This window comes from Medicago sativa, chromosome 2, assembly GCF_051527215.1.
Source record: "Medicago sativa cultivar Bolivia chromosome 2, Bolivia_mono, whole genome shotgun sequence".
Lineage (NCBI taxonomy): Eukaryota > Viridiplantae > Streptophyta > Magnoliopsida > Fabales > Fabaceae > Medicago > Medicago sativa.
This window is the reverse complement of record NC_140750.1, coordinates 75,960,795-76,104,973: the sequence shown is the minus strand read 5'-3', so window position 1 is coordinate 76,104,973 and position 144,179 is coordinate 75,960,795. Positions and strand designations below refer to the sequence as shown.

At 32.6% G+C, this 144,179-nt stretch overlaps 12 protein-coding genes, 1 long non-coding RNA gene and 4 pseudogenes across 17 annotated transcripts; 14 read left to right on the top strand and 3 right to left on the bottom strand.

Moving 5' to 3' along the window:
* Positions 1 to 5,517: 5,517 nt before the first annotated feature.
* On the top strand, positions 5,518 to 6,186 carry LOC146950826 (uncharacterized). Its single transcript, XM_085748677.1, has one exon. The coding sequence runs from the start codon at positions 5,518 to 5,520 to the stop codon at positions 6,184 to 6,186; it is 669 nt and encodes a 222-aa protein (XP_085604803.1).
* Positions 6,187 to 16,420: 10,234 nt separating this feature from the next.
* On the top strand, positions 16,421 to 21,035 carry LOC146950825 (BEL1-like homeodomain protein 8). Its single transcript, XM_085746793.1, has 5 exons — positions 16,421 to 16,664; positions 17,273 to 18,451; positions 19,411 to 19,823; positions 19,943 to 20,003; positions 20,379 to 21,035. Exons 2-5 carry the CDS (start codon positions 17,465 to 17,467, stop codon positions 20,790 to 20,792), a joined length of 1,875 nt encoding a protein of 624 aa, XP_085602919.1. The 5' UTR covers positions 16,421 to 16,664; positions 17,273 to 17,464; the 3' UTR covers positions 20,793 to 21,035.
* Positions 21,036 to 23,686: 2,651 nt separating this feature from the next.
* On the top strand, positions 23,687 to 24,691 carry LOC146950824 (uncharacterized; annotated as a pseudogene).
* A 3,883-nt stretch (positions 24,692 to 28,574) lies between these two features.
* On the top strand, positions 28,575 to 29,541 carry LOC146950823 (uncharacterized). Its single transcript, XM_085748676.1, has 2 exons — positions 28,575 to 28,987; positions 29,112 to 29,541. The coding sequence occupies exons 1-2, from the start codon at positions 28,575 to 28,577 to the stop codon at positions 29,539 to 29,541; spliced, it is 843 nt and encodes a 280-aa protein (XP_085604802.1).
* Positions 29,542 to 36,055: 6,514 nt separating this feature from the next.
* On the top strand, positions 36,056 to 51,278 carry LOC146950822 (uncharacterized). Its single transcript, XM_085746794.1, has 14 exons — positions 36,056 to 36,163; positions 37,513 to 38,063; positions 38,378 to 39,233; positions 40,692 to 40,743; positions 41,026 to 41,100; positions 41,186 to 41,452; positions 42,962 to 43,165; positions 44,240 to 45,152; positions 45,813 to 45,833; positions 45,935 to 46,056; positions 46,230 to 46,331; positions 47,128 to 49,281; positions 49,379 to 49,592; positions 50,387 to 51,278. Exons 2-14 carry the CDS (start codon positions 37,544 to 37,546, stop codon positions 51,031 to 51,033), a joined length of 6,147 nt encoding a protein of 2,048 aa, XP_085602920.1. The 5' UTR covers positions 36,056 to 36,163; positions 37,513 to 37,543; the 3' UTR covers positions 51,034 to 51,278.
* Positions 51,279 to 54,955: 3,677 nt separating this feature from the next.
* Positions 54,956 to 58,514, bottom strand: LOC146950821 (uncharacterized). Its single transcript, XM_085748675.1, has 4 exons — positions 58,336 to 58,514; positions 56,646 to 58,185; positions 55,899 to 56,569; positions 54,956 to 55,816 (listed from the first exon to the last, which is right to left on the bottom strand). The coding sequence occupies exons 1-4, from the start codon at positions 58,512 to 58,514 to the stop codon at positions 55,510 to 55,512; spliced, it is 2,697 nt and encodes an 898-aa protein (XP_085604801.1). The 3' UTR covers positions 54,956 to 55,509.
* Positions 58,515 to 62,991: 4,477 nt separating this feature from the next.
* Positions 62,992 to 69,252, top strand: LOC146950820 (uncharacterized). Its single transcript, XM_085746792.1, has 6 exons — positions 62,992 to 63,308; positions 63,765 to 63,886; positions 64,054 to 64,158; positions 64,677 to 67,427; positions 67,525 to 67,738; positions 68,282 to 69,252. The coding sequence occupies exons 1-6, from the start codon at positions 63,146 to 63,148 to the stop codon at positions 68,863 to 68,865; spliced, it is 3,939 nt and encodes a 1,312-aa protein (XP_085602918.1). The 5' UTR covers positions 62,992 to 63,145; the 3' UTR covers positions 68,866 to 69,252.
* Positions 69,253 to 69,482: 230 nt separating this feature from the next.
* LOC146950819 (phenylalanine ammonia-lyase G1-like) lies at positions 69,483 to 78,601 on the bottom strand (annotated as a pseudogene).
* Positions 78,602 to 83,681: 5,080 nt separating this feature from the next.
* Positions 83,682 to 84,790, bottom strand: LOC146950818 (uncharacterized). The gene is made up of 3 exons (XM_085748673.1): positions 84,108 to 84,790; positions 83,846 to 83,948; positions 83,682 to 83,723 (listed from the first exon to the last, which is right to left on the bottom strand). The coding sequence occupies exons 1-3, from the start codon at positions 84,788 to 84,790 to the stop codon at positions 83,682 to 83,684; spliced, it is 828 nt and encodes a 275-aa protein (XP_085604799.1).
* A 6,228-nt stretch (positions 84,791 to 91,018) lies between these two features.
* Positions 91,019 to 129,893, top strand: LOC146950812 (E3 ubiquitin-protein ligase WAV3-like). Its single transcript, XM_085746786.1, has 2 exons — positions 91,019 to 91,474; positions 127,643 to 129,893. The coding sequence occupies exons 1-2, from the start codon at positions 91,268 to 91,270 to the stop codon at positions 129,557 to 129,559; spliced, it is 2,124 nt and encodes a 707-aa protein (XP_085602912.1). The 5' UTR covers positions 91,019 to 91,267; the 3' UTR covers positions 129,560 to 129,893.
* On the top strand, positions 92,864 to 97,001 carry LOC146950817 (replication protein A 70 kDa DNA-binding subunit B-like; annotated as a pseudogene). The gene is made up of 15 exons (XR_015027706.1): positions 92,864 to 93,178; positions 93,295 to 93,343; positions 93,523 to 93,547; positions 94,101 to 94,246; positions 94,361 to 94,628; positions 94,712 to 94,802; positions 94,885 to 95,009; positions 95,098 to 95,188; positions 95,286 to 95,448; positions 95,607 to 95,764; positions 95,855 to 95,975; positions 96,049 to 96,148; positions 96,311 to 96,361; positions 96,449 to 96,505; positions 96,602 to 97,001. The product of XR_015027706.1 is annotated as a replication protein A 70 kDa DNA-binding subunit B-like (transcript).
* LOC146950816 (replication protein A 70 kDa DNA-binding subunit B-like) lies at positions 99,780 to 103,910 on the top strand (annotated as a pseudogene). The gene is made up of 15 exons (XR_015027705.1): positions 99,780 to 100,087; positions 100,204 to 100,252; positions 100,432 to 100,456; positions 101,010 to 101,155; positions 101,270 to 101,537; positions 101,621 to 101,711; positions 101,794 to 101,918; positions 102,007 to 102,097; positions 102,195 to 102,357; positions 102,516 to 102,673; positions 102,764 to 102,884; positions 102,958 to 103,057; positions 103,220 to 103,270; positions 103,358 to 103,414; positions 103,511 to 103,910. The product of XR_015027705.1 is annotated as a replication protein A 70 kDa DNA-binding subunit B-like (transcript).
* Positions 106,493 to 110,697, top strand: LOC146950815 (uncharacterized). Its single transcript, XM_085746791.1, has 7 exons — positions 106,493 to 107,115; positions 107,161 to 107,383; positions 107,476 to 108,363; positions 108,412 to 108,690; positions 108,849 to 109,067; positions 109,171 to 110,028; positions 110,117 to 110,697. Exons 1-7 carry the CDS (start codon positions 106,513 to 106,515, stop codon positions 110,695 to 110,697), a joined length of 3,651 nt encoding a protein of 1,216 aa, XP_085602917.1. The 5' UTR covers positions 106,493 to 106,512.
* On the top strand, positions 121,565 to 122,627 carry LOC146950814 (uncharacterized). The gene is made up of 3 exons (XM_085747697.1): positions 121,565 to 121,636; positions 121,781 to 122,137; positions 122,247 to 122,627. The coding sequence occupies exons 1-3, from the start codon at positions 121,565 to 121,567 to the stop codon at positions 122,496 to 122,498; spliced, it is 681 nt and encodes a 226-aa protein (XP_085603823.1). The 3' UTR covers positions 122,499 to 122,627.
* On the top strand, positions 123,745 to 125,352 carry LOC146950813 (uncharacterized). Its single transcript, XM_085746790.1, has 5 exons — positions 123,745 to 123,776; positions 123,868 to 123,912; positions 124,141 to 124,213; positions 124,302 to 124,841; positions 124,948 to 125,352. Exons 1-5 carry the CDS (start codon positions 123,760 to 123,762, stop codon positions 125,215 to 125,217), a joined length of 945 nt encoding a protein of 314 aa, XP_085602916.1. The 5' UTR covers positions 123,745 to 123,759; the 3' UTR covers positions 125,218 to 125,352.
* Positions 129,894 to 129,916: 23 nt separating the features above from the next.
* Positions 129,917 to 136,062, top strand: LOC146950811 (receptor-like serine/threonine-protein kinase NCRK). 3 transcript variants are annotated; one of them, XM_085746787.1, is made up of 10 exons: positions 129,917 to 131,134; positions 131,952 to 132,041; positions 132,314 to 132,424; positions 132,600 to 132,704; positions 133,119 to 133,397; positions 133,550 to 133,791; positions 133,942 to 134,238; positions 134,383 to 134,616; positions 135,032 to 135,262; positions 135,565 to 136,062. In XM_085746787.1, the coding sequence occupies exons 2-10, from the start codon at positions 131,972 to 131,974 to the stop codon at positions 135,826 to 135,828; spliced, it is 1,833 nt and encodes a 610-aa protein (XP_085602913.1). In that variant the 5' UTR covers positions 129,917 to 131,134; positions 131,952 to 131,971; the 3' UTR covers positions 135,829 to 136,062. The 3 variants fall into 3 exon arrangements, with proteins under 3 accessions (XP_085602913.1, XP_085602915.1, XP_085602914.1); XM_085746789.1 differs by lacking the exon at positions 131,952 to 132,041 and having other exon boundaries at positions 130,209 to 131,134; XM_085746788.1 differs by lacking the exon at positions 129,917 to 131,134 and having other exon boundaries at positions 131,854 to 132,041.
* A 192-nt stretch (positions 136,063 to 136,254) lies between these two features.
* On the top strand, positions 136,255 to 136,749 carry LOC146950810 (uncharacterized). The gene is made up of 2 exons (XR_015027707.1): positions 136,255 to 136,396; positions 136,555 to 136,749. It is a non-coding gene; the product is annotated as an uncharacterized LOC146950810 (long non-coding RNA).
* The last annotated feature ends 7,430 nt before the right edge of the window (positions 136,750 to 144,179 follow it).

The window sequence follows — 144,179 nt, the reverse complement described above, 5'->3', positions numbered from 1 at the left end:
ATGGTACACAAGTTGGTCCTATTATTCCAGGGCGGGGTCTCCGTCAAGGGGATCCTCTCTCTCCATACTTGTTTATTATTTGTGCAGAAGGTTTATCTTCGCTTATCAGAGATGCCGAGACAAGAGATGTTCTCACGGGTACAAAGGTTTGTCGTCAAGCACCATCGGTTTCCCATCTTTTGTTTGCTGATGATTGTTTTCTTTTTTTCAAAGCTAATGAGGATCAAGCACATGCTATGAAAAATATTCTATCCACTTATGAGTTAGCTTCTGGTCAAGCGATCAGTTTACCTAAATCTGAAATATACTGCAGCCGTAATGTTCCCGATGATCTCAAAGCTAATATTACGGATATTTTAGGCGTCCAAGTGGTGTTGGGCACAAGTAAATATTTGGGCTTACCTTCTATGATAGGCCGAGATCGAAATGCTACTTTCGCGTATATCAAGGATCGCGTTTGGCAGAAAATCAACTCCTGGAGTGGTAAGTGTCTTTCCAAAGCAGGTCGTGAGGTAATGATAAAATCTGTTTTGCAGGCTATTCCTTCTTATGTGATAAGTATCTTTCAGCTTCCCACTACCTTACTCGACTCCATCGAAAAGATGATGAACTCCTTTTGGTGGGGCAATGGTAAAACAACACAAATGGGAATTCATTGGATGAATTGGGAGAAGCTTTCAGCACCAAAGATTCACGGAGGTATGGGTTTCAAGGACCTCTCTGCTTTTAATTTAGCTATGTTGGGTAAACAGGGATGGAAATTTATTACTGAACCAGACTCTCTGGTTGCTCGCATTTTTAAAGCTTTATATTTCCCGTCTGGTTCCTATCTCACGGCCACTGTTGGGCACAACCCCAGCTATGTTTAGCGTAGCATTATGCGTGCCAGATTTATTGTGCGTGGGGGTGCTAGATGGAGTATAGGTTCAGGCGCGACTATACCTATACTTAAAGAACCATGGTTGCCAAATGGGGATTTTATCGGTAGTGATATTCCAGGTGCTCATTTCGTTCATAATTTTACTGTTAATAGCTTGATGAATTTATATGATAAAAGCTGGAATGAACAGGTAGTTCGACAAGTTTTTAGTGATGATATGTTATACCCTAATTTTGGACCTAAAAATACTTGTTCAAAATCTTCTTTCATCTTCGATATATGTCTATTATTCTTGAAGAATTGCCAATTTGCTATTGTTTACACTGACATTTTACTCTGCTTTATCTCTCAACTTAGCTTTACAATTTTTTTTCAACTGTGTATTTGTCCATGTTTTCTTGCATTTCAAGTCATCCAAAACATCTTTCTTGCATTTAAAGTCATTTGAATTGGCCTCTGATCAATTGCATATTTCTCTGCATTTTATTTCAATATTATTTGCAAAATTCATGAAGGAGGGCATTTTAGTCATTTCCTGCATTCAAACTCATTTAAGTCTTTGAAATTGTTTGAGTCTTTTCAATTGGTTTGAATAAATCTTTATTTTAATCCCATGTTAAAATCCATTTCAAAAATTACATTTGAAGGCATTTTAGTCATTTCCTGTGTTAAAACTCTGTTTAATCCCTAAAACTTGTCTCTGAGTCTTTTCATTTAGTTTGTATAACTCTTGCTTTAATTCCCTGTTAAAAAAAACCATTTTAAAATTGCATCTGAGACATTTTGAGTCATTTTAGTCCCTAGGGGCATTTTGGTCATTTCACACGAAATTTTGGCAGAGAGAGGTTACTTTGAAGTACCTCATTTATGTAGTTGGTTCATTTTAGTCCGTTTTTTGTTTTTTATTGGTTTCACTTTACGTTTATTCCAAATTACCAAGTTTTAGTCAAAATTTTATTTTTATTTTCATTTAAGTCCCTATTTTCTAGTATTTTCATGTTAATCCCCCCAGGTTGTCAAAATTACGTTTCAGTCTTTTTTTTAATTTTACAGTCCAGTCCATTATTTTTTGGTAATTGCAGGGAGGTCCCCAAGTCCAATTTCAGTCCTTTTGTCCAAGTCATCAGCCAAGTCCACATGTCAGCATCTCATTGGGTCAAAGGCCACATGGCAGCCTATAAAAGGCGCATTCACTGCACAAGTGTCAGAATCATCAATCACGCAGTGCCAACTCATAAACACATTCACATTCCTCTCTCCCAGATCAAAGAATCAAAGTCCAGAAAGATCCCAAGAACATGATGAAGGTTTGAAGAACCTAACAAACCCTAACCGTTTTCAGACTCACCAAAACAAACACGAAATTAACAAATTCATCATCAATTACACAAAAATCAACGAAAATTCTCAAAGAATCAAAACCAAAACCATTTCAATTCAACAAATTTTCACCAAATTCAATCGGATTCGTGCAAGTTCTCAGTGATTTTCTTCGAAAATCATCATCATCGAACTGCATCTCTTCCCTCTTCTTGCAATTCGAGCTCAAAGGCGATCACAAGAAGGAGATTAAAGGAGAGAAGAAGAAGGATCAAATCAAGATCGAACCAGAGAAGAAGATAGAGGAGAAAGAATCAGATCGGTGCGTCAAAAAAGATTCACCGTTTTATCTTTTCAGTTGAAACAACAACGAAGCGTTCACAAGAAGATCAGAGAAGAATCAAGCAATCTTCCTTCGTTTTCCTTCGAATCTCCAATTTCCAACAGGTAAACACGTAAAACTTCTCAGTTTTTTCCTTTAAATACATCAGCGAAGTCAGATCGAAGTAAATCGGTGTGAATCTTCACTTCTTTCCTCGTTTTTCTTGATAACGTTTGCAAATAGAGGAAGAGGTGAGGATTTACACCGTAAAAACGAACATCATAACATCGTTTCAACTTGTTCTTCGTCAGTCTCAACATAACCGAACCCTAAAAGTGTAGATCTAGGAAGATCTACAAATTTTTTGCAAAAAATAATGAAAGATTCAGATAGGGGACGAAAAAACGAGTGTTACGGTGTTTCTGTTCTAAGGAAAACGTTTAAGTTGTATATTCATCGGAATCTGGAGGCTACGTCGGAGAAGCTGAAGTTTCCGACCGGTATTCATCCTCTCCGGCGAGTTCTTTGCAGAGCTCTGAGAGAGAGAGCCTTAGAGAGAGAAACTATGGTTAAGAATGAAAAGAACCGGCCTCTTTTTACTTTTATACAGGCTTGAACCGAACTGGTTCATTCAAACCGGTCTGGTTCACCCTTGGACCATGTGATTACACCGTCTGATCTAGGATTTTAGGAACTGGATCAATCCAACGTCCCTGATACGTTTGGATGATCCAGGATCCATGTTCCCTTGGGCCTGGGTTTCTTTTTTTCGTTTTCTTGTGTTTTTTGCTATGTGCACTGATTTTCTTGCTATTGGAACCCCTACATGCTTGTTTTTGTACTATAAAATTCCTAAAAAAAATTGTTCAATGTTTTCTTGTTATTTTCAATAATTTTTGATATGTTTTACAGGTTAATCTTGATGAAAAATACATGAAAATAATTTGCTTCTTATTAATTCAATCCTTTTCCTTTTTTAAAAACTTTGTTAAAAACTTCTAAAATTTTGTAAACTTCCTTGCAATTATTTTCGACATTTAAAATGTGCTTTTCCCTGATATCTTGGCATGTTAAAATTGATAAAAAAATATATGTGTAATTTTCTTGTGATTTTTGTGTTACTTCTTGTCATTTTTTTTAACTGTTTGCATGGTTTTGACCCTAAAATCTCACCATGATCTTTTGATCCTTGATATGTGAATTTGCAATGTGTATGCCTCTAATTTGGTGCTATTTTTTTACTGTTTTAAGGTTTGATTGGTGAGTTGCTTGTGTTACAAGTTATGTGGATATTATAGTATGTGAATAAATTGTGAAATAGGCTTATAATGAGTCATAATTTTTTAGAGCTTGATATTGCTTTGTAATTTTCATGTTGCGGCCGAAATAAACCTTTTGAAAAGCTTGTCATAACATGAGGATTATGGGACATGATCTTGCCTTGATATTATGGTGCATATTAGGCATATTTCACCACCTTTTTTGATTAAGTTTGTTTGCTTCTTGCTTGTTAATTTTGCAATTGTGCCTAGTATTTCTTTTGCTCATACTCTCTACCACTCTTTGCCTTATGCCACTAACCCTTTATTTCATGTTTCATACATCTCATAAGCATCCCATCTCCATTTCACTTCTTGCCATTTAAATTCATGCAAAAGTTAAAATGTAAAACCCTAGGAATTCTTGTACTTTATCTTACGCTTTTAAATTCTTGCAAGACCGTAGCATGTATCTAGGCCAATGATGTAAAGGACAATGGACTCTAATGATGTACATCGACACATGCACACACATCACATAGATATTTTTAGATGTATGTTTAGGATGGGTATGCTTAGATGTATGTTTAGGAGATTTGAAACTTAGAAAAAACTTTCTTTTCCAAAAAACATGAACAACATCACTCAAATCATTTTCTAAATAAACCTTGGGATCAAATCCCATTGAATTTTCCTTTTCTTTTCTTAAATAAAATCTTAATGAATTTTAATCACACTTTGACTTTCTTTTGCAAAATAACTAATTCAACCTCACAATTTCACAATCTTATGCCCTTGAGGCTTCTCTCCCTCATTCTTCAAAATTCCAATTTTCAAACTTAAAATCAACCAACAAAAACAAAAACATTTTTGGAAGAGAACTACGGTGGATTTGATCCCGAAAAAGGGTACGTAGGCAAGGAACCAATATTCCTTCCATTCAAATAAAATAAAAATTCAAACATCTTCTTCTCCCTCCAATTCTTCACTTAGAAAACTCTTAGGTGTAAATATCATTTTTTTCAAATAGCATTTAAAAATAAAGCGCGCCCGTAGAAACTAAAGACGGTTCCTATAGGATACTATAGTCGTTATGGGTGCCTAACACCTTCCCGTAGCGAAAACAACTCCCGGACCTCGATTCTCAAGGGTTTTGCTTATTTTTCCCTTCCCAAGAAAAAATGAGATATCAAAGGTTAAAAAGGTTCAAACTTAATCAATGTTTGACACCCAAAAACCAAGATAAAACATGATATAGCAAACAAAATACTCCATACGCCACTTATTTCTCAGGTTGACGAGGACAAAATTATATGGAAAGCGGAAAGGCACGGACGTTACTCTGTTCATAGTGCCTACAGGTTATGTGTATCAGAACTTATTGACTACTCTTATAACTGGCGGCCGGGGTATTGGGCTGGTATTTGGAATCTAAAAGTCCCACCGAAAGTCAAGAATTTAATTTGGCGGATGTGTCGTGGTTGCTTACCGACCCGTGTCCGTTTGTTGGACAAAGGTGTTACATGCCCCACTAATTGTGCTAGCTGCGACTCCACTCACGAAGATCTTTTACATGTTTTCTTTGATTGTCCTTTTGCTATACAGGTTTGGAATAGAACAGGTCCTTGGGGATCTGTGCAGCACGCCATTTCTATTACAGACTCAGCTACGGAAGCTATATTTTATCTGTTAGAGAATTTGTCTGTTGAATTAACACAACGTCTCGCATCTATAATATGGAGCATATGGAAACACCGCAATTCAGAGTGTGGGATGATGAAACAGAAACAAGCGTCAAGGTTGTCGAGCGTGCTATCAACATGGCTGCGGATTGGAAACTGGCTAATACTCTGGATGTTCTTGCTTCTAGTTCGAATCATCAACAAGCAACGGCCTCCACCTCCCAACAACATCGAACCACGTGGCAGCCTCCTGTGGCCGGAAGATATAAATGTAATATCGACGCGGCTTTCTCTCCGCAAGTCAACCGAACAGGTATTGGCATTTGTGTTCATGACGCGGAAGGTACGTTTGTTCTGGCCAAGACTGTGACATACCCTTGTAATGTTCAGGTGGATGTGGGTGAAGCTTTAGGGTTGCACTCCGCTTTGCAATGGTTGAGTGATATGCAGATTGACAATGTGGATTTTGAAACAGACTCTAAGTTGACAGCTGATGCTTTCCTTTCTACCAGGAACGACTTGTCCGAATTTGGCTGCATTATTTCCTCCTGTCGTTCTTTGTTCAATACTTTCTTTTCTAACTCTAGGGTGGAGTTTGTTAGGCGACAAGCCAACGTAGTTGCTCATGCTCTTGCAAGAGAGGCCATGTATTTAACTAGTCCCGCCGTTTATTTTGAAATACCAAATTGTATTGAAACTCTTATTATTAATGAAATGCTATAAGCATGTTCTCCCTAAAAAAAAAAAAGTACATCCGAGAGTTGCTCTCGAAAATATTACATGGTGTTTGAAATGAGAGAAAAGAGCATATAGAAATTACGCTAAATTATTGATTTGGTCTGATAATTAATTTATTGGTTTCATTTTAGTTCCTTAAATAATTATTGTTTCATTTAAATCCTTTAACTGTACTTTGGCATTTTTTTATTAAATTTCAACAAATGGTAAGAGTGGCAGTGGCGTAAATACATGGAAACTCAAGATGCAAAAAGAAATATTAAAAAAGGCAAGGTAGAGTAGAGTAATGATGATAAAAGAATAGAAGGATTGACATTTGATGGTGACAAGCACTGATCAATGTTAATTAGTACTACACTATCACTGTTTTAAGTTTAACTCAAACAGTTCCAGTTCCAGACACAGATAGCAAGAGCCTGAAACCGAATGGTTTGATGGTGCCTCAACAGCAAGTACTGTAGGAACCTAAAATACAGTGTAAGTACGATTTATGCATTGATGTGACGTTGTACCATCTCCTCTCTGAATTTAATTTAGAGCTATACTAATTTATATGCACTTTCTTCTAGTATTTTTCTTTGGAAAATATTACTAGTATTCTGATATTATAATCTTAATGTAAAATACAATATCTTTAAATATATGCAAGCTAATGCAAGCTATAGCTTTGTGGTTGCACGTAAATGGTATTCCATTCACACGAAAAATGCAAGTTATTTGTAGGACCAGGATTCTCAGCAGTCAAATAAATCCTGCAGTCACGCTGTCATTTAAATAACACAACTATTTTTTTTTTTTTCTACTCCCTTTAAATTTTATCATTAGAAAGAACATTCTAATTCATTGAGATCTAAGAAACGTATTTAGTCTCTCTAATAATTCATACAATTCATACTCAGACGAATTTAAATTTATTCCGTGAATATTTTATATTAAATGTTTTGAAGTCCACCAAATTATTTATTCATATTGTTCTTTTTCATAATAAATAAGGTAGAAATAAAATTTAACATTGTACTTATGAGTTCAATTTAGTTGAAAATGACATTGCATTATATATATAAAAATTGAGGTTTAAACTTTGAATTTTTCACTTTTTAAACTTAACAAATGAATTTCCACCATTAAACTATTTGATTAAAAAAATATAACATTTGATACAGTTAAAAATTGTTAAATATTTTTAATTTAAAAGACAAAAAATAGTATTTTTTTTCAATAAGGATGGAAGGTGTGTTGGTTATTTTTTTTCTTCGGGAGGAAGGTGTATTAGTTATACTATTGTTTGTTAAATAGAGATTTTGAAGGGACAAGCACGCATGATTACTCTCTAGGATGAGGGTGGCGATGGATGGATGGGTATAGTATAGGTTACGTTAAATCATTTTTGGCATCTTTAATGCATATTGCGTGCAACATCACCTATGAAATTTGCCTCAAAATAGAAAAATCTCAAATGTAGTTTAAGCAACACAGACACAGTGATCCCACAATACAATACCCACAATTATTATCATCAGTGCCGATTTGATGGATATGAATGAGCACGTATAGACTCTATTTGGTAAAGCCAAGAGGTTACCTTATACTCCCTCAGTTTTAAAATATAAACAAAATTCACTTTTTAGAAACCACATGCATCATTAAATGAAGGGTCTTGTTATCTTGTGCCCTTAGGGCACAAGATAAGGAAACCATAATTAAAAAAGTGAATTTTGTTTATATTTTAAAACGGATGGAGTAGCTTATAGCGGATTGCTTATAAGCTCGTCTGACAAAAAAACTAGGTTTGATAACGGTTTTTTACAACGAGCTTATAAACTATTTTTCAGAAGTTATTCCAAGTAGTGTTTGAGCTTATAACTTCTCACTTTTTCTTCCATTTTTACCCTTAATATTTCATTTAAATTCCATTTTTATCAATTACAATTTATTATAATATACTATGTAATAAATACTACTATCCCTTTTTTTTGGGGGGAAATATTCTGGTATCTTACTAGCCCTTGTTAATATATATACCAGCTGACCGTTTTTTTTTTACAAAAAATATATCTTCGTTTTTTCGGAACAATATGTCATTACTCTATTAGCGTTATTTTCTTTATTCTCTTGTCTTTCCTTGTAATTTTCTTTATGCAATACACCTTAAAAATAAAATTAACCCAGCAATATACTTTTAGTAGTCTCTTCAAAAAAAAATATACTTTCAGTAGTAATTTTCTTTATTCTCTAATTAATCTTTCAAAAATATAGCATTAGCTGTGTTACATTTTAATGAAATTATATTTTTCGTTATTTTCATCTAAATGAAATTACTTTACGTCCATTTATCATGCATAATAATAATAATAATAATAATAATAATAATAATAATAATAATAATAATAATAATAATAATAATAATAAGAATAATAATAATACTTTCCGGTATTTGTTTATTGTTACATTGAATCGTTTTATAAAGCAGAAACAATTAAATGAAAATAAATATAAAATAAAATTTAATTTAATATATAATACAAAGGATAGATTAAATTAACAAATTTAAAGTATTTTTTAAAGAAAATTTTAGATTATGAAATTACAAATACTTAAATATTATTATGAATTAAGAATACCCTTTATGTCATTTTACATTTATCAGCTAGTTGAACCGTTATTTTTACCAAACACTTCAGTTAGCTTATCAGCTATTAGTCATCAACTATCAGCTATCAGCTAAAACCTATCAGATAGCTTATCAGTTATCCGCTAATTTTACCAAATAGAGACATAGACACTTGTTATACCCTAATTTTGGACCTAAAAATACTTGTTCAATTCTTCATTTCTTGCATTATAAGTCATCTGATATGTCTCTGATCAATTGCATCTTTCTCTGCATTTTATTTCAATGATATTTGCAAAATTTGCATGCAAGGGTATTTTAGTCATTTCCTATGTCAAATGTCTCTCAGTCTCTCAAAATTTTGTTTGAGTCTTTTCAAGTAATTTGAATAAGTCTTTGTTTCATTCTATGTCGAAACCCTTGCCAAAAATTGCATTTGAAGTCATCTTGAGTCAGTTTTGCCCCTAAGGGCATTTTGGTCTTTTCATGTGTCAAAACCCTGTTTAAATCCTAAAAATTGTCTCTGAGTTTTTTTAATTTTGCTTGTATGAGTCTTTGATTCAATTTCTGTTAAAAATCCATCTTTAAATTCGCATCTGAGTCATTTTTAGTCGTTTTTAGCCCCAGGGGCATTTTGGTCATTTCACACAAAATTTCGGCAGAGAGAGGTTACTTTAAAGTACCTCATTTAGGCCATTGGTTCGTTTTAGTCCGTTTTGTCAAGTTTTAATCGTTTCACTTTACGTTATTTGCCGGTTACCAATTTTAATTCATTTTATTTTATTTTATTTTTTAAGTCCTAAATTTCTAAAATTTGCATTTTTGTCCATTTTTTGCCCAAGTCATAGTCCAGTGCCACATGTCAGTCTTTTATTTGTCCAAGAGTTAGTTACGCCACATGGCAGTTTGTCATTGGTCCAGGCAGTACAGTCATCAGCTATATAAGCCACATCACAGTCAAAGATTACACAGATCCAATCATTGCATATACACGTTTTCCCAAAATCAGAGGAGAGACTCCCAGACACGCGCCACACGCGCCACTCATCACAGGATCTCTTTCTCACTGTAACTAACTCACAACCACCGTAACAAACACAGAAACACCGCAAACCACCACAATTTCACGGCATCAACAACACAAAACCACCAGAATCAAAGCCTCACAAACCTCAATCACTGATTCATCATCTATCACTGATTCATCATCTATCGCAAATTCATCATCTATCGCAAATCCACCTGCAAGAAATCACGCGCACAGAGGAGCAGCCGTCGCCTCAAACTGCAAATCACCACCGTCGAACTCACGAACTAGGATCGAATCACTGGCGTGACTCAAGATCCGTTCAAGAGCTGAAGGCGAAAGTTCACAGAGAGAGAAGAGGAACCAGACGAACAGAAACAGACAACAAAAGCAAGAAGGCGCTAAACCAGTGGCGCAATCACGTGAAGAGGGAGCTCGAAACTTTTTTCAGCGTGAATCTCCGAATCTCACAAGAGGTAACGGTTCCTTTCTTTCGTTCATCCTTTTTCTCCCAAGATTTCGAAACTTACTCTTTAGATCTAGGGCTTTGTGGACATGTGTTGAAAATTTGGAGTTGATATTCGAGTAGAGGGAGGAAAGAAGAGTCGGATCCACAAAAAAAATTTCGAAAAAGATGAAGTTGCAGCTCCGACGCGGCGGCGCTACGGCGGACCACCGCGCCGGAGCACTTCTGGCCGCCTCCTTCCTCCTTCTTCCCCGATGGTCTGCATCTAGTGAGAGAAGAGAGTTTTTGCTTTTAGAGAGAGAAAGTTGGAGAAAGAATGGCAAAGAAATGAGGGAGTTGGTTTATATACTCCCTCTTCCTGAACCGGCTGGGTTCTTTGACCCATGGAGCGACCCGCTCCAGTGGCCTCTTAAGGCCCAGTAACTAACTGCCATGCCTGATTGCTATACACACCCCTGTTTCTTGCGTTCTTGCTGTAAAAATTGCTCACTGCACCCCCTGCCTTGCCTAAGAATTCTTTAAAAATTCCATAAATTTTTCACATGTTTGTTGGTATTTTTCTTAACCTTTTTGTGATAGTTTTGTGTGTTAAAACCTAAGAAGGATATATATAGTATTTTCTTGTTAATTTGTCTACTTTTTTTTCAAATTTGTGAAGTACTTGTGTGTTTTTGAGTCCAAAAAAATCCTTTAAAAATTCCTAAAAATTCCTATGTGTTCTTGATCATTTTTTGATATTTTTTGTGATATTTCCATATGTTGAATCTTGGTTAAAAAGTGTGTGGTATTTTCTTGTTAATTGTTTTCTATTTTTGTTAAGAAATTGTGAAAGTTTATATGTTTTGTTGTTTAAAAATGCTCTAAAAATTCTAAAAATTTTCATACACATTTCTTGATAACTTTGTGGTGTTCTTGTGTCAATTTTACATAGTAAAAATTGGTGAACATAATGTGGCTAATTTTCCTATTATTTTGTGATATTTTGTGCTAAAAATGAATGAAACTTTGCTTGATCTCAATCCCAATTGCTTGAGGAGCACTTGTGACCTATACCACTTGATTTCATAGGGTTTTAGCTACTGTTTGTGTTTAATATTGTTGCATAATGGTGAATTTTGGTTGGTTACTTAGCTTACAAGTTAGTTGAGTAGTTAAATAATGCAAATATGCTTAAAATTTGTTTTAAAATGCCAATTAAATCATGTTGCCTTAATTCCCATTCCAAGATTTGATTCTAAACCTTTAAAATGTGTTGGAATGTGAGAATTATAGGTCATATGGTTCTTGCATTCTATGAACAAATTCTAGTCATGTTTGCACTCTTTTTGCCTTTATTTTGGTTTATTTTCTATCCCTTATGCTCTAGTATTTCTCTTGCTTTATTTCCTTTGATGTTGTCATGTGTTACTAACCATTTCATTACATGTCCCATACTCTCCATAAGCATTCCACATCTCATCTCTTTCTCCACTTTTATTTCTTGCATTTTAAGTTTCAATTTCATGCAAAAATTAGAATGTAATAATTAGGAGTTCTTGTAATATTTTACTTTTATGCCACTTTTAATTTCTTGGCAAAGAGGCCATAGAATGTATCTAGGGCATGATGTAATAAGGACAATGGACTCTAATGATGTACACCGACACAAGCACCGACACATGCACACACATCACTATATAGTTAGAATATGCATGTTTAGATGTATGTTTAGGATTGTATGTTTAGATGTATGTTTAGGTCTTATACTTAGAAAAATCATTTTCCCAAAAAACTTGAACAAACTTCACTCAAACGTTTTTCACAATAAACCTTGGGGTCAAAACCCCATTGAATTTTCCTTTTATTTTCTTAATCAAACTTCAATGAAAAATAATCAAACTTTGACTTCTTTTGCAAATCACTAATCCAACCTCACAATTTCATAAATCTCATGCCCTTGAGGCCTCTCAATCTCCACTCTTCAAAATTCATTTTCAAACTTAAAATCAACCAACAAAAACAAAAACATTTTTGGAAGAGAACTGCGGTGGATTTGATCCCTTGAACGAGTACGTAGGCAAGGAACAAAATTCCTTCAATTCAACTAAAATAAAAATCCAAAAACATTCTTCTCCCTCCAATTCTTCATTTAGTAACTTTTAGGTGTAAATAATATTTTCAAATAGCATTTAAAAATAAAGCGCGCGCGTAGAAATTAAAGACGGTTCCTATAGGATACTATAGTCGTTATGGGTGCCTAACACCTTCCCGTAGCGAAAAGAACTCCCGGACCTCGATTCTCAAGGGTTTTGCTTACTTTTTCCCTTCCCAAGAAAAAATAAGATATCACCGGTTTAAAAGGTTCAAACGTAATCAATGTCTGACACCCGAAAACCAAGATAAAACAACACTTTACTGAGTCATTCTCACGACCCGTGTTTTTGCAAATTATGTAACACCAGTTCTTATTATTAATTAAAGGGTTAAATATATTTTTGGTCCTTATAAATATGTCAACTTTTCGTTTTAGTCCCTCTAAAATTTTCCTTCAACTTTTCGTCCCTATAAAATTTTCAATCACTACTTTTGGTTCCTATTTTCAACTTAATTTATGTATTTTTTTAATAAAATTGTGCAGAAATGTGTAAAATATTCAAAAACAATTTCCTGAAAAAAAATTAGAATTTTTTAACAAAACACAAATTAAATATGAATTTTTAACTGTAAAAAATATAAAAATTCATATTAAATTCATGTTTTGTTAAAAAATTCTAAATTTTTTTTAGAGTGATTCTTATAATATTTTGAATTTTTCTGAAAAATTTTATTAAAAAATATGAATTTACTTTAAAAGATGGACCAAAAGTGAAGATTGAAATTTTTATAGGGACTAAAAGTTGAAGGAAAATTTTAGAGGGACTAAAACAAAAAGTTGACATATTTATAGAGACCAAAGACATATTTAACCCTTAATTAAAATATCATAGCATCCTCTAATAGTTCAAAATTGGAAGAATAAGTTCTTATTAAAATATTACACATTTTTTTTGTTGAAATTTTTCACCGATGCTCCATGTACTACAATACCTAAAAATCTTTGAGACAACATTTCTTTAGAAGTATTCCCTCCGTCCCGGAATATATGACCCATTTTCTAAAAAAAAGTGTCCCAAAATAACTGAGTCATTTCAATTTTCAATACAACTTTCATCATTCCCAATACAATATAACACTAAATAATACTACTTTTATCATTCCCAATACAATATATTCCACTTTTCTCTTTATTTATACATTTTTCTTAATCTGTGTGAAATGATCCAAGGGGTCAGATAAATTGGGACGGAGGGAGTATTATCCTTCAAAAAAAAATAAAAAATCTTAGTACTAATAGTATCAATAACTGGCACTGGCAGTGACAATTCCAAGATTGTAGATAGACATGATGTAGGGTAGTACTCTCACTCCTAGTCCTATAGATATGGTTCAAAATTCAAATAATGAGGGATATATTATGATTAGGAGTAATGATACTTTGACATCCATTTGATGATAACTTTATTGACAACCTTGTTTTTCTCACTTTTTATTGGTCAAAAACAATGGAGAGAGAAAAAGAAAGAAAGAGGATAACAATATCATGTGAGTATGAGAGAGAAAGTTGTTCAAAAGTTGTCAAAAAATGATTGTCAAAATATCATTTCTTATGATTAGTGATGACTAATGAGGAAAGACAATAATGATATGCCAGGAATTTAGTGTGATCAGCTTTTGAATTTATGGGTGAATTAATTAAAACTCTGGTATTTAAGCAAAAGATATGCTGAAACAAAACTGTAGTAACCTGTTTGGTTGGAACTCCCAAAAGTGTCATACTGTTTCCTTCTTTTCCACTGAAAACAACAGCGTACAATATGCAGGTGACGTAGTCTCCAGTTTCCTCCTAAGCCCAACATCATGATTCATGTGCTCTCATTTTCATTTATAATTTTATTCTTCAAATTTTCTTACTATCCAATTCTTGCACAAATTAATTCTTCTATTATAGTGAAATAATAAAGACTAAATTTAGACTGGTTTGATTTTCTTTTCAATAAATTAAATTGTACTGTGAAAAAATTATGACAGATTAAGTGTGTGTTTGGTTTGGCGGTGGTGAAAATTGATTTTAATATAATTGAGTTTGAGAGAATTGATTTTAGATAAAAATGAGTTTGATGTGAATTGGTTATGTTTGGATACACTCGCTTAAAAGTGATTCTTATAAGTTGATTTTGTTTGGATGACTTGAATCAAAATTGATTTTGAACATTAAAAGACCAAATTACCCTCTTAAATTCATTTTTATTTTTTGTCCCCCTTCAAAAGCTGCACTTCAAAAGCTGAAAAAATTGTATTGAAAAAATTATCAAATTTTATTTTTTGTCCACCTTCAAAAGCTGCACTTGCAAAAAAAAAAAATGAATAAATAATTTTTTGTGTGTGTTTAATTAAAGTTCATTAATCACTAAAGTTCAATTGTTTAATTATTCATTATAAATATAATAATTTATAAAATAATTTATAATACATTTGTTTTAGTTCAAAGTTAGCATTTTCTTTAAAGTAAACATATTTTTATTATATACTAAGACAACAGATAATAATAAAATTTCATATTAATATATTAAAACGAAAATTTATAAATGCAATAGAGGGAGTGGCTCCAAAAGTTTAATGAAAATTAAAATGCTAACAAACTAAGTGTACGTTTAAAGACATACTAGTTTCAACACAAAACTACGTGATTTTTGATAGAGCATGTATAATAATGCATTGATGTTAGCCTTAGAAAAGCTCACGACGGGTCATGTGAAATGTAACATTGATGCCTCGTTGAAAAAACCGATAGGGTCAAGTAAAATGTAACATAGATGCCTCATTTTCTTCCTAATAAAACTAGATATGGGTGTTTGCATTAAAGATGTAAAGGGTAGTGTTGTGTTGGTGAAGATTTTGGCTTACTCTCAGCTCTAATTTTTGTACATGAATTGAATAGGAACAATGGAATTTGAGCTTGATTATAAGAAGTTTGTTGATAATTTTCATTCATCTAAGCACGACATTACAAAATTTGTATATATCATGCAGGCCGAACCTTGGGGTGTGCAAACAGTTCAATGGAGTTGGGCTTCCTCAAGGTATGGGCCAAAAAAAAATTATAGTCCAGTTGTACTACTAAGTACTACTACCTCACTAAAACAAAGAAAATAGAACATTTGGGTGTACGGCAGTGATTTTAACCTTTGGGTGTACCGTATATATACGGCACCTTGTATTTATTTTTTTTTAAATTTAAATAAAACATTGTTCTTTTAAAAAAAATACATTTTTATTTTATTACGGGTCTCTTTTCACTTACAGAGTCGAGTCTCCAAATTCTTAGGAACGGCCCTGATATCATGCATCATTGCAAACACGATATAAATATGTATATGTATATTTTTTTCCTTTTATCATTGAAAAAGTGTAACAAAATAGATGGATATATGTATACTTACTTTTTCATTATCCCAATTATACCTTTAAACAATTTTTTCTATAATAAAAATTGTTGTTTGTGTCATTAAAAAAAAGGATTTAGATTATATTTTTTTGTTATATCATTGGTGTTATTAAAATAGATAATCATGGTTAGTTTGATTGGTTATAAATTGAAAGCAACAAACATTTATATTTTTCGTTTAAATCAAAATCAAAATTTCTTAAAAAAACACCGTTTATAATTTTCAAACATTAACGCAATAAAAAAACGGAAAAACGGACACATGAGTGTCCGTCTTTTCGCTAGTGTATAATATATTTTTTTTCAAGAGATGTTTTTTATTTGATTAATAAATCTAATCATATTAAATACGATGAGATTTGTTAATCTAATAATAAAAATAAATTTGTGTATGATGCATAGCTAATATTTTTAACGAACATTAAACAATGTTGAATTTATAATTTCATCATTCTTAAAAATAAAATTATTCTACTTTAACAATAATAATATAAACTCCATAAGATTATAGAGGAGGGACAGAATTTCAAAAAGTAACAAAAAGACAGACAAGAAAATATTGAAGGCGGAATAGGAGGGCCCCCAACCACACAACACAAGCGTTGAATGTTGTTGAGGACGTACACAGCTTATTTTGCTCCTCATTTTACGTTAGTAAATTATTTATTTATGATTTATGAGTGGATGTATCATAATAAATGATTGTGTGGTGCGGTTATAGTATAGTATAGTGTATGTAGCTAGCTTCTTGAAAACTACTCATCATATTCATATATACGAACTCTACTACTGGGTTTGGTGTGCAAGCATCTCCATACACAAAGCTACAGTACAGGTAACCCTAGCTAACTCCTTTCTTTCTCTCTTTCTAAGATCACTCACATATTTCAGCTGTCTACTACACCCTACACCTATAGAAACTTCAGAAACAAACAACTTCACGTTTTGTTTTTTTAATTTTCTTGACCCTTGCTAGGGTTTTTGATTCTTTTATTTCTAAACATGTAGTACTAGTATTGCTTTCAAGGTCCCTTCACTTACCTACCTAGCTTCAACTTCAAGCCCTCTACTTACTTTTAATTTTGTCCTAAACGGATGGAATTAGGGCCTTAAACTAATTTTTTTTTTTTGGTACAAAGGGCCTAATATGCAATAATGCATTATTCTCTTTTCTAATTTTTGTTATTTATATTAACTTCTCTCACATGTTTCTCTTTAGATCTTTATGTCATTTTCTGTAGTACAATTTTAAAATATTACTTTTCCATTAATGATTATATTATTAAATATGTATATTCTTAAATCATTTTTTTTAGAGGATATATTCTTAAATCATAGTATATAGTGGGGGTGTTTTTTTAATTTTATTTTAATCTTTCCCATTAATTAATAAACTTAAATAAACATGCATATATAAGGTGGTGGTGGACATGTTCTTTGCAGGATAGCAAGTCTTTGATGTTGTAGACTTGTTGGGTTGGAACTTGGAATGATTAGCATAAAGCCTGCAAATTCAGTGTGATAAATTAAGATTCTGAACAGTTCCCATCATTTTCAAGAATATCTATATTAACAATCTAGTCTATAACAGTACTTAGTTGTCATTACACATTACATTTACAACCTAAGTTTAAGATGCAGGATCTTGTTCAAGTTAGAAACATAAGAAATGCAAATTATAAGCTTGATGAACCAGTTTATTCATCAACAGAAATGCTCAACTTCTTAACTACTGCTACTTCAAATCCTTTGGAGTATCAAGAATTAGGTGCAGCTTCAGAACCAAGTAGGTTAATGATGCAACATTATCATCAGCAACATCATGGTTCATTACCTCATTCAGAACTGAGTGATTTTGGAAATTGGAGAAACAGTGTTCCTGCTCCACATCAACTCACTGATCAATATTGGTTATTAAACAATGCAAACAATTCTCTTTCTTATGTATATGGTGCTGAAAAGCAATTAGGTTTGATGCATCAGAATCAGAATAATTCTTTGCAGGATGTTGTCAAGTCTATCACTTCCAATAGGTCAGAGTCAGAAATGGCATCACTTATGCATCATAATAGTCAAGGAATTTGTGTTGGAAATGCTTCTGAGCTTCAACTTCAACCAAAACCACAAAGCTTATCATTATCACTTTCATCTAATAATATTACACAAAACAAGGCTTATGTTTCTCATTTTGAAGGGGGTACTTCTTCAACAGATGAATTTCAAAGAATGAAGCATATGAAGCCTTCCATCATTTCTAGAGATTGTGGAAAATCATCACACCAAGACTTGGTGGTTGGAATAATACCTAATTCAAAGAGTCCTGCTAGTACTAGTTATGGAAATCTGGGTCCACTTGGCCCTTTTACTGGTTATGCTACTATTCTTAAGAGTTCAAGATTCTTAAAGGTTGCACAAAATTTGTTAGATGGGTTTTGCTCTCCAAAATTGGTGACAACATGTGATGTTTCTGAAACTGAGGTTGCTTCTAAAGGGAGTAATTATTCATGTTCTTCATCATCAATGTTTCCTAGTGCTGATTGGGGGAACAGAAGTAGCTTAGGTGTTTCTTTGCGGCCAGATTATCAGCAGAATAAAGCAAAGCTTATGTTCATGCAAGAAGAGGTTCATTTTCTTACTACTTTCTATATAAAAACTTGTTTGATGATTTGCTTCTATGACTATTTATTTTGCAATAATTAATGTCTGTCTCAGAAACTTTACAGTAACTTGTAAGAAAAAGGCCAAATGACTTTATGCTGTTGTGTGGACTGCAAAAGGTAGCAAGTTTTAATTTCTGAAAAGGTTAAATTGCAATGATAAATAAATTGGTTATGTGTCATTCTCCAGAGACTAGAGAGCATGAGGAAACAAAATTATATCCTTGCATATACTTGAGACAATTGTGTAAACATCTATCTTGAAATGTGTAGAATTTTATCTTGATGTATAAAGAACCCCTTGAAGCCTATAAATGGGGGAAAGGTTGTCATTTGAAAGGTCCATCTAGGTGACATACATTTTCATTATTTTTCTTCATATCACAATTGAAGTGTAAGATAGTGTCACATGCATCTAATCATATCTCTACAAATAATTATATGGTATGATATGTTCAGATACCTACATAAAATTTGTATACACTGTTGGTGCATATATTTATTGAAATATGAAATCCCCTCGTCGAGTAATTCATGGTGAAGTCTGTTTTCGTCAACAGTTTAAGGAGAACAACAATATAAAAAAATTGTACCATGGACCTCCAGGCTTTGACTATTAAAGCTCAATTTGATAACACCACAGCAATTGGGTCTATACTGAAAATCCAAGATGGAATTAGAGCCCAAAATGATCTAACAGATCATAAGAATATATCATGTTATCAGCATCACTTTAATAGGCATGCTACTACTCTTATTTGTTTTGAAACTTGGTGCGATGAATTTTTCATGTAAAGTAAAGTAATTTTATTGGTTTGAACCTAATTTTATTTGATTCTTGAGATTATGATAGTTATCATTTTTTTTGGTTAATTGTCTTCAAAGATTGGTTTTGACACTGTTTTGCCGGGATATGTGTAATAGGTTAACAAGCGATACAAGCAGTACCATCAACAGATGCAAATGGTTTTTTCATCCTTTGAATCAGTAGCAGGTCTTAATTCAGCTACTCCTTACATCAGTCTGGCTTTGAAGACTGTATCAAAACACTTCAAGTGCCTAAATAATGCTATTTCAAATCAGCTCAACCATATAAGTGAAGTCCTGCGAAATGATTTGTCAATACCGACCACAACCAATAGTTCTAAACTAGTTGACACTAATAATGTGGCAAGCCTAAGATGCATGGATCAAAGCCTACAAAAGAATAGACCTGAAAAGGTTCCATCAGGCTTTCATGATCCACAACAACAGCATGTTTGGAGGCCTCAGAGAGGCTTTCCGGAACGTGCAGTGGCGATTCTAAGAGCTTGGTTGTTTGAACATTTTCTTCATCCGTACGTTTGTCTCTCTGTCTCAATTAATTCTTAACTGCATGAAGCTTTTCTATGTGTTATTTGTTAAGGAAGAAATTGAGTTTAATTATTATATTTTTTGGTGTTGAATTTGTTTTCAGTTACCCTACAGACACCGATAAACATGTGTTGGCTAATCAAACTGGTCTTTCGCGAAACCAGGTAGGTTCCTACTCCTTTGAATTCACTTAAGTTGGCCTTTTGATTTGTTTGATTGGAATTGTATATCGAGACATTTGGTCACATCGGTAGCTCTTAAGTTGTCCATAACAATGGTCAAATACTTTTGAATTTTCGACCCTAAAAATTTCCACTGTTGGCCAGATCCATAAAAAAAAAATCATAAGGTGTTACCAATTTCATTCCTTTTAAATTTTTGTTTTAAGTTTATTCCTGCATACTAAGAAAATCAATAGATTTTGTTACTTTTGGCGATATTACTCGCCGTTTTCCTATAATACACTTAATTATTTATTATCTTGTACACCTATGTTTATCTGATGAATTAATGGTGTAAACTATATCCGATTAATGCAGGTATCAAATTGGTTTATTAATGCTCGAGTTCGCGTGTGGAAGCCTATGGTTGAAGAAGTACACATGCTTGACAAAAAAACAGCAGGTGCCAATGAGAATTGCAGTCCAAATGAGAGAACTTATGGCACTGAAGTGGGTTCATGCAGCCAGCCTAGAATGGATAAGGCATTGAATAAGTTTGTTATGCATTCAATACCTGAAAATCAAATTCAATGTATGGAACTTGGTTCATCTATAGAAACAAATGCAGAAGTAAATGAGTTAAATGAGGCAGGACAATGGAGTAGAGAGAAGAGGTATAAATTGGAATGTGGAATGAGTTCAAGAATGGATGGAACACTTATGGATTTTTTGCCATATAGACATAGTGGACATGATGTTGTGAGATCACTTGGATTGGATCTGTTTCATTGACATTGGAACTTAGGCATGGTGTTGAAGGTGTGCAACTTTGACATCTTGACTTTGTAGGATGATTATTGGCATGTACCTTGTAATGTGGTCTTGACTCTTGGGCATTGAAATGAAGGTAGCTAAAATTTGCTTCCAATGTTTTAGTTAGATTTTTGTGTAGTGCAAATCATTACACATTGTTTGGTTTTACTATTTGAGATGTTGTTAGACACTAAATATGAATATATCTTGTCAGACTTTGAACATTGGTCTCTTAGAAGAAGTCTGGCTCCTTCTTGTAGGTCCAAACTCCTTTGATAAATTAATAACGCTTTATTTATTTACTAATAAAATTATTACACGTTTAGTTATTTTTTCCACATTCCTCTACCAAAATTATTATACATTGTTTAGGTTAAATCTATTGTCCATAAATAAGATAGTGTTTATTTTCTATCATTATATCAATAAACCACATTATATCTCACTTGATCCAACTCTAGAACTTATTGATTTAATAGTGAAAACATACATGTTCATGGTAGTATGGCACTACACCAACCTCATTAGCTTGTGCTGAACAAAAGTAACTTGTGTATATATCTTCTTCTCGTTACCAATTCATGCATTGCCAGGATGTGTACCGTAATCCTTGCGAGGTATGTAATGATGATCATTATCGTCATTGACACCAAAATGGCTAGATCCACCGGGTTTGCCGAAGTCCTTCTGCGAGGGAGGGGTCGGGATCTGATGGTGATTCTTCGAGTCAATAAGTTCATGATCTCTTTCCATGCCTTGCTCTTGTTTCTGGTTTTCAGACATTTGGTACACTAATTTTTTTTTATTGATTGCCATACAAGAGCTAGCTAGCACCAACAGTGCAAGTGCAATTGCAAGAAGCTTCATTTGGACAACAATATTGATACAACCTTCTCCCTTCTTGCCTCTAGTTAATTTTGTAGCTGGATTTGCTTTGCAATGAAATTAGAAAAATGTTAAATATAGAGACATCAACTGAGTAGTCATACAGTTTATGACTGCTTCATGTTGTTTTCTAGTTGGTGACAATTATATTCCTATATACTCCTTTAAAAAAAAAAACAATATTCCTATATACTCTCAGCGTATATAAAAATAATAATTGTTTAGACACTTATTATTAAGATAATTAGTTATTCACCTATTAATCTGACTTAATAAAACTTCAATTCGTTACCAAAATTACCCCTCATAAAATTTAATTGCATAAAAAAAGAAAGTACTTATTCATGAAGGGCAGTATACTATCATGATTCATGAAATAGATGAAATGAAACAATTTTTACTTAATAGTTTTTGTTTGTAGATAGACAAATTGACAACAATTATTAGAAACTCATACATATAGAAGTGGAGGAGTTGAGGTTCGAACACCAATCACAAGTTTAACAATTTCAAATTTGATCTAGGAATATTTTGTTAAGTGGAGAATATATATGGAAAAAAATGTTCATTCTAAAAGGGAAAAATATCTCTCTCGTAAAAAAAATAAAAAAAAAATTAGAGATCGACCCGGATAAAAATAGTGGAGAATTAAATACAAATCATGATATTTTAGGGATAAAATAAAGTCCATAAAAATGGATCAAATAGAAATTCCCCTCGACAAATGGATCAAATAAAAGTGAGTTAAAATCTTATAGTATTCAAGGTTTCTAATTATTTTCAAAAGGTTAAAGAAATGAGGTAAAAAAAACCTTAGAAGTGATTATTTAAAGAAGTGATGACTAATCCGGAACAGATAAGATGAAAGAGTTTTTTTTTTTTTTTTTGGTTACAAGATGAAAGAGTTAATATAGATAAAGTTTTCAAAAATCACTTATGAAAAGCAGCAGCGGCGAGTATTTTTTACAACGTCAAAAAAAAAGAAGTTGAAATCAACTTGTGCTCCTTAATTTTCTTAATTCCTTTTTCTTATTTATCTATTCCATAGATATAACTATAAATGAACAACTATAAGCTCATTTTAAAGAGAATGTCGTATAAGTATAAACCAAAACAAAATAATCTAAACTACTTAAAGTAATAAAGAGTGAATTGAAGGAGAGATCATGATACATATATATGAGCTTTAAATTATGTACAGCATATATGTGTCCAAAAAAATTACCACATGTGGTTGCTTTAAGGTACTTACCAGATAATAATAATAAGGATGCTATATGTGTGGTAGTATTGTGCCTTTTGTGTGGAGAAGAAAGAAGAGGCTCAATCAGCTTTTATAGGGCATTTGCTAGCTAGAAGGTTTGGCTATTACTCCCCTCCATATTAATTATGACAGACATTTATCTAAATAAAATGTATTTGGTCAAAAAAATTAAATTAAATGCATTACAGTAATTTTTATCATAAAAGTTATTTTTACAACTCAAAAATTGTCTTAGACTGTATATGTATACGTTAGTGAGTTTAATAATAAATTTTTCTCTTTGTTATAATTAAATTAACAATTAATTTATATGTGTTTTATACTATTGTCTTAAAAAAAATGAGGGATGTCTTAAAATTGTTAACCTATTTTGATAGTTCAAATATCAATCATCATGATTTATTGACCAAATTGTTGATTATATTTAGGACGGATGGGAGCAATGAGTAATAATTATGAAGTCAACTCCAACTAATATTATGGTGGGGTTGTGAGACAAGTTTAAGTGATATGTCCATTAAATTGTTAATGCTCCGTCTTAATTATTTACATGTGGACTATCCATAGGAGATTTTCATCTGATCCGGGTGTGTTTTGCAAAGTAATTTGTGATCTTTCATTTGCCATATCAAAATGATATATTAATCGATTAAGGTTATTATAGTAAAAAAAAAACAGTGATATTAAAAGTAACCTTCCTACACATACTCTCTACACTCAGCTCTCGTCCTCTATCTCAAATTTCATAAATAATATGCATCTCAAGTTCAATGTGTCGCTAGAGGATGCTTTCATATGGATTCATAACAAAAACTGCATATATACTGCTAAGAGTGGGTATGCTTGGATGTTGACTCATACGGAAACGGTTGTTTCTTCTACTTCCCCTCCTTCTTGGTCTTGGATTTGGAAGTTAAAATTGTCGGAAAAGATTAAGTTTCTTCTTTGGTTGGCTTGCCACAATACGGTACCTACTCTCTCTTTGCTAAACCATTGAAATATTTCTCATTATGCGGCGTGTAATAGGTGTGGCATTCATAATGAGACTTTTCTTCATTGTGTTCGAGATTGCACTCACTCAAAACCCTTGCAGCATCAGTCCGGCTTTACTCATCCTGACTTCTTCTCTAATGAAGACGTTATAGATTGGATCAAGAATGGGTTGATGGGTTCTTGCTCCTTCTCCTTTGCATCGACAATTTGGTGGACTTGGAGGAATAGAAACATGATGTGTTTAGGCTTCAACATTCAAGGTATGATTGATACTTTCAAAGCTTGTTACCCTTGCAACTCTAATAGTACTGAGGAAGATAATCTTGTCAAATGGAACAACAATAACCACTCTTGTGTCATCCTTAATGTTGACGGAAGTTGCTTGGGCTCTCCTACAAGGGCTGGTTATGGAGGAGTTTTAAGAAATTATGCAGGTTTTTACTTGTCAGGATTCTTTGGCTACATCCAAAATTCTTCTGATATTCTGTTTGCTGAACTCTATGCCATATAGCAGGACCTTTTGCTGGCCAAGAACATGAGTATTTCTAATTTAGTTTGCTACTCTGATTCTCTACATTGTATCAACATCATTAATGGTTCCCCCATAAGGTTTCATGTTTATATTGTTTTGATTCAAGATATAAAAGAGCTATTGGAGCAAGGAAATGTTACGATCAATCACACCCTCCGAGAAGGGAATCAATGTGCGGACTTTTTGGCCGAGCTTGGTGCCTGATCAAACTTTGAGTTTCTTTGTCATGAGTCTCCTCCGACGGATCTTTTGAATCTTCTTCGAAGTGATACAGCTGAAACTTTTTATTTGAGAGTGTAGCTCTCTTTTTTTCTGTTTCTTTTGGTTTCCTTTTTCTCTTTTGTTTTAGCTTTGTACACCAAAAAAAAAAAGTAACCAAATTTATTGATTGCCCTGATATTGATTGTGATATATTATACTAACCTAATCTCAATTTTCTTAATTGAGATATTCAAACATTTAAATTGTTCACAATCAAACTTGGAATTTAGCTTCAACAAAATTCATTCATATATCATTTATTGTAGTTCATAGTTAATACTTAGTATGGTTTGTTATAAATTGTTTTAGTTTGAGATAATTTAGTTTTGCGATTTGAATTGTGTATTGATTGTTGAATTGTCAAATAAGATTCATAAATGAATTTCTTATTCATAATTGAAGTCTTATTTCTCTATATTGTTTTAATCATATCATCATATTCAAGCTTATTTCAATAGTCATTATTATATTTTCAACCATACTGCTTTCGCAAACGATTTTGACATGAAAAAACTATTCACCCCCCTCTAGCTATCCTTGCATTCGACATATAGACTAACAAATTGTTTAAATTGACTTGTAATATAATAACCCTATAAAAATAAAAATATATTTTTCCCCTTTAATTTGAGATTTTTCATATTTTTTTACCATTTAATAAAAAACAATTAGGAAGAAAATCAACCTCTAAGCCACTTTTCTGGACTTATATTACATGGTCAAAAAAAGGAAGAATCTTAAATTACATGGGTATAATATGTGTTTTTTATTTTTACGGGGTCATTTTTCAGACTTCGTGAATATTACAAAGTCAATTTGAACAATTAACCCATGAATTTATATAAGCATTAAATGGAAAACAATAATAGAAATATAATAATGTTGGAATTAAGTTTCATTAACAAATTCTCTAATGTCTTTTATGTTGATTGTACACTCACAATGTTTCAACTGTATCTTTAAATATCGCTGGCCATACATATTAATATCTTGCATATGACAAGTGGTCTATTTTATCATTTAACTTATTGTTATGAAAATAAAACAAATAGAGAGAATGATGGAGAGAATAAGAGGAAGAGAGAATATAGAGAAATGTTATTCTTCTCTGGTGTGTTTTAAAATGTTACAAAGGAGCTCTATTTATAGGGAAATAGAATAGCTTATGGACTAAGCCCAACAATATAATAGTATAGCCCATTAACCAATTTGCTATTTGGACATCCACTATTAATATTAATAACACCTCCCCTTGGATGTTCATCGAGGATATGCCTCATTAAAACCTTACTAACATAAAACCCAATGGGAAAAAAATTCTAGTGAAGGAAAAAGAGTACAATATCCTTTTGAGTGTGAACTGCCTCGTTAAAAACCTTACCAGGAAAACCCAATGGGATAAAACCATGGTGAAGGGAAAAAGAGTGCAGAACACATTTATTTCTCCCCCTCATGAAGACAAATATCTCTTAGACGGCGAATACCAATTCTTGATACAAGTTTCTCAAATACTTTACTTGGGAGTGACTTTGTAAAAACATCTGCAAGATTATCACACGAACAAATTTGTAGAATGTTGACAGCACCATTCTTCTAAAGATCATGAGTGAAAAAGAATTTTGGAGAAATAAGTTTTGTTCGGTCTCCTTTATTGTATCCTTCTTTCAACTGAGAAATGCATGCTGTATTATCTTCATAAATGATTGTTGTGTCCATTCTTCCAGAAGATAAACCACAATTATTTTGTATATGTTGAATCAATGACTTTAACCAAACACATTCTCTACTTGCCTCGTGGAGTGCTAAAAGTTCTGCATATACAAAATAATCACGTTATCATGCAGAACTTTTAGCACTCCACGAGGCAAGTAGAGAATGTGTTTGGTTAAGGTCATTGATTCAACATATACAAAATAATTGTGGTTTATCTTCTGGAAGAATGGACACAACAATCATTTATGAAGATAATACAGCATGCATTTCTCAGTTGAAAGAAGGATACAATAAAGGAGACCGAACAAAACTTATTTCTCCAAAATTCTTTTTCACTCATGATCTTTAGAAGAATGGTGATGTCAACATTCTACAAATTTGTTCGTGTGATAATCTTGCAGATGTTTTTACAAAGTCACTCCCAAGTAAAGTATTTGAGAAACTTGTATCAAGAATTGGTCTTCGCCGTCTAAGAGATATTTGTCTTCATGAGGGGGAGAAATAAATGTGTTATGCACTCTTTTTCCCTTCACCATGGTTTTATCCCATTGGGTTTTCCTGGTAAGGTTTTTAACGAGGCAGTTCACACTCAAAAGGATATTGTACTCTTTTTCCTTCACTAGAATTTTTTTCCCATTGGGTTTTATTTTAGTAAGGTTTTAATGAGGCATATCCTCGATGGACATCCAAGGGGGGGTGTTATTAATATTAATAGTGGATGTCCAAATAGCAAATTGGTTAATGGGCTATACTACTAGATTGTTGGGCTTAGTCCATAAGCTATTCTATTTCCCTATAAATAGAGCTCCTTTGTAACATTTTAAAACACACCAGAGAAGAATAACATTTCTCTATATTCTCTCTTCCTCTTATTCTCTCCATCATTCTCTCTATTTGTTTTATTTTCATAACACGTTATCAGCACGCTCTAATCAACTAAGAAGGTACATAACTCGTCTTAATCTATTATAGTAGATTGTAATTTTGTATCGATGATTATAGGCTATTGTTGTAATTCCCTCAATTTGGAATCGATGCCTTATAGATACACTTTATCGTTATTATGCAAATTATATACTGTTTGTTTATTTTTTTTTAATTAAAAATTCAAGCATCCCTGAAGGATCGCACAAAAGATTGATCACATCTATAATATAGTTCCTGAAGAACTATATTCAAAAAGAAACGCATCCCTGAAGGATTGCTTAAAAACTCAAATTGTTTTCCAATGAATTCCTGATGAATTCAAAGGTGCTGCATCCCTGAAGGATTGCTTAAAAACTCAAATTGTTATCCAATGAATTCCTGATGAATTCAAAGATGTTGCATCCCTGAAGGATTGCTTAAAAACACAATTTTTACTGAATTCCAGATGAATTCAACAAAGATACGTCCCTGAAGGATTGTAAAAATGAACTAATTATATTTATTATATTTTTGATCAAGATAAAATTATATAGTTTCAGAAGAACTCAAAAAGAATTCAGTAAGTATTTTAATATCCCTGAAGGATTGCAAAACTAACACAATTTTCATTATTTTTTTTATCGTAAATTTGCTCTATTTTAGTATGATCATCTTTAGTGTTTATTTTAATATTTGTGATGAATAATATCTTAATGTGCAAGAATAGTGACAAATTTTTTTAATATGAATTTTATTGTATTTTAATATTGTAATCAATAGTATTTTAATATGCATGAATAATTACCATATTAAAACATTATGTCATTATGGTTAACATTATATCATTATGGTCGCATGAGTATTAACATATGAAACAAAACCATGAGTATTTTAAATTTTAAAAGTTAATTTATTAATTTACTTATGTTTACGCATGTCTATCCCAAGGAACAAATTAAGTTCTCAATGCTTTATAATAATAGTGATATTGTTACTTAATGATTTTCCCTTTTACTATTATTCTTTCATTAAAACTTTATTAGTATGGAACAAACTTATTGCGAAACAATTTTTTTTAGGGAATGCAACTTTAAGGTATATATTACGAAACAAATTTCACTTTTATTATTAAGTTTTCACTTAAAATATTTATTAGTTGTATTTTATCTAACTTGATTAATCTTACAATTTGATGTTAGTAGTAAGAATGTCAAATCTTTCAAAACTCCATTTTGAAGCCCTTGACATTTCTGGAAAGAATTATTTGACCTGGGCCATGGATGCTGAAATGCATTTAGCTGCGGAAGGAAATGGTGATGCCATAAAAGTGGGAAACAAGGCATCTGAACAACAAAAGGCAAAAGCATTAATATTCCTTCGTCATCATATTAATGATGCCCTTAAGAATGAATATCTTACCGTGAAAGATCCACTTGTGTTGTGGAATAAACTAAAAGAAAGATATGAGCATTTAAAAGCCATCATCCTCCCAAATGCCCGATATGATTGGATGCACTTGCGGTTACAAGATTTTAAATCAGTGACTGCTTATAATTCCGAAGTATACAAAATCACTTCCCAGTTGGAATTGTGTGGAGAAAAGAGAAAAGATGAAGATCTGTTAGAAAAAACATTCTCAACTTTTCATGCATCCAATATGCTCCTGCAGCAGCAGTATCGTGAAAAAGGCTTTAAAAAAATACTCTGATTTGATTTCTTGCCTCCTTATTGCTGAACAAAACAGTGAGCTGTTAATGAAAAATCATGAAGCTCGCCCTGCTGGCGTTGCTCCATTCCCTGAAGTGAATGCATCCCAACACAACCATTCTGGAAAAGCTCGTGGGCGTGGTCATGGTCATGGTCGCGGTCGTGGTCGTGGCAATGTCCATGGACGTGGTCGTGGTCATGCTCATAACCATAATGGAAATCCCAAAAACTCATTTTTTCACCAGAAGCTGAAAAATAATGATAAGGGAAAAGGTGGACAGAGTAGCAAATCAAATGAGAATGTATGTTATCGATGTGGAGGAAAAGGTCATTGGTCACGTACCTGTCGTACGCCGAAGCATTTGGTTGACCTTTATCAACAATCACTAAAAAATAGAGAGAATGATGGAGAGAATAAGAGGAAGAGAGAATATAGAGAAATGTTATTCTTCTCTGGTGTGTTTTAAAATGTTACAAAGGAGCTCTATTTATAGGGAAATAGAATAGCTTATGGACTAAGCCCAACAGTCTAGTAGTATAGCCCATTAACCAATTTGCTATTTGGACATCCACTATTAATATTTATAACACTTATAATATTTTGCTAAATTAACCGATAATATAACATTACGTTCCAATAATGGTTACAGATTGCACACATAGTCTGATGTCTCGCAACTACCATATACAAATGAATATATTCAACGTCCCTTGAATAAAAAGTCCATGTCTAGAACTTTCTAAATCAAAAGATCAATTTCAAAGTTTAACATCGTATAAGCATTAAGTGCAAGAATAAATTCATCGACATAGTGAAATAAAGTTTAAATATAATCAATCAGATTGAATATTTACATCAAAACCATAACAAAATATACCTAATCCCAACAATATAGAGAATTAGTTAAGCATAACCTTACAATACATGCTGAAAAATGTATGGAAAAACAATTTTTTTTAAGAGGCTAAAATGGAATATATTACCAAAATAAAATGTTCTTCCTAGCACAAGGTGTACCAAGGAAGAACAATAAAGTCATTACAATAATTACAATATAAAAAACGACAACACCAAAGAACTAAAAGAGAGAAACAAACTAATTAGTGCTTAACAAAGTTAATGGACTAAGCCACCACCCATGAAAATTTAATGTAAGAGAGGCCAAATTTGCCTTCAACCACTCATAGGAAAGGAAAGTGCCTTAATCTTATCCACCACTTATAAAATGGAGCACTCTTTTGCCTTGAAGATTCTGTTGTTTCTTTCTTTCCACATTTCCCACACGGTAGCAAACCAAAGCACCTGCATTAATGTTTGTCGCGCTTTAGCTCCACCACCAGCATAAATAAATTGCTGAAAATGGTCCATTACATAACAAGGAGTAACCATAGAAATTCCGATCCATCTATAAATAAAGTTCCAAACAGAACCAAAAAAGCGACAATGCAATAATAAATGAGATGAATTTTCCAATGAGCCACAACCAGAAGCACACAACTGAGAATCATGATCAATCACGCCACGACTAAATAAATTAACCTTTGTCGGTAACCTATCTCGAAAGCAAAAAGAACTACCTTCAATGGAATATCCTTATTCCAAATGTATGGAAAAACATTGATGTTGATTCTCCAAACTTCGTCCCCGTGTCCCTTTGGTCGCTATCCTCTGTGGTCTTAAAATCCCAAAAAATGGCAAATATACAAAAGGCGAATCATATGTTCGCTAAGCGAATTGCAATTCACTTTTGCAAATGGTTCTCTGTTGCTATACTTTAATCTGTCTAAATTGACTTAGTGAATTGTCATGCACCCGTCTTCTTTGATTTTTTTTTCCTAAATGAAAAGCTTTATGACGAAGTTTCCTTTCACGACCAAGTAATCTTCGTAGCCAAGTTTCCTTCATGGTTAAGTTACTTCATGATTAAACTTTTTGATCAAGTTTCATTTTGGCTAAGTTTACTTTATGATTTCTTCACAGTTAAGTAAATTTCTTAGTTAAGCTTTCTTGGTGGCTAATGTACATTTTGATCTCTTCATGGTTAGATAAAATTATTAGAGTAGTGATATTTGAACAACTCATTTTAGACAACTTATGTGACAACTTCTTTTTTCTCTCTTTTCATTGGTCAAAAGCAATGGAGAGAGAAAAGGAAGAGAGAGAATAAGAGGATAATGTGAGTATGAGAGAGAAAGTTGTCAAAAGGTTGTCACAAAGTGGTTGTACAAATATCATTTCTCAAATTATTAACAAAGTTAGTTTCATCATTGTATCCTTTATGTAACACCCCGTTTTCCCAACATAAAAATTTCACATATAAATCAGAGTCATTCAACATAAACGGAATGCTACACTTCTTAAAAATCATAAATGGAATAAATAACAATTCATCCTTCATAAATTGGTCACATAAATATTCAAAAACTTCGCAGTGGATTTTAATTCAACAACATAATTAGTCTTGGCACGAAGGCCTCATCAAAACATCTCGTAATAATCCAAAAACTAAATCATAGTCATGTTAAATCATAAGCAGTACGTAAGGAATAGAAAATAGCCACAAAAGTTCTCATCCCGTTACGTATCAGAGCACCTAAAGACACAGTGAGAGATAGCCACTCACGACAGCAATCAACAGCTACTTATTCTCGATCACCTGCAAGTTACTCATACGAAGAGCAACATTTCCAAGCAGAAGGGGTGAGATTCACAAACAATAATGTTAAACATATAATTCAACAATTATATTTAACAACATAAACATCATCAACATATCATAACAATGGTCATGTAGCATCATTATCATCATCATAATCAACTTCATAATCAACATCATTATCAACTTCATAAATTAACTTAACAACTTGACTCGACAATGCAACTTAAATCGACTATGCAACTCTATCATTTTACTCATGCATGTGGTACCATTCTAAGACATAAGCCCTCGTCGTTTTTGAACATAAATATACCCCTAGGGCATGAGCCCTCGTCGCTATTGAGCAAAAGCTCCTGGGGCATGAGCCCTCGTCTTTATTGAGCAAAAGCTCCTAGGGCATGAGCCCTCGTCTTTAAATGAGTATGCATGGACTCAACATCTTACAACTTAGACAACATGAACGTCTTATATGACTCCAATGATTTGGATCAACATCTCACATCTTAGACCGACACATGCAGCTTTAATCAATAGTAAACAGCAACATGGCAGCACATCAATAATCTCAAGATATAACAATATCAAAATGTAATCATCGTCTCAAAACATCACTTATAATTCACATAATGCATATACGATTATGTATATATATATATATATATATATATATATATATATATATATATATATATATCATCAGTAACAATATTAAATCATCTTACAATAACTTCACATATCATCGTTAATATTATATTCAAACATCAACAATTCATCATATAACATCGTATTCAAACATCAACAATTCATCATGCAATTTTGTAAAAACATAATAAATTATACATAACATATTTCCATGTCAAACCAAAGCCACTGGAAAGCTAACAAAATTATCTAAAACTTTCATGTTTACACCCAAAGGCCAATTCTGTACCGATCAATACCAGTTTTAGTTTCGAAATCGAAAAAGTTGTGCAGAAAGTCCATAAAAATTCACTGTGACCTACGTGCAGTAACTTGACCATAACTCAAGTTCTATAAATCATTTTGACGTCAGACCAACGACATTAGAAAATTAATATCCATACCTACAACTTTCGTGTTTACACCTAAGACCAATTCTGTGCCGATCAATACCAGTTTTCGTTTCAAATTCAGAAAAGTTGTGCAGAAAGTCCATAAAAATTCACTGTGACCTACGTGCAGTAATTTGACCATAACTCAAGTTCTATAAATCGTTTTCACGTCAGACCAACGACATTAGAAAACTAACATCCATACCTACAACTTTCGTGTTTACACCTAAGACTAATTCTGTGCCGATCAATACCAGTTTCTATTTCAAAATTCGGGGCAGAGATAAGAAAAAATGAGGAAAATCAACTTATATTATTTAAACTTCACATTCATTCAAAATCATCACAATCAACAACAACAACTCAACATAATTCATACTCAATTCATAATATGATATTAACAACAACAATCATTAATAACCACAAATCAACAACAACATAACATAAATCATCAATTATCACTCTTAACCCTAATTTTCCAATTCTCAAAAACTAAACCTACAACATGTTAAATGAAATTTTCAGAATCATAGACCCAAGATTATTGAATGATAGTCCCACCCTTACCTTAGATTGATTGATTGCAAGGATTTTACAGACTTCTCTTCTCTGGTTCTTCTCTTCTCTAGGTTTCTCCTCTTTCTCCCAAAAACAGTTTGCACGTAATCCTTATTTTCTAACTCTGTCTCTCCTCTTTATATAAACCTTAACCTATTTATTTTCTCTTAATTCCAATTCTGTCCCAAAGCCTCATTATTCTAAATAATTATATTTTTCCACTAAATATATTCTTCCACTAATTATATTCTCCCACTAAATATATTCTTCCACTAATTATATTCTCCCACTAAATATATTCTTCCACTAATTATATTCTCCCACTAAATATATTCTGATAAATAATAAAATAAAGCCACTCAATAAAATATCAACATATCATATAATTAAATAAATCATATAATTCGACTCTATCTCATGAAAAATAATTAAATAACAAGGAGGGCGTTACACTTTAGACTTTTCAATTACAACTAAGATGCAAAATAGGTCAAAGTAACTATGATCATGCCTAAAACCTAACTATATATTATATAATATATACAATAAATCAGGACATTTTGATATGATTTATTGCTAAACAAGTTAACCAATGTTTTAAAAATATGTTGTATTTTAAGTAAATCCAGCACTTATCATTAGGGGTGTTTAAAATCGGACCAATCCATTAGAAAACCGCAAACCGAAACCGCAAAAAACTGCATTTGGTTCGGATGTATTCATATTTTTTTTACTCAACTACGTGGTTTAGTTTGGTTTGCGATTATTATTTTAACAACCTAACCAAACCAAATCAAAATGCAACATAAGAAAAACACTAATTAAACATATGTTACCTAGACCAATACTTATAGAAAGTCAATGAAAACTATTATAAAATGACATATTTTTTCTCCTGATAAGTTTCTTCTTTGCTTTTTATTTCAAAAGTGTATTCATATGCTACTTGAAATTTTAATGAATGTTAAAATCTTGGTCTTTTGTATTTCTTACAAAATATGATTACTCTTTGTTCAGGTTTTAAATTTGGTCTATGTAGTTGAGAATTTTTTTAATTGAATATGAAATTGTAATGTTGGATGAAATGAAATTTAAAACATTATTTTTTTTTGTGTGGTGGTCGGGGTTTGAACCCCAGACCTTGCATATATTATGCATTTTCCCTACCAACTGAGCTAAGTTCACGATGACATAATATATTCTTAACATGATTTTAATGTTGGAAAATAAATTGCATTGCCTCAAAAAACCACATCAAACGATCCAAACCAAACCACATTAGTTTGGTTTGGTTCGAATTTTATTTTAAAAGTCAACCGAACCAAACCAAACCGCATGTTTTTTATCTTGCGGTTCGAATAATTTTTAGCCTCAAAACCGAACCAAACCGCACCGCGAACACCCCTACTTATTATTGATACAAAGGAGAATGAATTTCACCTCATGGAACTTTCACCTCGTGTGGTATCTTTTCCTCATACCTAAGAGAAAACTATAAATGTGCCGATTGATTGACTAGGTTCAGTGCTACAATATCGACTACTTGAAGATGTAAATTTCAACTCCTCCTCTTGATCAATTAGATAATATAATGTCTGCATACACCTCTATGCTGTTTAGGCAGAAAATTTTTTAATTTGTTTTTTCGTCTATTATTTCTCGCTTAATCAAAAATAATAAATAATCAAACCTTTTTCGTCTATTATTTCTCACTTTCTTTGTCCCAAAATGTAAGCTAGAAAGACAAACTTTCATCTTATTTATTTATTTTTTAATTTTTAAAAACCATTTTTTCCAAGAAAAACTTTTTTTTTTGAAGGATCCAAGAAAAACTTTTGTTTATTCTCATGAAATTAAATGCAAATTACATTCAATTTTCTTTCTCTTTCATTTTCTCCATAACCAATAATCAATGAAAATTGTTTTTACATCTTCCCATAAAACTTATTCCAATGAAAACACAAAAAATTATGCTCCAAATTTTTATATTTTAGTTTTCAATAAGTGTGATTTTTTTCCCTTCTGAGGAGTAAATTTTTAAGGGTTAAATATGTTTTTGGTCCCTATAAAATGGCGACCTTCTAAGTTTAGTCCTTACTTAATTTTAATAGCTTTTTTAATCCCTACAAAAAAAATTTACTTATAATTTTAGTCCCTGCTAAAATAAATTTTGTTTAATTATCCTTAAACTCTTAAATTTTTAACGATTCTTTTTATACAAGTTTAGAACACTATGAAAGGTTCATTTACTAAAATCTATAATTTTTTAACATGAAATAAATTAAATCTGAATTTTTTAAAACGACAAAAGTTTAAGATATAAGTAACAAAAATATGGACGTGGAAATCAAATTTTTGCGTGATTTTTTTCGGAGGACCTTTTAATAACGTTCTTAACACGCCTGTAAAAAATTGTTGAAAAACTTAAGAGTTTAAGCATAAATTAAACAAATTTGGATTGAGTAAGGATTAATATTGAGTACAGAAATTTTTTGTAGGGATTAAAAATGATATTAAAATTAAGTAAGGACTAAACTTACAAGGTCGCAATTTTGTAGGGACCAAAAACATAATTAACCCAATTTTTAATTAAGAAATATTATTTACTTTTTATATCAATGGTAATATATGATTTGGAAATACTTAATCTTAATGAGTATATATAAATATATTTAACCCTTTTCTCAATGAAAATAACACCATAAGTAACTCTCTGATACCAAAACCGACCCTGAATTGTTCTTCGTCTGTCAGATTTCCGATTCCGTTACAATCCATGCAGTGATTGTCAGATTCAGGTTTTTCCTCTCTCTCTCTCTCTCTAAATCTACTTGTTAATTACGCTTTCTCTCTCTATAAGGTTAACGTTTCTCTGATTTCTTCTATCACTGATTTAGGGTTGTTTCCGTATTCGTTTTGCTTCGAAATTACATTGATAGATTGAATCGAATTCCGTCAATTTTTCTACATACATTCACCGTTTTGTTTATGTGATTGCTATTTGAAGCATTAAATTTGAAATTTCTATGAACTATGCAATATTGTTGTTGATGATGCTAATTTTCAATGAGATGATTTGAAACAATTGCATGATATTATTTTTTAGGGTTAAATATGTTTTTAGTGCCGGTGAATATCTATAATTTCGTTTTTAGTGTTCGTATCCACTTTTTAGTCGTGCAAATTAAAAACAATGTAGTTTTAGTCTCTTCCTACAGAGGGACTAAAAACACGTGGTTTTGTATTTTGCGGGACTATAGAGTAGATTCAGGGACTAAAAACAAAATACACTAAATTTATAGTGACTAAAAATATATTTAACCTTGAATTTTAATATAATGTGTATGTCACAATGTTCTAATTTTGTTTTTACTTTATGTATGCTTGGTTATTCAGTGAGAAAATTTAGTTATGGGTGAATTGATTATGTAAAATTGAGTTGAAGGTAAAATGATTTATATGTTTGAACATGAATTTAAGTGTAAAAATCAATTTTAGAATCAGAAGCTATAATTTTTAGGTTCAAATAAAATCAATTATGGAGGCAGAATGAATTCTACTACTTTAGTGAACCAAACATGTTAAAATCAATTCTACACCTCTAGAATCAATTTTGGCTCTTCCAAAAGTTGAACCAAACCTAGAATTTATTATTTGCTGTTGATTTGTGTTTGAAGGATTCATGTAATTAGGTTGGAGTTTTTTTTGTTATGGAGATTGATATATTCTTTGGAGATGTACACTTGTTCATTTATGTTTGTTGTGTTTGTTTTTGAGACTGATGTCCTCCCCTTGAGTAACTTGAGAAAATATTGAGGAAAACCAAATTAAAATCTTCTTTTACCAGTGGCAAATACTGTTATTATTGTTATCAGTTTATTGTTTGTAACAATATCTCACTGAATAGTGATTAGTTTTTTGATTGCATTGATTATACTCCCTCCGTCCTTATATGTAAACACCCTTTTATTAGAGGGAAAGGGTGGTTACATATAGGGACGGAGGGAGTATATAGTACACATTCCTTTGTAGTTGGTACTATGGTGTATACTTAATCTTGACGAAATTTTCTACATGCAAAATGATATCTGCGTATTGTATGTTGGTTTTTGTTGTCTTTATACTGATCAAATTTATTATTTTGTAGATTTCAAAAGTCAAATTTTTTATTTAAGCCAATGGTAAAAAGTACTCGTTCTAGTCAAAAGGCCAAGGATGAAGAAAATAATAATGGGAGGGTGACCCGAAGCAGCGAGAAAGCAAAAATAAAAGCACATCCCAATGTATCGGATACAGCTGGTATTAGAAAGTCTTCTAGAGAAAAACCATCAAAGATAATTGGAACCTCTTCAAGTACTCAGAAGTCTGAGCATGTAGAGAAGGGAACACTGCCAGCTCCTGAAACCAGAAGGAAGTCTGTAAGGGTCGAGAAAATGAAAACACCAACGCCAAGTCCTTTGACGAGATCTGGCAAAACTAGGAACCATTCTTTTTCTGGTCCTTCAGATTCTAAAAGTGCAGGGTCTCTTGGTTCAATTTCGAGACAGAAGCTACAAAAAGAGAAGAGTGTGAAGCAATTGACATTTGAAGCCAAGGAAGTGAATGAAAATGAGGAACACAACGTGGAAAGTTCCCAAGTGAAAAGAAAGAAAATGACCGCCCTGATGTATCGGTCTCTCTTTACACAACCAAAGAAAGGTACTTTGGTGTTTTGTATAATGTCATTCTTTTTTGCCAACTTTCTTGTTCACTCAGGCACGAGTTTTGTTACTTATCCAAATCCAAATGTAACACAAATCGATGTTAATTTGATGGTTAACGTTAAGTGCATTGTTATGTTAGAAGAAAGTAGTTAAATGAAGCTAGCACAGGGGTTTCTCCTAATCGCTGGTTGGGTTGGTTTTCTTTACATATCAAATTTATTAGAAGTGGACATTTTTTTTCGAGTAAGGCATGCTAATTATTGTTAGCTATTATTTAAATTATCCATTTTTTGATTGCTTGATTTTCAGATTGCCTTGGGAATTCTGATAATATTAGCAAGCCAAATCAGGAAGGTGACAACAGTAGTGGAGCCAAGATTGACGAGTTATCTAAAGGAAGTTGTTCAGATAACAAAGAAGTATCGAAGAACGGTACACTGCCATCGGAAGATGCCACAGCAAAAGAGACCACAGTTGACTCTAGGATTGGCGATAAAAGGTGCCAAAGCAAAGGTGACAATAGTAGTGGAGCCAAGATTGATGAGTTGTCTAAAGGAAGTTGTTCAGACAATGAAGAAGTCTCGAAGAATGGTACACTTCCATTTGAAGATGGGAAAGCAAAAGAAACCAGAGTTGACTCTAGGACCGACGAGCCAAGGTGCCAAAGCAAAGCTGACAACAGTATTGGAGCCAAGATTGATGAGTTATCTAAAGGAAGTTGTTCAGATAATAAAGAAGTCTCAAAGAATGGTACACTGACATCTGAAGATGCCAAAGCAAAAGAGACCAGAGTTAACTCTAGGTTGAGTGGGCCTATGACAGATTTAGCAGAAAATTGTGCGACTCCTGGTTCATTTATACCATCTAACACCCCAACTTATGAGACTAGTGTGGTGCCCAGAAGAGGACAGCCTGATTGCTGCGAAGAGGAGACATTACCAACATTAGTGTCAGGAGATTCTGCATTCAATGATGATGACTTGGTCAGTAACAATGCTGGTCTTGGTGGGGGTGAAAAATTAGCACCTTCTAAGAGAAAGGCAATCACAGTGGACATTGATTCAAATGTTCCTTCCTCATTATCTAAAGGAGACAGAAGCAACTTGATCCCTGATGCTCTCCCTTCAAAACTAGGTGGCAACGAGTCATGTTCCAAACGAATAAGGTACTTGTTGTTAAATGGCAGTAAATGGTATCAAATCTAGCGACATAAGAATTCATTGTTCAATTTTTTGGTGTGTTCTGTTGTTTTATTTATTTTTATGAGGTTTGGCTTTAATAATGTTCCCTTCCTCTATATCAAACCGTCTGATTTTTTTTTTTTTTTTTTTTTTTTTTGTGACTATAAAGCTCATATACACATTTCTGTCTTCTCTATTTAATATTCAAATTCATGGTCATGTTACAAAGTTCTTCTATTGAATCATTCATATCACACATGCTGCTTGATATATCATATTAACCACCTTTTGTCCTTTTTGATTATTTTTTACTCAACATGTTTGTTTGGATGGTGTCGGCCTATTGTTTATTCTTGCGAGCTAATATGAAAGTTATTTCTCCTTTTGCACAAGTCATCTGCAACTCTATTGATTGCAAAGTCCTTGTTAATACTATATTTGGTTACAAAGTTGAGAAAGAGAAAAAAAAGAGGAAGCATATATATATATATATATATATATATATATATATGATTTGCCAGAATACACCAACTACTTTTTATGGAATATTTACCGAGTATGGCGGGACCCCTTCCCGGACCCTGCTTATGTGGGAGCTTTAGTGCACCAGGTTGCCCTTATTTTAGCAACATGCACCTTAGGGTGCATTTAATCACTTCAGTTATCAGTTATCACTTGCTAATTGAATAATTTTTTGAGGTGATGGGTTGGAGAGACTGGGTGCTTATTAAGTATTTATTATAAAATGAGTGATGTGTACATACGGGACCCGTTGAAGAACCTAAACGGGAGTTCCACTATGGATGCTCTTACTACCATGGCAATCCCATAGAATATCCATTATCTCTACCACTCTCCCTCAAGCTAGAGCATATAGATGATAGATCAATCATATGCACCAAGTTCGTTACATAGGTAATTTAAACGAATGGAGAAGAGAAATAATAAGAGCTAGATAACTACTGATAAAAACTTGATAATAACATGATACGAAGGACTAAACTCTAATCCTTACTTATAGGGATAGATAGACTTGGTCCTAAATAAACAAGGAAATCAAGAATCAAATAACTTCAACAATCATCAATAAATATAGCAAAGTATTTGATCCTTAAAGTTGACTCAGTATGGTTAGGTCCTCATGCGTGCGCTCACACACATATTATAATGAACCAGGCAAAAGAAGACTTACAGATTCAATTATGCAATGAATTACAAAAATGTTTTTCAAGTTGGATAATTTTGTCGAGTGTTAGCCAACTTTTGTAACTTTTCAAGGCCAGAGCTACTCATTTACTATATTTACATATAAAAATGTAAATATATGGGCGAAATATTTTGCTAGGAATAATATCATTTACCCTTTATCTGTTGATCTGTTCATTGGCACTTTGACGTATTAGGCGTTTTCAGGTCTAAGTGATTGGTTCTTTACTTTGCAGGTTGGATTTTAATCCTACAGCCGAGGAGTCGCGTAACCCATGTGCAACTGAGGTTGGGTGTATTTATTTTATTTTATTTTATCCACATCCCCCCCCGCCCCCCCCCCCCCCCCCCCCCCCCCCCCCCCCCCCCAATTTACTTAAAATTTGTTACAAAAGGGCTTACAATGCACTAATGATAGATTGCTGGTTAATAATTAATCAACAGCCCTCTGGTGCCCAGGCATAGAATCTGTTCCCTTAAATCAAAATTAGCAACATGTATCTATGTACATTTATTTCTGTTCATTTGTGGTAAGTCTCTTATTTCTTTGTATCTTTTCATTGGCTTCAGGACATAGATGTCATTGAGGAAACCGTGCAGCAGAAGGATAAGAGCGACCACGCAAGTGGAACTGGACACCTTAAGGTTTGTTTCTTTGGATGTATAGGTTTGGCCTTATCCCTCAACTCAAATGTGTTTTGTTGCCTATTTAATTCTACTGGGATTTCAGGGTAGCACTGTGGAAGACAAAAATATTCATGCTCTTCTTGATGGTCGAAGTGTTGTTCATCCGAAGGAGAAAGTGTCAAGTGATATTGCAAACAGATGCAAGTCGGACTCCTATAAGTTGGTTGAGTATTGGGTTCCTGTACAGATATCTAATGTGCAGCTTGAGCAGTATTGTAATACTTTACTTTCAAATGCTTCATTTCTTTGCTCGTCGCCAAAGATTGATAGTGTTGGGGCCATTCGTGATGTCCTTATTTCAATCCGGAAGGTTAGTTTGCACTTTTTGAATTATTTGCATAGATTGCATAATATCAAAGATCATATATATTTGCTTTAGATTCTAGCTGTTTCATTCCGCCGCATTTGGTTAGTACAATATATTGGTTAATTTTCCTTTATTATTAGATTAGATGGTTATCAATAAATTGATCATAATTCTCTAGTAGTATCATGTAAAATATTTAAATTTTATCCTTTCATATTTTTTAATAATTTTAAATATTACATAGCAGTTTTAATCAATCTTTGACATGCACGATTCATTATTGGAAAACGTCCTATTTCACCTAGTGGTATGACCTAAATAGACTTTATCCAACTTTGACAATCCTCACCTTGCGAGCAAGTTTTGTAGGGCTGAGACGTTGAGTTTAGATAAAATCGGAACCTATTCTAGATTGCCACCCAAATTGATCAGGCATAAGGCATAAGACCCCTGAGTGAGGTGGTACTCGAGAAAAGTACAAATCTCACATTGCCTAGTAGTGAGATTTTATTTGTTTTAGTTAGATCTACTATCTAAGATTCATCGATCAGTGATCGAAATAGGTTTGGATTCATGTGGTTAAATTGAATCTATTTTAATTATTATGCGTATAAAGAAATCTTGCTCCGAAGTTAATTTGGTCTCCCTAACTAAAAACTAGAGCGAATTTGGTAAACAACCCTGTATATTTTTTAGAGGAATTCTTCTATAGAATTGCACATAACACAATCTTCACACACAACGAATGATAATTTGACTTGTAAGTAACATTAAAAAAACTTAAAATCTACAACGAATGAAAATCAGGAAGGTCCTTCTCTCTCTCTCTCTCTCTCTCTCTCTCTCTCTCTCTCTCTCGTTGTTTTGGGGGTTTCACCCAGATCTGTTTCATGCGTTAAATAAAAAACAGACACTGCTATTCAGTAAAAAAACAGCACTACTTACTTGGAAATCAAATCATCTTCCTACCGAAATCATCCTTAATCAAACTCTGAAAAATCACAGTTCACTTCATGCCCATCAGCTACGGCTTCACATGCAAATGGGTGCCCATAACCATTCCCATAATCTCTATACCAAAATATTGTGCCTGAGTGTGATATCTTTATATATGGTACTTCCTACGCAACACACTCTTCAGCCCACACGAGCATTGTTCTATTGCTATAATTTGCTTTAACCATTGCTTACCGTATATTTTGATTTTAAAATTTGGGGTTTTTAGCCCCTTTTTGCCAAAAAAAAATCAGTATTTCTCATTTTAATTGTTGATGGGAGAGAGAAAAAAAAAGGTTTCCATGTTTTGATTTAACATTTTTTTTAATTTTTTTTAATGTGTTTTAATTAGTTGTTTGGAAGAGTTAAGTCTTAGATGTGTTTCCATCCGAGTATTTCTCTACTTTTTAGTAGTTGATATGGTGCTCCTTTACTCTTTCAATTAACTCCACAGCTGTGAAGTGGCTATGAATTTTCGTAACGGTTTCGTTTACTGGCTGTTGTATCTCTTGACAGTGTTGTAATCATCCCTATATTATTGAAGAATCCCTGCAACCTTTACTACTAAAGGGCCTTGAAGAAGTTGAGTATCCGAGTCAAAAAGAAAAAGCCGTTGCATATCTGAATGTTGGAATAAAAGCAAGTGGCAAGCTTCAACTACTTGATTCAATGCTCACAGAGTTGAGAAAAAATAAATTAAGGGCACTCATACTTTTTCAGGTATGTATTTTGCAGACTATATTTCCATATATTGACTACAGGTATCTTTCCATACTTCATAAAGTTGCTGACCTGAAAAACACTATTGTGTTTTTCTATTACCGGGTCACGTACTTGACCCACGTGCCCAGTAGGATGCGACTTGGTAACTCACCTTCGATTTTATGGTTCTATGAGGCGGTTCCGCCGTGCCCACACGACTTGTGATCCTGGTCTTGCATGAGCACATTGTAGTCACACTCAGAGGCAGCAACATTGTGGTCTCGTTGTGAGTCGACTCGTGATTCTGACTACAACATGATTAGATGTCAATGATTTGGTTAAAGATATGATCTAAGATAGAGCATTATGGCATCATTTGATCCATGCAGTTGACCCCACCTTTTGTTAAGGACGGATTTGTTGTGTGTTGTGTGTGTCTGAGAGAGAGTTAAAGTTTCATTTATTAGAGTAAGAGAATTCGAGAGAGGTCTCACTGTTCAAGTTTTCTTTTAAGATTGTTGTAGAAAGCTTAGAAACATGTTTTTAGTATTAATAAACAAGACTCTTCAAGAGTAATCAGGTCATGGTATAACTTTTGATTCTCTTTGTTGTTTGGTTGTCATCGTACAACACTAACTGTTTTGAGTAGAGGAGGGGAAGAGGGATGGAGAAAGGTTGAGCCATTGATGGAGAGAAGGAGACTTGAGGATGAATGCCATCAAGAAGTGGAAATAGTTTTTTTTAAGTTGTGGAAGGGACTAGAAGTTATCCCTTGATTTTCTTGAGAAACAAATACGTACTTTTTCCCCATCTATTATCTTTGATTTGTTTTGTCCCATGCCGATTTTCAAAAAATAAAACAAGTATTTTTGTATTGTCTAGTTATTCTTTTTTTAGCAAATCAAATGCACAGAGGCATGGAGTTTTTTTTTAATTGTCATGGCCACTTTCTAATTTTCTCATTGTACTGGTGTATGTGTGTTGGTTACTGCTTAGGGAATGTCATACCCTGCTTTCTTTTATGTTGTGTGTTTATGCACTTTGAGAAAAACCAGGTCATTGAGTTATAAGAAATTGTTATTGAATTTGCAGCCAATTGGAGTTTCTGGAAAGACTTCAATAGTAGATATTTTGGATGACTTCCTGCGACAAAGATTTGGCGAAGATTCGTATGAAAGAATTGATAATTGTCTTACGGCTTCCAAGAAGCAAGCTGCCACGAAGATATTTAACGACAAGAATAACAAGCGATTTTTCTTTTTGATGGAAACAAGTGCCTGCCATCCTAGCATAAAATTGTCATCAATTGGCGCTATTATTATATTTGACAGTGACTGGAACCCGATGAATGATATAAGATCCCTTCAGAAGTTGACACTTGATTCACAGTTTGAATCGATCAAAACATTCCGTTTATATTCACCTTTCACTGTTGAAGAGAAAGCTTTGATTCTCTCTAGGCAAGGTAAGACCCTGGACATCAACTGTCAATCTTCAAGTCGGGGTCTCAGTCATACTCTCTTGATGTGGGGCGCAGTTCATCTTTTTGACGAGTTGAGAGTTTTCCATGACGGTGCAACTTCCACGTCAAATCTAAAACCACTGCTGGAAGAAACAGTTTCACAGTTCTCATCCTGTCTAGCTGATGTTGGTGAAGATTCTGACACAAGCAACTGCTCAATTTTATTGAAAGTCCAGCAACATGGAGGAGCCTACCTTGCAAATTCTCCTTTGTTTGGTGAGCAGGAATTTAGGTCGCCGGATGAAGAGGTACCACAAACGTTTTGGAATAATCTGTTGGTGGGGAGACAGTTTCAATGGAAGTACTCATGTGGTTCATCTCAGCGGAGCCGGAGGAGAGTTCAGCCTTTTAATAATTTGGCAGGTGGGACCGACCATGTGAATGAAGGCACAGCAAAGAAGCGCTTGAAAGTAAGCAACACTAATGTTGATCAGCCTTCATCAAAATCTGTAGGTGAAAAGTTACCCAATGGAATCAAGGCAGGTTAGTGTCTGGTTTGTTACTTAAACTTTGTTATGATCTTTTATTGTTGTAGATTGATTTGTTTTAGCTTATTTTGTGAAAAAGATCACCTATTTTAAAGGAAGAATATGTTCAAAGTTATTAATAATATTCACATTAGAATACGATATATACTTAAGAATTATCATTAAAACCTGCTGTATTAAAAAAAGGAGAATGCTAACCAGTGCCCCATGGGCAATGGTTAAGCATCCAAAACAAGTAAGTTTTCATGAAAAAGTTGTATAATTATTACTCTATCAAAAGTAACATCTTATATTTCCAAGACAAAATTTCTATTTGTAGATTCCTTACCCAGTGCCCCAAGGGCAATGGTTAGCAAGACCCAAAAAATGTAATTTTTCTTGAAAATGTTTTTTTTTTTTTGTCATTTGGTGTAGTTTTTGTGGAATAAATGTGCCCCAAGCACTTCTATGTTATTGTATCTAGACGAGTTAAAAATATTTTTTTTTTATTTGTGAACAAACATAAATCAGCTTTTTCTTAACATCTCTAATTTATTTCTATCAAAATGACATTTATTTTGATTAACCAACATGCCCTTAATGAGGTTAACTAACAGTAAGAATTATCTTTGATATGTTTATGATATCTTCTGAAGCCAGTAATTTACTTTTGCAGGAACCTTTGGAGATCTAGTGGGTAAAGTCACTCAATTCTTTCCTAGTTCAACTATGTGTTGGTGTAGCAATTCAATGTGAATTATAGTCCTTACTCACTTTGTTTGCTTGATCATATGCCAGATAAACCTCAGGGTAATGATGTTGAATCCGGGAAAAACGGCAAAGTCCATGATGAGCTGAGGAGCTTACATCTTTCGCTGAAGCCACAGATCACAAAGCTCTGTGAAGTTCTTCTTCTTCCAGTATGCAGCATGTTTTTCTCTTTGTTTAGTTTTTCTTGCTGTTTATTTTCCTGCTTTGGTCCGTTGCCAAGATTGCATTCTAATAACCAGATTGTTTGTGCTAATGAAATCTGAGCTCTATTGTAAGTTGGAATTTGATTTGATGTTATGGTGACACATATTTGGTAATGCAGGATAATGTCAGGAATGTGGTTGACAATTTTCTTGAGTATGTTACGAACAAGCATCATTTCAATTGGGAATCTGTTTCAATACAGTCTTTTCAAATATCTCTGGTCAGAATATTTCTTTCTTAGCTTTTGATTGCTTGAAAAAAATTAGACTTTTGTTTGTTTGTTTATTTATTCTTGATTGTTTCCATATTATTTGTCTTATGTGATTCTTGTTACGATTTGGGCTAGCTTTTCCTTTCAAGCAGTAGTATTTTCTGGAATTTGATTTCGGTGTATCCTATCTAGCCTTCCTAATTTTGTGTACTATGTGCTTCATTTATTTATTTTTGGGAAAATCTAATAATCAATTTGTTAATTTTTGGCATATTTGACATTTTTCTGTTGCAAGCCAACCATTAAAGCCATTTTTTGTTTGTACTTGATCTGGATAGTTAGCTGCATGTATGCCTTGAAATTTTTTTTCAACTGACATTCGTGTCTCTGGGTAGTTTAGTGAGGTCGTTTATAAGGTGGCTAGACTCAACCTCATTGTCATCAGTGCAGGACATAAATATTATTATGAAATAAACTTGGCTTGTAGTTGTTTTGTCATCATCTTGTGGAAGATAATATATAAGAAATATTTTTTTTTGTTGATATTTTCCCCTGCTGTTTAATATTTCTCATTATTATGGAACTTCCACTTTTTTTCTCATGTCTCTTATTCCTTTTGAAACGGAGAGAATCTAACTGCCAAACCATTTTCTTATCGCAATTTTGATATTTTCTATGTAAAATAGGCTTGTAAAGTACTACAGGAATTTATTTCCTACCTCCTGTAAATGCACATATTTCATAATAGCATAGTATGTATAAGTAGGACTGATAATCCCCCCTCCTTGTATTGTTCAAATTTCAGGTTAGGGCTGCTGCTTCTTTGCTAAAGCACAAAGTTGACCAGAAGACTATTCTTGCTCTTTCAAAAGAACATTTGAATTTTGACTGTAAGCAAGCAGAGGTGGACTATAGTTATTCTTTTCTGCAGTGTTTGAAGAAAATATTTGTATATCGTACAGGCACTTGTAATGATAATTCTTCTCCGAAAGTTTCTAAATCATTGGACGGAGTTTCATGTACAGAAGTAGTACAAGAGGTTGAATTGTTCAAAAAAGATTTGTCCAAAAGCATTAAAAAAATTCAGAAAAAGTTTGTAAAAATGCTGAACAAGGTACGCCTTATGTACCAGGAAGAGAAACATAGGTTGAGAGTGGTGAATGAGGATGAAAAGGCTGAATTGGAGAGAACATACAAAATACAGTTAGCTATGACTCGATCCTGCTATCCTAATGAGGTGGTAAGAACAGAAACACTTAATATTTTGAATGTTGACCATCAAAAAAGGATTGAAGAACTGAAATGTGAGCATGAAACAAGACTCAAGGAACTTGAGGACGAACACTCAGAACATATACGAAAGTATCAAGTCTGGGAAGCATCTTGGGTGGAAGAAGTGAAGTCTTGGGCAAAGAATGAATTACTAAACATAGTTGCTTCAAAGGGACCTGGGACTGGGATTGATTACTCGCAGATGTGTGATAATGTGGTTGAATCCATGATAGAGGCTGGGGCTATGGTTACTGAAACCAATTCCCCTTCAGTTGGTAAAACTGTTGAACTACAAAATTCTCTGGTCAAGCATGACAGGGCTAATGAAATGGACATTTTGGTTCCAAATGATCAACCAATCTCTGGAAGTGAGGACCATAATATGACTGAAAATCAATATGTGAGTCAGGAAAACATTATCTCTAAACATTCCCATTCGAGAGGGCAGAATTCTGATGGTGCTACAAGCATGACAGATGAAACTAATAGGTCTGAAAATTTTGGACATGACTCTCGAGATGGTTGTGAGAGGTCTAATTTAGGTACCACGAGCCTGCCAGATTATGAGAATGCCACACATATAGAGCACCAATGTTCAGATAGAGGTTCATCAGGCGTAGAAGGGCAAATTCCAGTTGAATTGCAAGAAACTACTGATAAAGGGGACTCTGTAAGCATCTCAGAAAGACAGGTACAAGTTGAAATGCCTGCGACGGACAATTTTACTGATTGTCAGCTGCAGAATGCAACTCAACTGAACCCGCCTTCATCTATGGATCAAATATCCGACAGAGTTTCAATAGATGTGCCAGTTGTAGATGATGTTTTATCATCAAAGCCTTGTCAAGCTGTTAGTTTAACCGGTTGTCAAGATAAAATTTCCCTTTCAAATCCACCTTTGGAGCAACAAATACCTGATGGAGATGTTCCTGTTATGGAGCCAGAAAATAGTCATGCAGTTGCTGAGTGTCATATGGAGCCTTCAACAAATGCTATGCTGGTAGATAATAGTACCACAGATGACCGGGAGGGAGGAGTACATGGAACTGTGACCAGTGCTCCAGTACCTAGACCAGTTAATGTCATGGAGCCTCTAGGACAAGGGAAGGAATTGCCATCTGTGAAGTCTGCTGCTGACAAGAATTCAGATGGGGCAACGCAAAATTCTTCGGAACAAGTTCAAGTGGCATCTAGTTCAGCCGATGTTGTACCAGCCAATCAAATCACAGTGCCTTCAAAGCAGGTGCATCAATTAGCTGCTGCAGAGCCATCTTCCAACTTGGCTATGTCAGGTTTTTCTGATGTTCATTTAGCAACTGAAGATGAACATCAGCTGAACAGCGTACATAGTCTCCCCACTCATCATTCTGAGCCAACTTCTGTGGTTCCAAACAAAGATGTTGGGCAGTCACACTCAAACTCGGCACTTGGTTTACATTCAAATCAAGTTGCTGTGCACCCTATCTCAAATTCTGATCTTGATTCGCGTACAGCCAGTAGAGTAAGAGCACAGTCTGGCTACAGAAGAAATTTGTCAAATCCTTTGGAGATGAATAATCATCCAATTCAATCTACACCCCCTTCATCTTCCAGAAGGCTTCAACATTTGTCCTATGATCCGCTGAACATTGAATTTGAAAGAATACAAAAAGTAATAGAGCAATCTTCGAAAAACCATGAAGACACGGTTAGTTTCTGGTTTGCTCATATTATCGTACTCTGATGATACTTATTCTAGGTTTCTATCTTTTCTGATTACTAAAATATTATTCTTGTTGGAGCAGAAATTGCGGTTGAAATCTGATTTTGAAAAGGAATTGGCAGAGCTCCGAAGAAAGTATGATGTTAAATTTCAGGAGATTGAAGTTGAATTTCAGCAAACAAAGAAGACACTGGATATAAATCTTAACACGGTTTATGTGAATAAGATCTTGGCAAACGCTTTTAAGTCTAAATGTTTGGATCTTAAAGTATCTGGTGCATCAGGAGTGCAGCATGGTATGTTTGCTTTTCATAGACATCTAAGTTTTAGTATTGCTTTTACAGCTTTGACTTGGCTTATTTTTAATAAACACTGTTCATAGCATGGACCCCGTTCTCAGCTTAATACTAACAATTTACTGACTATACCAACATTGGCCATTTAAAATGAAAAATATTCATAGCAAAGACCATATGTATCTTTTGAAGTCGTGTACATCCCATGCATTGATTGACACCGATATTGGTTGTTTGATTGAAAACCATATTTACTTTTTCAATCACATTTCATCATTGATTTTGTCGCATTTCTATTTTTGTATTAATTAGATGCTTTGTACTTATGAATTTTATTGCAAATATTAGTTCATTTTACCATACTATACTTATTTCAGCTTACCTAACAAATACAATCTTTGAAAGTTTCCAACCATGTTTCGTGTTGGTTGGTGTCTTATTTATTTTTCCTGTCCATCTGTGTTTTTTTCTTGACTGATCAAGTTTCAAACTAAGGAATAAGCCTGAGTTGGTAGATACTTCTAAAGCTTTTTAGAAGAATTCTTGCCAAGGATAATAACGTGCTTCTCTTATTTATTTTTTAAGGTCAACTTTTAAACTAAATTATATATGCAGTTTTGTTGTGGTGACAAATTTACGTACTTAAATATGTGCTCTTATGCATAGTGTGTCAGCATTCATGTCTTGTTTACTAATTCTATTCAGCAGCAGGCATACATATCACTAATTGTGGATGACTTGCAGCACTGAGTTTTCTGTTTCACATATTTTTCTAACCACCATCTCAATTTCAGATTCACTTCCACAGCATTTGCATCAACTTTCGAGACAACAAGCTGCTACTCGTCCATTCTTGGTTTCTGGTTCTTCTTCCGGTGAGTCTCCTGCGGCCAGTCTGCCAAGTCCCTCCATTGCTCCTAACTCACAGCACATGCTACCACCTGGTTACAATATGTCGGGAACTTTCTCCAGTTCCTCTGCAAGACCACCCCTCATAAACACTACTAGGTCTTCAATTGCCCGAGATATTCAAGGTGGTGAGATACGTGCCCCTGCTCCACATCTCCATTCTTCTAGACCTTCAATATCTGCTCCGCCCTCCAGTTTCAATCCTCTTCAACGTGGGATTCCAAGTCAGACAGCAGCTAGTAATCTTCGAGCAACTTCTCCCTCATATGCTCATGTCTCGCCTTGGCCAAGACCGCCAAGCTATCAGTCTAATCCACAAATGGGACGCCGGCCTGACAGTGCAGGCAGGTCAGCCTTACTTGGGAATTTTAGCAGTCAATCTACTATAACACCCCCAAATATTATTTCACGTTTGTCAGATGTGGCTCCCGCTAACTTATCCAGATCTGGGCCCAATAGCAGTAGTGTGGTGGCTAACTCGTCGCATCAAGCTGCATCTCAGAATTTAGTATGTTTATCAGATGACGAGTGACCAGGGCAATGTCTTGAATTTTTATTTTTACTGCGCTAACTGTTTGCATTTAATTATTGATAGTAAAATGTATATAGTTAATCAAGGGCAGCTTCATCTTTAAGCTCATTGATATTCCGATATTTATCTAACAAATTATTAATTAATGAATGACAGAAGGAAGCACTGTGAATCGTTAACTGGCTCTGCAGTGATCTATACTGTAATCGTATTTAAAAATTTATTTTATATTGGATTAAATGTTATTTGGGTTCACAGTAGGTTACGTGATTGACACAGATCAACGAGGAAAATTGAATGTACAAATTATAATGGATGGTCTATTGGTCTTGACAGATCAATGAGGATAATTGCTCATTTGTCAAAAAAAAAAAAAAAAAAGTATAATTGCTCGTACACATAAGGAACTTGAATCATGTACAAGTTTGTTTTTTACCATTTGATCAATAAGTTTCTTCATATCTCATTTGATCCAATAATGAGATTTATTGATCTAGTGATAAAAATAAATTTATGAATGGTGCAAAGCCTATCTCACTTGTGCATCATTAAACTAGCCAAATGAAATTATACTAAGCTTTATAAAGTTTAAGCCTATTTATAAGTATATTTGAAGGATTTAACTATTTTACAAGTGGCACAATGCAAGTCTTTTGTCTCTCAGCATATGATGGAAGGACTAGAATTAGCATATTTTACAGATAGTTGCAGGCAAAGGAAACATTGATAATCTTTTCTGAAAGGTTTGTAGGCAGCACACACTGTATTTACAACACATTTTACACAGTTTTGGGTTTTATATCAATTCTTTCCTTCTTTCCGAATCCAAACATTCGAAAGTGAGTGTTTTTATTTTTTTTAATTTTTTTTTATAGGATATCGAGTATACAATGTCGAAATTGTAGCTAAATATCAGTGTTGTGATTTTTTTTACCTGTTTTGCAAGGGGAGTGCAAAGATTTAAAAAAATGTCTTTGGCACATTCGTTAGCCAAACTTTTCAAGTAATTTTTAGATTTGTTACATTCTTTTTGAAAAGAAAACAAATGTGAGAAAGTTTTCCAAAAACGATTATTTTTTAAAAATTATTTATAAATAAATGGGCTCATTATGTACTCTTTTAAGTTAGAGTGTAAAGTGGTCGTAAATACGATTTTCAATTTTACAATAGAAGTTTCCAAATTCGGAAATATGATTCATGAATGTTGAGTTGATTTATTTTAAACCAAACTTTTGAGGTCTTATTTATTTATTTATTTATTTGACAAATTGAGGTCTTATTTATGTCTAGTCATTATTATCTACTCCCTCCAGTCACATTTATAAACAAAAAATGACTTTTTAGGTACATTGAATAATTAATGTATCCGGTCATATTTATGGGTTAGAGACATTAATTATTTGATGTACCTAGAAAGTTGTTTTTTGCTTATAATGTGACCGGAGGGAGTAAGTTCTATTTTTTGTTGTACTCTGCCGATATTGTTGATGCTATTTTTTTTTTATACTTCTCCGATCAATATTATAAACAAAAAATTACTTTTTAAATTTATTACATAACTTATGCATATGGTCTATTATATATCAGATACATCGGTTATTTAATAAATCTAAAAAGTGATTTTTTTTTAATAATATTCATTGGATTGAGTATTGTTGATGCTATTTTTAGCTATACATGCAATATGTTTGTTGTAGTAAAATTGCAAACCAAACTGATCCAAAAGAAATTGAAAATCGAACAAAATCGAAATTTATTGGAAGTCTTGAATGTGTTTTAGTAACTTTGTGGAAGTCTTTGAATGTGTGTTTTAGGATCAGATTTTGATTCCTTTTTTTAAAATTGAACAGAACCAAACCTAACCTACCCGCATACATAAATATCAATATATATATATATATATATATATATATATATATATATATATATATATATATATTATTTGTTGGTTTTAATTTTTTTAATAATTTATTAGTTAAATTTAATCTAGTTTTTTCTTTTTACTATTTCATATGTTTCAAACATAATCGATAATTATCATTCCTAATTGTTGATTATTAGTATATTGTATGTTATATTTTTCATCAAACCTATGATTTTATTGTATCTTTATCATATTAATTCTACTAGATTTTTTTACAAAATTATATTTTGAATATCCAAAATCGATCCAAATTAGACTGCATAAAATTGGACCGAGTCATTCTTTTTTTAAGATAGTCATCTAAAAAAGACCGTGAATCTGATGATTTTTATCACACTATGAGTATTTAAATTTTTGAATCAATAGAATTTTATCACACAAACGATTCAAACCGCACCACAAGTATAACTAGGTTTAAAGCAAATCTAATACCGAGTAAATTAAATAAGGCAGTCCCCGCAAACATAGCTCAGCTGACAGTGACAATGTATTGTTATGTGTATGGGTTGAGAGTTCGAACCCCAAACACCCCACTTTTTCACTTTTAAAAAGTGAATTTTAGCCACTAGACTAGGGTACTTGAAAAAGAAAAAAGACATAGGCAAAGCTATGTTGTCAATTTTATTTTATTTTATTTTATTTGAATAGATTAGTATATTTAGTAAATAACTATCCAAGTAATATATATCTAGCTACCACATATAAGTTTCTTTGTCAAAAGTTAGTATAAATAATTTTTTTAAGGCTTAAACGCACTTTTGGCCCCCTATGTTTCAAGTAGTTGCAGTTTTGGCCCCCTAAGAAAAAAAACAACTTTTCAGCCCCCTAAATTTACATTCAGTTGCAAACCATTGGCCCCCCTCTGAATTTGATCTTGTCAGCTCCATTGACCCCCTATGTTTTGCTATACGTGGCTTTTCTTAAAATTAAAAATTAAAAAACAAAATAACAAATTAAAAAAAAACCAGGCACGTGAGGAGAGAGGGAGTAACGGTCGGATGTTAGGGTTATTATATCCCCAAATCAGAATTGAATTCATTCATTCATCTTCTCCAATTAACCACTCCTCCTTCATTCATCTTCTCTGAATCGCCGGTCCTCCTTCCATAATCCTTCTTGTTCCTTCATCTTCTATTTTCGTCCCTCATAAATTGTTCCAGTAAACGAAAACGAAAATGGGAGGGGATTATTATTCTTCTTCATCTGTTTCTTCAACACCATTGAAGCGTGGAACAAGGTTTCTGTGTCGCTGTGGTGTTGAATCTCCATTGGTAACATCTTGGACCGATGAAAACCCAGGAAGAAGATTCTATGGGTGTGGGAGGTATTTTCTGAGAAGGAAATGCAATTTTTTCAAATGGTTCGACCCTGAAGTTCCTGAGAGACAAAAGAAGATAATTCGAGCTTTGTTGAAGAAGAATGATGAACTGAAGAACAAAGAAAGAAGGCTTGCAATTGTCATTGTTGTTTTGGTAGTTATGTTGTTGATCTCTATGTTTATTATTTGTGTTAAGCTGTTTTGATGTATTGTACCAAAAAATAGTTGTGTAATCAACTGTTTGTGTTAGTTTTATGGGGTTTATCATGTAATCAAGCTTGACTAGTATGTTGAAGATGTAAGTTATCTATGGAAAATGAATGGATTAATGTGTGTTGTTTTAATATAGTTTGACAGTTTATTTTCCATATCATTCTAATATCATACCTAAATATTGAGATAAACTTGTAAATAACAAAGCATAATATTATAGCATAATAGTAGTCACCATATGGTTCTTATCATTACAAAAGAAGTCACTAGAACAGATACTTCATCATTAGAAGTAACCAAAGTGTACTTAATCATACAAGGTTAATACCAAATCAAACTTAGCAAGCAAAATGTACTTAATATCAAACCAAAATAAGTAACCAAATTGTACTGTTAAGGTTAAAATCCAAAATATCTCATAATGATATATCATGAATGAGACTAAATCTTGTTCACAGACTGCTGAGTCCCAAGTGGCTCCATTTCATTAGCTTTCCTCTTCAAACCACTAGACCTGACCTTCGTAGGAACAAAAATTGCAGCTTCTCCCACAATGTGTTTTCCTCCTTTTGTTGCATTCTGAGCTGAGTTGCTTGTAGATGGTACAGTTGGTTGAGCAGGTGCAGAAGCTTGAACTGATATGGTTGCAGTTGCAGGTGAAGAAGGTTGAGTTGCAGCAGGTTGAACATTTGATGTTGCAGCAGGTTGAGCATTTGATGTTGCAGCAGGTTGAGAATTTGGATTTGAAGCTTGAGTTGTTGTTGGTGCAGGAGCCTGAGTTGTTGTTGGTGCAGAAGGCTGAGTTTTCTTCTTTGGAATAGCCTTCTTTTTGGGTCTCTGATTAGTTTGAACTGGTGCAGCAGCAGGTTGAGCAACTGTGGTTTCTGCAGCAGGAGCCTGAGTTGTTGCACCAGGATGTTGAAGCTCTGTATTGTCCTTGGGAAATAGAAAGTAAAATCAGGTTAATTTACAAGAAACAAAAATAAAAAATCAGGTAATTTATCATAAGCAAGTATCAGAATTACTTTACCTTGTTCCCCCCTGGAGGAATTGCCCTATCAGCAGCAGTTTTCCCTCCACAAGTTCTCATATTATGACCAAGCCCTTTGCATCTCCCACACTTCACAGTATCCTGGTTCCTCTTTGGAATTCTGGTTCCAGAAGATGAAGGCACCTCATCATTGTTCTTTCTCCTTAGTTTTTTTGGCCTACCAGGTAACCTTCTCATGTAAGGGGGTCTAATTGGCTCAGTGTCAACTTGTGGCCACAACTTTGGACCATTTGAAGGAAGGATGAGATTCTCATATGTATCTAAAAAAGTTTGTTTTCTGTTTCAAATAAACAACACAATCAGATCACAGAAACAAAATTTTTAATTAAAATTGCTTAGCAAATGAACAAACTACTCACCTATACCAGTGTGCAACATACTCATCTGGGTTTTGATTGTTGAACCACATGCAAGCAATTGCATGAGGGCAAGGTATCCCAGTGAGGTCCCATCTTCTACATGCACAAGTTTTCTTGCTTAACTCAACAACATAACTGTCAGTACCATTAGAAACACTGAAATGGGAATAATCTCTGTCCCCACACCAATGTGGGGACCAACCATCAGCCTCTTTCTTCAATACATCTAGCCTTTTCATTATCATTGGGCAAATATCACCCTGATACCTAAGCATGTAGTCCCTAAGTCTTACTATCCTACTGCTTAAGTAGAATTTCAGGCCCTCAACTAAAGATATGATAGGCAGCTCCCTATACTCTAAAATTGCACTGTTAAATGCCTCACACATGTTGTTAACTTGCAAGTCACAACATGTGTAGGTACTATACCCTGCCCTTGACCACATACCTGGAGCTACTTTGTTCATTTCATCCCAAGCAGGCTCACTTAGCTTCTTCAAGTTTTCCATAGCTTTCTTGAACTCATTCATGGTGGTTGCTCTAGCACATCTCCATAATGCTTCCTTTAAGTTCTCACCAGCATGCCTCTTCTTAAAATTTCCATATAGATGTTTTACACATACTCTATGCTCCACATGTTCAGAAAGGCCAGCAATTGTGTTCACCAGACCCTTCATAAAAAAACATAATAATAAGCATTAATATTAACATACACATAAGCATAAACAAACAGTTTTGTAAGCATACCTTTTGCTGATCTGAGATGAAAGACCATCTATTGTACTGAATTCCATTCAAGTCAGAAAGCAGAAGTTCAATGAACCAGTCCCAGGATTCTTTTGTCTCAGCTTCAACAATGGCAAAGGCAATTGGCATCATCTGATTATTACCATCCTTTCCAACAGCTGTTAACAACTGACCAGCATATCTTCCTTTCAAAAAACAGCCATCAAGGCCTATCAAAGGCCTACAACTTTGCACAAAAGCCTTCTTGCATGCATAGAAACACACATACATTCTTTCAAACACTGGCCCATTATCACCAGGTTTGCATTTAATCTTCACTGAACTACCAGGGTTACTTCTTAACAACTCTTCAGCATAATTCCTCAAATGAGCATACTGCTCTTCAACTGCACCTTGTATCATCTCTAAAGCCTTATTCTTAGCCCTATATATCTTAAACTTGGACAAGATTACCCCCCACTGAGTTTTACAAATTGTAGACAAACTCTTCAGTGTTGAATTTGGTGTGTGTTTCAAGATTGGAACAAACTTTTGAGCTAACAACCTAGTTTTTGCGAGCCTAATTTTTGAATTCCTATAACAATACTTGTGATCAGGGGTGAAACTAGCAAGGACAAAGTATGATTTTGTGTCTGTCCTACTAAATCTCATATGAAAGGGACAATCTTTTACACACTTCACAATAATCCTCTTACTCTCATTTTTTTTCAGGTAGATGTTTTTCCTAACTTGCAAAGCATACTCCTTAACAGATTTCCTAACTAATTCAGCATTAGTAAAAGTCTGTCCTAATTTATAGACAATTTGATCACCTTCAGAAAACTTAAACTTCCTAGACTTCTTCTTACCTGATTGATTGTCATCTGAGTCTAGGCTTTCAAGATCTGATGAATCTCCATTTTCATCTTCAAAGTCTGAAAGGGTTGTCTGGCCTTGATTGTTTGATGACTCAACAGCAACCAACCTGTTATCAGTTGAAGGCACTACAGGTGTTGGATTTAAAGTTTGCTCAGGCAATACACTGGTCCATTCCCATTCTTCATCATACTCACTATCATCTAAGGATCCATCTACACTGTTGCCTCCATCTAGATCTTCAGCACCATCTTTTTCAGCATGCCCTTCTTCTCCATCAGCAACATACTCAGGATCTGTTTCATATTCATCTTCATCAACTTCCACTACCTCTTCAACATCAGTATCATACCTTGCATCAAGACCATCTGCACCTATGCTTTCCACATACAACTCAGCTACTGATTCATGCTTATACTCATTGATGAAGTTAATTGTATCTCTGTCAGTCTTCAACACCCTAATACCATCCTTCAACTCTGCACCAGGACTAACATACCACAACTGATACTCTCCTTCCACACCTAGTTCTCTGACAAGCTTATCCAAATCATGCAAGTTCACTTCATCTATGTTCTGAGCCCCAAATTCGTGAATTTCCCCTTTCTTATAGTCAACCACAGGGTCAGAGATGAAATACCCTTTGTAATGGAACCTTATCTTCAATGAGTGGTTCTCAACAGTCCTAGCACAAAGAAACAAAGTTTTTTCATTAAAAAATTGCAATATTAAAAACCACACCAACCCTTTTACTGAGACATAAATAGGAACCAAAAAAATATGCTTTCAAACAATACACAACATAACAACCATAAACAAACAAAAAAACACTTACTTTGCACCAGAGTTGTCGGGAATCTTCTCTTTTCCGGACCCAGAACGCTTTTCACCAACCCTTTTTTGAGATGCAGCCTTCGGACCGTTCTTCCTGTGCGAACGAACCTTCTTCTGAGAAACATCCTTTGAGCCACCCTTTTTCTTCGAAGAAGCACCAGTATCACCAGCCCACTTCATCGTTATCACCAAACCGATCAAACCCTAGCAGCGATTTGGTGTTCGTATGAGAGAGAGTGAGAGAATGGAACAATGTTGGAAAGTTGAGGGGTTAAAAATGAAACCCTAACTTATCACTTTCCAATCCTTCTCCTCACGTGCCTGGTTTCTTTTTTAAATTTTTTATTTTGTTTTTTAACTTTTAATTTCATGAAAAGCCACGTGTAGCAAAACATAGGGGGTTATAGTTGCCACGTCGGAGCTGACAAGGTCAAATTCAGAGGGGGCCAATGGTTTGCAACTGAATGTAAAGTTAGGGGGCTGAAAAGTTGTTTTTTTTCTTAGGGGGCCAAAACTGCAACTACTTGAAACATAGGGGGCCAAAAGTGCGTTTAAGCCTTTTTTTAATAAGATATGAGTTTGTCTACCATTTGCAATATTGCATATGTTAAAGCAGTTAAAAGTAGTAAGTTTTTATTGAAAATCAATAATTATTTATTAAAAAGTTATATATTAAATATAAAATATAAAAGTTTCAATGAAAAGTTAATATTTTAAACTATTTAACATGTGCAAATTTGCACTTTATAAAAAAGCTCATAAGATATTCACTTGTTTCATAGATGTATTTCGTCTTATTTTGACACTTTTGATTTTGATATCTTAAACAACTACAAAAAGAATTTTACTAACGGTAAAATTTATTAAGACAACATTCAATATACTTTTTATCTTTTTTTTTTGAAAGAATATACTTTTTTATCTTGTTTCTTTATATTTAAACCCTCCTATAAAGATGACTTGTTTCGTCGCTAAACTAAGGAATCCGGTCATCGTGAATTTAGCTAAATTGGTATGGACAATGCATAAAATATGCAAGGTTCGGGGTTCGAACCTCGACCCAAAAAAAAACTAAGGAATCCAAAATTTGTTTCATAAGTGGGGGCACTAGTTAACACACTTTTTTTTTTTGACAAGAACGCCAACACAGGCACGGATATAGTGTGGGGGCAATGGGGTCAAGCAACCCCACTTGCCTCTACATGTGTAGTACTGTACCGCTGTGTATATAGTATTATTGTCTTCACGTAGTCTATTTATTACACTATAAAAATTACAAAACTAAGAAGGATCCTAATGAGTATTCTAAGAGCACTAGTTAATAAATAAAAAGTAGTTTTTTTAATAAAAAGTTATAATTATTATATTGATACAAATAATGCTTATTTTTAAGATAAAATTTTCTTTTATGAAATTTTTAACCAATTATCTCAGAGCATATCGTTGGCAAGACCATACAACTACTATTATAATATAAACTATTATATTTGTTGAAAAAGGTTGTGACTGACACTACGCGTTATAAAGTTTTATATAACTTTCGCATGTTTAAGCGTTTGTAAAGTTTTATATAATTTTTTATGATATAACTTGACTTCAGTTATTAAAATTTTTGGATCCGTCACTAACCAACACAGTTTACTAGTGGTTGATAATGATATTGATATGATAAATTAATGACTTTTTTTAGTAACACCCCAAAACTATCTAGTTACACCCAAATTCATTTAAAATTTAAATATAATACCAAAATTGTCCTTTTTATTTAACCTTTTTAAAAACATCTTTTTATCTTTCACTTAAAATCTTCATTTCTCTCCTTAACAAACAATCATCGATATATGAATCAAGTTTGATGAAGAGTTAAAGATAAAAGCTCAAGTTCATCCATTAAAACTGTATTGTATATGTAAACTTAACATAACAGAAAAAAAACTCAAAATTTGCTAACCATCTACGACAGTTACGTACACGCACGTGAATTAAATTGACTTTTTGCAAACCTGTTACGTAAATTCGATTCACGTATACTAAGTGAAAAAAAAAAAAAACGTATACTAAGTGAAAGGCTACGTGAACTAAGTCTACTTAGAGTATATCATGTTATTTTTTCCTTTATGTAATTTGATAGGCTGGAAGCACATCAAATTGAATGGAAATTAAACCTTTAATAGCGATTCTGTATCTTTTCATTTGTTAATATGAATATTTTTCATTCTTTTTTCTCCTTTATCAATCAATTGTGGGTTTTGAAAAAGAGTTTTGAAATGAAGATTGTGCTGATAATTAGGGATGGTGATGGAAATCGGAAGTCATAATTCAAACGAAGCATCAAATTTTTCCTCTTCTGCTATGTCTATATGGGGGGTTAATGATTGTTTATTTGTGTGAAAATTCAATTCAATTTCACTGAAAACGAAAACAATGGGAGAAGAAGAACATGAAAATAAATTTGGGTTAAATGGTTTGGTTTGAAAATTTAATTTCATAGTAGGGGTATTTTTGCCAATTTGGGGTGCAACCGGATAATAAAAGGGTGTTACTAGAAAAACTCTAAATTAATTTATTTAAGGCTATGCAACCATATCATATCATATTTAGTATGTGCTCGGTACATATGAAACCTATGACAATTCTCTTTCCTTTTCTTTTTTTTTAGGGAAACAATTCTCTTTCCTCTAATAGGATAATATGTTAGCAACCGTGTCATATCGTCATTGGAGACACTCACAAAGAAATTTGCATAAGTAGTTCACATTTTTTTTTTTTTTGACAAAGTAGTTTTTTTTGAGCAAAGTAGTTCACATTTATCTTCTGTATAATTGTTTTCCATTCTGATAGCACAAAGTTTAAAACTAAAGTTTTTGTATTTTTTTATTCTCCATATAAGTTCTCTTTTGCCTTTTTCACATTTCTTAAAATAAATTGTTAAAATAATTAATGTGTCTATTTTGTGTGCGAATATAAATTATCATTTTGTTTGTTTGTGTATTAAAGTTGACTTTTCATATTTCAAGATAAGTTAATAATAGTAATAAGGATCTATTCAAGAAATAAACAATAATTGCATCTAGTAATTTATATAAAAAATTATATTTGGAGATGATTTTTTTTTCTTCAAAGAATGATTATAATTAGGTACACAGGACTGATTCAAAAAAAATTAGGTACACAGGGAGTATACGTAAGAGTTTAGAAAAATTAAAAATTAACTAAGTGAATCGTTTTCATTTGAACCAATCTATATTATAAAAGAAATAATCATCAATATAAGTTTTAATGTGAATGATCACGGAAACGTAGTAATTGAATTTAATTATGACATTTTTTGTTTGTTTGTATTTCTTCATATACATAATAAAATTCTACTATATTCGTAGAAAAAAAGAAAGTCTATACTAAAATAGATGATATTAACACATTCCCTTTCTCCTTAACAAAAGAAACCACTATGCATACCCTATTACCATCATGAGAAATAGCAACATTTTTTTTTTTTGGAGGGAATGAGAAATAGCAACACTTGTAAAACCATGTACTAATGAAATTCTATAGGAAGGTAAGTATACCATCTCAATTCTCAATCCTTAAGGCATTCAAACATTAGATCAATTATCTTTCCAAGAGTAATTGCATTAAAAACTTTATCAAAATATTCTCCTGGTGATTTAACTTTTTTACTAGTTAAAAATTCAGTCCCCAATTCCTCTCTAACAAACTTATACAATGGATAAGACCTGCATTCCTTGATTTTGTTAGGACTTGCTAAAATCCCTTTTTCAAAAGCACTTCTTGTAAATTCAACATCTTTTGGCAAGACCTATGAAGCCCGGATACGAGATACTGCACTGATACGTCGATACGGAAAAATTTCAAAAATCAAGATACGATACGGCTGAGATACGTTAATAAAAAAATTATATAATTAAATGTACAGTATAATTATAACCATTTTTTTAATATGCAAATATATTAACAAACAAAAGAAACCGGTCATAGGCTCGTAGCACATCAACATAAATATAAATAATATTGACGATTAAGAGAGTGATGATTAGTCAATTACATACACAATATATCCCAAAAAGAGCACCATCAGTGCTATACTATATCCAAAAGAAACATTGTTAGTCCTATATCGATCCAAAAAAAAGAAGCACTATATCCAGAAAAGAAAACATCAACAATTAATTGGGGACTATCGTGGCAGGTAGCGGTGCATGATAATTATCAGATACTCTTATGATACGTATTGGGAAGTATCAGATAATTATTTTTTAAAAAAATAAAATTTAATCTTCGGATACTCTCCCGATACGTATCGGGAAATATCGGGCATGTATCGGTGCAGGATACGCAGGGATACGATACGTCGTCCATTTTAAAGTATCGGGGCTTCAGAGGGCAAGACCCTTTTTCTTAACTATGGTCTTTAGATTCTCACTAGATTCTCAAAAGGGAGTTAGGACCCAATGTTGTAAGATAGGGACATTTTAGACAACTTGAAGGGCCTGTGAGCAAACAATTTTATTCACCATCGATCTCATTCTCTTCTTAAAGACAATTTCAAGAACTCTTAATTTGTTAGGACCCACAATTAATTGAAAAACTAAAATAAATAAAATAAAAGATAAAGGCGAGACTCTTTTCCATTTTTGGGTATGTTTATTGTTTAACATGTGGTCCATTCCCTCCTTTTTTTTCCCGTTTGTTGTTCTCACGCACAAAATGCATTTTCTTTTGTTTTGTCCCAACAATAAAAGTGTGATAGAAGAGATAGAAATTTCATATCAATCTTGCTATTAGTCACAATGGAAGAAGGGATTGGTGTAGGTAAAGGAGACAAAACCCATTGTAAAACATTTCTACTACAAAACAAAGACAAGAAGATAAAAGGAAAAGTAAAGAAGCTAATGAATATCAGCAACATTAATGTTGATGATCAGCCTTCATCCAAATCTGGAATCAAGGCAGGTTAGTCGATGCTTTCTCACTTAAACTTTGTTATCACCTTTTATTTTGTGAGGATGAATAAATACGTTTCAAGTTTATAATAATAATAATATAGGGGCAGGGGCCCTAATAATCCAGAGTTTGACCGGGAGGTAATTAAAACCCAGTCAGGAATTGTTTTCACAAGGAATAGAATCTAGATTCTCCGGATCTATTTGTCCTAGTGGGTAGTGAGCTCATTAGCCACTTGAACCCAACCACTTGGTTAAAACCTTTTGTCTTCGAATATACTTTTTTTTGACCCAAGAGCACTTGGATGGGGTCTTGGGTTAAATCTGGAGTTTTGTCACCCATTGCGATCCTATCTGGCTCAGGGGATTAGCCTCAACAATGTTTAAATGTATTTTTTTTAAAATGCAGTAGCTTAGTGACATGATACATATACATTGATACTTTGTTTGCTTGATCAAATGCCAGATAAATCTCAGGGTAATGATGTTGAATCCGAGAAAAACGGCAGAGTGCATAATGAGTCGAGGGGCTTACATGTTTCGCTGAAGCCACAGATGACAAAGCTCCGTGAAGTTCTTCTTCTTCCAGTATGCAGCATGCTTTTCTCTTTGTTAAGTTTTACTTGCTGTTAGTTTTCATAAATTGGTCTTTGACAAGATTGCATTCTAATAACCAGATTGTTTGTGCTAATGAAATCCGAGCTCTATTGTAAGTCGGAGTTTGATGTTATTTTGACATATATTTTTTAATGCAGGATAATGTCAAGACTATGGTTGACAACTTTCTTGAGTATGTTATGAACAATCACCACTTCAATATGGAATCCGCGTCAATATTACAGGCTTTTCAAATATCTCTGGTCAGAATATTTCTTGCATATCACCCCTTCTCTCTCACATCCTTCTTTCTAATATAGCTTATGCTTTCTTAAATAAATTTGGACTTCTGTTTGTTTATTCTTGATTGTTTCCATAGTATGTGTCATATGTGATTCTTGTACAATTTGGCTACCTTTTCCTTTCATGCAGTAGTATTTTCTGGAATTTGATTTCGCTGTATCCTATTTAGCCTTCCTAATTTTGTGTATTTTGTTTATTTATTTTTGGGAAAATCTAATAATTAATTTGTTTATTTTTCAAACATTGGACATTTTTCTGTTCAGAGCCACCCATCAAAGCCATTTTTTGTTTGTACTTGATCTGACTACTCAACTGCATGTATGCCTTTTGTTTCAGCTGAGATTCTTGTCTCTGCATGTAAAATAGGCTTGTGAAGTATTACATGAATTTGCCTCATGCAGGTGCACATATTCCATAATTGCATTTAGCATTTATAAGTATGACTGATATTCCCCTCCTTGTATTGTGCAAATTTCAGATTTGGACTGCCGCTTCTTTGCTAAAGCACAAAGTTGAGCACAAGGATTCTCTTACTCTTGCAAAACAGTATTTGAATTTTGACTGTAACCAAACAGACGTGGACTACAGTTATTCTTTGCTGCGGTGTTTAAAGAAAATATTTGTATATCGTACAGGCACTTATAATGATACTTCTTCTCCAAAAGCTTCTAAGTCATTGAACGGAGTTTCATGTTTAGAAGTGGCACGGGAGGTTGAATTGTTCAAAATAGATTTGTCCAAAAGCATTAGAAAAATTCAGAAAAAGTGCGAGAAAATTATGAGTAAGATACACCTTATGCACCAGGAAGAGAAACATAGGTTGAGAGTGGTGAATGAGGATGAAAAGGCTGAATTGGGGAGAAAATACAAAATACAGTTAGCAATGACTCAATCCTCCTCTCCTAATGAGGTGGTGAGAACTGAAACACTCAATCTTTTTAATATTGACCATCAAAAAAGGATTGAAGAACTGAAATGTCAGCATGAAACAAGGCTCAAGGAACTTGAAGACAAACAATCAGCTCTTATACTAAAGATTCAAGACTGGGAGGCCACTTGGGTGGAAGAAGTGAAGTCTTGGGCAAAGAATGAATTACGAAACATAGTTGCTTCAAAGGAACCTGGGACTGGGATTGATTACTTGCAGATGTGTGATAATGTGGTTGAATCCATGATAGAGACTGGGGCTATGGTTGCTGAAACCAATTCCCCGTCAGTTAGTAAAACAGTTGTACTACAAAATTCTCTGGTCAAACATGACAGGGCTAATGAAATGGACATTTTGGTTCCAAATGATCAACCAGTCTCTGGAAGTGAGGACCATAATGCAACTGAAAATCAATATGTCAGTCAGGAAATCATTATCTCTAAACATTCCCATTCCAGAGAGCAGAATTCTGATGTTGCTACAAGCATGACAGATGATGATAATAGGTGTGCAAAGTTTGGCCATGGTTCTCAAGATGGTTGTGAGATGCCTAGATTAGGTAGCACGTGCTTGCCAGATTGCGAGAATGCCACACATCTAGATCACCATTGTTCTGATGGAGTTTCATCAAGCATACCTGAAGGGCAAATTCTTGTTGAAGTACAAGAAACTACCAATGAAGGGGACTCTATATGTGTATCAGAAATACATGTTCGAGTTGCAATGCCTGTGACTGACAGTTTTACTGATTCTCTGCTGCAGAATGCAACTCATCTGAACCTGCCTTCATCTGTGGATCAATCTGACAAAGGTTCAATAGATGCGCCAGTTTTAGATGGTGCTTTATCTTCAATGCCTTGTCTAGCTGTTTGTTCAACCAGTTGTAAAGATACAATTTCCCTTTCAAATCCACCTTTGGAGGAACAAATATCTAATGGAGATATTCCTGTTTTAGTGCCAGAAAATAAACATGCATTGGCTGATTGTCATAATGATGTAGAGCGTTCAACAAATGCTATGCTGGTGGATAATAATGCCACAAATGACAAGGAAGGAGGAGTACTTGAACCTGTGACCAATGCTCCAGTACCTCGACCAGTTAATGTCATGGAGCCTCTAGAACAAGGGCAACAATTGCCTTCTGTGAAATCCGCTGCCGACAAGGATTCAGACGAGGAAATGAAAAATTCTTCTGAACAAGTTGAAATTCAAAATTCTTCTCAAGATGGTTGTGAGATGCCTAGTTTAGGTACCATGTGCTTGCCAGATTGTGAGAATGCCACATATGTAGCACAATGCTCTGATGGAGTTTCATCAAGCGTACCTGAAGGGCAAATTCTTGATGAAGTTGAAGAAACTACCAATGAAGGGGACTCTATTTGTATATCAGAAATACATGTTCGAGTTGAAATGCCTGTAACCTTCAATTTTTCTGATTGTCTGCTGCAGAATGCAACTCATCTGAACCCCCCTTCATCTATGGTTCAAATATCCGACAGAGGTTCAATAGATGCGCCAGTTTTAGATGGTGTTTTATCATTAAAGCCTTGTCAAGCTGATTGTTCAACCAGCTGTCAAGATAAAATTTCCCTTTCAAATCCACCTTTGGAGCAACAAATGCCTGATGAAGATATTCCTCTTATAGTGCCAGAAAATAGTCATGCAGTGGCTGATTGTGACAAGGGTGTTGGGCCTTCAACAAATGCTATGTTGGTAGATAATAGTACCACAAATACTATAGAGCCTTCAGTTAATGTCATGGAGCCTCTAGGACATGGGAAACAATTGCCGTCTGTGGAGTCCGCTGCTGACAAGGATTCAGATGGGGAAATGCAAAATTCTTCTGAACAAGTTCAACTGGCCTCTAGTTCATCTGATGTTGTACCAGCCAATCAAATCTCAGTGCCTTCAAATCAGGTGAATCAATTAGCTCATGCAGAGCTCTCTTCCAACTTGGTTATGCCGGGTTTGTCTAATGTTCATTTAGCAACTGAAGATGAACATCAGCTGAACAGTATACACGGTCTCCCAGCTCATCATTCTGAGCAATCTTCTGTGGTTCCAAATAAAGATGTTGGGCAATCACACTTAAATTCAAATCTTGATTCGCTTACAGCCAACAGAGCAAGAGCACAGTCTGCCAACCCAAGAAATCTTTCAACTCCTTGGGCGATGAATAGTCATCCTATCCAATCTACAGCCCCTTCACCTTCCAGAAGACTTCCGCATTTGTCCCATGATATTGAATTTGAAGGAATGCAGAAAATAATAGAGAAAACATTGAAAAACAACGAAGACATGGTTAGTTTCTAGTTTACTCATATTACCTTACTCTCATGATACTTATTCTAGGTTTCTATCTTTTCTGATTACTAAAATATTAGTCTGGTTGGAGCAGAAATTGCAGTTGAAATCTGATTTTGAAAAGGAATTAGCGGAGCTTCGGAGAAAGTATGATGTCAAACTTCAGGAGATTGAAGTTGAATTTCAGCAAACAAAGAAGACTCTGGAGGCAAATAAGAACACAGTTCGTGCGAGTAAGATCTTGGCAGATGTTTTTAAGTCAAAATGTTTAGATCTACAAGTATCCGGCGCATCAGGAATGCAGCATGGTATGTTTGTTTTTCATAGACATCCAGGTTTTAATATTGCTTTTACAGATCTGACTTGGATTGATTACAGAAGCCAAATTTCATTTCATTTCCTTTCCAACTAGATTTCGTGTTGGTTTATTTATTTTTCCTTGCCATTGTGTTTTGTTTTCTTTGTCGACTGGTCAATTTTGAACCTAAGCCTGAGCTGGCAGATACTTCTAAGGTTTTGAGGAGAGTTCTTGCCTTGCGCTTATTTATCTTTTCTAAGGCCAATTTTTAAACTAAATTATACGTGTGCAGTTTTTGAAAAATTAATCATATACGGATTTTTTCAGTAGTTCTGTGGTATTATTGTTTTCTGTTGTTTGGATTACTAACATTAGGATAGGGCGACAAGTTTACGCACTTAAATCTGTACTCTTATGCATGGTTATTTCGCATTCATCTATTTGTTTATGTATTCTATTCAGCAGCAAGCATACATACAAATCACTAAATATATGACTTGTAGCAATGGGTTTTCTGTTTCGAGTATTTTTCTAATCACAATCTTGATTTCAGATTCACTTCCACAGCAGTTGCATCAACTTTCGAAACAACAAGTTGCTACTCGACCATTCTTGGTTTCTGGTTCTTCTTCCGGTGAGCCTCCTTCAACCAGTTTGCCAAGTCCCTCCATTGCTCCTAACTCGCAGCATATGTTACCACCTGGTTACAATATGTCAAGAACTTTCTCCGGTGTCTCTAGAAGACCACCTCTAATAAACACCACTAGGTCTTCAATTGCCCAAGATATTCAAGGTGTTGAGTTACGTGCACCAGCACCACATCTCCGTTCTTCTAGACCCTCAATATCTGTTCCACCCTCCAGTTTCAATCCTCTTCAATGCGGGATTCCATGTCAGACAACACCTAGTAATCTCCGAGCAACTTCACCCTCGTATGCTCATGTCTCACTCCGGCAAAGACTGCCAAGTTATCAGTCTGATCCACAAGTGGGACACCGGCCTGATAGTGCAGGCAGGATAGCCACTCCTAACTTACCTGTCACTGGTTTACTTGGGAATGTTAGCAGTCAATCTACTATAACACCCCCGAATGTTATTTCACGTTTGTCAGATGTGGCTCCCACTAACTTATCCTGATTTGGGCCTAATAGCAGTAGCGCGCTGGCTAACTCGTCGCATCAAGCTGCGTCTCAGAATTTAGTATGCTTATCAGATGATGAGTGACCAGACAAGTGATTTGTATGCATTTGTCCAAACACCTAACCATGATATAGCTTTGTTTAGTTTGGAGGATTATATTGGGACTGATGGCAGTGTCTTGATTTATTTTTTTTTTGTTTTTGTTTACTGGGCTAACTGTTTGCTCTAATTATTCATAGTAAAATGTATATAGGTAATCAAGGGTAGCTTCATCTTTAGCTCATTGATATTCCGATATTTATCTAACAAATTATTGTTAATTAATTATATGAGATTACCTTTGTCAAAAAAAAAAAAAGTAATCAAAATTTTGTCTTATTTTTGTCAGAACTTTGCTCGTGAACTAGCTCTGCAGTGATTTATACTGTTATCTATACCCTTTTGTGAATGATCACAGAAATATATACTTTTGCAGTAACTGAATCTGGTTATGATTTTATTTATTTTTTTGCATTTCTTAATATACATAATTAAAAATCTATATTAAAATACATGATATTATTATTAACACATTTGCTGTCTCCTTACCAAAAGGAAACCACTATGCATACCTATTACCTTACAGGATAAAATACATTGCAACACTAGTAAAACATTGTACTAATGAAATTCTATAGGAAGGGGAGTACCATCCCAATCCTTAAGGCATTCAAACATTGGATCAATTATATTTCCAAGAGTAATTGCATTGAAAACTTTATCAAAATCTTCTCCTGGTGATTTAACTTTTTCACCAGTTAAAGATTCAGTCCCCAATTCCTCTCTAACAAACTTACACAATGGATAAGACCTGCATTCCTTGATTTTGTTAGGATTTGCTCAAATCCCTTTTTCAAAAGCACTTCTTATAAATTCAACATCTTTCGGCAAGACCCTTTTTAGTTCCTCCTCAAATGCACCTACCTTAAGGAACATAGAAGCATTTATATTTTTCAAACCATTACTATTACTACTCCTCAATGCATGTTCCACAAGCACTTGCCTTAGTTTTTGCATAAGTGGATATGCGTCATTACAAGGGTCATCAATATATGTAAAAACATACTCACAAGCAACCACTTTAAGCAAATCTTTCTCACGAGATATGTGATGATGGATCTCACCATTGACTCCAACATTTAAGATTTTTCTAGCCACTTGACTCACTGTTTTCATAACTGTGCTCTTTAGATTCTCCTCCAAATACCTCAAATCTATTGCTCGACACAAAGCAATCAAATAAGTTGAACACATAAGCTTTAATATCTCAACAGCTTCTGCTGTTTTCCTAGCAGATATTAATCCAAGTGAATTAACATCTTGATTATGCTGTTCAGCACTTTGAACATGATTAGTAACAGGATTAGCTAAAAACTGAAGCTCAGAACAATATGCAGCCATTGCTATCTCACCGCCTTTAAGTCCATAATCCAAGCTTAAACATTTACCTCCCGAGAGATTTGAAGGCAAACCATTGTTGTAAAAATCATTAACCAACTCAGACATTTGAGCAAAAATTAATTTTCCAATAGCAGCTAAAGCTAATCTTGTATTATCCATAGAAACACCAATTGGTGTACCTTGAAAGTTTCCACCATGCAAAGCTTTGTTCCTTTTCATATCAATTAAAGGATTATCATTCACAGAATTAATCTCTCTTTCAATTGATTTTGTTGAATACCTAATAACTTCAATTTGTGGACCTAACCATTGTGGTGAAGTTCTAAGTGCATATCTATCTTGTTTAGGCTTTATCGATTTCGTTGCGGCATGAACACAAGCACTTTTATGCAAAATATGTTCCATCAATGCTGCAGCTTCAATTTGACCAGGATGATGTTTCAATTTATGTGTTAAATGATCTGTAAACTTTGGCTTTCCTTGCATAACTTCAGCGAAAATCGAATAGAACTATAGAAGCTAAACCAGCACCGACACCAGTTCCATTAACAAGTGCAAGACCTTCTTTAGGTTGCAACTTGAAGAATTCTTCACCAATATCAGCCAAATTAAAAGCTTGCGAAGCATTTTAGTGTTTCACCATTGGATCCATTAATAGCTTTTGAATTAGGCCTACCTGTTAGTAGTGCAGCTATGTAAGAAAATGGAATTAAGTCACCTGAGGCGGAAATTGATCCGCGTAAAGGTAAACATAGTGTGATGTTGTGGTTGAGTAGTTTTGTAATGGCTTCTAGTATTTCATATCTAATTCCTGAGTAGCCTTGAAGAAGTGTGTTTATTCTTACTAGCATTGCAGCTCTTGTTGCATTTTGTGGCAATGTATGACATGGTTCTGTTCCATTACCAAAAATTCCAGCATTCAAAAATCTGTTACAAACAAAGAATCACAATTTACATGAAAAATATGTCTGTAGTACTATTAGGCCATGATTCACAGTAGTACTATGGTTGAATATCATTAACAACCATTGAATTGAATAAATTAGTGTTTTAGTAAATGATTTAGATTAGCTTTGTTATATTGTTGTTGTAGACCATAACCTAATACTTCACCCTAGAGACTGTCATGATGATTTTATGTTAGACCTGACTACATAGGAATTCATGCCGAGTATTACGTAGACGAATTTGGATCCTCTACTGCAGCTGCACCGTGCAACACGCTGCAGATCCGTTGGATTAAAGAGAAAATCAAATTGAATTTCATCTAGATGCATCGGTCGTTGCAGAGGATCCAAAAACCTCATGAGTATGATTTATTCACTCAATACTCACCTAATTATAGTCCTCATCTTACCTTTAGTTAGGGCTCTATTTGGGAGGTCCCCACTTGACTTCACACCGATAACTTTGAATAAGAACAAATATTTGTTTTAGTATGGTAAAATACGGTATCCAATTTAATCTCTCGTAACAAAAACATCTATAGAACAGTCTTTCAAAATTACTAGTTCCAACACATTAATTCTTTTTAATTATAACTCAGATCGATCACAAACGCATTTAGAGACTAATTTAGAGATCGATTTAGCAATCAATTACACAATTGTGAGGTTAAATTGGTCTCTATGGTGACTGAAATAACTCAGTCATTAAATCGGTTGCTACATAGTGATTTTTTAATAGTATATGAGCACTACGACATTCCCATGAAATAATAGCCATCGCTTCGTCATCTTCTCTTCCATGTTTCTTGATGATGAATGACTTAATTCCTCATCATTTGAATAGACAACATTTCCTCCTCCCCTACCTAGTCCATGGATCCACATTTGTTTTGATTCTTGAATCCTCTATCATTCTTCGATGACAACTTTTTATTCCACTCTACTAACTTCTCGCGCGCCCGACTACATTTCGAATGATATAATTCAAAGAGTGTGAAAACATGTTAAATATTATAATCCGAATCTGGTGTAAATGGTGGCAAAAGAATTTGTCTTGTTCAATAAAGTCGAGTCTTGAGAACTTGATCATCTAGTGGCTTTTCCTGTCATGTCTTCTTTCTTTATGGCTTTGTAAAGAAACATTTAATTATTCAATGATCATCAAGTCGTGATCATTTGATTTGTCAAAGGCACACACAACACAATCCAACTTAGGATTGAAAGTGCTCTTCTCCACGAACATCCTTTCATTTTTCTCTCTACATCTCTTCAATATATTGATCAATAATTTGATGAAGTATTTTGCCTTCAACCTTGAGCAATAATTTGATGAAGTATTTTGCATACAAACAATTCGGTTAAAATGTGTTAGGATGCAATTTTTTTATTAACTTAATAATGTTAGTATTAATACACATGCATGCAAAACATTTTGCATGCAAACTTTGTCTTATAATAATGCTTCATCAATCAAAGTAATCAATCACATTGTATAACTAATTTCTTTTGTTCATAAAATTTGATCACCAATTCAATTACAACACGGTGAACTTCATTTAATTCAATTGTGACACCATCAGTTCTCAATGCAGACAACGTTAACATTATATACCGCGAAAGTCAAATTTATTTATATGCTTCATCTACAAAGCTATCTTAATTACACTGAATAATGTTATATCCTTCAAAATCAAATGCATATATTCTCTTCTTATGACAATTTTTTTTAAATTACTTGTTATCTTGTTTTTCCTTTTATAAAATACTGTTTTTGTGAACACTCCAGAGACTTTAGAGTTTTTTTTAGCATATATGCAAAAAATGTTCAAGAGACTTTTAAAATAGAGACTGAGGTATCCCTCAAAAATAGAGACTGAGGTAATAACTATGGTTGCTCAATCATCTTCTCTCTTGTTAGAACTAATAATCAATCATCCCATTATCATAATTAGTGGTGCAAGAAAATGTATATGATAGTTTAACAATAAAAATATTATTAACTATTGTTTTTTTTTGAAGGAATATTATTAACTATTGTTAAAAATAATGTTAATAACTTTAATAAAATTCATAATCCCATTTGTAAAAAAAAAATTATGTTAAGGAATTAAAAAGTAGACATTTTGTATTATAAAAAAATAAATTTAAATATTTTTTAAGGCAAATAAATTTAAACATTTAAAAAATTGAATACATAAATTATGAAGTAAAATTTTTTTACATTAAGTGTTATAATACTACCATTCTTTATCATTTTCAATATTTAAATAATTGTCCAAAGTACATTTTTGTGTTATAATACTACCATTCTTTATCATTTTCAATATTTAAATAATTGTCCAAAGTACATTTTTTTTTCTAGGGGAGACCAAAGTACCTTTATTGCAAAATATGAAAATAAACAAAATAGAATAAAAAGAAAATTTATTTTTCATTTTCTGACAGTGATCTTCAGCGTTTATCTTTCTTTTTCCTAATAAAAAACCCAATTTTCACCAACTACACAAGTAATCGTAAAACTAAGTCTGACCATTCCTTCTTTGTCATCTTACAAACAACAAACAAGAATCCAATGCTCATTTTTATCTCATTGTCAGTTTGTCACATTGACTATAAATTGAGAATTTAGGATCAAAGAGGAAGAAGGAGAGAACCGAAAATGAAAGAGTGAAAAAACACATTGTAATTATTTTTTCCCACTTACTTTATGGATTTTAAACTCTTTTTTTTTTTTGTTGATTAATTCTATTCTTACTCTTTCTTTAAAGTTTGGTGTTTAATTTCATTCTTATACAAAAATCTAATTCTTTTAAGATGGCTTAATATAATTTGTAGTTAAAATTCATTATATTATTATATAGCATTATTTACAAGTTTTTATTAACACTCCCATTGTGGAGAACGTGAAGGAATGACAAAGATGAAGTTCATGATGATGAAGAGGTTGAGGGGCTGGTTGATCCCAGCCAGAAAAGATGGTGTCTGAATTTCCTATGTGGTAGATGTATTCAAGCGAGAAAATGAAAGACGATGCTGAGATATATGGCAATGGCTTCTGCTATTTGATGATTTGTTGTTATCTCTATTGCTGATGATGATTGTTCTCTCAGGATTGAACACCAAATGCTTTCTTCAAAATCTCTTGCTATGGCGTTTTTGTTCCTTCTCTCACATATGCTTTTGCATCCAATGACAAAAATGCAAAATCATTAATGAAAGGACTTGCACCAGTTTTCCCTTTGGAGTAGTGAGTGTTAAAAGTCATGTTTTCATACAATGAAATAAGATAACTAACTCTCAACTCAATATTTATTTTGAAATTTTATGAATTTTTCAACGGCAAATACAATATCTCATGGATCCCACACAAGTTTAAATAATATTGAAATGAAGGTAGCTGAATGCGGTGGTATTTGTGAAAGTTTTGGAATGGCAAGAGGATTGGGAGGTGGACCATGATCTACGCACTTTCATTTTCAAAGCCTCCGCTAACACTATCGATCCAAGTTCCTTTTAAAGACCGATTTCAACGTTGAAATAACGAGGGTTCCATAAGGTTTTGTATTTGTTGTCCAATGATTCAAGAAATTTCAAATTATTATTGGGTCTAGAGTTAATTATCTTAATTTGTTTTAAGCAAACATGACCTTCAAACATATTCACTACGAGAATTGTTCTATTCCTCCAATTTGATCATATACCATGGATAATGATTTTTTATATTTGATCTATTTCATCTTTACAAAATCGACTTTGTATCTTTTCATTTTTATATGGTTCATATGTATAAATAAAGTCCTAATTTTATTCATAATTGGTCATATTATCAAGGGTTGAATGTAATAGATCTCTGCAATTAAAGATCACTTTGATTTTAGTTTCTATAATTTATTTGTTTTAATTCGACCCTATAGTTTTAAAACACTATTAATCTGGTTCTTCATTTGATTTTTGTTTTGTCAAAGTGAACATAAAATGACGTCGTGTCACGTGTGACTAGGCTTAATTTTTGGCTTACTCATCAAAACACATTAGTAATCATGTAATTAATATAAGGGTTTAATATGTGATTCGTCCCTGCAAATATGGCTCGCTTAAAATTTCGTTCCTGCAATCGTTAATCCTTTTTTTTGCCCCTGCAAAGTTTAATCAGTTAAAAATTCGTCCCTTGACCCAGTTAATGACTGCCACGTCATCAAAATTACCATAATGGCCTGGGAATTGACCAAAATACCCCTGGGCTAATTTTTTTTTCCTTCAAAATTTTTTGAAAATTCTTTTTTAAATTAAAAAAATCTGAAAAAATAATTAAAAGTCAAAAAAAATTTCGGAAAAAAACTGTTAAAATTAAAACTGAATAATTTTCGGGAAAAAAATCGTAAAAAAAATTTGGGAAAAAACTGAATTTTTTTTTGAAGGAAAAAAAACAAAAAAAAAAAAGCAAGGGGTATTTTCGTCAATTCTCATGCCATTTTGTTAATTTGATGACGTGACAGTCATTAACTGGGTCAAGGGACGAATTTTTAACTGATTAAACTTTGCAGGGGCAAAAAAAAAGGATTAGCGATTGCAGGGACGAAATTTTAAGCGAGCCCTATTTGCAGGGACAAATCACATATTTAACCCTTAATATAATTAACTCTATTTTTAAGTTAATTAAACAAACTCTATTAATCTTGACCAAAAAAATTAACTCTATTAATCATTTTTTAATAATTTCTGTAAAAAAAAAAAAAAAAACATAGAAACTGGGCTAAATGGCTAATGAGAGATTGTACCAAAAAAAAAATGGCTAATGAGAGAAGGAATTAGGGATTTCATGTGGAAGAAGACCTGGGTTGAGGTGTTCTAGCAAACCAAAAGCTAAATCTTGAACAATCTAACATGCTTGGCCTATGTTCTTTTTCCTTCACATTTCTTCTTCATAATATTCTCTGTTCCCTCTCACTCAAAGGCCATATCTAGATAAAAGCATAGGAAGCTCATTATCATCGAGACTATACGAGGAAACAAAATTTTCTTCTCATGCATGCATCACACAATTCAACATCACCATCATCATAACTGTCCAGTGGGTGTTTTGCTCTTTTTCCTACGTTGGTTGCCATCTTGCCATGAAAATATTGGAAGTAGAGATAAAAGAGTGTGTAAGATGTTAGAAATTGGTTGTTAGAAAATATATGAGATGAATGAATTGCATGGATTGGTGATGGATAGATGGATGGGGAAATTAATTTGGTAATTGAGTTTGAGTGGTTTTCTTGTGAGGGTTGATGAATCCGGATCTTCTTCTTACGCTTGGAATCCCCAATTTCATCTCATATTAACCTCAAGAAAATCAGATGATTAACGATGTGTTGTGATGAGTTTGCATAAATTATGTCTGGTCACACGTGAAACGTCATTATTTTATGTCCAGCTAAGAAAAAAAAAAAAGACAAAAGTAATTAAAATTGCAAGGTCGAATTGAAAGAAAATCTTTTTTATAATAACTAAACTCGAAGTGACCCATAATTGCAAGGATCTTTTTGTTTATTTAAGCCTATTATCAATAATATTTGTACATTACTTTGCTCTCATCTATGGTTTCTATTAAGAATAGTAATATGTTTCCGATGTTTGGCGACAAAATTTTCTTTCTTGTATTGTGCTGAACATCACAACTACCGATTCACTTGTTGACTTTAGATTACTCTCGAGTGTTTTCAACATGCCAATTATGGCCAAAACATTTGCAACATGAAACAAAAGAAGTTCATTTCCTTTCGAGGTATTCTTCCATGGTCACAACATGTTATGAATTAGAGGATTCCATGGTTCTAGATCAAATGCAATGGAGAGATAGATTGTATAGTTCTCTCTAGGAGTCATCACAAAGATGCAAATGAATAAAAGATGTGAAATGATACATGAGTGTTCCTATATATAGAGTTTAGTTATGTAACTAACTCTAACCAACTCTTAACCAAGCTACTAACTCTAGTTTACCTATCAACTAACCATAGTTGATTATTCATATTCTAATAGTCCCCCTCAAACTCAAAATGGGGAAATTCACCAATTTGAGTTTGAAATACAATGAAATTACAGTTTATTCTTACTGAAGCAGTAACTAAGTAAAATGGGGGGTAAAACAAGTAAATGGGAAAGAAAAAAAAACAGCAAAGCTAATGAAGCCCAAGCCCAAGCATTGAGAAATTCTGAAACACATGAGAACAAACAAACGCTTTCTTCATCTTCTTTCTTCAAAAAATAGCAACCAACTTTTCCAGAGAAAGTGATTATGCAAAACGTGATTCTGAACCATAAACAACTTATTCCAAAAGCACTTTTGTCTTCTTCTTCCTAAAATCAGATTTTGCAACTTGATTCTGAAAACGTAATTGAAGCAGAAAGTAGCTTATACAGAACGCTCACGGACCAAAACTGATTTTCCCAAACGGACTTTTGAAAGCGATGTCCTGTAATGCAATTCTGCAACAGAAACATGAATGCAACGGAACAATGATTTTTGCTTCCAATTCTTGTTCAATTTCAATCGAATCGTAAAAGGAGAATGAATGAAGGAACTGGATCGGAAATAATGATTTTTGCGCTTGCAATAGTTATTCGAACGGAAACTGTGTTGGCTTTGTATGAACTGTGTGTGCCACTGACATTAACCACCGTTGTTCTCCCTCTGTCCCAAGGCATCCACCATAATCGAATCCATGTAGAAGCTTTGCAAGCAACAAAGAGTAAGAACGAAAAAGAAATTGACAGAGAAGAGGGCAACAAACCACAAAGAGTTCCACCGGGATCAAAATCAACAATGAATTCGTCATGTAGATCGAAGCACGGAAGCTGATTCTTGACTGCAATTACCGTTTGTTCCTGTTTTTCGACGAAGGCAGAAAAGTCTTAAACAGGTCTAGAGCATGAGAAATTTGTGTTGATGATGCGATGCTTCGAGTTCTTGGCCGCGACTTCAGAAACGTTGAACTCAGATTCGCGATGTGTCTAATTCGTTGATTTGGCTGAAACGATTAACTCTGAATCAAGAATGCGAGTTTTCTGATTTTCTTCCGAAGCATCAATGGCAGAATTGCGATTGCTGCAACTTGAATCAATCAGAGAACATGGAACGGCACCGATCTTGAAGGTGAATCCATCAATGGATGGAGCAATCCACGGTGAAGGAGGAGGAGTAGAAACCGAATCGCCAAAACTACCGAAATTTGTGAAGCTGAAGAACACAAGGTTGCTGATGCGGAAGCTTCAAAATCTTCTTCGTCATCACCATCGGAATCTTCGTCTTCATCAGAAACTGGATCAAATTCGCTATCTCCATAGCGCTCTGATACCATGTTATGAATTAGAGGATTCCATGGTTCTAGATCAAATGCAATGGAGAGATAGATTGTATAGTTCTCTCTAGGAGTCATCACAAAGATGCAAATGAATAAAAGATGTGAAATGATACATGAGTGTTCCTATATATAGAGTTTAGTTATGTAACTAACTCTAACTAACTCTTAACCAAGCTACTAACTCTAGTTTACCTATCAACTAACCATAGTTGATTATTCATATTCTAATACAACACCAAATCAATAATGTTTGGACACACACATAAAAAGATTCTCCTCAAAATATTCAATCATCTTTTTTATCAATTTCCTCCTTCTTATTAAAAAAAATACTTTTTTATGTGTGTGACCAAACACTATTTATTTGATCATGTGAGCATGTTAGAATTTCTCTTTCCTTTCGCCCTCTTGGATGAACTACTAGTTGTACTTATTTGTAATCTTTATTATGTTCCAATGATTGCTAAGGTGAAAATTTTCTTGACATTACTTGGCTTATGTGAGTGGACATGTTAGATGAACTTCAGTACAAAGAATTCTGCTCTTTACCCAAATGGTTTCGCTCATTTCCAAAGTAAATGTCCAAAATACCCTTACGCATGTTAACTCACGTTAGTGTTAAATTTGCGTGAGTGCGTGACTTAAGTCACGCAAAAAAACACTCTAAAACCCAGCGTGAGTTAACTCACCTTGGTTTTGTTTCATCCATTTTCCAAACTCGTCAAAACACTCCCTATTAGATAAATTCAGGTAGGTTCTTATCCTGAAAGTCTTCAAGACATTGTAAAAGGATAATTTATAAAAGATCATTAATTGCACACATTTGTATTGAATAGTCTCCTGTTCTGGTACTTACGGTTGTGTTTTATTACAAACTCATCAAAACACTCCCTATTTACGTCATTATTGCTAGAAATGTGGTGACTAATCGTGGAAACACATGGAGTCTGCCTTTGTACCTTTTTGACTGAATTTATATTTGACTTTTCTTTGATGTTTGGCGAGGGTCGTCTTTATAACATTGTTTCTACTTTCTATCAATACTGGATAACTTTTTTGTAGTGAAATTCAAAGAAAAAAACCAGCGTGAGTTAACTCACGCTGGGTTCTAGTGTTTTTTTTTTTGCGTGACTTAAGTCACGCAGCGTGAGTTAACTCACGCAAATTTAACACTAGCGTGAATTAACTCATGCTGCGTGAGTTAACATGCGTAGGGGTAATTTGGACATTTACTTTGGGAATGAGCAAAACCATTTGGGTAAAGAGCAGAATTCCGGTACAAATATGGTTATTTTTTTAAGTTAAATATGGGGTGTAGATAAAGAAAAAAAAAGTATAAATTGAGGGGAAAATAAACCAAAACTCTCAAGGTAGCAAAAACGAAAATAAAGAAGGCCAAATCTATTACGACATAGAATTGTCTAAACTCTTGAGGTACCTCTTTGAAAGGGAAAAACAACTAGATAAGCAAGAGGTCGCATTTATCACATTCATAGAAAATTCATTGGAACGTTTGGTAACACTTACCTTGTACATGGTAGTATACTTCTCTTTGTTGGCTTAAGCCTCCTGCTTTTGGTTTTTTTTTTTTTCTTCCTTCCTCCCTTGGGACCACCAATTAAAATTAGGTTAAAGTGCAACTTTGGCCCCCTATCTTTCAAAAAGTTGCGATTTTGGCCCCCTAAGTATGAAAACTACAATTTTGGTCTCCCATGTTTAGGGAAATATGCTCTTTTAACCCCCTAACTTAAGGGAAATATGTCTATTGACCCCTTATCTTTTCAAAATGTTGCGATTATGGCCCCTTATCTTTTCAAAATGGCCCCTTTTTTTGGACACGTGTCGCCTTCTCAGCAGTTTTCAAAGTTAGGGGGCCAAAATCGCAACTTTTTGAAAGATAAGGGGCCAAAGTTGCACTTTAGCCTTAAAATTATTGATTTGAGTTTCCATCATTATCAACTAGAATTACCTCCTCCAAGTCATCAATCTCTTCAGTCTCGGTCATGTTAGCCCATAATTGTCTCATAAATTCCATACTCCCTCTTTCTCAAATTAAAGGAGTCATTTGTTCATTTCACGCATAAAACGAAAAATGCTGAGTGCACGACATAAGGAATCGTGCGAATCCCACGAATGCTTAATTTTATCCCACATACTCCACACAAAAAATGCCTAACTCTAATTCTCACCACCCTCCAAAATCATCATCTTCTAACACAGAGCATATTTCTTGAAATTCACTTGATGGTATTGGTATTAGTTGCAGTACACATACAATTTGCCTTTATCCTTGTATCCAACAAACAATCCCTCGTCTTCAATCGACCATGAGCTTTTTTTCCTCCATGTTACACTTATCAGTCTTTTTACTCGGTCAAGTTGGAAGTCTTCAACATGATAAAAAAAATTAGTTCAAAGTTCAATCACTAATACTTCAATACTAATACTTTTTCATGGCTTTAGCTCTAATATACTGGGTGATGAACAGTGAAAAGTCGTCGGTGAGTCCCCTCCTCCGAAGACGACGATAATAACGACCGTGAGAGCAACAACAACGACAATGATACGTTGTTTCGATAATGAGTCGATTCATAACAGGAGATTTAGCTTTGTGCTGGTCAGATATTGGTGTGGCAGCTACTAACACCAACAATTTTCTGCAGTGCAAAACTATTGGGGTGGGCAGGAGGATTCTATTCTTGAATAGAATAAGTGAGATTGTGGCAGTTGCGCCTGCGATACTTTCTCTTTTACAAATTTCTAATTTTATTGTAATTTTATTTAAAAAAACCCGTAGATAGGTTTAAGTGTTCTTGTCAAGTATTGGTGTATTCATCATTATCATACATGCAAAGTGAAAGATATTGAATTGAGAGTGATGAAAGTAATATTGATTAGAGTTATAACTTGGAAAAAAAAGTAATTAGCATTGAAAAGTGAAACAGATCGGTTATTTAGAGACAATATTTTTTTACAAAAGAATCAGTTATTCGAGACGGAGGGAGTGAGGGAGTATCATGTTACGAGCCATATTTCCATTAATTTCAGCATATATAACCTAGTTACCATTCTCAATGCTGTTATTAGCATTGACAGGATTGTTAACTTCATTCAAGGTTATGTCCACAATGGATTCTTTGTTGCCATTTCCATCAACTTTTTTTGCAGCAATATTACTTGCCTCATTTGTTTCTTTATTATTGGTAGCATAAATGGTCGTTAAATTTGAATGTTGAATCCTCTAAATTGATAATTGCAGCATCTCTTACATTACCTTGTGTTAATCATCCTATGATTTTGCCTCATCGGTTTTATTTTGAGGCTAGCCTCAACATCATCATTATTCACATGATCTTTATTGATCATCTTGCCGTAATCAATGCAATGACAAATGATTTTGCTAAATCATACAAAATTTCATAATCTAATTAAACAAATAAAAAAGAAGGAGATCCCCTCCTTTTAACTAAAATTTTGTATATGATTCTTGTTGTAAGGATCGTATCAACCAAAACTCTAACATAATGGCCAAAAAATCAATCAAACATAGATTTGTTGGTTGTTTCATACACACAAATTGGTGTACTAATATTGCTAGCTATAGAAAACAATATCATAGGTCTCCAATATTCCTTTGATAGTCCATAGATTTGAGGCTACACCTGAGTAAGTTGTTGATTGTTGTTGCATATTAGGGTTAAAATCATGACTCTAAGTAAAGATTTTGAAGTAACCATGTTTAAATTCAAATATGGAGATTGCTCTGACACTTCTTACATCTTCAAGTGATGAAAAATATAATTCATAGAAGTTTTTACCAAGGAAAATGATTCCCACTTTCCTAATAAATTCCAAAGGATCAATAGTTTGGTGCGCAAGGCATCTACTCTCAACAGAGTTGCACCCTTTGGGTCAAATTATTCTACCGTACAAATTGTTTGCATGTTTCCAATCCAACGAGATATTCATCTTTTAATGTTGTAATTGCAATTCTATCACCTTTAACACGACTTGAAGTAGTTGACTCAACATAATGTCTACAAAAGTTGTTGAGAGCTTGCACAAAAGTCTTTGGTGAAGCATATGAAAACAAAGGCAAACACGATCAAGCTCTTTTTCTTATTTAATCTCACATCTAATTAAGAGACTCGTATAGTCGTGTACCCTTCACCTTTATTATTTGACTTTTTATTAGTTTCTTTTACTTATTTTTTTTGTGATGGCCGAAGTTTGAACTTTGCACCTTACATATATTATGCATTGTCTCTACCAACTAAGCTAAACTCACGATGACAGTTTCTTTTACTTTCTTTCCCCTCATTCTTTCACAAACCAAAGAATAAACCCTAAATATATGAGGTGATTAAGCGGACTCTAATATCCAACCAGTAAAATATATAGATGCTTTATATATTTTGGAAGAAAAAAGAATTATGCTAAATTACCTTTTTGGTCCTCTAACTATTTAATTGGTATCAGATTGGTCCTCTAACTAAAAATTGATTTATTTTGGTCCTCTAAGTTTCTCACCGTTACTACATTTAGTCCTTTCTGTTAGTTTTATTCAAATAAACGTTAGGGTTTGTGTTATGTGGGTCCTCTAACTTTATTTATTAGTATCATTTTGGTCTTATGCCTTGTTAAGGTATTATGATTAAATAGTGACTGATATAATATTTTTTTTGCACAAAAGTGACTGATATTATTAGTAACTGTTATGATTCATATGTATGTGTGAAACAGATCGGGTACCCACATAACACAAACCTTAACGTTTATTTGAATAAAACTAACAAAAAGGACTAAATGTAGTAACGGTGAGAAACTTAGAGGACCGAAATAAATCAATTTTTAGTTAGAGGACCAATCCGATACCAATTAAATAGTTAGATGACCAAAAAGGTAATTAAGCCAAAGAATTAACATGTCAATAATCTAGAAGAATTTTTCTTCAAAAAAATAATCTAGTAGAATTTTTTTGAAATCGGCAAAATTTTATTAACCAACAAGCCCGTGCAAGACGCACTAATAAGCTCGTGTGGAGAAAAAAAACAAAGAAGGGGAAATCGGTTGCCATTCAAACACCGGCTCGAACAAAAACCCCTTCAAAAAACCACCCCTAAACAAAGGAACACACCACAAGAGTAATGACGCAGAAATATACAAGTGACAGACCACAAGCATACCCATGCGTCAACACCATAGGCAGGCGAGACAACAACAAAAACTGCACCCACAAACCCCTGCCCCGCGAACAACAAGCACATCACAGCTCGGTTCCAGCTGCACATACACACCAGCAGCAGGTGCAATAACCAGCAGCACCAGAATAGAACCGCAGGACCTGCACAATTGCACAACTATAACAGGCCAAGAAAGCACCCAACAAAAATTGACCCCCTGGCAAACCTACATCCTTCCCTCCCTATTGGGACACCAAATTGGATCCCAACACCACTCATAGAAAAGACACACCTTAAACTTCGTCCTACTCAAAATCCACCTCCAAGATAGCACTTTGATCTCCTCGACCACCTCCTCCACCTTATAGATTTTGTCGTTAAAAATATTATCATTCCGGACTTTCCACAAGAGCCATATCGTAGCTAGCCAAACAAGCATACGACCCTTCTTAATCTTACTATTTCTTTCCAATCCACCCCAACATTCCCAATGAACAAAGAGGTTAGGTGGGATAGGAAAAAAACACTCGAACCACACCATAAGTTGTAACCACACCGAAGATGCAAAGTCGCAATGGAGCAAAAGATGAAGTGAAGTTTCCTCCCTCAATGCACATAACGTACACCTGGTCGAACCCTCCAACGGAATCACATGACGCATTGCAAGATTAACCTTAGATGGGATTCGATCAAGTAATACCTTCCACACAAAAGCCACCACTTTGGAGGGTGCCGGATTTTCCCAAAGAGATTCAAACACCCTTTTTTCTTGATCCCGCCATCTATCTTCCATCAACACAAACCCTTCCAAACTATTATATGCCGATTTCACCGTAAACACACCTAACTCTTCCACACTCCACCTCCACCCATCCTCCTCCTCCGACCACGCCATCCCATCCAAATCCTCCTTGAGGCTTCTAAGTAGCTCCTCCTCCCACATGAAGAGGTGTCTTCTCCAATTAAACGTCCATTCCGTTCCAAGATGTAGATGCTCCCCCATCTCTCCCACCAAAGTCTCCTTTTGATTAGAGACCGAATAAAGTCTAGGATACTTTAATCGGAAGCATTTCTCCCCTCTCCACCCATCATTCCAAAAGCTAGAAGACATGCCATTACCCACCTTTCTCTCCACCACCGAATTAAACCAATCTTGACTACCAAGATCTCCTATATTTACCAAATCCTTCCACCAAAGAATCTAGTAGAATTTGAATAACGGAGCTGTCAAACAAATTTCATTCTAAAGTGTGCAGGTATTTTTCTCCTCCATAAATGGAACATTGAATTCGTCTTTGTTTGATGCACTATTCCCACATTTGCCTGTTTTCTATTTCAGTATTTTTTATAAATACTTCATAATTCTTTTATTAACAAATTTCAGAATTTATTTATAAACATGCAATACTTTTTTTAATAATAAAGAAAGAATCTTTGAAATTTTTTGATTAGTTATTAGTTAATGAATTTTTATTCAAATAATATAAATTTATAATGTTAATAAATACGAATAATTTGAATTTAGACATAACTTAAAGATAGTGAAATTGTTAAATCAAATCATTTACTAAAAAAAATGTTAAAGAGTACTTTTAAAGCATTGTTTGAGGACATGAATATAAATTTTTTGTATTGAGAAATAATGTATAACGTTTTAAAAAATCAAATGTTATATTTTTCAATTCAAAATATCTAATTTTAACTTCTTTAATAAAGGGAGAAGATTCCCTCTAGTGAAATTATTTACTGTTTTCTCCAGTCAAAGATCAAAACCATTAAATATATTATCTCTCTTAATTATAACATTTAATTACTCATGTGTATTTATTATTCAATGGTTAAGATTTCATTGAACCCTCCAATCATTGGAGAGGATCCATTCCCTTTAATAAATATCAGTAGAACATTTGTTTTGTTGACAAAATCAGGAAAGCATTTGTTACCATGACGAACCGATAAAAACATACTCCCTCCGATCTTATTTACAAGAGACAATTTACTTTTTAGATACATTAAATAATTTATGTATTTGGTTTAAGTTCTTGACTAGTACATTATTCAATGTATCTAAAAAGTCAACTTTCTCTTGTAAATAGGACCGTAGGGAGTATTAAACTTTTTCTTTATAAAGAAAAAGCATATCAAACTTTTAATGCTATAAATACACTTTTTTTTTGGTACAATAAATACACATATTTTAATCAAATAAAAAGTGGGTGTGGAAATGGACAAATTGACGTTGACATGTACTAATACTATGTATGGAAAATGAAACTATGGGATGTCAAGCAATTTGCCTGGTGTATATTAATTCTGTGTTTGTTATCATTGCTCACCGTATGAATTAACTATCGAATTTTCCCATTTTAATAACGCACCCACAAGTAAATTTATTAAGCACTTTCGCCTACTTTTCTCAGCAAATCTCCAATAAATTAATTGGGGAATTAGTCACTTTAGTCCCTGAATGGGGAACGATTCGTCAATTTAGTCCCTGAATGCAGATAAATTGCAAAATAGTCCCTGAATGTAGACTTTGTTAGTCAATTTAGTCACTGAATGCAGACTCCGTTAGTCAATTTAGTCCCTGAATGTAGATTTCGTTAGTCACTTTAGTCCCTGAAATTGACCATGCAGGGACTGTTTTGCATATTATCTGCATTCAGGGACTAAATTGACGAATCGTTCCCCATTCAGGGACTAAAGTGACTAATTTCCCTAAATTAATTTGACAACTACCCAGCACACTTTGCTAGCCTCATGTAAAAAATATTAAAAATTGGCACACTAGCCGCACCATTCATTTTTAGCTTACTACCTTTAAAATTAAAATTATCCACCTAAATTTAACTCAATTGGTAGAGACATTGCATAATTTATGTAAACGTCGAGATTCGAACTTTTTTTTTGAGGGAGAGATTCGAACTTTGAACACCCACTTCTTCATATTTAAAATATGTAAAGTTTAGCGACTAGACTGCTTGAAAAAGAAAACAAAAGAAAAAAGAAAGTAGTAAAATAAAAAAATGCTAACAGTGCGTAAAAAGTAAAAACACTTGATAAAAAAAAGTACAAACAGAAACTTTATATTAAAAATAATAATTTTTAAAATTAAAAAAATTGAATATACATTTTTTCACTACTTGTCATTATAATATTTTATTTTAATCGTCTTCACAAATGTGTTAAGGACACTCTTTAACATCTAAACAAAAAATAAAAATGAAAATGATCGAAATAAAAAGAATAACACACTAAAAGACTAAATACTTTCCCTTCTCTCTTCTATCACTCATGTGAGCACCCTCTATCCATGAAACTAAAACATATTCTGATTTGTTAGTCCTTTAAGTTTAAAAATATCAACAATGTTGAATCAACTTTCATTTTTATCTATGTATGTTCTTATCTGATTATTCATAAAGGAAAATTGCATATTTGATCTATCAAGATAAGATCCAAACTACATTATAGTGATTGTTGTAATATCAAATCTACCCAAATTAACATTTTTTTTTTGAGCAAAAAATTAACATTATTTTTAGTTTCATATAAGATTGTGACCTGGTTTGTTTAAACTATCTAATTATGGGGTTGAGAGGCAAAATATTTTTTACGATGTATCTTTCAATGATTAGATACGGAGTCCTCGAAGGAATAATCTAGTGAAATGAATAAGTCTTGTGGAGGAGGTCTAAGATTTATCACATATTACTAATAAATTAACATTTCTCTTTTCTCCCAACAAATTAACTACTAATCTTTATCTTTTAAAATGACCATGAATGTAAATTTGTAACAAAGGTATGCTAAGATTTTTTTTGAAGGGAAAGTATACCATCACTAAGAACAAAATTTGGTTCAATGGTGTAAACATTTTTAAAGATAGAATTTTTTTTTTTTGAGCAAAGATAGAAAATTATTTTGATCCGATAAAAAAGATAAAGAACCCATTTCAAACTTAAAATTAAGTTAAAACACCTGTGATTTAGTTTTTCTTAATATGTGTGTGTCAAAAATGTATATAAGTTGTTTGGTAGAAGAAAAATCTGACCGGACTGAATTGTTTAATCAGTTGAAATACTACAACCAGTTTCATAAGTTTTGTTTGTTATCCAATCGAACCTGTTAAATCATATTCTAGAGGTGTTACACTCGCGTTCTTGTTTTTGTAACATTGACATAAAGTCAAACCAGTTTAAACTTTCTCATGGTGCACGGATGAATTGTTAAACCTTGTTGGCAAGGATAAAGACAACGCAGCCTTTCAAATCTAAATTATATAGGCACAAAATATTGAATTAAATATAAGGATAATTTGAACTTTTTTAATCTTGTTGTAATTATTTTTTTTTTTTTTTAAAGGAGAATCTTGTTGTAACTGTTGAATGTTTTTTTTTTATTATTTGTTTAAGATTCGGGTTTACCTTGTACTGTGGTCCACAGACAAATAAAATTTTGTTAATATATGACATTGTGAAGCCCGGATACTCCAAAATGGTGCCGTATCCGTGTCGGATACGTATCGGATACCGATACTCCGCGGATACTCCGGATACCGTATCCCAGAAGTATCGGAATTAATTATTTTAATTTAAAATATATATTTTATCGGATACTTAAAAGATACTCGACGGATACACACAGATACTTATAAGATACTTCACACAGACGTATCCAAAAAAAATGAAGTGTATAAAAATGAGACTGTGTTGTGAAAATTTAAGATACGAATCACTATAATTACTTTTCAATTAACAAATTAAATATTATGATTTTGGTGGATGAAAGTAACGAGAGAGGGGAGATTTAATCAATCAACATTAAACAAACTTTGTTTTGAGTTCTTTTATTGATACATTTGTTGATATCCTAACATATGAATGAAAATAGAATATGATTTATACAAAAACTTTACATTTTTTATTTTGATCATATGTATTTTTTTATTTTTTTTGTAAATTGTAACTTTTATGATTATATAGTATGAGTAATCAATGTTTTTTTTAAGTATTTTACACGCATATAAATTTTAATATAAATATTTTGTTAACGTATCTTAGCCGTATCGTATCCTAAATTTTAAAAATTTCGCGTATTCGCGTACCCGTATCGTATCGCACCCGTATCGCACTACGTATCCGGGCTTCATATTGGCATGTAGATTTGCTTTTGTTAATATTTAAATATATCACTATGATTAAAATGCATTTTTAGGAACACTCAATCAAAATGTCTCACAATTGATGTACCCTAATCCGTTTATGAGATTTTGATGGTCTAAAAACGAACAACAATTTGAACATTAACTAATAAATATAAAAAAATTGAATTTTTAAAGAGTGAAAATAATTTGCTTGAAGATGATAATTTTTATTATGTTAAAAAATAACCAAATAAAAACATTAGACTTCTTACAAAAAAACATAATTTTTTTATATGATATATAACTGCACATATAAACCAATAACATCTGAATTGTACTCGTCGTTAGAACCCTTTTATTCTTTCTCTTTAAGTTGGTTCAACTCCTACCCATCTCAGGTGATTATTAGACTCGACGGTTTCACATTTATACCTACAATCTCTCATACTTCATTCGTCCTTAATTATGAGCACTTATTCAAATTATTAATTGATTTTTTTCCTTTTCAAACATACCCCTAATTAATAATACTAACTTATCTTAAAATATAAAATGTCAAATTTTCTTAAAAAAAAAGTCAAATTAAATACGCATATAAATAAAAAATAATTTAATAATATTCATACATAATATGGACACATTAAATACATTATAAACTTTTCTTGATACATACAAAATTGGCCAAATGACTTATAATAATGGACATAGGAGTATAAAATTGTGTAATTATTTTTTATGGGAAAAATGTATAATTTATATTTTTTCAAGTAAAATGTATAATTACTATTAGTATTATTAAATATTATTATAATATGCATTAAAAAATTTAGTATAAATTTTTAATTTATTTTCTGTAATAATAAAAAAAACTAGTATCCATTTTTTAAATTACTTACTATAATTATAATAATAATAATAATAATATTAATATTAATATTAATGTAATCAAACAATTGACTCAAGTGGTCAATGAACTCCATCAAAGACGAATTGTTCATGATAATATGAGTTTGGTTACTGGGAAAAAAATAATTTTGACAAAATATTATTTACTTTGAGGTCGAAATTCGGATTGTTAGAGTCTTTTTTCTCTTAAATAGAAAGGTTAACATATAAAAACAAGTGAATATATCTATACGCTTTGAAACGTACTACTATGTTAGCGATACCAACTCGTCTCAAGTGATTACTAGACTCTATGGTTTCACACTTACCCATACAATCTCTCTTACTCTCTTAGTCCATAATTATAAGCACTTGTTCCATCCGTCTCACAATACATGTCATCTTTTTTATTTTTTATTTATCTCAAATTACTTGTCCCTTTTATAATACCAATATAACGTTTATTATTTTTTTCGACTAACATACCCTTATTTATTACATTTCAATAATCTATAACAACTCCATTATTTATAATTAATAAGAATGTTTTAGTAAATGATACATATTTTACTATTGAAATCAACACTATTAATCATTTCTTTAATAACAGTGTAAAACTCAAATAAGACCTATTATGAGACAGAGGGAGTATTTTTAGGTGTATTTTTCAAAGCATACCCCTAATTAACACTACCAACTTCTATTAAAATATAACAAGTCAAATTAAATACACATGTAAATAAATAATCATTTAATAATATCTATACGTAAAATAGACACATTAACTACACTAACAACTTTTATTGATACATATAAAATTGGTCAAAGAATTTATAATAAATATATAATAATTCCTTAAAAAAATATAATTATTTTTTAAGGGAAAAATGTATAATTATTATGTTTTTAAGGGAATTTTTTAAGGATGTTTTTAAGGGAAAATTGTATAATTATTAGTATTATTATATTTCCTAAAAAAGGTAATTAAATATTATTTTCATATGAATTAAAAAATATTGTATTAATTAAGAGGATTTGATGTACTCTGCCAGACACATTTATAACTAAAAAATAATTTTTAAATTTATTTAATGTCTAATGTATTTGGTTTATATATAGACTAAATACATTACGTTTACAACTGTGTTCAATGAATTTAAAAAATATTTTTGCTTATAAATATAAGCGGAAAGAGCATGTAATAGTACTATTGTTGTAGTAGTTACATTTGAAAATTGTCAACAAACATAACATTAATATCCATCCACTCATCTCCATCCCATTAAATCACCCATAACACAACATAATAATAATAATAAAACTCTTTTTCTCTTTTTTCTCTTTTCTTCGTCCCTCCCTCCCTCCCTCCCTCCCTCCCTCCCGTGACTATTGTGGGCCATTACTACCATCTCTTTCTTCCGTCGCTTTTTCAACCATTTTCGTAGCAAAATGGAATCTAAATGGCGAAAACTCAAACTTGCTCTTGGCTTCAAAAAAACATGTATTCATCTTCCCAAAACCTCCGATCAACCTTCTTCCTCCATCTCCGATCGTCTCTCATCCGCCTCCGGTGCTGTTTCCGGTCGCCGTCCCTCTACTCCGACACCTTCCTCCTCCGGTCTCCGTCTCTCCTCATCCTCCTCTTCATCCTCCAAGGTTTGCATTTTCATCAATCAATCTCGATTCTCTTCATTTTTCACTGCTTAGGTTAATTTTATGATATTTTGTTTAAATAATGATGAGTTTGATGACTAATTTGCATGTAATTATTAGGTTGTAATCACGGGTTAATTTTTTAATTTATTTTATTTTATTTTAATTTTTAATTTATTTTTTTACTTTTTGTGATGTTGTTGTTTTAATTTTAGGGATAGTAATGGATTACATAAGAGTGTGATTGTGATGTGTTGTATTGGTTTCATTATTCATTTTATGGCGGTGGTGGAAATGTCACTTTCATAGCAGCTATTGTGTATGTTGTACCCTTTATGAAACTAGTTGTTTAGTTTATGTGAAAAAGTGGTTGTGTAATTTACTAAGGGTTTAATTTCTATGCACTGACGGTGTAAATTTTTTTTTTACACATGAATTCAATCAAATTGATTAGAATGTCATTTTTATAGATTGGTTTATAAAATATCTCCACAAATGATTGGATGTATTTGTAAAAAAGTTTTACACTATCTGTGTATACCATAGTTAATTTAATTTTGAGGAGTGTTGATCCTATGGAGTAAAAATCATCATTTTTTACTGTTGATTGTGAAAAATCCAGCTGCAAACAGTGACATTTTTTGTATTTTGATATGTGGGTATGCTATGTTGAATATGTAAATGTAAAAGAGTTGAATGGAATAATGTAAAAGAGTTGAATGGAATAAAGTAGGGTAAACAACCATTTTAGTTTTTGAATGTGTGAGACATTGAGACAAGGTTATTTTAGTCCTAGAATATATTGAAATTGCAAAACATCCTCAAGTGTCTGTTTAATTACAAATAAGAGACATTTAGGAGTGTATTTGTAATTTTGATACATTTGGAGACTGTAATGATAGTGTCTCACATATTCACGGATCAAAATGGTTGCTTACTCGAATGAAATATAATAGAGTGGAAGAGATTGGAATGACATGAACTTGTTGATCGGAAAATTGGAATGGAGACAAAGAATTGTTCCATTCCACTTCATCAAATCCCTTTCCATTACATTTTATTAATTTTGTAGAAAAGTGTGAATGAAGGAATCATCTTTGATTTCTCCTTGTTTTGATGATATTTCTATATATTATTAATTTATTTATCAAATTTATCGAAATTTTCAAATGTTCAATTAATATTAGAGTTGCGTATCACCTTTACTTTACTGAAAATGGTAGGCTTATTGTTGTTAGTTTTTCCTTGATGCCATCAATATGTATGAGTATGACCACCAAACGCTGACTTTTTTCTTTTTTTGTATAAACTTAATACTTTGAGTTGTAGATTTGTCAGGGAATCCTATAGTTGACGTAATTAGTCATGTAATAGTGATGGGTGTCTCTTATAATATAAGAAAGGAGTGCACGCTGCACCACAAGGCGACATTTGGCTGCGGCTTTGCTTGGCACATGGATAGCTTCATTATATGCCACGTGTCCTGTTGGGTTTTGACTGTTAGCTTCCAAAGAGAAAAGGGTTTAGCTCACGTGAAGAGGGAAAGGAGGGAAATATTCACAAAGATTTTGAAAAGGATTTGGAAAAAGCATATGTCACTTCATTGGGGGGAGTGGGTTGTACTTTGCAGAGAAATGTATACTCCCTAAACTTCTATTCCTTCCAAACACACTTCATTCACTCTCTCTCTTCACAATCCAAAATCTGGTAGCTCTCTCTCTATCTCTTTTCATCTCCATATTTTCCCATTCATTTTCGATTTCTATCCTCAAGCATTTATTAAATTCATCTCATATTGTTCTTATTTTTTTTTCATTTTGCAGGTTCCTTCAAGAATTCATCATCCTGGTATATATTTTGTACATTTTCCAAGTAACAACTTCTTCTTTTTCTGCTTGAAATTTGTATATAATCATGTTCTTCTTTTCATTTTTGTTCAACCTTTATTTGAGAACAACACTTCCATAGACCGGTTGCATGCAAAGGTTCTAACCTGAAAGAACATGTTATTTTGCATTAACTAATACAAACTATTTTTTTTCATTTTGCAGGTTCCTTCAAGCATTCTTCATCCTGGTATATATTTTATACATTTTTTCAGTAACAACTTTTTATTTTTATGGTTGAAATTTGTATATAATCATGTTTTCATTTTAATGTTTGTTCAACATTTTTTTTAGAACAACACTATCATAGATCGGTTCCTGCTTGCATGAAATCAGTTTTCCAAAGTAATCTTTTGGGAAAATTTCCCTCCTGAACAGAGCATATCAAACATGTAAAAGTTCAAAATTTGGTTGTGTTACATGTTTATTTTTGAAAAATATTGCAAATATACTTACTAAGCACAATGCCAAAGTCAAACTTTGGTTGTTTTACATGTTTATAATTCAAATATTTTACAAATTATATCAATAATCACCATGTAAAAGTCAAAGTTTGGTTGTGTTACATGTTTAACTTTAAAAAAAATGGAGTTGGGTGTCTAACATTATGTAGAGACAAAGTTTGGTTGTGTTTCATGTTTAACTTTCAACGTGTTATTCCTGCTATATCATTATAATAGATGTATTCATAATCACGTTTTTCAAATCATTCTGTTGCTGTTGAAAACATGTTTTTTTTGCAGCAACAATGGCTAGGCCTTTCCAAAAGATCAAGAACCTCAATGATTCCAAATCTCTGTGGAAAATTGCAGTTCGAGTTGTTGACATGTGGACTGTTGCAAATTCAAAGAACAAACAACATATTGAGATGGTGTTGTGTGACAAAGAGGTGGTTTTGACATCACTAAACTAAATTGTTACAACATCACTCATCTATATTTATTATTTAATACAAACTATTTTTTTTAATAAGTATGTATAATTCACTTCTAATTGTCATCAGGGTGATCGTATTCAAGTCATTGTTCCAGCGGAATTAAAAGATCAGTTTAAGGGTAGAATTGCTGAGAACACTACCTTTACTCTGCAAAACTTTGATGTCGAGAAAAATGAGATGTCCATAAAAGCAACTGATCATCCATTTAGGTTGGTGTTTAATGGTGGAACAAGTGTTGACAACATTGACAAGCATGACATTCCCAAACCATCCTTCAACTTTAAGGACTTTGATGAGATCAAGAAGGGAGAAGTAAGGCCAGATGTCCTGATAGGTAAATTGGACATATTTTCCCTTTTGCAGTTTGTAAAATTACGACTAAACATTTTTTATTAACATTAATTATGTGTTTTATAGATGTCATTGGAGCCTTTCATGAATTAGGATACACTCAGACTCAACAAGGATCTAGGAAAATACAAATCAATTTCTGGATGAAAGACCTAAAGTACATTTTTAATCTTTTTAATGACATTACAAGTCATTTAGTTTCTATAACAAATTTTCATCCATATTGTCACTATGTACAGGGGAACATTATTAAGTTGTACATTGTGGGAAGACTTTGGTCTTCAATTCCTTAACTTTACCAACAAAGCTGAGTCTGGACCAACTATCATTCTTATTCACAATGCTAAGATTAAGGAAGCCACAGGTTATTAATAATGAAGTACTCAATAAATATTAGTCTTGAAATTCCTTACATGATATGCTTTGTTTTTAATATACTTATCATTCTATAGAAAAGTATGAGCTCGGGGTCTCTAATGCATGGAATGCTACCAAGCTTTTTTTCAATCCTGATTTCCCCGAGGTCCTTGAATTCAAACAAGGGTAATTAATATTTACTATATAGTGGTTTACCAATTGAATGATCAAAGTACTTACTCTTAATGTTTATTAACTAAAAATTTATTTATAACCTGTATAGGTTGCCTCTTGATGACCCAGCATTCTCACAGACTCAGCAACTAAGTCTCTCTTCTCAAATTGCTAGCCCCTCTTCGTCAAGTATGACGCAATACTCATCTATTGAAAGGTTCATTGGCAGTGCTGTTGTTCTACCACTGAAAGAGATTATGCAACTCACGGAGGTATTTCATATTCTTGCTTAATTCATAGTCAATTCACAGGTTAGAAATAAATTGATGTTTATTACATTATGTAATTGAGTAACCTGTATATACAATGAACATTGTTATTTGATTAGAACTGAAGTTGTTGCCTTTTTGCTTTTGTATATATACCGAAGACAACTGTGTGTGTGACTGTTGTGAAGATCAATCAAGTGAAACCTTCCAAGAATGGGTGGTACTACAAAGCATGCACCAAATGCAACAGGGCTGCAAAGGGTGATACTTTACCACTGTTTTGTGACCAAAAACATGAGACCAATGCTATCAATCTAAGGTACAAAAGAGTAATGTAGTAGGTTAATTCCTCCATTATAAATATTTGTAATTAGAACTGCGTATTCAGTTATTGGAATTTGTTATGCAGATTTAAGTTAGAAGTGGAGGTCGAATATAATGGAGTTGCAACTAAGTTTTTCTTCTGGGATCGTGAGTGCAATGAATTGCTTGGAACTACTGCTGCTGATCTTCAGAGGGTCATGATTGAGGTATTGGTTATCACCTTTGTACCTTACAGGGAGATTAAATACTGATCGTATCTTATGTATATGTTGCATATAGGCCGGTGTCACAAATCCCTTGGAATATCCAGTTCATCTGGACCAATTGGAAAACAGAGAATTTGTTTGTAAAGTTAAGTGGCAGCCAACTTGGGACAGCTGTTCTGTTCAAGCAATTAAGGAGGATGAAGGCTTGGTTGAAAAGATCAAAGCATTGTTCCCAAAGACTGAGGTACTCTTCTAATATCAGTTTCACAACTTTCATTAGTGTTAACAAATTTCAAAAGTAGTATCATGACAATGATTTTATTTTACATTAGGAGGATGATATTCTGGCTGTTGAGAATGTTGAAATTGCAGAGGTACTGTTAAGTTAGCTTTCACAGAGTTATATATCGCTGCCACAGGGGAACCATATACAATGTTGGATTATTTCTAACAATTGTTCTTCGATGTTTCCACAGATTGCAGACACAACCACTCTTTCTCAACTTCAGACCATGTCAACTATCCCAACTGTAAGTTGTGATAATTGTTTGACAATTTCTTAAAATTATACATCCTTTTTGTTTTGTCATTCATTGCTAATTTCATCCTCATCAATGTAATTGCAGCCAACACCATCTACTATAAATCAGAATGAAACTGAAAGCCAATCTTCGCTCACACCAGGCAAGAGAGTTGCAGATGAACTTCCTACCAAAGATTTCGAAAGCCCAGATACGTGCTCAACCAAACAATCTTCAACTAAGATCAGGAGAAATATCAAGAGAGAAAAGAAAGATTGAATTATCATATTTGTCATGCACACTTCTATATAACTACATCAGCAGTACTTATTATCTAATTAACTTATTATCTAATTAATAGCCGTATGTGGCTCTAAGTACTCTATTATTTTGATTGAATATCAGTTAATCTGATATTTCAGCAACCTCAAACATTGTTGCATTTGGTCTTATCTTACCTAAGAACAACTTCTATTTAACATATACGTATCTCTGTTTAAACCTATGCTTATTTATCATATAAACCTTCTTTATAAGTTAATTTTGAATAATTATCTATCTAACAATTTATTATACCTTTGAATTAGCAAAAATTGTTTCATTATAGTTAATTCCATACAAGTTATTTCATAAAATAATATTCAGCTATATCATATAATAAAAGTACGAATATGATGTTATACCAGTTAATTATTTAGAGGAATAGGGAACTTTTCATAAATTATTATCATTATTCATTTAAATTTTTGTATATAAGGAGATTTTCAAAGTCTATCAAGCAATTACATTAATCATTTAAATTTTTTATAAACATGTTTATGAGAAAATTATGATAGTTATTTTAGAAGTTTATATCCATGTTGTTTTTCCCTTACTGTAGATATCTTATCGAAATTTCTTTCTTTGCCTCATAGACTTATTCAATCATTCATATTTCATAGTTCATGTTTACTAACTACAACAATTATGTTAATTGAATTCTAACTATGTCTGCAAAACCATGACCAAACATCTTTGAGAGAAATGATGAAATAGTACAATGACCAATACAATCCATACCCAACATATCAAATCAGACTTATGTGTAGCAATATATATAATAGAGTTTGTCATCATCAATAAACCTAATTGAACAGTAATGTCTTATCCTACTTTCTCCTACATTATATACTCTACCAAAATCTAACTGTCCTTTCCTTCTATTACTATTTCCAAGAAGGTTTTGTAGTACAGTTGTACCATTTTATGGGTAAATGTCAAAGTCTCTTTTTTTAAAACAAAAGATGTCAAAGTATATTGTATTATAGTTTGAGTATTCCAAAATCGTGGATATTATGTAGTCATAGAACAACATCAAAACCTTTATGGGATCACTTTTACTAACTACACACAAGTTCTTAAAGTACAATACAATATGGATCCTCTTCAAAATAGTCAACAACAACAACAGTCGAGTTCAAGAGAAAGAAGGAAGAAAGCCTTAGAAGGAAAGAAAATATGTGTGACTACTAAAATTAATACACATACTTCTGCAGTCATTCCAAAACAAAAACTCATTAAACCTATTAGTTTGGCTGAATCATTGCTTCAACAATCAAATGCAGCAACAGAAAGAGAAAATAGAAAAAGGGTTCTATACAAAAATAAGGCACTTGCTGCATCCAAAAAAGTTTGTGTTCCCTCTCCTAAACAAGCTATTCCAAAACCTTTCAATGTCATCAAAAATCTACCCGAGGTCGCAGCTTTAAGCAGAGAAAAAAGAAAAAGAATTATTCAAGAGAACAAGTTAGATGTGCCATCAACAGGTCCTGATAATCCTTACTCTATATCCAAACACTCATTACAATCCAATGTTATACACTCTCAAAAAGAAAACTCTACCGCTTCAAGAGATAATAGAAAAAGAGTTTTTGATGATAAAAGTATTTCACCATCTAATTCCATCCATAATACTCCCATTACATCAAAAAAAACCATTGCGTACACTACTCCTTTATCAGATATTACAAATGCTCAACAATTCTTTTTTCCTGAGCAGACTCATGTTACCAAAACTCTGTCGCAGAATACATTTACTCAGCCCAACGATCAAAATCATAGTAAGATGTCTCGACAGTCTAAGAGTGGCATAAACCTTCTCAGCAAATTTGCAGCTACAGCAAATCCTATTCCAACCTCACAAGTCGAACCAAATGATGTCATTGCCAATGAAAAAAGTCCAGGAATTTCAATTCCATCTTACAGTGCAGCTTCAACTTCAGCACATGAATCATTTGATTCCAATATTTCCTCTGACTCAGACACAGATGATAGTGGAAGTGATTCCGAGGAACTTACGGAATCTGATTCAGATTCTGAATATGATATATCTGAAGAAAATACAAATGCCACAAACATACAAGGAGGAGAACCTTCATTACAAGGTAATATGATTGTCAAGTCATTCATACATTCTTCATTTATTTATATGACATATCCACTTATGTTGAATTCTATTTGTAGATTATTTTGATGTCGGAGATCCTGATTGTATTTGTCAACAATGTGGAGCAGAAATGTGGTATTTAGAAAGGAAACATAAATCTAAGTCTACATCAACACCCTTATTTCAACTGTGTTGCGGGAATGGGAAAGTCCAACTTCCTCTTCTAAGACAACCTCCTCCTGTGCTTCAACATCTACTCTTTGATCATCAATCAGAAGATACCAAAAATTTCCAACAAAACACAAGAATGTATAATTCAATGTTTGCTTTCAGTTCAGCAGGCATGAAATTTGATGATAAGGTTACTAAAGGTAGAGGGCCACCAACCATGAGGATACAAGGACAGACATGTCACAGAATTGGTAGCATGTTACCGCCAGATGGAGAACTACCCAAATATGCCCAACTTTACATATATGACACCGAGAATGAGATACAAAACAGAATTAAAGGATTTGGGTATATATTTATTTCATGGAATCAAAGTTATGATAACATGGTTAATATACATAAATCATATACCTCTTGATCATTGTATTTATAAACATAATCATTGTCATTTCATTTTTTCAACAGGAATACCAAAAATATTTCTGAAGACATTGTCAAACGATTGTCCAAAATGTTGGATGAGAATAATGTTCATGCAAAGTCTTTCAGGATGGCACGTGAAATCTTAAAGGGAGGACATATCCATGATTTGAAATTAAGACTTATATCAGAGAGGAAATCTGATGGTAGGATTTACAATGAACCTACGGTATCCGAAGTTGCTGCTTTCATCTCTTATAATATAAGAAAGGAGTGCACGCTGCACCACAAGGCGACATTTGGCTGCGGCTTTGCTTGGCACATGGATAGCTTCATTATATGCCACGTGTCCTGTTGGGTTTTGACTGTTAGCTTCCAAAGAGAAAAGGGTTTAGCTCACGTGAAGAGGGAAAGGAGGGAAATATTCACAAAGATTTTGAAAAGGATTTGGAAAAAGCATATGTCACTTCATTGGGGGGAGTGGGTTGTACTTTGCAGAGAAATGTATACTCCCTAAACTTCTATTCCTTCCAAACACACTTCATTCACTCTCTCTCTTCACAATCCAAAATCTGGTAGCTCTCTCTCTATCTCTTTTCATCTCCATATTTTCCCATTCATTTTCGATTTCTATCCTCAAGCATTTATTAAATTCATCTCATATTGTTCTTATTTTTTTTTCATTTTGCAGGTTCCTTCAAGAATTCATCATCCTGGTATATATTTTGTACATTTTCCAAGTAACAACTTCTTCTTTTTCTGCTTGAAATTTGTATATAATCATGTTCTTCTTTTCATTTTTGTTCAACCTTTATTTGAGAACAACACTTCCATAGACCGGTTGCATGCAAAGGTTCTAACCTGAAAGAACATGTTATTTTGCATTAACTAATACAAACTATTTTTTTTCATTTTGCAGGTTCCTTCAAGCATTCTTCATCCTGGTATATATTTTATACATTTTTTCAGTAACAACTTTTTATTTTTATGGTTGAAATTTGTATATAATCATGTTTTCATTTTAATGTTTGTTCAACATTTTTTTTAGAACAACACTATCATAGATCGGTTCCTGCTTGCATGAAATCAGTTTTCCAAAGTAATCTTTTGGGAAAATTTCCCTCCTGAACAGAGCATATCAAACATGTAAAAGTTCAAAATTTGGTTGTGTTACATGTTTATTTTTGAAAAATATTGCAAATATACTTACTAAGCACAATGCCAAAGTCAAACTTTGGTTGTTTTACATGTTTATAATTCAAATATTTTACAAATTATATCAATAATCACCATGTAAAAGTCAAAGTTTGGTTGTGTTACATGTTTAACTTTAAAAAAAATGGAGTTGGGTGTCTAACATTATGTAGAGACAAAGTTTGGTTGTGTTTCATGTTTAACTTTCAACGTGTTATTCCTGCTATATCATTATAATAGATGTATTCATAATCACGTTTTTCAAATCATTCTGTTGCTGTTGAAAACATGTTTTTTTTGCAGCAACAATGGCTAGGCCTTTCCAAAAGATCAAGAACCTCAATGATTCCAAATCTCTGTGGAAAATTGCAGTTCGAGTTGTTGACATGTGGACTGTTGCAAATTCAAAGAACAAACAACATATTGAGATGGTGTTGTGTGACAAAGAGGTGGTTTTGACATCACTAAACTAAATTGTTACAACATCACTCATCTATATTTATTATTTAATACAAACTATTTTTTTTAATAAGTATGTATAATTCACTTCTAATTGTCATCAGGGTGATCGTATTCAAGTCATTGTTCCAGCGGAATTAAAAGATCAGTTTAAGGGTAGAATTGCTGAGAACACTACCTTTACTCTGCAAAACTTTGATGTCGAGAAAAATGAGATGTCCATAAAAGCAACTGATCATCCATTTAGGTTGGTGTTTAATGGTGGAACAAGTGTTGACAACATTGACAAGCATGACATTCCCAAACCATCCTTCAACTTTAAGGACTTTGATGAGATCAAGAAGGGAGAAGTAAGGCCAGATGTCCTGATAGGTAAATTGGACATATTTTCCCTTTTGCAGTTTGTAAAATTACGACTAAACATTTTTTATTAACATTAATTATGTGTTTTATAGATGTCATTGGAGCCTTTCATGAATTAGGATACACTCAGACTCAACAAGGATCTAGGAAAATACAAATCAATTTCTGGATGAAAGACCTAAAGTACATTTTTAATCTTTTTAATGACATTACAAGTCATTTAGTTTCTATAACAAATTTTCATCCATATTGTCACTATGTACAGGGGAACATTATTAAGTTGTACATTGTGGGAAGACTTTGGTCTTCAATTCCTTAACTTTACCAACAAAGCTGAGTCTGGACCAACTATCATTCTTATTCACAATGCTAAGATTAAGGAAGCCACAGGTTATTAATAATGAAGTACTCAATAAATATTAGTCTTGAAATTCCTTACATGATATGCTTTGTTTTTAATATACTTATCATTCTATAGAAAAGTATGAGCTCGGGGTCTCTAATGCATGGAATGCTACCAAGCTTTTTTTCAATCCTGATTTCCCCGAGGTCCTTGAATTCAAACAAGGGTAATTAATATTTACTATATAGTGGTTTACCAATTGAATGATCAAAGTACTTACTCTTAATGTTTATTAACTAAAAATTTATTTATAACCTGTATAGGTTGCCTCTTGATGACCCAGCATTCTCACAGACTCAGCAACTAAGTCTCTCTTCTCAAATTGCTAGCCCCTCTTCGTCAAGTATGACGCAATACTCATCTATTGAAAGGTTCATTGGCAGTGCTGTTGTTCTACCACTGAAAGAGATTATGCAACTCACGGAGGTATTTCATATTCTTGCTTAATTCATAGTCAATTCACAGGTTAGAAATAAATTGATGTTTATTACATTATGTAATTGAGTAACCTGTATATACAATGAACATTGTTATTTGATTAGAACTGAAGTTGTTGCCTTTTTGCTTTTGTATATATACCGAAGACAACTGTGTGTGTGACTGTTGTGAAGATCAATCAAGTGAAACCTTCCAAGAATGGGTGGTACTACAAAGCATGCACCAAATGCAACAGGGCTGCAAAGGGTGATACTTTACCACTGTTTTGTGACCAAAAACATGAGACCAATGCTATCAATCTAAGGTACAAAAGAGTAATGTAGTAGGTTAATTCCTCCATTATAAATATTTGTAATTAGAACTGCGTATTCAGTTATTGGAATTTGTTATGCAGATTTAAGTTAGAAGTGGAGGTCGAATATAATGGAGTTGCAACTAAGTTTTTCTTCTGGGATCGTGAGTGCAATGAATTGCTTGGAACTACTGCTGCTGATCTTCAGAGGGTCATGATTGAGGTATTGGTTATCACCTTTGTACCTTACAGGGAGATTAAATACTGATCGTATCTTATGTATATGTTGCATATAGGCCGGTGTCACAAATCCCTTGGAATATCCAGTTCATCTGGACCAATTGGAAAACAGAGAATTTGTTTGTAAAGTTAAGTGGCAGCCAACTTGGGACAGCTGTTCTGTTCAAGCAATTAAGGAGGATGAAGGCTTGGTTGAAAAGATCAAAGCATTGTTCCCAAAGACTGAGGTACTCTTCTAATATCAGTTTCACAACTTTCATTAGTGTTAACAAATTTCAAAAGTAGTATCATGACAATGATTTTATTTTACATTAGGAGGATGATATTCTGGCTGTTGAGAATGTTGAAATTGCAGAGGTACTGTTAAGTTAGCTTTCACAGAGTTATATATCGCTGCCACAGGGGAACCATATACAATGTTGGATTATTTCTAACAATTGTTCTTCGATGTTTCCACAGATTGCAGACACAACCACTCTTTCTCAACTTCAGACCATGTCAACTATCCCAACTGTAAGTTGTGATAATTGTTTGACAATTTCTTAAAATTATACATCCTTTTTGTTTTGTCATTCATTGCTAATTTCATCCTCATCAATGTAATTGCAGCCAACACCATCTACTATAAATCAGAATGAAACTGAAAGCCAATCTTCGCTCACACCAGGCAAGAGAGTTGCAGATGAACTTCCTACCAAAGATTTCGAAAGCCCAGATACGTGCTCAACCAAACAATCTTCAACTAAGATCAGGAGAAATATCAAGAGAGAAAAGAAAGATTGAATTATCATATTTGTCATGCACACTTCTATATAACTACATCAGCAGTACTTATTATCTAATTAACTTATTATCTAATTAATAGCCGTATGTGGCTCTAAGTACTCTATTATTTTGATTGAATATCAGTTAATCTGATATTTCAGCAACCTCAAACATTGTTGCATTTGGTCTTATCTTACCTAAGAACAACTTCTATTTAACATATACGTATCTCTGTTTAAACCTATGCTTATTTATCATATAAACCTTCTTTATAAGTTAATTTTGAATAATTATCTATCTAACAATTTATTATACCTTTGAATTAGCAAAAATTGTTTCATTATAGTTAATTCCATACAAGTTATTTCATAAAATAATATTCAGCTATATCATATAATAAAAGTACGAATATGATGTTATACCAGTTAATTATTTAGAGGAATAGGGAACTTTTCATAAATTATTATCATTATTCATTTAAATTTTTGTATATAAGGAGATTTTCAAAGTCTATCAAGCAATTACATTAATCATTTAAATTTTTTATAAACATGTTTATGAGAAAATTATGATAGTTATTTTAGAAGTTTATATCCATGTTGTTTTTCCCTTACTGTAGATATCTTATCGAAATTTCTTTCTTTGCCTCATAGACTTATTCAATCATTCATATTTCATAGTTCATGTTTACTAACTACAACAATTATGTTAATTGAATTCTAACTATGTCTGCAAAACCATGACCAAACATCTTTGAGAGAAATGATGAAATAGTACAATGACCAATACAATCCATACCCAACATATCAAATCAGACTTATGTGTAGCAATATATATAATAGAGTTTGTCATCATCAATAAACCTAATTGAACAGTAATGTCTTATCCTACTTTCTCCTACATTATATACTCTACCAAAATCTAACTGTCCTTTCCTTCTATTACTATTTCCAAGAAGGTTTTGTAGTACAGTTGTACCATTTTATGGGTAAATGTCAAAGTCTCTTTTTTTAAAACAAAAGATGTCAAAGTATATTGTATTATAGTTTGAGTATTCCAAAATCGTGGATATTATGTAGTCATAGAACAACATCAAAACCTTTATGGGATCACTTTTACTAACTACACACAAGTTCTTAAAGTACAATACAATATGGATCCTCTTCAAAATAGTCAACAACAACAACAGTCGAGTTCAAGAGAAAGAAGGAAGAAAGCCTTAGAAGGAAAGAAAATATGTGTGACTACTAAAATTAATACACATACTTCTGCAGTCATTCCAAAACAAAAACTCATTAAACCTATTAGTTTGGCTGAATCATTGCTTCAACAATCAAATGCAGCAACAGAAAGAGAAAATAGAAAAAGGGTTCTATACAAAAATAAGGCACTTGCTGCATCCAAAAAAGTTTGTGTTCCCTCTCCTAAACAAGCTATTCCAAAACCTTTCAATGTCATCAAAAATCTACCCGAGGTCGCAGCTTTAAGCAGAGAAAAAAGAAAAAGAATTATTCAAGAGAACAAGTTAGATGTGCCATCAACAGGTCCTGATAATCCTTACTCTATATCCAAACACTCATTACAATCCAATGTTATACACTCTCAAAAAGAAAACTCTACCGCTTCAAGAGATAATAGAAAAAGAGTTTTTGATGATAAAAGTATTTCACCATCTAATTCCATCCATAATACTCCCATTACATCAAAAAAAACCATTGCGTACACTACTCCTTTATCAGATATTACAAATGCTCAACAATTCTTTTTTCCTGAGCAGACTCATGTTACCAAAACTCTGTCGCAGAATACATTTACTCAGCCCAACGATCAAAATCATAGTAAGATGTCTCGACAGTCTAAGAGTGGCATAAACCTTCTCAGCAAATTTGCAGCTACAGCAAATCCTATTCCAACCTCACAAGTCGAACCAAATGATGTCATTGCCAATGAAAAAAGTCCAGGAATTTCAATTCCATCTTACAGTGCAGCTTCAACTTCAGCACATGAATCATTTGATTCCAATATTTCCTCTGACTCAGACACAGATGATAGTGGAAGTGATTCCGAGGAACTTACGGAATCTGATTCAGATTCTGAATATGATATATCTGAAGAAAATACAAATGCCACAAACATACAAGGAGGAGAACCTTCATTACAAGGTAATATGATTGTCAAGTCATTCATACATTCTTCATTTATTTATATGACATATCCACTTATGTTGAATTCTATTTGTAGATTATTTTGATGTCGGAGATCCTGATTGTATTTGTCAACAATGTGGAGCAGAAATGTGGTATTTAGAAAGGAAACATAAATCTAAGTCTACATCAACACCCTTATTTCAACTGTGTTGCGGGAATGGGAAAGTCCAACTTCCTCTTCTAAGACAACCTCCTCCTGTGCTTCAACATCTACTCTTTGATCATCAATCAGAAGATACCAAAAATTTCCAACAAAACACAAGAATGTATAATTCAATGTTTGCTTTCAGTTCAGCAGGCATGAAATTTGATGATAAGGTTACTAAAGGTAGAGGGCCACCAACCATGAGGATACAAGGACAGACATGTCACAGAATTGGTAGCATGTTACCGCCAGATGGAGAACTACCCAAATATGCCCAACTTTACATATATGACACCGAGAATGAGATACAAAACAGAATTAAAGGATTTGGGTATATATTTATTTCATGGAATCAAAGTTATGATAACATGGTTAATATACATAAATCATATACCTCTTGATCATTGTATTTATAAACATAATCATTGTCATTTCATTTTTTCAACAGGAATACCAAAAATATTTCTGAAGACATTGTCAAACGATTGTCCAAAATGTTGGATGAGAATAATGTTCATGCAAAGTCTTTCAGGATGGCACGTGAAATCTTAAAGGGAGGACATATCCATGATTTGAAATTAAGACTTATATCAGAGAGGAAATCTGATGGTAGGATTTACAATGAACCTACGGTATCCGAAGTTGCTGCTTTCATAGTAGGTGATGTTGATACGGCCGATAAAAGAGATATTATTTTGCATCAAACTAATGGTCAGCTCCAGAGGATTGATGAATTTCATGCTGCTTATTTAAGTTACCAGTATCCTCTCATTTTCCCTTATGGTGAAGATGGTTATAGAGATGGTATATTGCATAAATATAGAGCCGAGGTCATAGTCACAAGTAAAAACCGTCTCACTATAAAAGAGTGGTTCTCATTCCGGATTCAAAGCAGGAAAGGAGAGGCTCGAACTCTGCTATGTAGTAGGAGATTGTTACACCAATTCATGGTTGATGGTTTTACAATGATTGAAGCAGAAAGACTCAATTGGTTGAGAAGAAACCAATCAAAACTCCGAGTTTCCAAATATCATCGGTTAAGCAACAAAACTGGCAATGATGGACAAACATCTCAACAAAAAAAAGGTAAACGGATTGTTCTTCCATCTACCTTTGTTGGAAGTCGAAGATATCTGGATCAGTTGTATTTTGATGGTATGGCTATATCTAGCAATGTTGGTTTCCCAGACATATTTATCACATTCACTTGCAATCCAAACTGGCCAGAAATTCAAAGGTGTCTCCTCAAGGATAACTTGAAACCTCACGATCGACCTGATATCATATCAAGGATTTTCAAGATGAAATTTGATGCATTAATGAAGGACTTAACAAAAAATCACATTCTTGGAAAAGTATTGGCATGTAAGTGATATATTCCATTCCCATGTGTTCCTTTCATTTGTCAAGAGTTAGATTAATTCAGATAACTGACAACCTGTTATATTATTTTACAGATTTGTATACTATTGAATTTCAAAAGAGAGGGTTGCCACATGCTCACATTCTAATTTTCCTACATCCATCTAGCAAGTATCCAAACCCTGCAGATATCAACCGAATCATTTCAGCTGAAATACCAAATCCAGATACTCAAAAAGAGCTTTATCATTTGGTCAAAACTCATATGATTCATGGCCCGTGTGGATTATCAAAGTTGTCGTCACCGTGCATGAAGAATAACAAATGCTCTAAATTTTTTCCCAAAAATTGGCAGGAAGAGACAATTGTTGACCAGGATGGTTTTCCGGTTTATAGGCGAAGAAGTTCAAATGCCCACACTGTTACAAAATGTGGGATTACCCTTGACAACCGGCATGTTGTACCTTACAACCCCATGTTGTTGCTAAAGTACCAAGCTCATATAAATATGGAGTGGTGTAACCAGCGTACATCAATCAAATACTTATTTAAGTATATACACAAAGGTTATGATCGTATAACTGCCAGGGTTGTTCCATGCAATCTTAATCAAGAAGTTGAAATTGATGAGATCAAGCAGTATTTAGATTGCAGGTATGTTTCTCCAAGTGAAGCAAGTTGGCGAATGTTTTCTTTTCCAATTCATGGTAGAAGACCAGCTGTTGAACGCATGTTCTTTCATTTAATTGGCGAAAATCCAGTGGTGTTCACAGACAATCAGAGAATGGAACATGTTCTTGAAAAACCAAGTGTTACCGAATCGATGTTCACTTCCTGGTTTAAAGCAAATGCAAACTATTCAGAAGCGAGGAAATTGACATACGGTCAGTTTGTTTCTAAATTTGTATATAACAAGAAAAACAGGTGTTGGACTCCAAGAAAGAGAGGGTTCACCATTGGTAGATTGATTTGGGTTCCACCATGTACTGGAGAGTTATTTTACTTAAGAATGATGCTCACGGCTGTCAAAGGTCCCCTCACCTATGACCAATTAAAAAATGTGGCTGGCGTGCAGTTACTTACTTTTAGAGAAGCTTGCTTTGCACTTGGCTTTTTAGGAGACGATCAAGAGTTCATTTCAGCCATTGGAGAGGCCAAAGATTGGGGATCAGGTCATGCATTACGATATCTTTTTGTCGTATTGTTATTGTCTGATATAATGGATAGACCTAAGCATGTGTGGGAAAAGACATGGCATTGGTTGGCAGATGGAATACTATATCTACAGAGAAGGATAGCAAATAATCCAAGTAAGTTGTTACTACCATGTAGTTTCTCAATTGAGTCTATAACCATATAATATACGGTTATGTAATAATCAGCTCATACATATGATTTTGCTCAACTTTACATTGCTATCATTTGAATGTTGTCAACCTTTCATAGTAACAATATATTATTCAAACAGATTTACAGCTAACAGAAGAAGAGTTAATGAACTTAACTCTTCTTGAAATTGAGAAGATCTTGGAACAAAACAGAAGGAGTTTAGCAGATTTCAAACCTATGCCTTATCCAAAGGATTATATCACAGCTCAATTAGGAAATAGACTTATATATGATGAGAGAAACTACAATGCTCAAAAGTTGAAACAAGAATTCGAGAATCTGTACAAAGCGTTGACAGGTGGCAATCTTAATTAAAGTTACTCTCTTTTTACTAATATTTTGGTGAAATTAGTTTTATTACTCAGTAATGTAATTAATGGTTATTGTTGTTTATGTCATAGATGAGCAAAAGACAATATTTGAAAAGATAATGAAAGCTGTTGATGAACAAAAAGGTGGAGTATTTTTCCTTCATGGATATGGTGGAACAGGCAAGACTTTCATGTGGCAAACTCTTGCCAGTGCATTAAGATGCAAACTTAAAATTGTCTTGACAGTTGCATCAAGTGGTATAGCATCACTTTTACTCCCAGGAGGTAGAACTGCTCATTCAAAGTTTAAAATCCCTGTTCCAACAGAAGACAATTCAACCTGCAATATTGAATTTGATAGTGATCATGCTGAGTTACTGCAACAAACAAAGTTGATAATATGGGACGAAGCTCCAATGACTCACAAATTTTGCTTTCAGGCTTTAGACAGAACTTTGAAAGATGTTATGAGTGAATACAGGGACTCTGAAAAAATATTTGGTGGAAAAGTTGTTGTTTTTGGCGGCGATTTCCGACAAATATTACCTGTCATTCCAAGAGGGAATAGGTCTGAAATTGTTCATGCTTCCATTAATGCTTCAGACATATGGGATCATTGTCAAGTGCTCACTTTAACAAGAAACATGCGTTTACAGTGTGGATCAAGTGAGTCGGAAAAACATGAAATGGCCGAATTCTCGAAGTGGATTTTAAACGTAGGTGAAGGAAAGATAAATGAACCAAATGATGGCATTGCTGATATAGAGATTCCAGATGAGTTGCTAATCAAGGTTTTTGATGATCCAATTACTGCAATTGTAAATAGTACATATCCTGATTTATTGGATCATTATCAAGAGTACGACTTCTTGAGTTGCCGAGCAATCTTAGCTTCAACTATTGAAGTTGTGGAAGAAATCAATCAATATGTTCTTGGATTAATACCAGGTGCTATATTTTAATTTGTCTTTTACTACAACATCATATATATATATATTATATTGTTCATACACTAATAAATCAACCATTATTGCAGGGGAGGAAACTGAATACTTAAGTGCTGATTCTGTTGATAGATCAGAGGCTAATGATGGTAATTTCTATGAAGTACTTACACCTGAATTTTTAAATTCACTTCGTACTTCAGGTTTACCAAATCACAGAATTAAACTAAAAGTTGGAACTCCAGTTATGCTTATGAGGAATATAGACCAAGCACAAGGTTTATGCAATGGTACGAGGTTAATCATTGCTAAGCTTGGAAAACATGTTTTAGCGGCAAAGGTTATGTCTGGTAAACAAAAGGGGAATTTGGTCTATATTCCGCGTATGGAATTGTCACCTTCACAGTCTCCATGGCCTTTTAAATTGATTAGGAGGCAATTTCCCATTATTGTTTCCTATGCAATGACCATAAACAAGTCGCAAGGTCAATCTTTGGATTGTGTTGGTCTATATTTGCCTAAACCTGTGTTTAGTCATGGGCAGTTATATGTTGCTATTTCAAGAGTTAAAACCAAAAAAGGTTTGAAGATTTTAATTCTTGATGAAGAAAAGAAAGCTACCAATATTACAACTAATGTTGTATTCAAAGAAGTGTTCCAGAATGTTATGTAAGTACTGTTTTGTTGAGATGTTTGTATTTTGATCTCTCTTTCATGAATATTATTCAGAACAAGTGTTAATTACATTTTTCAATATGTGTACCAGCTAAAACAGCCAGACATCAAGCTTGAACTGCAGCCATATGAGGCATATCATTTTCTGGACAGTTAACCAATCTTATGCATGTATAACATCTTATTGTATTATATGAAAAACTATAGTGATGTTATTACATGATAGCGTGTATCATCATCATAGGATTTCATCTATCATGTTTTATATCATTAGAGACCATTACAATTAGCTCCTGATTATTATTATATAATCAGTTATTATTCTATAGGTAATTATCATGTACAAGTTTATTATAATTATTATTGAAAACATGTCTTTGGATGCTGCTAGCATATTTTCTAAGAAATTTTAAGATTGAATAAGTCAAAGCAAAATATCAATTATTTTGTTAACGTGGACAAGTTAGTTTCACATAATAAGGTGTTGTGCTATAATTAAGAAACATTTTATTCATTCAGTTAGTTTCTTTTGATTTGTAATATAACATTCATTTTGACCGTATCATAAAATTAGTTTTGCAACCATATTCTCTATGTTACATTATATTTTTTCATATTACTTCTGTTATGATAAACTATAAAACTACAATTATACTTCCTTTTTATCCTAAATGGAGTATAATATAACCAAATATACACATAATATCATCAAGTAGTGCTGTCAATATAACTTCCATTTGGCAATTGAAGACAAGTTCTAAACTATTCACTTACATACGTTTGTCAAATATCCATCCACCTCACATACAAATGAATAAGATCCATGCAACACCATCATTTCTTTTATGGTTATATACTCACCTTATTCACCAAGCACTTCCACAACTTCAATCTTATACTCCTTCAAAGACCTTCCCTCAAGAGTTACTCATGTCTTTTACCAGCCAACATCAGAACTTAGGTAGCTTCTTCACTGCTCATATATCTGATGAGGTATGTATCATGCTACATCATTTAAGAAATCAACTACATCTCTTACATGTTAATTTACATTTTTTCAAAAACTTATGCATTATGTTTCATATCATGTTAAACAACACCTCCCTAACTTCATTGCAGCCATACGGTGAGCTCGACCCAAGTTTTGTACAACAACGTTATCACGAACTTGGAGTTAACTTTATTGTCATGAATAGAAGATGCCGAATTATGACTGTCAAGTTCAACCTGAGCTACCGTCATCCACTTATCACCGAAGGATGGTCTGAATTAAGATCTTTTTTGGGAATTCATGGCAACAAAATGCTTTTAATGACTTACCTAGGAAACAATCGTTTTCTTATAGATATAGCTCAGCCAACAGAACTAAACCCCTTGGAATTACCAGCTTATCACACCTATCGGAATGTTGCATTGGAACCTCGACCATTTGAAGTTACACTCACATCTTCTAAGAAATATAAATTAGTAAGTTTCTTATTATATGTCATTTAGAATCATTTTTCGGATTATTATAATTCACATACCATTATGACTAATTTGTTTGATTGTTACTACTTTTGTAAGACATTGAGGACAGATTTCGCAAACTATGTCAGAAACACCGGATATGATTCTGTGCGAATATATGGACCAACAGGAATTCCAATAATGTGCAATGTTCTAAAGAGGAACAAAGGCAGAAGATCATGGACTGAATTTGGAAGTGACTGGAATTTGGCTGCCACAGTTAATAACTTTGTCGATGGTGATGTTTTGAAGTTCCGATTTGTCGATCATAATCGTTCAAATCTGATAAAAGTTACGAAGATGTAATTTGTTTGTGTATTTCGTTCAAGTAAATTAGTTGAAGTCTGCTACCTAACTTATGTGTCTTCCCAGTTCTGTATGCTAAATTAGTCATGTTAAGTTCTTTTTGAATATGCCTAAAATATGTATTAAGTGTTGCATGTATGATAGATGTTCTAAAAAAATAGTTTATGAAGATTATATAATAAATAATGACTTTAAGTTATGTTGATAAAAAAAAGTATATGAAGATCATACATTTCAGTTCGTGATAATACCTTTCATTACTTATTATCACAATCATAATAAATAACACTATCATTAGTTCAAGATATTAATCCGTGACAATATTAAGTTATGTTGAAAAACCTTTATTTAGGTTGTTGTCCTTTTCCTAAATTATGTTCAGTCATTTTTCTAAATTATTTAGCAAATGTAGCAGCACAAGTCTATGTATTAATGAATGATTCATAATGGTTATGTCGTAAACAAATTTGTGAACTTTAATTTTTATTCTTAATATAATTTTAAGTAGTTGTAGTTAACATATTTATATGTTTGTGTATTTATTAGTACAAAGCTTATTATGGTATTTGCTATCGATATTTGTCAGTATAATTACATATATGTGGACAGCTTTATTAATTGAAAAACCCAATTGATTTTTCACTGGAAAATTGACGACATCTTTATAGTTATATAAGGCTCATATAATGAACAAGAGTTTGTGTATTTTACATTGTCTTTTATGGTAGAAGTTTAAAGACGGAAACTTCAAAAATTCAATCCTCCTGTAGCAGCTTCATGATATGGGTTGTTCAATTATATGCCAATAAATAATTAATATTTGCATCATACTATCAATGTATAGCAGATTGGTTAGTTCCAAAGTAACTAATGAAGAGACATGCTACAAGGAATATCAATTATAATAGGCATTAGCCATGACAAGTTTGTATATATGCTTTAACCATATCTTTTTATGTGATATGATCTAATAGAAGATTTGACATAGTGATATCAGTCATGTCAAATTTGCTTACAAGTTTTATATGTGGTTTGCTTTAGTCCAATCTATCATTCAATATTTCACATGGTCTTAATTTTTCATGTAATTTTGATTAATTGGTCAATCAAAAAATAATTGTAACGTATCAGAGAATGCATTGGCATGTTAATCACTTCTATTGTATCATTTTTGTCTAAAATGATTAACTCCCGGTTTTACCACCGACATCTTTTATATATCACATTAAACGTTTACTAAATTTATTTTACCTTCTTTCAATTAAAATTTTATTTATTTCCAATTTTTAAATTATTTAACAAATACGTCAAATATAACACTATTAATAATCCAATTTCTAAATTTTTTTCCTTATTTAAACTTTGTCTTTATTAAGTATATATTACTATATTCTCTATTAATAGTTATCTTTACAAGTTGTACAAAAATTCATTCCTTAGTCCTAATATCCATGTAAAATTATTAATTGTTTATGCTTGAAAAATTTGCATTTCAATCACATTTCACAACTTTATTTATAAGATAAATTATAACTATGATAATAAGTATATTATTTACTATTAATCTCAAATTTAGTATTAATAAGTGCCAACACATGTTGGCTCAGTTGGTAAGGAACGAGCCACTTCTCAGATGAAGGTTGTGTGTTCGATTCCCGCTGCCGATGTGATGACGGTGTTGGTGGGTAATCTGTAAGTTCTTTAGTAAGTGCCCTTTGGGTCCGGATGCCTGCCCTGACCCTGGTAGTTACCGGAGCCGAACCCACCTAAAAGATTTTTTAACTAGCAAAATTTAGTATTAATAAGTTTGTTTAAACGTTTTTTCTACCACAATATCCAATACAACTTAATTTTAACCTTTTTTTTTTTATACTTCTTATCGAGAATATTGTATCCAATACATATACAATTTAACTTTAATATATTTATGTCACAACTCATATAAGTAAGCAATATATTGGTTATAAAATCTGCTTATTCTCCATCTACTTCTCAAACTATAAATTTTCTCAATTTTACCTTATCTCTTTAGAACTGCAACATGTATTCAACATGGCAACCAAGGAACTTTGGATGTTTTTTAACTGCTCATATCATTGATGAGGTAAATGCATTATTTTTTTTTCAAGTACTTTGTATATATTCATCTTTTAGATATGAATCCTATATTTTTATTGTTCAATACACTATAAACTAACATATCAATTTCCTTTGTTCAATTCAATGGCAGCCTTACGGTGAGATTGATCCAACTTTTGTTCAACAACATTTTCCACAACTTGGTGCCACCTTAACTATTATGGATACCAGAGGCCGTTGCATGAATGTCGAGTTCAATCAAAACTACAATCATCCATTAATTACAAAAGGATGGATTGGTTTGAGATCTTTTTTTGGTATCAATGGCAACAAGTTTCTTTTGGTGACATATCATGGAGACAATCTATTTGGTATTGATGTAGGGCAACGCCAGTTCAATCCATTGGAATTACCAACTTATCATAGCTATCGATACAGTGCCCTTGAGCCGGGACAATTTCAAGTTACCCTCACCAAGTTTTCTGCCGAAAAATTTAAATTAGTAAGTTTCTTTATATTTTGCTTAAAAATTCCAATTCATTAGTTTTTGTCAACATAAAACAGGATTAATTTAACATCTTTTTACAACTTTATTTAGTCATTGAAGAATGATTTTGCAAACTATGTGAGAAGCACTGGATATGACTATGTGCGAATTGTTGGACCTGACGGATTTGAATTCAGTTGCAAAGTTCTGAAGAGGAACAAAGGCAACAAATCATGGACTGAATTAGGGAAGGACTGGAATTTGTTTACACTGTTGAACAAATTTAAGGAAGGAGATGTTTTGAAGTTTCGATTTGTCCATCATAAAATCTCAAATATTATAATGGTTGCAAAAATGTGATTTGCTTATGAATCTCTGCCAATTAGTATCTTTGTGTTGAAGTTATGAACTTTCCTTTATTTCCATCTTATTAGATTGTCTCATATATATGTTATGTTAAATTCTGTTCGTGTTTAAGTACAATGGTATGTATTTCAGATATATGTGTTTACATCTATCTATCATTGTCTCTGTAACAAATATAATGTTGAACAATTATATGTAATTTGTTTAGTATTATAATGCCATTTTTATTATGCCTCCAGTTGATAAGTCATCCATACCAACGACATTTGCTTAGTATTGTATACATTATGGTAAGTATTATTTTATTCATTGATTCATATAATTAACTATAGTTTTTTTATAATACAATATTATAGAAATATAAGAAAACTAGATATACCATTGTAATTTGCTTTTTAATAATATGAAGGATTCAAGATACATACTTTCCTATACTCTAATCCTACTTCTAATCGTATATTAAAAAGGACGTATAGTTATCTTACAATTTGTCATATTTTTAAATAATATTGCTCATTAGATCTATGTTTTTACTGCACTTAATTTTAGTCAATCAAAAATCATAGATAAACAATTGTAATTTATTTAATTATTTAGTAATATTTCAAGGTTGTTGTATCTATCTAAGGTTTTTTCTTTCACATTGACTTATAAAGAAAATTTGTTTCACTTCATTATATTTTATAACATCACTCTACCATCTACTTAACAGATCATCAATGACCACTATTAAAATTATATCCTGAATTCTTTTCATATTTTTGCCAGATTCACTATATTTTTTCCTCAATTTGATACTAATTTCTTTTCACATGTCCTGAATTCTTATTTTAACTTCGATCCCAAACAATTAAAATTTTATTAACATAGATCAAAATTTATTCTTTTAACTTACACTTTGATGATATACATTTATTGGGCCCAACCCATGTATTACATTATACATTGATAGTGTTTATAATATAAAAGAAAATATCAATTCTATTTATATTTTACAATGTATAAAGACATTGCAATAGAGAATGCATTGCCAAAAAAATCGTATAACATTATAATCATGGAGATAAACTTCGAATTTTACACCAACATAACATGTAAATCACATTTAACTTTATGATGGAAGTAAAGTTTATTCTCTTATTTTAAATAATGCACATTTTACACCAACATAACATGTAAATCACATTTAACTCTATGTCTCATTTTTTTTACAATCTCACTTTGTACTTCCATTTTTAGATTATAAATTAATTACATAGTCCCTCAGTCCCGAATTATAAGCAAAAAAATTTAAAAAAATCACACTTATTAAAAAAACTAAACCCAAATGTATTTTAATTATAGTTTTTTGTGTTTTTATTCGAAAAACTTTTATAAGAATGTGTAAACATAAATTTCATTGACTATTGTGTTTTTATTCAAAGTATTATTTAATTTTCATTACATTTTAGATTGAGATCTTTTTTTTTTGAGAACCATTATATTTTTAAATATCAGTATTTATTTCCTAAATACATCTCAGTCTTATAGTTCCAACATTGTTATAATAAATTCATGCAACCACATTTATTTCCTCATCTTTTTCCTCCTAAATTTATACATATATATAATTCGGGGAAATTGTGTGGAACATTTTTTTTTTATTATCATGTGAATGAACTATATACACCACACGCCACTTTAGAGCATCAAATGCAATTTCAAACTATTACAACTCTTTAAAGATGGTTACTATACAAGTTACCTTTATTAGTTTCTTTACTACTTGGATTTCAAAGGCTTCATCATGAAAAATTCTAAGATTCTTCTTATTCCCAAGGCTATCTAAAACTAAGCTACTAATAGTACTGTCATAGATATAGTAGGTATTATAGATATGTACTTTTCTGCACTAACCTATAAAATAGATATATTCATTGATGTTACCTACATCATATGGTCTCATTCTCATTGTTTAATTGCTCTTCTAATATAGTCCATCTGGTCACATTTATAAGTAATGTCTTTTTTTATACGCGTTCTATAATTTGCGTCTGTTGTCGATATATTAACCAAATACAACCTCCGGTCACTAATATAAACAAAAGTTTGATTTTTAGGTTCATTCATTAAATGACGTATGTAGTATATAATAAAGACTAAATACATCATTTAATCAATTAAACTAAAAATCACACTTTTCCTTATATTAGTCACCGGATGGTGTACATTTTCTTCATATAAATGTGACCACCAATAACGTTTTACTTATATTTTCCTGCGAATTTCTTCATCGGATTTTTTAAATTTTTTTTCATTACAATAACAAACGAAATATATAGATCATTTTCTATTATTTATTTATTCAATAATTTTTAGTGGTCAACACATTATTTATTTAACCCATTATGTAAAATCTCTTTTCCCTATTCCTTTATTCCGATTCCACTCTAAATTATAATTTTTCACATTCCTTTGTTTACCACATCTCTATACTTATCTACCTCTGCTTTATTCTTACACAAATAGTTAACACAATCAATACAAACACTATTGTTGATTAAACATATCAAAGGCAATCAATCAAATTTCTTTTTTCTCATGAAGATTCTACATATCAAACACCATTCTCAAAAAAATTATTCCAACTACTCTTACACTCTACAACCAACATTTATATCCTCTTTGACCACAATCTTTAATCCATCTAAATATTTTCTACAATCTTTTTACGGAAATTTACCATTTAATCTCCTCCTTAACTGATATCCACTATATACAATATGAATAAAAAATAAGAATTTTCTTTAAATCTTCAACACTTTTTCTTTGTAGTTTTCCAATATCTTAACTTAAGACTTCATGTCTCATAATATATACATCATGTCTTATAAATAAATATCATTTTAACTACTTACATATTCCAAGATTCTCAATCACTATGTTATATATGTTCTACCATACATCACGTTAAATACACTAATTAATATTCAATATACCATTTTCCAAGATTAATCTATATCACATCATTCAACATCTTCTCTATATAAGCCACAAACTAATTACAAAATCCATTATTATCCATTGCAAACTCAACAATTAAATTTCTTCCTACTCATTTCAAGTTCCTTTTGATCAGCATCACAATGAATCATTCCATGGTTACAAGACAAAAATTCTGCCCAAAACCCCCCATATTAGATGTTTTCTATCTATGTCATGTTCCAAATCAGGTAGTTTTCTTTATTTTTTTTGCCTCATTTATATTATTTTTAATATACCTTTAATGTTATTTTGTTAAATTATATCATAAAACATTCAACTACACTTCAAGAATTTATAGTTTTTTTTCATATTTCGAATTTATCAACTACAACTTTATAAACTACATCAAATATTTAATATTTATGCCTTTCTTATGTAGGACTTTGGAGAACTATGCCCTCATTTTTTTATGAAACGTAAATTCAAATTGGCAAAGAAACTAAGATTTTTCCATGCAAGTGGAAGAATACATATCATTTATTTCAATCAATGCAGCACTCTCCCTCTCCTAACCAAAGGATGGACTAAATTAAGAGATGTATACAAATTCAGAGGACATAAAAATTTGTTCTTGCAATACTTTGGTCGAAACACATTCCAATTTCATATCTGCCGAGGTTATACATCTCCAATCTATATTCCAAGGTTCCATAGTAGAAGCACATCAGATGGATGTGCACCATATTATGATATAACTATCTCAAAGTTTCATGTTGCAACTAATTATCAATTGGTTAAGTTCCTTCTTATACTACTAACATCATAACTATTCAATCAATTCACATATTCTAACTTTGCTATGTCATTCTAAAACAGGAACTTGACAACCACATTGGAGGTTATATTCATAACATGGGTTTTAAGGAACTATTATTGATAGGAAACAATGCAAAAACAACTAAATGCTCAATTGAGAGAAGTAAATACTCGAAAAAATACAAGATCACAAGTGGATGGAAACAATTTTTCAAAGCTAATCACTTCAAGGAGGCAAACGAAATCAGATTCAAGTTTTCTATTTTTCCACATATTTGTACTGTCCATGTATTTAAGAAAACCTACTTTCTGTGTTTGGATTAATGTATTAAATCAGAATCATATGATCTATTGAATGTAAACATTGAAATGTATTTTTGAATTATAACTTTTCCTATTTTATATTTAATTACCCTATAATTCTTATATCAATCATAATGTTAACCAATTCATTTTAAACACAATGCTTATTTTGATTATACAATTTATACTTCATTTTATATATTATACATTATAATTTACCTACCTAAGAATAATTTTAATAATTTAAATTAAATATGAACATTGTCTTATAACTATATGGATTATATTTTTTAAATTATAATCATGTCAAAATAATCATTTTTACAAAATATGGTTACTTTTACTTTCGGACATAATGACTTTATAATGAATCACAATTATAGTACACGTTATATTATTTTATACCTAACATAAAAAATATAAAATATTAGACTTTGCATCATTGTTTTCTGTATATATACATCTGGCTATACTAACCCAAAATCATACAATTTAAAATGGAACCTATAACAAACTTTCTTCAATCTGATCCTATGGACTATGTTCATATTGCACAACTATATACACAGGTCTAACATCTTTTTAACCACTTCTTTTCATTCATATCAAATTATTTTTACTATAATACTAACTCTGTTTTTTTTTTCGTATCTCATAGACATATGCCGAAGTTGATCCAACTTTTGTCGATAAATATTATTCTCGATTAGGTAACAAGTGGTGTGTTTGGAATGATGAAGGTTTCCATACTATCAGATTCAACCAAGATTTCCACTATCCTCTGTTAACAAAAGGATGGAACAAATTAAAATTACATTACGATCTCGCAGAAAATGTCATAGTTGTTTTAGCTTATTATGGAAGTTGCTTTTTTACACTTAAATCTTTCAAAACTCTGAACTCTTCATCACCAATTCCACGATTTCATAGCAGAAATGTAGACCCAACAATAGCAATTTACTTTGACATTAGTCTCAAACACACTACACTCGCCAAGATGTCTTTAGTTAAGTCCTTCGCATTTCTATTATCACTACCAGTTTTTTTTATTACATTTATATGCATAACTAACAATATCCTTTTAGCAGACTCTTCCAGAAGATTTCGCGAACTATATTAAGCTACATTTTCCTCATCTGATGATTACGTTGTGCGGTGAGAATGGATGTATAACGCTGTTTGATGTTGTCGACAAAAACAAAGATAATGAAGTCAAGACTCAGCTTAAGTCTCCAATGGGCTGGAAAATGTTTGCAATATCAAACAATTTTAAACCAAACGATATAATTAGATTCAACTTCCCCCTTATTAATCCTGTACATAAATGTCAAGTCTACAACGTTTATTCAAGCTGATCGATTTGTATAGCCGGATTGTATTTATGTATTTCATGGACAATAATATTAGTACATATAATCCTATGCTATTTTTTCCTTTTCAACTTAAAATTACATACCATGCAATTTTATACTACTTCCACTCAATCCATAATGACGTTTTATTATACAAATGTAACATTTCCTTCACTGAACCGTTTATTATTCTTTTCCTAAGCTCAATTGTGGAGATTAATTACACCTGCTAATTACATTATCAGTTTTATTATGTTGCCAAGTCCTTCCATATGCATTACTTTCCGTTGGATTAAAGACACCTACAAAGAAATGTGAAAAAGTGTAAATATGGAAAGCTTATCTATTTGGTTCACAGTTCAATGGATTCTACTCTAAATTTGATAGACATGACAATGCTTTATATCCTATCACACATAAACTACTATCTAACTCACTTAAGATTCTTAATAACTAGCTAGGACCTAAATCTTTCAACCAGATTTTGTTCTTCCATGAATCTTTACACAGATTCCAATTTAATCCATTCCTCAAAAAATTCTTTTTATCAATTATTACTTTGAAACATTCCAATAACCAATCCATCTTAACTTTTAAATTACTTATTTAAAAACTCAACACACCTTTTCTATATAATACTCAATCAAACATATCACTCCAACCTCTCAACTTTGCTTAACATCATGGCTGGATATCGTGCAGTCTCAAAGAGAAAGGTTTTGGGAGGCTTTGGAACTGTCCATTTACCAGACAAGGTTTGATCATTTAATTTCTGCTCTTTACTCTTATGAATGTTTTTTACTACCAACTTATGATGAAAAGTATTTATCTGATATAAATATATATGAATCTATAACAAGACAATATTTACTCATTACATATGTACAATGTGTATGTAGGACTTTGGAGAAATCAACCCCAAATTCGCTGATGAATTTCATGACTTGGGTCCAGTCTGGAATTTAATTGATGCTGAAGGGAATTCTCATCAAGTTACTTTCAACAATTCAGCTACTCTACCACGGTTGACTGATGGCTGGACAGACTTAAGACAATTTTACCAGTTTGAAGGCATGAAGCTGATTATGTTTAGCTATGTTGGTCAAAGTAGATTTGTTATCACACTTGGGAAAACAATTGTCAACACTGCTGATATTCCTTCATACCATAGCAGAAGCACAAGATTTCCGAATAAGAAGTCTTTCTTTTTTGACATCACTTTGACTCCTATGCAAATGGATTTCAATTCAGAATTGGTAAATTATAAATCTATTCCAATCCATGTATTTATTACAATCTTCAAATGGCTGTCAATTACAATCCTTTTTGCATCAAAAGCTAATATTTATTGTTGTCTATATGCAGGTCCTTCCACCTGATTTCAATGAGTTCATATGGAATGGTGACTTTGATTATTTGTATCTCTCCAATGACAATGGTCAAATAGTCAAGACTACTATTGATTACCAAGCAGCTGAAACACTCACCACCAAACTCATTCACGGTTGGGAGGATTTCTGCACAACCAGTGGATATCAAACTGGAGATGTGCTGCGTTTCAAGTTCTTTGATGGGAAACTTAGTAATTTTGTTCATGTCTTTAAAAACAATGCTTAGATTTCCATCCAATTAAGTTGTATGTTTTCGTCCAGCTGTTATTATGCACCTCTACTACGTATCCTTTGTTTTCAAATGTATTTATGCTTCTGTTAGTTTCCAACCAAGTGCTGTAATGAACAATTAACTTCTATTTTTGTCTTATGTAACAAATTCCCTTATATGTTCCTATTATGCAGTCAATATTTAACTTCTTTTCAGTTATATTTAACATATAACATACATAGTAATTATATTTCAAATATCCAACCAACTATATTCAATCCTTGATTGTATACCAATTCAATCTTTAATCATCCTATTTGTTGTATGTCTTTGAATTGATGGACTTTAAGTTGATGTTAAACCTGTTTTATTTTTATAATTAGTCTTAGTTGTTAAGTACCATGTCAATACTACTACTATTCGCTAATGCTAAGTACCATGTTGAATGAGAATATTTTTTTTAATTACATTTCATTTATTAAGTCAGAACTTTAACATCGGAACCTTGCCTCCTATTACTTACTCAACAAGCTACAATTAATATCAATTTATTATTATTATAAGTTGCCAAAATTTTACTTATTTCAAAACAACGTTAATTGACTACCAAAACAATATTCTGTTTATCCGTATATTAATTTAACAAATATTTTAAATTTCCAAATCCTATCAAAAATTCTTGATTTATATTTCAAATATTTATTCGACATATACGTAACTACCATAACTCACTTATTGATTTTCAAAACACAAACCAAATATATGCATTTATTCCAATTTCTTACATTATAAGTAATATAATGTAAGAAGATATCTAAATCTCTACATTATTACTCAACAAACCATTTTGTGCAATGTTTGTCTATTTACCAAATACAATCCACTCAAATATATACACTACTCTAAGCCCAACTTAAATGATTTGGGTCGAAATTTTCATTCAAGCCCATACCCATGTACATTTCACCGATCCAAGCCATACCCAGTTCCAATGCTTTTATGTCCACTTTTGATGAAGGTAGGATTCCACTTTCCCTTTTCCAGTTAAACATCCCTTTAATTTCGTCATTTTCATCCTATAACAACTTTCAACAATTCAACAATGGTGCCTACAGAAAGCAGGTTTGTCTATCTTACAATAAATCATTATATACAATCTTCTTCAAGGACAAACAGTTTGATTTTTCATATTATTATACATTAGTTTTTATGTTGTATTTTAAGGTTTACATTGTCTAATGTTCTCTCTTTTTATAGTTATGTTACAAGACTTCCTATGAAGCAGTTTGCTCTGTATGTTTTATTGTTAACATCATGTTAATTAATAATGTTTTTTTACTTAAATTCATTCACTCTTATATGTGTTTATATGCACTGAACTCAGATACCCAATTTGGGACAGATCAACCACGGACCCTGCAAAAAACAGGTTTGTTTCAGTTCAAATTTTATCAACTCACTAACCTATTTGTAGATTGTAATTGGTTGACTTACTCAATATCAATTTTCAATAATATTCATCAAATATCAAATTATTTTCATAACATAGGTTTACTGAACTTTTCTTTAGATTAATTATAATTTTATGCTTATTTAATAAATTATTACTAAATCATCTATTAACTATCTTTTCTAAATACCAAAATTTTATATTTAGAAACTTTGATACTGGTGAAGGAAGTTCTTCCAGACATCCAACATCCTTTCAAACAATCATCACACCAGATCAGGTCTTTTATTTCATTCAATTTCTAAAATCTTTAATTTATTTGAACCAATACACTACTATCGTAATTTACTGAATCCTTTGCATTCCAGGCTGATATATCAATACCATCTGTGTTCATTGAAAATTGGAAGTATGAAATTGGGATGGATATTTTTGGGTCAATCAAGGATCCCTGTGATAATTTTTTTGAGATTGATACTTCAAAAATATTGTCTGAAGGTGTTATTCGACCTGGAAACATTATTGCAACCTATTGTGGTTTTCAAGAACCACAAAGAGTCATTCTTGATTATCAACCACATGGTAATGTTTACAACATGAGGATAATTGATATTGAAGGAAATGATATACCTTATTTTGGTATTCACCATCCTATTAACTATCATGCAATCAAACTGGCTGATCCTACTAAACATGTCAATCCGATATATGTTGGTTTGGTCAGAAATAATGGAAAACGATTCATATCAAAAGGTTTTGCCATGAAGCATATGAATTGCAAAGCTATTATCGATGAACAAGCGACAGATAAACCAGAGGAAAGTTTATATGTTAAAGACCATGTTGAATATCCTTTCGAATGGTTTCAAAATGTGTCAACCGCTACATCCCAAGGCCAATGTACCCTGGTAACATGTTTCAATTTAACCTGTCATCCTTGCCATTTTTTAAATGACTCCACATATATCTTTTTCTTACCATGTTATAACAAATTTCATATATATTTTCTTGCAGCACTTTCCAAGGTGGGTTGCCAAAGCTGCTGGGTTATCAAATGTGTATAACATGATTCTAATTAATGAGGAAACTAATTTTAGATTAAAATGCAAAGTCAAAAGGTCTAAAAGGAAGCCTGTTGCGTACTCCATAGGATTAGGTTGGTATCAACTAGCTAAAGATCTCAACCTCAATCTGGATGATCAGCTCTTATTTGGTCTGGAGCACCCACCATTGAATCTTCATGTTCGAGTTATCAGGAATGCTCTTCAAAATAGTGTTCAATAAGATGAAGCTTATTGACTATCATGTATTATATTGTAACATGCTTTTGAAACCACCTATCTTTTGATCTTTGGTTTATTTTGACATGTCAATCCATGACAATCACGTATGTGTTCCAATATATGACTTTATGTGCTATGACTGTGTCTGAAATACTTTCTGTATGAAGTGCCTATCCTTTAATCATTTTGTCTACTATATGCCATAATCAAGTGCACCGCATGTTATAACATAGTTATCATAAAAATATGATCTTTTACCAATGACATTATATTACATGTGATTTACCCAACTTCACATTATAAATGGTAGATTTATTGTAGTTTCTCTATGCATTGCATCTCATAAAATGCCATTTACTCCTTATATCGTAAATTATAATATTATACACGCTACGATTAGGACAGTTTTTAGGTTTATCTTTTTCAATATTATGTAGTTGTTGAAGTACAAGTTTTACCTGCATCATCTTCAAACAATTAACGTTGTTCCCATCAATTGTTATCACAACTCCAATAATTACATGTCCTGCTTAACTATTTTATTCGAGATGTCTTTTGATTGTTATGTTAATGCAATGTCCACCTTCACTTTTTTTTGTCCCTTTGTCTATTATTAATTGTCTTGAATTGAATTTTTTTTCTTACTCTATTTAATCAATTACATATATCATGGCTGAACTTTATATCCAGCCATGATATTTACAATATTTCAGTGTTTAGATACTAGGTCGTTTCTCATTGAAGCATACAAATGACTTTATGTACAAATTTTGTTTATAACTTTGTATGAGTAATATGTTTCTTAACTCCCTGTCAAAGTATTTTATATACTTTGACTAAGATATGACAGAGAAACTGAGCTTGCATGTGGTTTGGTCTGTAGTAAACCATATCTATATGCAGTGACGGATCCAGGAAAACTTAATAAGTGGGGTCAGTTATATCATAATTAATTATATAAAACTTAATAACCACTTAAGCGTGCGAATTATACAAGTATATATTTTTAATTCTCATGAAATGGTGATTTTTTTTAAAAATTTTGCCCATCTAAAAATATAAATACTTTCAATATTACTCTCCTGAATTAAATTATAAACATTGACAAAAAAAAATGCGCCAACGGCGCAACCCGTGCGTATGCACGGGTACAGCACTAGTTTTTGGTAAAGATAGTATTCTTTTCCATCTTTTTATGCACTGGTTTTTGTGGTGGACCTGCATCAAGACAAAATAATCTAATAGTGACTTTTGTATTTATCTATGGATACAGGATACTTAATTGCTCAGCTTCACGGATTTTGAAAACAACTGATAACATTCAATATCTGATATTTTATACTCCCTCCGTCCCATATTACTTGACCTATTTAGAATATTTGCACTATTCATGTAACATGTTTTGACTCTATTTTTCTACTAATATATAAAAACAAAATATAGCATATAAGATGTTGTTAGATTCGTCTCGATTAATATTTTCAAAATATCAAATTTTCGTAATTTTTTCTACTAGATTATTAAAGAATTTTAAGTTTAAAATTGTGCATTGGCATACGTGATAGAGTCAACTAGGTCAAGTAATATGGGACGGAGGGAGTATATTTTAAAAGTACATAGTATTGTCTTTATATGATTAATAATTAAATTGGTTTTTTTCCTTCTTTTAAAAGTTTGGTGCCTTGGTTAATGTAGATGGTGGATTGATGGCCACTATTCCATGAAGTCATGTGTGACATATTCATTTTCTATTACTGATTTTTGTGTGATGATGATTATAAATGTTAGAGAAATGCTGAATGATACAAAAACTTCTTTTAAAACAATTTATTAATTAAAAAAAAATTGTTGTGATTTTTTGGATGCTTGTTTACTCTATAAGATGACCACTATCCATGAAGTCATGTTTGACATCTTCAATTTCTGTTACTGATTTTTGTGTGATGATTATTATAAATGTGAAATGCTGAATGCTACATTTTTTTTTTTTTTGTTTGTTAAAAACAATTTTCAAATGAAAAAAATGCTTGTTTTCCGTATAAGATTGCTCCCCTCCCCCTTTTTTCAATTATGACTGGCCATTAAGCTTTTGTAACAATTTTGTATAGAAAATTCTGTAACAAATAGCATTGTTATCTAAATTACATTCTAAGGAAAGGAATGCTCTACGGGTTAGATTATATCAACATGGTTGGTTCTACTAAGCATTGTTGAATAAGGTTTTAAACAATGCTTTGAATGATATCATCTACATGGTTTTATTTTATTTTATTTCATCTTGGTTTGTGGGTACAAAGTTTGTACAGTTTTGTTTAATGTCTACTAGGAAACTTGTTGATAAAATTTTATATATCAGTTGTCCTTTACGTTAGCACTTCGGGTTTTATTTTCCTCACTTTTTTCTTTCTTTCTTTTACATTCTGTAGGGAACGTGTGCCATATGCTTGAATGCAATGAAACCAGGGCAGGGGCAGGCCATTTTTACTGCAGAATGTTCTCACTCTTTCCATTTCCAATGCATCACATCTAATGTAAGATATGGGAATCAGATTTGCCCTGTTTGCAGAGCAAAATGGAAAGAAGTTCCTTTTCAAAATACTGCATCCAATGTGTCCCATGACATCTCTCAACCAAGAGGTGACACCTGGTCAGGTATACTACGAAGACTTTCTTCCTCGCGACAGAATGGTTCAGTTCGGCAGAGTTCGTCACGTCTTAATCATAGTCATAATATAACAGAACCAACTATCTTTGACGACGATGATGAAGTCTTGGATCAACAAACTTCAATTACTCATCATGTTAATGATGTTGATCATAGCATAGAAAATAGAATGGAGATCACAACATATCCTGAAGTTTCAGCTGTTTCAAAATCAGACTCTCATAATAACTTTACTGTATTGGTTCATCTTAAGGCTCCCCCTTATTCCATCAAACAAAATGGTGGCAGGAGCAATGTTGAACCTTCAGTTGAGACCTCTCGTGCTCGAGTTGATCTTGTCACAGTTCTAGACATAAGTGGTAGCATGACTGGTTCAAAGATTGCATTACTGAAACAAGCTATGAGTTTTGTCATACAAAATCTGAGTTCCTCAGACCGTCTTTCTATCATTGTGTTCTCATCAACAGCCCGTCGCATCTTCCCTCTACGACGGATGAATGATGCTGCGCGACAGCAGGCATTGCGTGTAATTAACGCTTTGGTTCCAAATGGTGGAACAGACATTGCTGAAGGATTGAAGAAAGGGGTTAAGGTGTTTGTTGACCGTCGATGGAAGAATCCAGTGGGTGGTATCATGTTACTAACTGATGGACAAGATACCCATAATATTTGTACCACGGCTGGTATTGGAGAAGGTTATCATTCACTTGTTCCGAACTCCATTCATCGTACTAACGGCGAAAGTTTGAAAATACCAGTGCATGCATTTGGTTTTGGTGTTGATCATGATGCTACTTTGATGCATTCCATCTCTGAGATTTCTGGAGGCACATTTTCCTTTATTGAAGCTGAGGGAGTGATTCAGGATGCGTTCGCTCAGTGTATTGGGGGACTATTAAGTGTGGTGGTTCAAGATCTACATGTAGAAGTTCGGTGTGCTCAGTCTCGTTTGCAACTTAGTTCAGTAAAAGCAGGAAGTTACCAAAGTACATTGACTAACAATGCAAGAATGGCTTCTATAAAGGTAGGAGATTTGTATGCTGAAGAAGAAAGAGACTTTTTAGTGACACTCAATATTCCAGTTGAGAAATCTAGTGATGAGATGTCATTGTTGATCATTACATGTGTTTATAGTGACCCCATCACAAAAATGGAGGGTTTGGATGTAACAAGTGAAGTGAAGATTCAGAGACCTAATGTGGCTAGAGATCAAGCTGTATCAATAGAAGTAGATAGGCAAAGGAATAGACTTCAAGCTACTGAGGCAATGGCTGAGGCTAGAGTCGAAGCAGAACGTGGTGATTTCACTGCTGCAATTTCTGTCCTAGAAAGATGTCAAAGGGCATTATCTGAAACTATTTCTGCTCAAGCCGGTGATCCATTATGTACTTCTCTTTCTGCTGAACTAAAGGAGATGCAGGATAGAATGACAACTCGACGTGTTTATGAAGAATCTGGAAGAGCTTATGTACTGTCAGGAATGAGCTCTCATTTAGGGCAAAGAGCAACTGCAAGAGGTGATTCCACAGACTCCACCAGCTTTGTGCGTGCGTACCAAACTCCTTCCATGGCTGACATGGTTTCACGTTCCCAGACCATTCTTGTGAGGACACCACAATCATCTGAAAATATTCTACGACCTACTAAATCCTTTAGTGGTCGGCAACAAAGAAAATAATCATGGGAATTTTACATTGCTCTTTAGAGATTAGTTTTTATTTTTAAAGCCAGATAGGTAGTAGGAAGGAAAGGAGATGATTTTAGGCATTATGAATTGTAAATGCTTCATGTCATATTCTTCTGATTCTTTTTGATTAGTGGGTGCTCTTCCTTCTGTTTTTCCTTTTGAACAAATAAAATAGTCTTTTTTTTTCAAGTGATTTTGTGTGCCCAACACAACACATCATTGGGGTTTCAAATTTTAGCTACATACATACTTATATGAATGTATGTACTTCTATTAGTTGATTCAATTGAATACAAAAAGCAGTTTGGATGCTAATTCGATAAAATTAGTAAAATACTCATCATGATTGCTGCCACCATATCTTTAAATGTTTCGCATGATTTTGGGTCATGCTAAGAAGTGTCATAAAGACATTGTTTAAAGAATTTGTAAAAGAAAACTGTCTTGAAAATACAAGTCAAATACTTGTCAAAATGATAAATACATAATTTTTTACATGTAAACTTTTTATGACTATTTAAACAATGCCCTTATGATACTTGTTGGTATTTTCCTATAATTTTTTATACCCAGTTTTAATAGGGTGTGATTTCTATGTTTTAGTAAATGTTTTTCAGTTTTAGATTTCTTCATCATTACTATTAACATTTATTAATATTGTCATGGAATTTATTGTTTTAGTGTCTCCTTTTGTTCCTCTCGAGTTAGTTCATGTGCTATGAGCATAGTATTCATCGGGTTTGTGACTTGAAGTTCGTCGTATCACTCCTCTTGTTTCCTTCTCATTTTACGTTTACTTCACTAGAAAATTCTTCACATTTTCAACTTTAAACAAAACTGGAAGGTGTTAAAGGGTCCCTTTCAGTAAGCAAAGTGACTGCTTTCAGAAAAGTGGTAGACTTGAATTATCATTTCCACTTTTGTGTGGCTGAGGTTTTTGAAGGGTTTACTTGTTATATAGAGCTGGATGCTATATGTTGTCATTGCCTGTTTAGCCATGCTAGTTCTTCTCCAAATTATTTTCTTATCTGTTTACCAACGTTGATGTTAAGGAATTCATATTTTACTTTCATTTTGTGAAAGAGAAAGAAAGAGTATGTTATGTGTACGTGATTAACACATGCAGGTTTCTGAAGATGACTTCCCTCCTATTACTCCAAAATTTTCACTGTTTTCTCTTTATTTCACTTAGTTCTTTGAATTAGTTAGTTAATACTTCTTTCCAAAACAAGGAAACCAGATAAAAAAACAAAATTAGCCTTTGCTTTCTCAGAGATGCTAATCATTCTTAATTATTCTGCTCTCTTATAATTTTCACTACTTTGCTAAAACAACTTCAAATTTCTTGCATTTCTCAACACTTTCAGTGAAACTCATCATTGTCAAGAGTTTGCAGATGGAAACAAGGATGTGTTCTTTTGGCAGTTGTTAATTTCATTCTTCCATTCCTAGGCTTTGGATTATATAGAAGCTATCTCAATCAATCCATAAAGGAAGTTCTACACTTCTACCAGCTCATTACCTATATTTATTGTCTAATGTGACCGACCATGGAAGCATTCAAATGTACGTGTCCTCCTTCTATTGAACCTTTTTATGTTTAAGCTCATCACACAGTCAGTTGTTGATTCATGGTAGTTTAAGAGTCCATTCTATTACAGTGCTTGTAGGCTAAACATTCATTTCTTCTTTCCTATTCTCTTTCCTTATTTACATTCACAAGCCACAAAGTAGCGGTCAGACACAAAGAGTTGCTACCTACTTATTCAACATGAAATGACTGGCATTTTCTTTTTACCGTTACATAGAGATAAAATGAAACTGAAACCTGAGTCTTACTACCGTTTCTGGATTATTTGTCAGCAGTTTTTCTTTGTTTGTTAGCTAGTTCATATATATATTTTTTTTTCCGAAAATGATGATTGGATCAAGGACAATTTGAAGGCTTACTTTGTTCCCTTTAACAGGTTCACCAATATGCCACTTCCCTTTTCTTTCTGCCAGTTATGAATCTATGATCTTTACTACTGAAGATAAGGATAGGTTTTTTGAGTTTTTCAGCAGAATGTTAAGAGCTCATATACTTCTCAAGTTATTCGTATACACTTCTATAGTTTGATTTTCTCCACCGTATCTATACATTGTTGAATGATATGGCTTGGTAGTGTTTATTTTTCAGATTGAAACTTGTTTTGCTCTTGTATATTCATACTTTAGAAATATTGAAGCCATTTATGGTGCATACATGGTGCTTACCATCTATCTGCTCATGAATTTATCATGGAGATTCACCTTAGAGATCTGTTTTTTTCACAACGTAGGAAAATTGCTTCCCTTAGATTCATGTAGAGCTAAATGTTCCCTTTCTTTCCTTTCCTTGTAGTGATATATAGGTTGGAATAAATGAAGCATCAACTCAAAGTTTCTGTTGCTCTTGTTATTAGCTTGCTATGGTTTCAGCACTCATTTTGTGGTTAGTACCACGATTGATAATTCATTTGGTTTTTGGCTTTCCAACTTTCATATGTAAGATACTGTGTATTATTGGTCTTTAAACGCTTAACTGCTAAAAGTGAAAGAAAGATATGACAGATTTTGATTTGTTGTTGAGCATCCTTTGAACACTTCACTCCTTCATTTTTAAGTCTTTAGAGGGTCTGTTTACAAGTTTCTCCTCTGTCATGTGTATAATCTAAATTAGCCACAATACTCTTCATTTTTACCTTTTGCTTCTTGTTTTACCAGCAAAGGAACCATCTGATAGTGGTCGAAACAAGTGGAAATGTAAATGTTCTTTGCGAGCGAATCAGAGATACTCTATTTCTAATTGTTCCAAGTCATGTGATTGCCATTCAGGTATACTAGCAATTCTTTTTGTGCTGATAAATTTACCACTTCCAGTTGATTGTGCTTTAAGGTAGGAAGGCCATAAGTGTATTCACCATTTTTAGGCGAAATCTGTGATCACATCCGGAATACTGTTTTGTTTGCCGCTTTACTTATAATTTTTCTTTTCATGTATATGCTGAAGAGAGTTCATCCATATGGACATGTATATGTGATTCAAATGGATTTCCTAAAGTGGCAGCCGGAAGCCATAATCCTAATTGCTTTATTGCCTGCAACTGCATCTGGGGTATCTTTCCTTCTTCCCTTTTTCTAGCATCTTGAAAGTTCAGTTGATGCTTCCGGAAAACTGACATGGATTGATACTTAACCAGCTATTGTTTTGCATGGAATAAAAATCCATCTGTATATAAGACTATGTATTTGGAGATTCTTTGTGAAGTTGTTTTAAAACAAATTTCTTTTGATTAAAGTATTTATCGCAATGAAAGTGTCCACATTAAGACTATGTATGTGGAGATTCTCAGGCAAAGAGAAAAAAATAAGATATTTTTCATTCTAAATCACTTCTTGTTTTGAAGCATGATTTACTTTCAATTTATTTGTGTCTTATTGATGATGACATAACCCACTACTTTCCTGGAAAAAGTGAATGGATTCTTCTAAGATACTCGAACTAATTTTAAGATTTTGAGTCATGCAGGAACTGCTAAGATGACACTAGGTTCAAAGTCACACATTTCGAGCAAGATTGTAATAATCATTCTAATAATGTGTGTTACATGCACAATCATTGCATTACTCGCCTTTGTTGTATGTTATGTTCGCCGAAGGGAAAGACATCATCCTATTCAATCACCAATGGTCTCGTCATCAGATAAGGAAACAAGTTATAGTAGTACCAGCAACTTCATTAGTCAAAGGACTTCTTTTGTTCCGGAAACAAAAAGCGTTATAAATTCTCCTATTAGTCATATTACAAGTAAGATTGGTTTTGAGTTAACTATCCCTAATTTGTTAGTTGAAACGTACTTGATTCAATCTGTTGGATTTTATACAGACTCCAAAGTTCTTCATCTACCTTATTATTATATTTTGTTATTATTTACCTTTTTCTGTTTTTTCTCTCGTTAGGATGCCTTCAAAAAGCCTCTATCTTGTTTGGGAATCAAAGAGAAACGTTTCATGGAAATATTATTCAATTCTCATTTTCTGAACTGGAAAATGCCACTGAAAACTTTTCAGCTTCAAACCTCATTGGACTAGGTGGAAGTAGTTATGTATACCGTGGTCAACTGAAAAATGGTAGTAATGTGGCAGTCAAGCGACTTAAAGATCAAGGAGGGCCTAAAGCAGACACTGAATTTTTCACAGAGGTTGTACCTAATCTTAACAATATTCAGTTTTCATTGGTTTATCATGCTATGTTATAATGTTTCTTAGTATCTACATAAAAAAACATGAGCCTAGATTATCTTTTTTCTTTCTAAAGCATTCATTTTAGTTAACATATTTTTTTGGTTCAGATTGAACTATTGTCTAGACTTCATCACTGTCATCTGGTGCCATTGATTGGATACTGCTCAGAATTGAAAGGAAAAAATGTTCAGAGGTTACTTGTGTTTGACTACATGAGTAACGGAAATTTGAGGGACCGTTTAGATGGAGTTTTTGGAAAAAATATGGATTGGTCTACTCGTGTTACAATTGCATTAGGAGCTGCAAGGGGCTTGGAGTATCTTCATGAAGCAGCTGCGCCAAGAATTCTGCACAGAGATGTCAAATCAACAAACATTCTTCTTGATAAAAATTGGCAAGCAAAAGTATGAGTCTTGGTTTTTCTATATGGTTCTAACAAATTCTTATGTTTAGTGGTTTTGATGTGTCATGTAATTTTTACTGTCAAATTCCTAATGAATATATGTTGAAGTAAGCTTTCACAAACTTTTTATCTGATCAATTTGCAGATAACTGATCTTGGTATGGCTAAAGACTTGAGATCTGATAGCCTCCCAAGTTGTTCATATTCTTCACAAAGAATGAAGGGGACATTTGGCTATTTTGCACCTGAGTATGCAATTGTTGGGAGATCCTCTATTGAGTCAGATGTCTTCAGTTTCGGCGTGGTTCTTCTTGAGCTTATCAGTGGTCGCCAACCAATCCTTAAATCTGCAGGCAAAGAAGAAAGCCTTGTTGTATGGGTATTGTAAATCAACCTATGAAACACTTGCACAGACATTGAAAACAATACCGACATTGACATGTAGACATCAATTATAATATGAAAATTAGGTGATTAAATGTAACCATACGAGTGTGTGCTACGAAGAAATCAACTTATCCATTATTACATTGTTCACATTTGAAGGATTTTGTTGACCCTCAACTTGTGCATTGACTATGACAAAGTTTTGTTCTTGAGAAGGGTCTTTGTATAATAGCTCAGACATCCTGAGCTGTATTTTTTAATGCGTCTCATTTTCCATTTATAAACGTGAATTTTGATGACCATGATAATTACCTACTTTAGTTTGAACATTGCATATAGTTTTACTAAGAAATAGATTATGGACACTCATTATATTGATATAGATTGCCAAACTTGTTTTGTTTTAGGCTGCTCCTCGCTTACAAGATAGTAGGCGAGTATTGACAGAGTTGGCTGATCCACAATTGAAAGGAAACTTCCCAGAAGATGAGGTGCATATAATGGCAAACCTAGCAAAGGAGTGCTTACTGTTGGATCCTGATAATAGACCAACTATGAGTGAAGTTGTTTTAATTCTTTCAAGTATTTCTCGAACCAAATCTAGAAGGAGAAGATACATTCAATTGTGCCTTTTTCAGGTAAGCACTTTCGCCGTTGTATCCTCAGTTCTTAACTTCAGCATTCTAGTTTGATAAAGTGTTTTTACCTATTCATGTTCAAACATTATGAAAACAAGGGGTAATTTTGCAATTAAAATTAAGAGCACAAAATGAAAATAGCAAACGTTTTCTCAAACCAAACAGAACTAAATTTTTGAAAATTTCATTTGTCAGATTGTTACACTGGCAAGTGTTACCATAACATATCGTATCCTCCGATTACTATAGCAAGAACATAAAGCCTTATCTTCACCTTTTTTTTCTTTCTTGTGAAAATAAAGGACCGAGATGATGATGCAGAACAGCAAAGACAATCTTCATTGAGTAGATATCCACCTCACAATTCATTGCCGCGTTGTACTGACTACGATCTTCGTGTTGGAAATGAAGATAAAGATGTAGATACAATTTCAACCGAGTATATGAAAAGTTTGATCCTCTTGACTTCAAAAGGTGAGAAGTGGCATGCATCAGAAGAGGAAATGGTAGACCTATCCGAGCCTCGGTTGGAATCCTTTTGCATGGAAAACATCAGTTTCCCCTGATAGCATACACGTTCTATTATGCATTGCACTACTACATATCCGTAGCATTTACTATGATACACTATTGTTTTAGATAAACAGAAATATATTTGTTGAATTGTTCTACTTGTACAGAAAAGTATACATGATTCCGGCTCTACTTTATTTGTCAAAGAATCGGATGTGATACATGTAAAAAATCATTGTAAATTTGCAAATATATGTACAAATAGATATATCACACATGAAATTGTATATTGTATATCTACTAAATTCTCTATTCTAAGAAAATGAATGTTTATTAGTGAGTACCTTTTTATTGTTTGCTTAACAAAGTTTATATGTTATGTTAGTTGGGGTGGAATTTGTGGCATTGAATTATCAGCCTTTGAATGGTAGATGAAAGGTTTGACTTGTTGAAAGCAAGTTATTCAACTTTTACATATTTATTGAATGGTAGAACTGAAGAAGCAACCGTTGTAACTTGTAAGTACGTAATGGATCCACCACCTCCTCCCCCTCCTCCTCCTCCTCTGAGCACACCGTTGCTAGGTCCAGCTCCCCCTATCGGAGGATTCTTGGATTCTTGGTAAGTCAATTCTTTTTGCTCGCCGTATATTCTTCCATAACCATGTCTTAGATACGAAGTATTGCATATATTTTTCCTGTTAAACTAAGCAATATGAGAAAGAAAGAAAGATGAAATAATTGACTATGTATTTGTTCTCTTGATTTTATGTCTTTCAGCTTATGGTTTCTATGCTGCTGTGGTCTATTCCGTTGCTGCTTTCCTCCCCTCTATGAACCGGGACTTCCTCCTCTCTAATGCTTGCTGCATTTTTCTGTCAAATCTGTTTAAGTTAAGTATTTTCTTATTGTATTAGCCTGCAAGGAAACTGGAGAAAAATGGTGATAAATAATATACTTTTCTATGCATCGATACTTATTACTTGTTTGTAGCTTTAACCTTTTGATCATTTGTCATGGGAAAGTTAAACAATTGATGCATCATGTTGTAACTTATGCTATCACTATCTAATGAGAAAATGATTTGGTTGTTATTTGTACACAAATTTTGTGGCTTTGATTTTCTTTGTGGTTGCATTTGATCAGATGAAAAAGGGAGATTAAATAAAATAAATAATTAATATAATATTCTTTTTTTATCTTTGATAAAATGAGAAGAAAAGTAAATAGGGTAAAAATATAAAATTTGTGTTTTGTCTCCGACTAATAAAGAGAGATCTTTCATTCGGGTCTAACATTGATATTTTTTTCATGTTTTCTTGAGCCAAACATTAGAAAAATGATATATTCCTCCGTTTTTTTTTTTTTTTTTACTTCTTCACCTAACTAACTTTAAGAATATGAATGTTTACAATTTTTTAAAACTTAAACGTTTGACATAAATGATTTATTCTCCATTTGAATATCATGACTTAAATTAAGACTCTATCTATTTCTAAATACATGTCGCAATCAACCACAACAAACATTTTTTTTTTTTTGAAGAAGAAACCACAACAAACATCAATATACAATTTTAACCATTAATATTTTTATTTAGAGTCTTACTAAACATTACGAAGGATATACACAAGAATGTGTCCTTGTGCGGTTTTAAAATTTTTGAAAACTATTACATTCGGTTTTTATAGAAATCATGGCCATCGGCGAGAGAAAATCTACAAAGCATGTTCGTGCTTTTCGTTAATTATTGGTTTCAAAAATTTAGAGTTTTTCTTTTAAATATCTATGATAAAAAAATCATAAAAATTTGATATTTTGAAAATATTCATTGAAACAAATCGATTTTTTTTTTTTTTTAAAACAAACAGAGTAAAAAAACCACAATGCTTAAAAACGTCAACGGGCATGGAAATCATTCTCGTACATTGATGTCAAATCTTCCTTACACATTAAACACAATCCTTAATTCTTAATATAAGATCAATGCACACGTTTTATGCATCTGGACAAAATCAATAGAACATCAATGTACAATCAACCAAATCTCATTACATTAAACATTCACAATCAGATGATTTAAGAACATTAAACTCTAATTAAACAACTGCATAAGAATTGACAAAACTTACGGTCACAGTTGTCCTATACACAGATTACACTTTTTTTCACTTTTCATCGTGTGTTTTCTTTGCAGCCTCTGATTCAAAGAACTTTTGCAAATGGCTGGCAATTCATACATCATTTTGATTTCATGTAAAGACTCTAATTTGCATTTTTTTCTTATAAAGAGTCATAAATACATGCAAATGTTACTAGAGAACTCATTAGCAAATTCCAACATCTTGTGAAATAAGAGAGTATACATCATTTACAATTTTCATGTTACATTTCATAAACTAGAAGCCATGACAACATCCCACAAATATTATCCTAACTTTACTACCGATACTAAGATCAAAATAATTGATGATGTGACTGTACCTTATAATTCTTTTATTTCCACCACCATGTTGATTTCCTTTCAAAACTTCACCTATAAAGTTTTGGTTGCTGAGTTTCAATAAAATTAAATATAATATTATAAATTATATATACTTTATTTGGATATTTATTGAATTTGTATTTATAAATTTTGTAGATGTAATTGGAATGCTTGCTAAAGTTAAAGTCAATTACAATGATGGTGAAATGAAGAACATTGTGTCTAGAACTTTTTTTTCTTCAACCTATTATTGGTTAAATTCATTTACATAACTTTCTTCATTTCATCATCAATAAAAGAACTGTCTCAATCTTTTGCAAATATTCCAATTACATCTACAAAATTTACAAATTCAATAAATATCCAATATAAGTAATTTAATTGAAACTCGCTGACCAAAAACTTGTGAAGTTTTAAAAGGAAATCATCATGAAACAAAAAAAGGAATTAAGGTACAATACCATTATCAACTATTTTGATCATAATATTAAGTCAAGATAATTTTTGTTGGGTGTTGTCTTGACGTTTTGTTCATTCGGTGTAACATGGAAATTGTACATAATATAGACAACATCTCCTTTCATAGATTGTTGGAATTTGAAATTGAGTTACGTACAAACAATTACATGTATTGCATGCCCTTTGAATAAAAAAATACAAATTATCAAAACAATCAAACATATACAAAGCGACATAATGTAAACCACACCCTCTTTGAGTTGTTTCTAAAATTTATAAATGAGAGTTTCTTTTAACAATCACATAAATCTTGAATCTTGTTACCCTACATACACATTTGAAAAAGAACTTTTAGTACATTTCTATAGTAAATTAATATATATATATATATATATATATATATATATATATAGGACATATCTAGTGAGAATGAGTTTGTTATGTGAGAATGGTTTATCAGCCATTAGATTAAAAAGTAAAGGCTGAGATTAAAAAATATCATTTTAAAACCCATGTGTTGTGTCTCTCCATAGTCTATTATATTTCCAAAATCCCTCCACCTTTCTCCTTCACCGTTTCTGCAACTGAATGCAAGACCTGGGTTTTCAAATCTCCACATTAAAAACTTACCCATTTACAATTAAATTCAATTACTACCTAGGTGAAATTCCTTCCACTACTCTCCAACGTTATACCCAATTTCCAACGTTATATATATATATATATAGGGGGCTGCTAACTTACACCCACCTAAAAACACTAAGATACAAGTTAGTAAACTACACCCACCTAAAATTATTAAGGTGCAAGTTAACAACATACACCCACTTGATTATTTACAATCATTTTTATAAGTATTATTAAGGTGCAAGTTAGCAACCTTCACTAATTTACACACACTTTCATCATTACAAATATTGTTTCCTTAAAAGTTTGTCTTTATTACATGTTTTGTACCTTAAGCATGTCATTGTCTTTTTTGTTTCTTTTTTTAAGGATCTTTTTTAAACTAGTTACAAAATTGCCCTTCTATTTAAGATTAATTAGAATATAAACAAAAGGGTGTTTTAGTAAATTATAAGTGGGTGCAGCTTGCTAACTTGCATCTTATTGTTTTTAGGTGGGTGTAAGTTATATATATATATATATATATATATATATATATATATATATATATATATATATATATATATATATATATATATATATATAAAATATAAGAAAAATATGAAAAAGAAAAACATGAAAAAAATATAGAAACCTTATAATCTTGCAAAACCATTTCAAGTGTGTGAGATTTTTGTGGGATTAAAATCTCAAGCACAAGCAACATTCGCACAATCCTAACTACAAAAGAAATTGTTGGCACTGTTAGTAACATCTGAAATCAAAACCATATATATATTAAGGTTGACAAACATTTGTAAAAAGAAATGGAGAAAAAAAAAAAAAAAATAAGGTTTAATTTAAAAAAGATGTTTGTTTGTAATAGAGTTAGATGCTGAAAAAAGCAAAGAAAGAATAGCATATAAATGTTGCGGCCTAAATATGTATTAGGATGTGTTATAACATAATAGATAATATATATAACAAAATAGAATACGATGACATTAGGAAAGAAAATAGATGTATCCAATAAAACAAGATTAGTTACATAGCCCATGTAAAAGGTACATTGCCAGAGTAAAAAAATGGAGGGTGTCCAGTTTCATACCTTTGGAGCAAGCAACAAGGATTGATGGTGAGATATATAAACTATGAAAAAAAAAAGTGAAGACTCCATTGTAGAGTCATTAATTATTTGAAAAAAAATTCCTTAAAAAAAAAAAATTCTTTGAAAAATAGTAATAAAATTCTCGCCAATTTCTCCACTCTTTTTCCGTGTGTTATTAGTGTACTATATTTATAGAGTTGTCAAGATGAAAAAGATATATGGAAGGCAAGAAAGAATAAGGTATAACATTGATTGTCAAATCGATTACAATTAAAATGATCGATATTACTATTAATTAAAACATTAATCACTATTACATCGATTGATATGATTATTGATTGTGAAATGAATCACAATTAAACTGATTTATATTACCAACTATCTCTTCCATTTTGATTGATTTTCTTTTTAATTGGCTTTTAAAGTATTTTTAGTAAGTTTAACAAAAGATTCTCGTTTGCCATTTTTTTTTTACCATTTTAGTTTTGTTTTATTTATTTTTTGCTTTTGAAAATTGGTTATTATTTTTTTTTTTGAAGGAGAAAATTGGTTATTATTATTAGTATTAATAATTTAATTTTGAGAACATTTCAAATACAACAAAGAGTGTAACAAAAAAAAAATAAAAAATACAACAAAGAGTCCTAAAACTCTTAATAAAATACATAATTTAACGCCTTCAAGACAAACCACGACCAAATCTTTAGCAACAAAGATAAAACTCCAAAAAAGAAGAATTTTAGGGCCCGTTTGATGGTCAGGATAGGATAGAGGCAGGATATGATATAAAACTGGATAGAGATAGGATATGATAAGGACATGATAAACATTAATCCTATCATGTGTTTGATGCGCACATGATAACAAACATGATATCATTATAATTAAATGAAAAATTGCTCTCATAATTAATTAAATATTATAAAAATGGAATGTTATTAATTATAATAGAAAACACATGCTATCATTATTTTAAAAATGACAATATTTTAAAAATGGCAAAATATCAGGATAATAAATAAGGAATGATCTTCTAATCCCATCAGGATAATTTCTAACCCAGCCTATACTCAGGATAGAAATCACAAAGGAAAGTCAGGATAGGATAGGAAAATGGTTTATTTTATCCTATCCATTTGGTGCATCAAACATGAGATTTAAGCAGGATATGATTAATGTATCATATCCTATCTCCCTATCCCGACCATCAAACGCACCCTTAGTTGATTACATCCTCATAACATTCTTTTAACTTTTTTCCTTAAATTTCTTTATGTTTTATCTCTCTTTAAATAATGTTCTCTACTTAAAAAAAAAAATTGGAGAGTCTCTATAACGCAACCAGGATCTCTCAAGAGTTGTTTATTTAGGTTTTTTGTAACAAGTTGTTAATTTATTTAGGTTTATCCATACATGAAATGCAAGGACACTCGTGCATAAAAACTGATGCTCAAATACTTGGGATGGGTCCTCTTGTATGATGGATCCAGTCTGTACTTGAGTTAACAATTTCCGGAAGGTACAACCATCACACTTGTTCATTTAATGCTACCACAAGGCCTGCTTGCTCCTAGGTCAAGCCTTTCTATAGTTTGTTTGTACTCTACTTATTATATAAAATGCATATAAATAATGGATTATATAAAAAATAATAATATAAAATCAGTGTTTCACTCATCTACGTCGAAATAGATAGGGCAAACAAACTCATGTTATGTACTATATATGTTGCACTCCATTTAAGGAGCTTATCTAGTGGTGCATATAATAGCTAACTAACATGTTTGTGCATAGTACCCGAGACGTACATGCATGAGAACACAACACCATCTATAGTAAACATATATAATGGCCTAAAATTAATTGAGAATAAGTTATATGGACACCTTTGAGTAGATAATGAATGAATGATCCCATGCTAGACGTGAAATGTTGCACCGACTCCTGCGACAGGAAAACAAGGTGGAACTTGACGTTGACATAGGAGATTAATGATCTCCAAAATGCTTTCTCACTCTAAACTTTATAAGGCTGATATTTTAAATTGTTTTTTATTTCGTCCAATTGAAATGAAGAAATTAAAGGTTTCATTGGTAAAATTAAGCTAGAACTGATGACTGCTACGTTATAGCTGAAAAGTTAACTTATTAAAATTAAACTATTTGACAAAATTAACAGTTGAAGTGGTTGATAAATATATAAAATGACATGTTAGTTTATTTTATTTTTTATAAATTATATATATATATATATATATATATATATATTCACTTAATGTATTTCTTTTTAAATATTTATTTATTTTCAATTATTTTTTTTTTGAAGAGACTAAAATGAAATATATAATCACAACTTAGGCCTTCCTAGCACAAGATGAGCTAAGGAATAAAAACCTAAAAGTTAATACAGAGTATAGACAACAATTACAAATCACAGGCGTCACCACAAAACCACCGAAAACAAGAAGAAAACTAGCCAATGCCTAAAATAGTGAACGGACTAAATGATAAATGTACTTTATGAATCCAATAGACATTTTTTTATGAATTTTATTTAACTAAACTTGCTTCACTGTTTAGTGTAAATTTTTATTATATGAACTAAGAGCAATGTAAAAAAAAAAAGTGAACAAAAAAAAGATAAAAAGCGTGAGATGACAACCACTAGGTGATATAAAACTATGAACGTGGGTAGCTTTTATTATTATCAAGAAATAATAAAATTGAATTAAAATGTTAAAAAAAATAAAATTTTATTTATTTATTTTTTTGTCAAAAAAATAAAATAAAATTGAATTAAAATGTTAAAATTGGAAGAAAATACAAAAAACTATAAGGTATACGTTCAAACGCTACTTGAAACAGTTTCTCCAAAAATGCTATAAACCAATAAAAAAAACTTTTTACCAAACACATCTCACCCTATCTAAAAAAGCTTATAAACTAGGGCGTGCTTCCACTTGTTTGGAGATTTTTTCTTATTGGTTTCCCAACACTTGATGTCGGAGTTGAGGTTCCAATTAGGGGAAGAAGATAAGCATTGTAGTTTGGCATGACATTCATTTGAAGATATATATATATATATATATATATATATATATATATATATATATATATATATATATATATATATATATATATATGTTTTCATCTTATTTGTGTGTGTTTTATATGTGTTATGGCTACATTGAAGTTGTATGTTTCTTGTTTGATAGGAGAATATACTTGTTCTTATGGCAATGCATGGAAAATCAAATATCAAAGATGAAGAGCATGTGTTGCTTTTGTTAGTTTCATCACTCAAATCTTATAAATCACTAGTGCAATCAAATTTTAGTAGGGAATACAGTGCATCTAGACGAGGTAATAAGAACGAGATCATCGAAGGAGAGTCAATAAATTATGGATGGTGATAAGTCTTTTGAAGACAATCAAATACAAATAAATAAAGAAGTAAGATGATCATCACGATGAGTACTGTCAAGTGCCATTACTATGAAGAGTTTGGCCATGTATAAGTTAAATGTTGAAAACTCATATAAAGAATTTGTGAAGCTTGAAGAAGAAGAAGAAGAAGAGTGCTCATTCTACAAATATGGTTAGTCGCTAGAACAATCTTTTACTCGGAGAGGATGAAGTTGATTACAAAGTGAAAAAAATGTGAAACTTTGGATGAAGGCGAGATCCCTTGGGACTTGATGGGAGCCTAAAACACTGAGAATAATCACACAAGTGAGTTATACACTAC

Coding starts and splice junctions, on each gene's coding strand:
- LOC146950826 (XM_085748677.1), top strand. CDS start 5,518: ATGGAGCATATGGAAACACCGCAATTCAGAGTGTGGGATGATGAAACA.
- LOC146950825 (XM_085746793.1), top strand. CDS start 17,465: ATGCAGGATCTTGTTCAAGTTAGAAACATAAGAAATGCAAATTATAAG. Junction 19,824..19,942: donor TTTGAACATTTTCTTCATCC/GTACGTTTGTCT, acceptor ATTTGTTTTCAG/TTACCCTACAGACACCGATA. Junction 20,004..20,378: donor CTGGTCTTTCGCGAAACCAG/GTAGGTTCCTAC, acceptor CGATTAATGCAG/GTATCAAATTGGTTTATTAA.
- LOC146950823 (XM_085748676.1), top strand. CDS start 28,575: ATGTCAAATCTTTCAAAACTCCATTTTGAAGCCCTTGACATTTCTGGA. Junction 28,988..29,111: donor AAGAGAAAAGATGAAGATCT/GTTAGAAAAAAC, acceptor TGAACAAAACAG/TGAGCTGTTAATGAAAAATC.
- LOC146950822 (XM_085746794.1), top strand. CDS start 37,544: ATGGTAAAAAGTACTCGTTCTAGTCAAAAGGCCAAGGATGAAGAAAAT. Junction 39,234..40,691: donor TCATGTTCCAAACGAATAAG/GTACTTGTTGTT, acceptor TTTACTTTGCAG/GTTGGATTTTAATCCTACAG. Junction 49,593..50,386: donor TGCATCAGGAGTGCAGCATG/GTATGTTTGCTT, acceptor TCTCAATTTCAG/ATTCACTTCCACAGCATTTG.
- LOC146950821 (XM_085748675.1), bottom strand. CDS start 58,514: ATGAAGTGGGCTGGTGATACTGGTGCTTCTTCGAAGAAAAAGGGTGGC. Junction 56,570..56,645: donor TCATCTCAGATCAGCAAAAG/GTATGCTTACAA, acceptor TTTTTTATGAAG/GGTCTGGTGAACACAATTGC. Junction 55,817..55,898: donor TATGTTGCACACTGGTATAG/GTGAGTAGTTTG, acceptor TATTTGAAACAG/AAAACAAACTTTTTTAGATA.
- LOC146950820 (XM_085746792.1), top strand. CDS start 63,146: ATGGAAGAAGGGATTGGTGTAGGTAAAGGAGACAAAACCCATTGTAAA. Junction 67,428..67,524: donor TGAAAAACAACGAAGACATG/GTTAGTTTCTAG, acceptor TGGTTGGAGCAG/AAATTGCAGTTGAAATCTGA. Junction 67,739..68,281: donor CGCATCAGGAATGCAGCATG/GTATGTTTGTTT, acceptor TCTTGATTTCAG/ATTCACTTCCACAGCAGTTG.
- LOC146950818 (XM_085748673.1), bottom strand. CDS start 84,790: ATGGGGGAGCATCTACATCTTGGAACGGAATGGACGTTTAATTGGAGA. Junction 83,949..84,107: donor ATCAAAGTGCTATCTTGGAG/GTGGATTTTGAG, acceptor GCAATTGTGCAG/GTCCTGCGGTTCTATTCTGG. Junction 83,724..83,845: donor TTGTTGTTCGCGGGGCAGGG/GTTTGTGGGTGC, acceptor TCCTTTGTTTAG/GGGTGGTTTTTTGAAGGGGT.
- LOC146950812 (XM_085746786.1), top strand. CDS start 91,268: ATGGAATCTAAATGGCGAAAACTCAAACTTGCTCTTGGCTTCAAAAAA. Junction 91,475..127,642: donor CCTCCTCTTCATCCTCCAAG/GTTTGCATTTTC, acceptor TACATTCTGTAG/GGAACGTGTGCCATATGCTT.
- LOC146950815 (XM_085746791.1), top strand. CDS start 106,513: ATGTTGGATGAGAATAATGTTCATGCAAAGTCTTTCAGGATGGCACGT. Junction 108,364..108,411: donor ATTGATTTGGGTTCCACCAT/GTACTGGAGAGT, acceptor CGGCTGTCAAAG/GTCCCCTCACCTATGACCAA. Junction 109,068..109,170: donor TCTGTACAAAGCGTTGACAG/GTGGCAATCTTA, acceptor TTTATGTCATAG/ATGAGCAAAAGACAATATTT.
- LOC146950814 (XM_085747697.1), top strand. CDS start 121,565: ATGGCTGGATATCGTGCAGTCTCAAAGAGAAAGGTTTTGGGAGGCTTT. Junction 121,637..121,780: donor CTGTCCATTTACCAGACAAG/GTTTGATCATTT, acceptor ATGTGTATGTAG/GACTTTGGAGAAATCAACCC. Junction 122,138..122,246: donor TGGATTTCAATTCAGAATTG/GTAAATTATAAA, acceptor GTCTATATGCAG/GTCCTTCCACCTGATTTCAA.
- LOC146950813 (XM_085746790.1), top strand. Junction 124,214..124,301: donor CAATCATCACACCAGATCAG/GTCTTTTATTTC, acceptor TTTGCATTCCAG/GCTGATATATCAATACCATC. Junction 124,842..124,947: donor CCCAAGGCCAATGTACCCTG/GTAACATGTTTC, acceptor ATTTTCTTGCAG/CACTTTCCAAGGTGGGTTGC.
- LOC146950811 (XM_085746787.1), top strand. CDS start 131,972: ATGAAGCATCAACTCAAAGTTTCTGTTGCTCTTGTTATTAGCTTGCTA. Junction 133,398..133,549: donor TCCTATTAGTCATATTACAA/GTAAGATTGGTT, acceptor TTCTCTCGTTAG/GATGCCTTCAAAAAGCCTCT. Junction 134,617..135,031: donor AAGAAAGCCTTGTTGTATGG/GTATTGTAAATC, acceptor GTTTTGTTTTAG/GCTGCTCCTCGCTTACAAGA.